At 37.5% G+C, this 117673-nt stretch overlaps 3 protein-coding genes and 1 long non-coding RNA gene across 5 annotated transcripts; all 4 read left to right on the top strand.

Moving 5' to 3' along the window:
* Positions 1-910: 910 nt before the first annotated feature.
* On the top strand, positions 911-14087 carry LOC139117599 (mucin-2-like). Its single transcript, XM_070680840.1, has 13 exons — positions 911-1127; positions 1479-1697; positions 3338-3556; positions 4114-4332; positions 5552-5770; positions 6122-6340; positions 6692-6910; positions 7469-7687; positions 8038-8256; positions 9340-9558; positions 9945-10163; positions 12728-12946; positions 13840-14087. The coding sequence occupies exons 1-13, from the start codon at positions 911-913 to the stop codon at positions 14085-14087; spliced, it is 2874 nt and encodes a 957-aa protein (XP_070536941.1).
* Positions 14088-14298: 211 nt separating this feature from the next.
* On the top strand, positions 14299-76350 carry LOC139116914 (fibrillin-2-like). The gene is made up of 60 exons (XM_070679641.1): positions 14299-14514; positions 14765-14983; positions 15193-15411; positions 15638-15856; positions 18231-18338; positions 20031-20264; positions 20841-20963; positions 21356-21472; positions 22880-23011; positions 23366-23476; positions 23948-24058; positions 24434-24544; positions 25081-25215; positions 26798-26917; positions 27221-27343; positions 27443-27594; positions 28399-28566; positions 28923-29108; positions 29373-29862; positions 30564-30758; positions 31322-31441; positions 31532-31740; positions 33124-33208; positions 33408-33602; positions 34443-34541; positions 35099-35347; positions 35780-35935; positions 36747-36949; positions 37355-37547; positions 39403-39540; positions 39879-40001; positions 40872-40997; positions 41780-42031; positions 42328-42450; positions 43044-43166; positions 43420-43551; positions 44716-44838; positions 45101-45241; positions 45448-45564; positions 45869-45991; positions 46410-46535; positions 47037-47162; positions 47667-47786; positions 48136-48261; positions 48383-48505; positions 57837-58085; positions 58389-58529; positions 59524-59649; positions 60497-60625; positions 61152-61282; positions 63977-64214; positions 64463-64597; positions 65073-65207; positions 67633-67763; positions 68296-68524; positions 69418-69597; positions 71774-72084; positions 72441-72551; positions 72847-73011; positions 74812-76350. The coding sequence occupies exons 1-60, from the start codon at positions 14334-14336 to the stop codon at positions 74848-74850; spliced, it is 9555 nt and encodes a 3184-aa protein (XP_070535742.1). The 5' UTR covers positions 14299-14333; the 3' UTR covers positions 74851-76350.
* Positions 76351-85657: 9307 nt separating this feature from the next.
* On the top strand, positions 85658-108740 carry LOC139116911 (galactose-3-O-sulfotransferase 3-like). 2 transcript variants are annotated; one of them, XM_070679639.1, is made up of 5 exons: positions 85659-86145; positions 86709-87811; positions 88563-88703; positions 106325-106632; positions 107592-108740. In XM_070679639.1, exons 1-5 carry the CDS (start codon positions 85943-85945, stop codon positions 107724-107726), a joined length of 1890 nt encoding a protein of 629 aa, XP_070535740.1. In that variant the 5' UTR covers positions 85659-85942; the 3' UTR covers positions 107727-108740. The 2 variants fall into 2 exon arrangements, with proteins under 2 accessions (XP_070535741.1, XP_070535740.1); XM_070679640.1 differs by lacking the exon at positions 106325-106632 and having other exon boundaries at positions 85658-86145; positions 107592-107728.
* On the top strand, positions 89160-97753 carry LOC139116910 (uncharacterized). Its single transcript, XR_011548416.1, has 2 exons — positions 89160-89227; positions 91431-97753. It is a non-coding gene; the product is annotated as an uncharacterized lncRNA (long non-coding RNA).
* Positions 108741-117673: the final 8933 nt, after the last annotated feature.

Raw genomic sequence — 117673 nt, 5'->3', positions numbered from 1 at the left:
CAAAGCTATCTGACGAGTAGTTTTTTGAGAATAACATTTTCTGACCAAAAATTGCAAAAATGGCGCCCAGAAATAAAATTGCAGATTTCACCATAATTTCAATATATCATATATTTAAATAATCCCTTGGAACCTGTATACCAAATATCAAAGCTATCGACTTGCAGTTTTTGAGAAACAAATTTGTTGATCGAAAAAAGACAAAAATTGCCCCAAAAATACAAAATTGCAGATTTCACCATAATTTCAATTGATGACATTTAGTTCATCTGTAGAAACCTGCGTGTCAAATTTCAAAGCTATCAAACCAGTACTTTTTGAGAAACACATTTTATGACCAAAAATGATTAAAATTGCCCTAAAAATACAAAATACAAAATTGCAGATTTTTTTCATAATTTCAATAATATCATTTAGATCCTCTGTAGGAACCTGTGTACTAAATTTCAAAGCTATCAGATGAGTAGTTTTGGAAAAACACATTTTTGACCAAAAATGGCAAAAATTGCCCCAAATATACAAAATTACAGATTTCATCAGAAATTCAATGTATATTATTTAGTTCATTTGTAGGAACCTGTATACCAAATTTCAAAGCTTTCAGATGAGAAGTTTTGGAAAAACACATTTTTGACCAAAAATGGCAAAAATTGCCCCCAAAAATACAAAATTACAGATTTCATCAGAAAATCAATATATATTACTTCGTTCATCTATAGAAACCTGTATACCAAATTCCAAAGCTATCAGACCAGAGAGTATATGCACCATTCAGCTAAAATACAGGCACTAATAAGTGGTTATACATGTTTCTTACTTTGTTTGTTTTATTGAAAATGTGGATGTTTGTTTTAGGAAATTTAGAATCGTTGTATTAGTTTATTGTTTACTGTTTTTTTCCGACAAAGAAATGACAACAACGGTAGAGGCCACCACAACTGCTGAAATGACAACCACTGAGGTAACAACAGCTGAACCCACTACTACAGAGGAGCCAACCACCACAGATATAACAACCGAGCCCGAAACAACGACTCAAGTAGAGACTACAACAGAAATGGGCACTACCTCAGAGGAACCAACCACACTAACCGAGACAACAACAGAAGAATTCAATACCACAGAAGGTGAAATATTATTTGACATTGCGTCGTACAAAAAGCAAATGTTCTGTACAAAAAACGTCAAATGGCTAAAAGGAGTACAAACTCTAAAAATGTGTATATTGAATAATATGTTGTCTTCTTTGTTAGTGTAATTTGAAAAGGGCCTCATTCTATAAGGAAATTTGAAATTGTTGAATTAGCATACATTCTGACAGGTTTTTTTTACTGAGAAAAAATGCAAATGGTAGAGGCCACCGCAACTGCTGAAAATATGTTTCTTATTCTGTTTGTTTTATTAAAAATGTGGATGTTAGATTTAGGAAATTTAAAATCGTTGTATTAGCTTATTGTTTACTGTTTTTTCCGACAAAGAAATGACAACAACGGTAGAGGCCACCACAACTGCTGAAATGACAACCACTGAGGTAACAACAGCTGAACCCACTACTACAGAGGAGCCAACCACCACCAATATAACAACCGAGCCCGAAACAACGACTCAAGTAGAGACTACAACAGAAATGGGCACTACCTCAGAGGAACCAACCACATTAACCGAGACAACAACAGAAGAATTCAATACCACAGAAGGTAAAATGTTATTTTGGCATTGCCTCGGACAAGAAATCAAATGTTCTGCACAAAATCTTCAAATGACAAAGACGAGTACAAACTCTAAAAATGTGTATATTGAATAATATATTATAGCTTTGTCAATACCAGTGAATTTTGTGACGTCACATCCATACATTATTACTGATAATGTATTCCATTATTCAGCATTGCGGCCCCACAGCGAGCAAGTTTTGTTTTGGAAAACGAAAAAAGGACTGCGCATTTAAAATTAGGGAAAATATCGGATAAACCATGTAATACACAAAACTATAAATCTTGATAATGGTGCACAATATTGATAATAATGTCTTACTGAACGACGTATCACATTTTTTGAGTCCTCACGCATGCATTTGTCGTCTGTCTGGCTGGCGCTCAGCATGCAGTCCCCATCCGATACGCTGGTTGTACTACGGAGCCATTCAAAGTCTCGGTCCAAGGTCAGCTACTACCAACAACAACGTGGACTCTCCGTTGATCTAACATCTCGGCCACCTAATTCTGATGCACTGACTGTAATCGGAGACAACTTTCATTCATCGTTTTTTTCTCCATGTCTGTGATTTTACCTTGCATTGTTCTCGATATCGCGACGGTACCGAAACCCTCCAGTATGTTTGTCAACTGTGCCTTTCAAGCACCCGTTTACGTCAAGTTCTGTCGTTCGCCGAAATAAAATATCTCTTCAAGAAGTCATCGAAAATTAAATTTATAGACACAATTATTATTGAAATATAAACATTTGAATAACAATGTTGAACTCTGTTGATATCGTTTGCAATGAATGCTGTACTACTAGCGACATAATAATGATCGTATTGATCAGCTGATACCATGGCATGCAGCTCGCTGATCATGCTGATGTCGATGCATGAACATTCCGTTTTCTTCATCTCTGGCATTTTATCGTGTCGGATTTTGAATGTCATGATATTTAAAGGTGATATTTCAAGTTCGATATAGACGGTAGGGATGCAGTTACGTTTCATTTCCTTCGAAAATACATCGTTTCTCAATTCAAAATGAACCGTGAAATTGCTGGTAATTTTTTGTGCTGAACGCGTGTTCAGTGCAGTGCACTGTGCAGTGTGGAGTGCATGTAATATGTACAGAGTCAGGGCCGATCATGCTGGACGACGCTCACTGGCTTCAAACTCAGTTTAAATTTCCTTTTTTATTCGTTTTCTGCAACTACAAATTCACTGGCATTGCCAAAACTATAAAATAATAGCAATAATGCCCCCTCCCAGCCCATAATGGACTCAAGCAAACTTGCACTCCATTAATGTACTCGGCTTCGCCTCGTACATTATGTCGTGCAAAGTTTTCTTTCGTCCATAATGGGCCGGGAGGGGGTGCATTATTGCTTAAATATGTTCTTTTTTATGTTAGTGTAATTCCAAAGGGGCTCATTCTTTAAGGAAATTTAAAATTGTTGAATTAGCATACGTTCTAACCTTTTTTTACTGACAAAAAATGACAAATGGTAGAGGCCACTACAACTGCTGAAAATATGTTTCTTACTTTGTTTGTTTTATTGAAAATGTGGATGTTAGATTTAGGAAATTTAAAATCGTTGTATTAGCTTATTGTTTACTGGTTTTTTTCCGACAAAGAAATGACAACAACGGTAGAGGCCACCACAACTGCTGAAATGACAACCACTGAGGTAACAACAGCTGAACCCACTACTACAGAGGAGCCAACCACCACAGATATAACAACCGAGCCCGAAACAACGACTCAAGTAGAGACTACAACAGAAATGGGCACTACCTCAGAGGAACCAACCACATTACCCGAGACAACAACAGAAGAATTCAATACCACAGAAGGTGAAATATTATTTAGACATTGCCTCGGACAAGAAATCAAATATTCTGCACAAAAACATCAAATGCCTAAAACGAGTACAAACTCTAGAAATGTGTATATTGAATAATATGTTGTATTCTTTGTTCGTGTAATTTCAAAAGGGCCTCATTGATTATTTAAGGAAATTTAAAATCGTTATTTGCCTACGTTCTTACTGTTTTTTATCTTACAAAGAAATGACAACAACGGTAGAGGCCACCACAACTGCCACTGCATCAAAACATAATAATACAGATAAATTCACATTATTGAGTTGCCTGTATTATAGAGTAATAAGAGTTACTTCACATGAATCCACATGAATATAGGCTTGCTAAATACAAGCAATGGATTCTTGACTGTATTCATCTGTATATGCACTATTCAGCTAAAATTTAGTAAGTATTATTGGGTTTCCATACAGTGTGCTGAAAATATGTTTCTTACTTTGTTAGTTTTATTTGAAAAGTGGATGTTAGTTTTCGGAAATTCAAAATAGTTGTATCAGCATACTGTTTACTGCTTTTTTCTGACAAAGAAATGACAACAACGATAGAGGCCACCACAACTGCTGAAATGACAACCAATGAGGTAACAACAGCTGAACCCACTACTACAGAGGAGCCAACCACCACCAATATAACAACCGAGCCCGAAACAACGACTCAATTTGAGACTTCAACAGAAATGGGCACTACCTCAGAGGAACCAACCACATTACCCGAGACAACAACAGAAGAATTCAATACCACAGAAGGTGAAATATTATTTTGACATTGCCTCACACAAGAAATTGCCTCACACAAGAAATGAAATGTTCTGCACAAAAAACGTCAAGTCGCTAAAACTAGTACAATCTCTAACAAGCGACCTAACGGCCGATATAGTTCCGCTGTGTTCATGTAGGGAATAACTATTTTTGACACATGTTGATGAAGAAGGTGGAAATCATTGATAGCTCATTTAAATGGCCAGAAAAAAAGTGCTAGAATAGCTGCAAAAATACACAATTGAAGATTTCATCATACTTTGAATATATCACATTAGAGCATCCCTGAGAACATGTCGACCAAAGCTATCTGACGAGTAGTTTTTTGAGAATAACATTTTCTGACCAAAAATTGCAAAAATGGCGCCCAGAAATAAAATTGCAGATTTCACCATAATTTCAATATATCATATATTTAAATAATCCCTTGTAACCTGTATACCAAATATCAAAGCTATCGACTTGCAGTTTTTGAGAAACAAATTTGTTGATCGAAAAAAGACAAAAATTGCCCCAAAAATACAAAATTGCAGATTTCACCATAATTTCAATTGATGACATTTAGTTCATCTGTAGAAACCTGCGTGTCAAATTTCAAAGCTATCAAACCAGTGCTTTTTGAGAAACACATTTTTTGACCAAAAATGATTAAAATTGCCCTAAAAATACAAAATACAAAATTGCAGATTTTTTTCATAATTTCAATAAATATCATTTAGATCATCTGTAGGAACTGTGTACTAAATTTCAAAGCTATCAGATGAGTAGTTTTGGAAAACACATTTTTGACCAAAAATGGCAAAAATTGCCCCAAATATACAAAATTACAGATTTCATCAGAAATTCAATAAATATTATTTAGTTTATTTGTAGGAACCTGTATACCAAATTTCAAAGCTTTCGGATGAGAAGTTTCGGAAAAACACATTTTTGACCAAAAATGGCAAAAATTGCCCCAAATATACAAAATTACAGATTTCATCAGAAAATCAATATATATTACTTAGTTCATCTATAGAAACCTGTATACCAAATTCAAAAGCTATCAGACCAGAGAGTACATGCACCATTCAGCTAAAATACAGGCACTAATAAGTGCTTATACATGTTTCTTACTTTGTTTGTTTTATTGAAAATGTGGATGTTTGTTTTAGGAAATTTAGAATCGTTGTATTAGTTTATTGTTTACTGTTTTTTTCCGACAAAGAAATGACAACAACGGTAGAGGCCACCACAACTGCTGAAATGACAACCACTGAGGTAACAACAGCTGAACCCTTTACAACAGAGGAGCCATCCACCACCAATATAACAACCGAGCCCGAAACAACGACTCAAGTAGAGACTACAACAGAAATGGGCACTACCTCAGAGGAACCAACCACACTAACCGAGACAACAACAGAAGAATTCAATACCACAGAAGGTGAAATATTATTTGACATTGCGTCGTACAAAAAGCAAATGTTCTGTACAAAAAAACGTCAAATGGCTAAAAGGAGTACAAACTCTAAAAATGTGTATATTGAATAATATGTTGTCTTCTTTGTTAGTGTAATTTGAAAAGGGCCTCATTCTTTAAGGAAATTTGAAATTGTTGAATTAGCATACATTCTGACAGTTTTTTTTAATGAGAAAAAATGCAAATGGTACAGGCCACCGCAACTGCTGAAAATATGTTTCTTACTTTGTTTGTTTTATTGAAAATGTGGATGTTAGATTTAGGAAATTCAAAATAGTTGTATAAGCTTATTGTTTACTGTTTTTTCCGACAAAGAAATGACAACAACGGTAGAGGCCACCACAACTGCTGAAATGACAACCACTGAGGTAACAACAGCTGAACCCACTACTACAGAGGAGCCAACCACCACAGATATAACAACGGAGCCCGAATCAACGACTCAAGAAGAGACTACAACAGAAATGGGCACTACCTCAGAGGAACCAACCACATTAACCGAGACAACAACAGAAGAATTCAATACCACAGAAGGTAAAATGTTATTTTGGCATTGCCTCGGACAAGAAATCAAATGTTCTGCACAAAATCTTCAAATGACAAAGACGAGTACAAACTCTAAAAATGTGTATATTGAATAATATGTTGTTTTTTTTGTTAGTGTAATTCCAAAGGGGCTCATTCTTTAAGGAAATTTAAAATTGTTGAATTATCATACGTTCTAACCTTTTTTTTACTGACAAAAAATGACAAATGGTAGAGGCCACTACAACTGCTGAAAATATGTTTCTTACTTTGTTTGTTTTATTGAAAATGTGGATGTTAGATTTCGGAAATTTAAAATCGTTGTATTAGCTTATTGTTTACTGTTTTTTTCCGACAAAGAAATGACAACAACGGTAGAGGCCACCACAACTGCTGAAATGACAACCACTGAGGTAACAACAGCTGAACCCACTACTACAGAGGAGCCAACCACCACCAATATAACAACCGAGCCCGAAACAACGACTCAAGTAGAGACTACAACAGAAATGGGCACTACCTCAGAGGAACCAACCACATTAGCCGAAACAACAACAGAAGAATTCAATACCACAGAAGGTGAAATATTATTTTGGCATTGCCTTGGACAAGAAATCAAATGTTCTGCACAAAACGTCAAATACAAATGGCTTAAAGGAGTACAAACTCTAAAAATGTGTATATTGAATATATGTTGGCTTCTTGGTTTGTGTTATTTGAAATGGGTCTCATTATTTTAGGAAACTTATAGTCGTTGTATTTGCATACGTTCTCACTGTTTTTCATCTGACAAAGAAATGACAACGACCGTAGACGCCACCACAACTGCCACTGCATCAAAACATAATAATACAGATAAATTTACATTAATGAGTTGCCTGTATTATAGAATATAAGAGTTACTTCACATAAATCCACATGAATATAGGCTTGCTAAATACAAACAATGTATTCTTGACTGTATTCATCTGTATATGCACTATTCAGCTAAAATTTAGTAAGTATTATTGGGTTTTCATACAGTGTGCTGAAAATATATTTCTTACTTTGTTAGTTTTATTTGAAAAGTGGTTGTTAGTTTTCGGAAATTCAAAATAGCTGTAACAGCATATTTTTTTCTGCTTTTTTCTGACAAAGAAATGACAACAACGGTAGAGGCCACCACAACTGCTGAAATGACAACCACTGAGGTAACAACAGCTGAACCCACTACTACAGAGGAGCCAACCACCACCAATATAACAACCGAGCCCGAAACAACGACTCAAGTAGAGACTACAACAGAAATGGGCACTACCTCAGAGGAACCAACCACATTAACCGAGACAACAACAGAAGAATTCAATACCACAGAAGGTAAAATGTTATTTTGGCATTGCCTCGGACAAGAAATCAAATGTTCTGCACAACATCTTCAAATGACAAAGACGAGTACAAACTCTAAAAATGTGTATATTGAATAATATGTTGTTTTCTTTGTTAGTGTAATTTCAAAAGGGCTCATTCTTTAAGGAAATTTAAAATTGTTGAATTAGCATACGTTCTAAATTTTTTTTACTGACAAAAAATGACAAATGGTAGAGGCCACCACAACTGCTGAAAATATGTTTCTTACTTTGTTTGTTTTATTGAAAATGTGGATGTTAGATTTAGGAAATTCAAAATAGTTGTATCAGCTTATTGTTTACTGCTTTTTTCTGACAAAGAAATGACAACAACGGTAGAGGCCACCACAACTGCTGAAATGACAACCACTGAGGTAACAACAGCTGAACCCACTACTACAGAGGAGCCAACCACCACCAATATAACAACCGAGCCCGAAACAACGACTCAATTTGAGACTTCAACAGAAATGGGCACTACCTCAGAGGAACCAACCACATTACCCGAGACAACAACAGAAGAATTCAATACCACAGAAGGTGAAATATTATTTTGACATTGCCTCACACAAGAAATGAAATGTTCTGCACAAAAAACGTCAAGTCGCTAAAACTAGTACAATCTCTAACAAGCGACCTAACGGCCGATATAGTTCCGCTGTGTTCATGTAGGGAATAACTATTTTTGACACATGTTGATGAAGAAGGTGGAAATCATTGATAGCTCATTTAAATGGCCAGAAAAAAGTGGCTAGAATAGCTGCAAAAATACACAATTGAAGATTTCATCATACTTTGAATATATCACATTAGAGCATCCCTGAGAACATGTCGACCAAAGCTATCTGACGAGTAGTTTTTTGAGAATGACATTTTCTGACCAAAAATGGAAAACATTGCCCTAAAAATGAAAATTGCAGATTTCACCATAATTTCAATATATCATATATTAAAATAATCCCTTGGAACCTGTATACCAAATATCAAAGCTATCAACTTGCAGTTTTTGAGAAACAAATTTGTTGATCAAAAAGACAAAATTGCCCCAAAAATACAAAATTGCAGATTTCACCATAATTTCAATAGATGACATTTAGTTCATCTATAGAAACCTGCATGTCAATTTCAAAGCTATCAAACCAGTACATTTTGAGAAACACATTTTTGACCAAAAATGGAAAAAATTGCCCCAAGAATACAAAATACAAAATTGCAGATTTTTTTCATAATTTCAATAAATATCATTTAGATCATCTGTAGGAACATGTATACAAACTTTCAAAGCTTTCAGCGGAGAAGTTTGGAAAAAAAACTTTTTGACCAAAAATGGGAAAAATTGCCCCTAAAATACAAAATTACAGATTTCATCAGAAAATCAATATATATTACTGAGTTCATCTATAGAACCTTTATACCAAATTCCAAAGCTAGCAGACCAGATAGTGTATGCACTATTGAGCTAAAATACAGGCACTAATAAGTGCTTAGACACTATGTATTATTGGGTTTTTATGCAGTGTGCTAAAAGTATGTTTCTTACTTTGTTTGTTTTATTGAAAATGTAGATGTTTGTTTTAGGAAATTTAGAATCGTGCTTATTGTTTACTGTTTTTTCCGACAAAGAAATGACAACAACGGTAGAGGCCACTACAACTGCTGAAATGACAACCACTGAGGTAACAACAGCTGAACCCACTACTACAGAGGAGCCAACCACCACAGATATAACAACCGAGCCCGAAACAACGACTCAAGTAGAGACTACAACAGAAATGGGCACTACCTCAGAGGAACCAACCACATTAACCGAGACAACAACAGAAGAATTCAATACCACAGAAGGTGAAATATTATTTTGACATTGCCTCGGACAAGAAATTAAATGTTTTTCACTAAGACGAGTGCAAACTCTAAAAATGTGTATATTGAATATGTTGTATTCTTTGTTGGTGTAATTTCAAAGGGGCTCATTCTTAAAGGAAATTTGAAATTGTTGAATTAGCATACGTGCTAACGTGCTAAGGTGAAATATAAATTATACATTGCCTTGGAAGAAACTCAAAATGTTCCACACATACCGTCAAAAATCTACACGTGTGTAATTTCTAAAAATTCATGTATTTCAGAACGTTATTTTTATTTTCGTAATATTTGAAATGGGTTTTATCGTTTATGGAAATTCAAAATAGTTGTATTATCATGTGTTTACTGCTTTTCCCCTGAAAAAGAAATGACAACAACGGTAGAGGCCACCACAACTGCTGAAATGACAACCACTGAGGTAACAACAGCTGAACCCACTACTACAGAGGAGCCAACCACCACAGATATAACAACGGAGCCTGAAACAACAACTCAAGTAGAGATTACAACAGAAATGGGCACTACCTCAGAGGAACCAACCACATTTCGCGAGACAACAACAGAAGAATTAACTACCACAAAAGGTGAAATATTTATTTACAATGTCTTGGACAAAAAGTCAAGTGTTCCTTATGTTACTCTTGCTTTTTTGTATGGTTCATGAGCTGGCTGCGTAGGAGCAAACTCAACAAGGGCAATCGCCAAAGTCGGTCTTGTGAGATTGGTCGTTGAATTCTTGGAAAATGCGGTTGCCTTGAGGATAGGGGTATACCAAGACGAGTGTAGGGGCTGGACAAATGACACTGACACTTTAAGTGAAATGAATGAATAAATATATTACCATTCCCTGCCCATCGCATTCTGACTGCTCGCGCTGAACCACGTGACTGACCAATATTCGCTCCGGAAATTTTCGTTTACACGCCCGTGAATATGAATAATAAGATTAACAACTCAAAGTATCGTAACTTTACAGCTCAAACGTAAATCATTATCATTCACAAAATAGAATGGAGCACTTGCAGGTCAAGTTGAGATACTTCTTCTGAAAAGATCTCCGGATTTGCCAATTTTTTACAGCGCGCGTGACAGTGCGCTGCATATTGCTCAGTTTCTGGGGCCGAGTTGTTGTTCGCTCCGGAAATTTACGCAAATTTTGATGGTTTTCTTGGGCTCGCTGATAATATAATGGAAGTAACGGGCTCAGCTCTGACCGTTAACGTTTATTTATGGGCGCAGGCTCAAGGAAAGCCAAATTAACGGGCTCGGCAAGCCTCGCCCGTTAATTTTTGGCCTTCCTCTCGCCCTTGCCCTTAAATAAACGTTAACGGTCAGCGGATCGCCCGTTATTTCTATAATGAACAATAATTCCATAAATATTCAAATGTACCGGTACAAATTAAAAGTGTCGTTTTACAGTCTCGTTAACAGAAACTTACTATTCGTAAATCAAAGGTGCTCACTTCTGCACCAATATATCTAAATATTATAAAAAAATAAGAAATTGATTTACAAGTGCAAAATAATATCACAAACCTGTTACGTTGCGAACAAGTAACATTTGTATTAACAACATTTCACTCGTTGCTTTTCACTTGACATGTCAAACAAATCAGATCAAAGGCTCTAAGTTTGTCATACAAACAGTACGTAGTGTCCGTTGCAGCAGTTCTTTGAACGCCTATGCGGTAACGATAATAACACAGTGACACTTTAGCATTCCATCCAGGGTATACGTTTCTGGAGAAAACTGGCGTAGCTTCACCTGCCAAAAGTCACTCCAGGCGTCGTTTAAAAGTTCTTAAACAAACGTGAGAAACAATATAGACTTTCATCGATGAGGGCGTTGTCTAACAAACTACAGTCACGTCGAATTGCATCCAAAATCCAACGAAAGGAGTTTCGAGTATCAATGAGATTAACTATCACAGTGTCCGCAATGATTCTGTATCGGTTTAGAAAATGTCGTCTAGCTAAATCACGTGTTTCATGGGAGTAAAGTCGGAAAAACATATCTCGGCGATAACCCATAGACATTACACGTGATTCGCAACGTATGAGTTCAACCGTGACTGGGATATTCGCTTCTGGACGATGCTCAAGAGTTCGTTCAAACGTGAAGTAAAGCTCAACAACAAAGCGTTGATCAGTTCTGTGAATGACAAATCACTTACATGGTCGAGTAATCGTGCTCGTAAAATCATCTGTCCTAAGTTCAGACTTCGGCGCAGAGTTAGGCGGCTCGTTGCAATTGCATTCATCGCGCCCAACTTCGAATGGCCGTAACTTTATCAAATCGAGTCCGATTTTCATGCGACTAGCATCGATTCAATCGTACATATTCGGCTTTCAAATCATGAAGCATCAGCGTTGAGAAACCTGTGCGTGCATCCCTAATCGTTGGATCTCGGCAGTCGGTGTCTCCAAAATGCCATAGTGTTCGGCAGTCACCCGCTCTTCGTTCCAGTACAGCAGACTTTACATTCAAAAGTGTTGATGAAATACCTCTTCACACGCCGGGATCTCACGAAGACCAGCTCAAGTAATGTCAGTTCACATCCAGCTCCACTCGCGTCCCTTTTCAATGCAATTTCATCACACGATTCCGCCGATGGTTTGGATTTTGTGGAGACTTCCACTCACGTCAACTCCACCGAACAACTGCCATGATAGGAGTCTTATTATTGCCAAGTTTTCCTCGCCGCATTACACCCGCCAAACCTTGGGTAAAATACTGGTGCGTCTTCCTTGACTTAAATGATTTAACCTTTCAAGCACCAAAAAGTCAATAGATAACAATAAAAAGGGTTTCGTACATCAATCACAGAACCCGAGGTTCAATATCACATAAAAATACAATCAAAACCCGCGGATTACTTTAATTGCGTAAACACATTAAAAGCAAATGTCAATATTTAAAATAGTCCATCATCAAATATACGGGGTCCTCCTACTGTGTCTTGAGGGATCCTACCCTATGGTATCACACACATAACGTCAAATATCGCAATGTGAAGAACCTCTAAAAATGTGTATACTTCAAAATATGTTGTTTAGTTGTTCATATTATTTTAAATGTGTACGTTCATTTTAGGAAATTCATAATCGTTGTATTAGCATGATGTTTTACTGCTTTCTTCTGACAAAGAAATGACAACAACGGTAGAGGCCACCACAACCGCTGAAATGACAACCACTGAGGTAACAACCGCTGAACCCACTACTACAGAGGAGCCAACCACCACAGATATAACAACGGAGCCCGAAACAACGACTCAAGTAGAGACTACAACAGAAATGGACACTACCTCAGAGGAACCAACCACACAACCCGACACAACAACACAAGAATCAACTACTACAGAAGGTGAAGTGTTAATTTTACATTGCCTCGGAAGAAAAGTCAAATGTTCCACACATACCGTCAAATATCTCTACGTGTGTAATCTCTACAAATTTATATAATTCAAAATATGCCATTTTCTTTGTTTGTGTTATTTGAAATACGTATCATTATTTCAGAAAATTTAAAAAATGTACTAAGGTTCCAAAATAAGAAATTGACCTCTTTAATCTAACAATACTCTGGTAGTTAATAAGCTCAGAACCCCCGTAAATTATATATTTTCTGAAATCCTAGATACAGGGGAAGATTTTGGTAATCACAGTGACACCATTGTTTACATAACTATCACATGAAAGTTAATTTGCATAACCTTTCAAAAATCGGTTTTCCCTATGTTTTGTCTCAATACTTCAAAATATCGGACTCAAACTTGCTGGAATGCAAGCTGTCACAACGGTCTTCAAAAGTGTGTCTAACATTTTTTTATATCTTGCTTAGGTTTTATTTGAGCACAATTTTAAAGAAATCAACTAGGGTTAAATTCACCGCTCTGGAAGTTTTTCTGGCATAAAAATTGTATACGAAGGTTTAAAAAAATTCTGAGACATACCTTTGAAGATCCTTTTGACAGCTTGCACTCACAGAAATTTCAGCCACATACCTCAAAGCATTGAAACAAAACATAGGGAACACCGATTTTTGAAAGGTTATGCAAATTACCTATCACGTGATAGTTATGTAAACAATGGTGACACTATGGTAACCAAAATGTTTTGCTATATCTAGGCTTTCCGAAAATATATAATTTACATGGTTTCTGAGCTTATTAACCACTAGAGAATTGTTAGCTTAAAAAGGTAAACTTCTTGTCTTGGAACCATAACATTATGTTTTACTGCTATTTTCTGACAAAGAAATGACAACAACGGTAGAGGCCACCACTACCGCTGAAATGACAACCACTGAGGTAACAACCGCTGAACCCACTACTACAGAGGAGCCATTAACCACAGATATAACAACGGAGCCCGAAACAACTACTCAAGTAGAGACTACAACAGAAATGGGCACTACCTCAGAGGAACCAACCACACCACCCGACACAACAACACAAGAATCAACTACTACAGAAGGTGAAATATTATTTGGACATTGGCTCTAAAATTTCACACATAACCTCGGAAGAAAAGTCAAATGTTCGACACATATCGTCAAAATCTCTACATGTGTAATCTGTAAAAAATATTATATATATTTTTAAAATATGTCATTTTCTTTGTCTGTATTATTTGAAATACGTATCATTATTTCAGGAAATTTACAAACTTGTTGTATTAGCATTATGTTTTTACTGCTTCTTTCTGACAAAGAAATGACAACAACGGTAGAGGCCACCACAACTGCTGAAATGACAACCACTGAGGTAACAACCGCTGAACCCACTACTACAGAGGAGCCAACCACCACAGATATAACAACGGAGCCCGAATCAACGACTCAAGTAGAGACTACAACAGAAATGGGCACTACCTCAGAGGAACCAACCACACCAACCGACACAACAACACAAGAATCAACTACTACAGAAGGTGAAATATTATTTGGACATTGCCTCGGAAGAAAAGTTAAATGTTTCAAACATAACCTCGGAAGAAAAGTCAAATGTTCCACACATATCGTCAAATATCTCTTCATGTGTAATCTCTAAAAAATTATATATATTTATAAATATGTCATTTTCATTTTTTTTGTATTATTTAAAATACGTATCATTATTTCAGGAAATTTACAAACTTGTTGTATTAGCATTATGTTTTTACTGCTTCTCCCCTGACAAAGAAATGACAACAACGGTAGAGGCCACCACAACTGCTGAAATGACAACCACTGAGGTAACAACAGCGAAACACACTACTACAGAGGAGCCAACCACCACAGATATAACAACGGAGCCCGAAACAACGACTCAAGTAGAGACTACAACAGAAATGGACACTACCTCAGAGGAACCAACCACACCACCCGACACTACAACACAAGAATCAACTACTACAGAAGGTGAAATGTTAATTTTACATTGCCTCGGAAAAAAAGTCAATTGTTCCACACATGCCGTAAAATATCTCTACGTGTGTAATCTCTAAACATTTATATATTTCAAAATATGTCATTTTCTTTGTTTGTGTTATTTGAAATACGTATCAATATTTCAGAAAATTTAAAATCTTTGTATTAACGTATGTTTTAATCCTTTTTTTCTGACAAAGAAATGACAACAACGATAGAGGCCACTACAACTGCTGAAATGACAACCACTGAGGTAACAACCGCTGAAACAACTACTACAGAGAAGCCAACCACGACAGATATAACAACGGCGCCCGAAACAACGACTCAAGTAGAGACTACAACAGAAATGGACACTACCTCAGAGAAACAAACCACATTACCCGAAACAACAACAGAAGAATTAACTACTACTGAAGGTGAAATATTTGTTCTACATTCCTGGCAATGACAGCTATATGTGTACCTTACAACGTCAAATATTTTAACAAGTACAATATCTGAATGTTTTTGACGTTTTAAAAATATTCTTTTGTATTTTCTTGTGTTATGTGAATTATGTTTTAATGTTTCTATAAATTTATTTTCATGTCTCTTATATTTTTTTTTATTGCTCCTTTTCTGATAAAATGACAACAACGGTAGAGGCCACCACAACTGCTAAAGTGGCAACCACAAAGATAACAACAGCTCAACCCACTACTACAGAGGCGCCAACCACGCAGATATCTACGCGTACTACGCCCGTTGTAACAACGACATTGCCAATGCCAACTTCTACTTTACAAACAACAACACTTATTACAACCACTTATCTTCCAACGACAACACCGATTTTGACTACCCAGATTATATGCAATAATGGTAAGTGTCTTTGCGACTTGATTTGTTTTTGCAGATAATAATATTTTTATATGTTAGTAAATCTCTTATGGTATGCTTTTTGCATGGCTTACAGATTAGAGGCTCATTTGCATATTTGATGAATTATTTGACATTAGGCCATACTTCAAAATTCAAGCACTGAATTTTATCAGACCTCTGAGTTGTGTTGGTAATTTGAAGGTAAAGTTACGCGGAAAGATTATTAAGTGTGACATTCTGATCATTTGCTCATTTACATACTTAATGCATTTCTCTAGTTAGGCTATATATTAAATGAAATACTGAAGGCACTGTTTTAACAAAACCTCTGCTGTTATTTGATCATACTTAGGCCAACTTATGATATAAGTTTAATTAGCACAACACTCTGATTATTAGCTCATTTGCATATTAAATGAGTTTTGGAATTAGGCCAGATATTATTCCTAAAAGCATCGATTTCTACTAAACCTATGCTATTTATCAGTCGTACTTAGGCCAGCCTATTCTGTAAGTTTGATGAGCAAGAAAGTCTGATTAATATCTAATTTGCATATTGATGAATTTTTGTATTTAAGCCATATATCAATCTCGAATACTTTCATTTTGATCAAACCACTGATAATACTAAGATCTACTTATGCAGTGTGTACAATAAGCATGGCATTCTGATTATAACCACGTTTGTATATTTAATGAATTTCTCTCATCAGACCATATTTTAATACTAAATGCACTGATTTTGCTTAACATCCGATATTCATTGATCATACAAAGGTCTACGTATGCTGTACGTTTAATGAGCAGGGCAACCCAATTATTAGGTCATTTGCATGTTTAGTGAATTGCTGTTCATTGGCCATAAAATATATTAAAACTGAATTTAGTTGAATTGAATGAGACTTCTGAAGTACATCGCTTATACTTACATTAATATGCTGACAGTTTGATGAATATCATATGCTATTAACTAATAGTATGGGCTCATTACATCATTACTGACTCTATAAATACGCCACATGTCAAACTGAACGTACTGAAGTTGGTTAAACTTCAGTAGATTAAGTAGAGTGACACATTGTAATTTGCTCATTTGCATATTTAAAGAATTCTATTTAGTCGGCCATATATCAACCTATGCCCCAAGATGTCTAGACTAATTTCAGTCATTTATTAAGCTTTTACCTTTGGAAACGTGAGTTGAGGTCTCAGTCTGGATTGTGATTCTTCCAGTAACTAAAAAATGGACTCAAAAGGTATTGGTCGTAGGCACCCTGTTAGATCTTTTTAATTACAAGTGAGGACTGTATCATGTACAAATACTTGTATCTGAGAAGGAATGCTACAAAGTAGTCATAAATTTGCAGATCTTTGTTGTTGTTCCGGAGTTTATCCCACCTCTGTTCTACAACAAATGATACATTAGTTGGCTTTATAGGAAAGTCATTAAAAGCACGCAGCCAGTGAAATTACCAATCGCAAAAGCTTTTGCTATTCCTGATAACTCCATCGATTACCAAACAGAGGCCGTAAGTTCCCATGTCTACAGACACTATTCAATCGTTTGCATTATTCTAATATCATAGAGAGAGATTTAAACATAGTTATAAACGTTGCATGAATAAATTGTGATGGCAAATTTTCTCATTTTTGGAAAACTGCCATTTTCCGTATGATGCACAGGAGCACTTTAGGTCAATCTTGTGATTAAACTTGCCACTTGTAGGTTGAAATGCATCTGGTCCGATGGTGGTTTACTCGCTGGGCCGCCATGACAGCTTGAGAAAAAATGAATTGACAAGCATACTCACAGTGTATCAAATCCTCAATTCACATGATTGACCCCAATCATGGGATGACATATTATATGATTGAAGATTATCCTGTATGTTTTTTTTATATTGTGTTGGTGACCTATCTGTCAAGATGGTCCTTTATTACCTTGTAAATATTTTATTTTTACATATCATACTGAAGGACCTGGTAATTTATTACCTTGCATAATTTGGAATATTGAAGTTGCTTTGACGTCATATTACTCACAGGAAGAAGTTCCTGCAAATTTTGTCGAAAGATTTTTTTTTCTTTTACCACACATGATGAGTAATATGACTTATTATTAGAAATATATAAGCAGTGCGATGAATGTTGCTTACTTTATACATGTATTGTGTGACGTCAAAGTGAAAAAGAATTGCAGTTGATAATTTGTGCTCTTGACATCATAGGTATCATCCTGGAATACAAAAACTAAAAGGAAACGATTAGGGAATTTGACAAACAGAGAAGACCTTCTCTGAGTGAGTGTGGACCTCTCGAGATCTTACTCTGACAGAGACATTTAAGGCGGAATACTTTTGTTTCCTATCAATAGGTACATGCGACCCAGCGTGTCAGAATGGAGGTGAATGCTACCAGTGTGGTGTTGAACCAGCAAAATGTTTCTGCCCTCCAAACTGGCAGGGAAGTACCTGCGGTAATGGTGAGTACACTATCATTAAAAGCTTTGTTTGATACTCTAGAAAAACACTGGGTTCACACAATATGCTAATTTTACACTTTTTTGCAGTCATTTAAAGCTGTCAACCTGAAGAAGGCAACTGGTGAGTTTCCGAAACATTTGGGTTGTGAGCTCACATTTGGTATACCAACGTGAGGTTATCGTATAAGCTGAAGTCGGTGACGTCTGTCTGTCTGTCTGTCTGTCTGTCTGTCTGTCTGTCTGTCTGTCTGTCTGTCTGTCTGTCTGTATGTATGTATGTATGTATGTATGTATGTATGTATGTATGTATGTATGTATGTATGTATGTATGTACGTACGTACGTATTACGTACGTACGTATGTATACTTACGTACATATAGTATGTCCGTCAACATAAAAAAAACCTCGCCAACCGCTGCACTTTTTAGCTTGGTATTTGGTCTGTGGATGATAGATGGGATTTCTTCAAATGAAATTGCATTGCCCAAGTTATGCAAATAAGCTTAAAATTGAAAATGGTCAAAAATACTAACTCATAGGGGAAATTCACCGAGGATGATTTCGACATATCGGAAAAGCTATTTTCGCCATAACTCGCGCGATTTTTTACAAAACCGATAAAAATAGTACAGGAAGTTGTGCACGTAATTTGAATCATGGTAAAAAAGCTCCATAGTCGTGCTTTTCCAGAAAACAGACCCATAATAAAATAGACTTTGAATACATAATTATCCTTAAATCTAAACTCACAAAAATGTTAAGAATTTGTTAAACAAGGGGATTTAAAATGTAGATCCGGTTTTTGATAGTTGGACATGACCCTTTCTCCCCAAAATATACCACTCCGGTTGGTTTGTTCTAGTTGTGTAATTGGTGGTTTTAACCCAGGGGTCCACAAGTTATGGGTATCAATGTTTTTGCTCAACCAAATATTGTAAATAAGGGATGTTTTGTAAAATGATCTTCCATATATCTCAATGGAAGGATTAATGATTTATTCTTATATTCTTGCAAAGGAGCATTTGGACATTTTGTTGAACAGCATCGTACCAAGCCATTCCTGAAATGCCACTGCCGGTGGTAAACTATGCTGCGCGAATCGTACAATGTTTGCTATATCGTAAACTAAAAATGACACGAACTGCGCTGGTACAACCATTGGATATAATTGTTACAAGATTTTGTTTACTATTCCGGTATATCTCAACCCAAAATCTCCTTGTTCCTTGAAGCCCTTCTAATTTTGGTGTCAACAACATCGTCGTGAGTGGAAAACAGCAACAATTTTGTTTGTTTGCTTTGTTCATTTGCAAGTTGCAAATGTAGTTTGGCTACACTGCAAAACGGTAACTTTTAGCGCACATATCGACACTCGCCGTGAAATGTTTAACCCTAAATGATTATATATGCGTGCCTTGATAGAAAGCAAAGGCTGGAGTAATTCTAATTATCCATGATATCAAAATGCGTAGCATTTCTCGGTAACCATAATGTTGTTATTGCGTCATTTCCATTTAACTCACCAATGTCAAGTGGGCCTGACATATAACCTAATACAGTTATGGCAAACATTAAATGGTATGCTAATGTTGTGCATTTATGAATTCCAGAGTAGCAATACTAATAAACCATTGAAGTAATAGTAAATTTCATTCTCATGAAACAAAACACACATTTATATTTCAATGTAGATGTCGATGAATGCCAAGAAGGTACGCATGACTGCGACGAAGTTGCAACTTGCACAAATACCATTGGCTCATATATTTGCACATGTCCCGGTGGTTACCGTGGTAATGGCACCTTCTGTGAAGATATCGATGAATGTGAGGAAGGCCTGGACGCTTGTTACGGAGGTGCAACATGTCAAAACACAGCAGGATCTTATGAGTGTATCTGTCCGGAAGGAGAAGACGATTGTAAAGGTGAGAAACGAAATACATAGCAGCGTTTTTACACAGCGAAAGGAATGAATGGGCTATCTGAAAATTGGACCACCAAAACTCACACTTAGTGAATAATCGTTAGTTTAATCAATGCAAATGATTAAATGGAATATTTACAGTTATAAATAAATATAATTAAATCACAAAAGGTGAAGACATGAACACTCGATATAAACATATACATTTAGTTTGAAAAGGTGAAAGTACCATGATAGGCATGAAGTCCAACTGGATGAAGTCTTAGATGGACATACATCTTTAGAGAGACAAACTGCCAACAGCTACACAAGAAAAACATGCAGGTACTGCGTAGCAAGGAGAAGGAGCTTGCCGTTTGATTTACCGTTATTTCATTAGTGATTGATTGAATGGGTTAGTTAATAGGCGTTTAGTTGGGTTTTGGGTTGACATTTTGGCCTTCCATCAGTAACCGTAAATAGTCGTTTATCACGTATTATTAGTGTGAAAAATTAATCATTTATTCACTAAAAATGTTTATTTTATCTACTTTTATGCTTTTCACGTAAAAACCCTTTAATTTTTTACCCCATGTAGATGTCGACGAATGTGACCTTGGATTGCATGAGTGTCAGCAATTGTGCAATAACACGTTAGGAAGTTACGTTTGTTACTGTGAACCTGGATTCGTGTTGCAGGAGGATGGCAAGTCTTGCGAACGTAAATAGGATTTATTTACATTTATGTGATATATATATATATATATATATATATAATATATATATATATATATATATATATTATTATATATATATATATATATATATATATATATATATATATATATCCGGTCATACCGATTGTACGAGCAAAATATGTTTAAACATTCAGACGAGATTCGGATTTTAGGCTTAATTAAGTCTCTGCAAAGTATTGAACTTGTAGTTCCAGTTCAGTCACCAATTATTCATATCTTCTTCGGTTGCTTGGGTTTTGCTATTTGATGGGTGATATAGTGAATATTTTTGAATATATTTGTTAAGTTGATAAAAGATTCCTTTTTGACATTGATAGACAATAAATTGAAAATTTTCTTTACTTTACTTTAATAGCTGAAAATCCCTGTCAGCGAATATGCGAGAATGGAGTATGCTACCTCGATGAACAGAATGAACAGAAATGTCAGTGTGATAGGGGCTATGAACAAACGCTTGATGGCAGTTGTCAAGGTAGTACTCATTTTATCACATGTGTGGCTTAGGCCTCATTCAATGTTTCCTTGCGAAGACTCATTTCACATTGTCTGTCCGCCAGCCTGTCCTAATGTGTTATTTTGGTTCTGTGTGATAGTTCGATTGCTTTTAGAAGCCATCATTTTCCGAAGTCAACAAACTTATTGTTTGCAGGACAAAATATAGTTTCGTATACAAACTTGATCTAGTTCACATTTAAATTAAGACAAAGCCACTATATATCGGACATATTAATACATGTATGTAACTGTTTTTCAAACATTTTATTAGATATTTTTTTAAATAATGGCCGCAGTTATGTGTGTTATTGAATTACTAATCAATAGAATCACATTATTTCATTAGCTTTTGTTTGACATCATAGCATCTCAAATGTTAGGGATGTCTTTCTGCGATCACCCTCCTCTATTCATTTTCAATTTCCCGGCGGAATCCATTTGTTTTTTGGTTTTATCCCATAAGATAGAAGGGCTCGAATTTTGGAAGTATCCATGTTCATTGAAGAGAGCTTATATCATACCTGCCTGCCTATACTTAGTTACAATACGCTGTACTTATTCAAATGTGATCATATGTATCGTGACAATTGTTTTCGATGTCCAATTCTGGTTGCTCAGATTAACGTCATATAATTTCTTTCACGGTGGGCTATTTTAGGATAATTTTTTCCGATGTGCGTATTATATATAACAATGCATGTTAGTCAGTTATCTAGCATACAATGAATGTCCGGAATTATTTTATGATTAAAGTAAATGTAAATCATGAGATGGCACTTAGGATCATGGGATGTAGATGTACAATGATTTATGCCAGCTGCTAGAACGTAAATGAAGCATTAATTTTTACAGAGTTTGCAATAATGTCTTAAGCTAAGTAAATACCGGTTTACTGTATTTATGCTTAATATTACTGACATATTTACGTTTACAACCGTTAATATTTATAGTGTTATTTTGGTTGGAAATGCCAACTGCAAAAAGACAATAGTGATGTACGCAATTCAACACTGACAAGCTTAAAATAATTTGTTCAAACCAGGAAGGCAGTTCTTTAAAATTACTGCTTGTTTGTGTGATCGAAGATTGCTAAATGGACACATGTTTGTCTACCAATCAAATATTTGTACCACTTAGAAAATCCAAGCTCTGTAATTACGATATGTGTTTAATGTAAGAAAGTCTGGGTCGATTCATTTCGTAGATATCGCCGTTATCGATCCAAATTGTGTGTCATTGTGACGTAACTTATTAAGATGGCAATTTTAATGGCGACGTATCAAAATATTATACAAGAGGAAACTCTTACACTATGAATTTGCAACTTAATGGCACAGACCCTTGTGAATATTCCAATAGGCATTTACTTGTTGTATTTTTCCAGACTGTAATGAATGTCTGCGACAGACGTGTGGTGAAGATAACTGCGAACAGCGATGTCAAAACACGGAAGGAAGCTATACCTGTGCTTGTAACGCTGGATATCTACTGGACCCTGATGGCTATAGCTGTATAGGTAACGCCTTGAATTGTTTAAACTCTCATAATTTCGTTACGCCCATATGAAAAAGATATTTGTGAAGAATTTAACAATACAGGAGCAGAGAATGTATTTACATTGTTATCATGGAAAATTCTTATTTCCATCGACATATATTTTACGTTTCCTAATGATTGTCGATCAGTTACTGTAATGAAAAGATACTGAAGACACGAGGCAAAATGAGTTAAATACCTACATGGTTTTGCTACAATGTGTGGAAGCAGGAAGACTATAGGTTCTCATGAGTATCGATCTTTAATATATTCTTAATTACAAACAAACATTAAGAAACTTCCTAATGTATATGCTTTCTTGTATTTTACACAGATATAGACGAATGTGAATCTAACCCGTGTGTCAACGGAACTTGTGAAGACAGGGTCAACGCGTACGAATGTATATGTGAACCTGGATTTACTGGCGTGAACTGCGAAACAGGTTAGTTCTTTATGTGCTAAGGAGACTCCAATTTCCAGGTTTTTTGTTATTTTGACTTTTTTAACCCTAACATTTACCTGAAATATCTCTAAAATTCACTCCACAATGCGATATCAAATCATATAGAAATGACCAACGTAACTGGGAGCGCATCATAACACAGACGAGATAAAACAGAGGCCGTTGCTCGGCCAGCAGAGATTGTGCCGACCAGTAACGGGTCGTCACATATCTCTGTTTAGTGATTTAGTATTTTTTTGTTTCCTTTTTTATTTGATTGAAATTTGTCACGGGTAAAATTGTATCTTGTACTAGTGAATGACAGTGGTCAAATCTCTGCCCATTATTTGCCAATGGCAAAAGCGATCATAAAAAATGAGTATTAAATTAAAAAATAATTCTCTCTGACAGTGTAGTGGTTATTCTATTCAATAGAAGATGAACTTATCTATGCACGTATTTACATTGCAGATATTGATGAGTGTGCATCAAATCCGTGTGTAAATGGTGACTGTGAAGACCTTATCGATGAATACAAATGCACTTGTGATCCAGGATGGACAGGAACCAATTGTGATGACAGTAAGATGCTATAACAAAAAAGATAATACAATACGTCTACAAAGGCACATCGATAATCGATTTGGTCTTCTTTGGTTAAATTCAGAGAGCTCGTTGAATACTTTTTACGGCTCCATTCAGTGAAAATTGGAATATACGGGGCCCTCGGAAGCTCAGTATAGCGACAAACGTTATACAACTGTACTTTACATTTTGTGCTAATCAAAAAAAATACGTACGTAATTTAAGCACGACACGTGCATGTCATTTCAACACGTCAAACAGCTATGTTTTTCAGCACCCTCATATAAAAGTTCAGGTGATGAATTATATCTCACAAATGATTGTACCGACTTTCTATTCTAAAATGGCAGCTTGTTTCTTTACCCTTCCTAGATATCGACGAATGTGCTTCTAATCCCTGTTTGTATGGGACCTGTGTTGATGGCATTAACAGATATACATGTGAATGTGAGGATGGCTGGACAGGGACGCACTGTGAAGAAGGTTGGCGAGATAAAAATCACTTTGCTCACTTTTTCGGATATGGTTGTATAATCGTTGCAAGCAATGTAAATATTGTCAACTTAACCCAACCATAGCTATTAAAGAAACATAATATTATATTGGCGCGTATCTATTAAGACAATGGGAATCTGTTGTTGTGCACATAACGGCTTTAAATAATTATTGTATGTATAAATATATATATATATATATATATATATATATATATATATATATATATATATTATATATATGTATAAATATATATATATTATATATATATATATTATATATATATATATATATAGAGAGAGAGAGAGAGAGGAGAGAGAGAGAGAGAGAGAGAGAGAGAGAGAGAGAGAGAGAGAGAGAAGTATACAGATGTCCTCGTAGAAAATTTACAATGCTTGATGCTAAAAGCAGAGCGTTATAAATGATAACGCAAATTACTTCAAGTACAAAGTAATTATATTTGTTACTTAAGTTTCATGCATCTAGCAATCATAATGCAATTATATTTGGATCTCATTTTGCAGATATCGATGAGTGTTTGGATTTTAATGTCTGTGATCACACTTGCATCAATGTGAACAGGACCGTCAATCAAGATGGCTACATTTGTGAGTGTCGCGATGGTTATGAATTGAATGATGACACAGATCTCTGCGATGGTAAGTCACAAGATCACAGCAATGTTTGAGTCGAAATTATTGAATGACAGAATAGTGATTGGCAAGGTGTAATTATCATGACCAAGTGTAGTTTTCTTGAGTGAATCATGCAAGTCAATGACTATCCGATTTGTACTATCTTTGCCTTCGCAATTACGGTACATACAGAATGAGCTTCGGGGACAGAGACTCAGTGATTCAATGTTTTGCAATACTTTAAGTGGTCTACCACTTGTTTGGGATGGGCCCAATTTTAAAATTCTTGTAGTGAGCCAAATTTCCACCGTTTTATTTGTTTGAAAATCGAATATGTATTTTTTCCCGTAGAGTTAACACGGGGATGGCGGCCATTTTGAATTTAAAATAACGGCAATCCACTTCTCTGGTGTCAAACTTTGCACGGGGACCCCTGATTTTTTTCTTGATTTTAAAGAGAGTGGTTAAAGATTTTCTGGAGGAAAGTGTGCGCAAACGTTTAAGTCTTACAATTGAGGTGCATACTACGTTAAGTTGCAAAATGTTCTCAATAAATTTAACAACAGTTTACATTTTAATAAACATTAAGACAAGTATGTATGCTACTGAGATTTCTCTACTCGCAAATGAAACAGAAATGTTGCAGACGACCAATCAATTGGTTAGAATACTATTTGAATTTTTATCCCTTCCCTTGTTGTGGCACCTCAAGAGACAGTATCTGTAACATCCAATATTTTTTTCGTAATTTTTGTCGCAGCATACTAGTTTATTTCCCTGCTCCTCGAAATATCGAATTTTGAAATAAAAGTATTAACCGTCGAAACGTGATACATTATGTGCCACAGGTTATTATTGACAAACACGTTATTGTCTTGAATAAATTAGATAAGTCAACCACAACAACGGATTTAACACTAACATATTATCTTGACATGTTGAACACCAGGCATTTTGACATTTTGGGATAGAATAAGAAATTATCTTTCACTGACGAAAGGAAAGTGATGGCAAACGCATCAATATTAAAGCGAATGGAGCTGTAAAGGGATAGAATGAACACATTAACCCAGTCTACCGTTAATTGCGTTGGATGACGATAGACTTTAGTCGGAGACTGTCGTCCAAGTATTTATCTCACCGACTTTATGTAGGCTCTTTTTCCACTTTTCCTTCTCCATTTCACAATATCTGGTCACTGCCGTTCTTTTCTGACTAGTTTTCATGGATTAAAGTTTCTTTCTCTTTGTAGTATTTTATAGGCATTGTCATTTTTTAGTATAACACGATTGGAACTAAATTTTGATAATTTAATTTTCATATTTTTCAAATTTCTCAAAAGTGTTAGGTGCCGTGTTGCTGAATGTTGCAATATCGCAATACTCATCAAAGCAAGTGTAACGTAAAAAGAAAAGCAGATGAGATTACATTTGTAGATGAAATCGACATTACTTTACCATCAAATTATCCCAAATTAGTTCCAATCGTGTTATATTTTGTTGCACTCGACTGACATGTTTGGTAGGTATCCACAGATTGGTCTTAGCCTAAACTATATTTAATAAAAACAGACTGTGATACCAAAAAATATGCTTATCATTCATAGATATTGACGAGTGTGAGACAGGGACAGATGCCTGTGAACATAACTGCATCAACAACATTGGGAGCTACAGATGTTACTGCGACCGAGGATATGAGCTCGTTGACGAAAAAAACTGCACCGGTAATATTTAAAAAAATATAAATATCGCGTTCAACCAGGCTGTCGCCAGAGGTAACTTGTCTCAGTTTTGACTTTAAGGCATGCTGACAGAGTGGAAAATATACTAACCTTCAAGGTTTATGGCTTAACAACAAAGAAAGTTATTTCTTCCTTTCTCATATGTTTCAGCATGTTTTCATGCATTAGTAGAAATTTATGCCTTTGGCAGTCCGATGATGTCAACCACTTGATAAATCTGAAAAACGAACTCGTACTGAACAGCTCTTACACCTTTCATTCTTCATTTTTGATTTCGATCAAAAGATATCGATGAATGCACTGACGGCTCGCATCAATGCAGCGAATATGCAGATTGTACTAATGTTCCTGGGAGTTACAATTGCACTTGTCTGGATGGATATGAAGGTGATGGAGAAACGTGTAAAGGTGAGTACTTCTGCGAATTGAGGTTTTGTAAACTTATATCATTCAGCGTTGCGCTGTTTTTGCCATCGCGGTACTCATTGTTTTCTTCTGCCCTTCTAGAAATAATACTTTTTGCGTACGGTGATGAAAATGGAGATACAAGATTGAGAGAGACCCACGACTTCAGATTTGGATGGAATGATGTTATATCAACAACTCTACGTCCACCAGCTGGATTTCCATTCTGGGGAGAATTTTACTACAGCTTGTATGTAAGTATGAGGCAGTTTGCGACTACATATATTATTATTATTATCACGATGGTGGTGATGTAAGCTAGGATTCAATTTGAAAATGATACTAACCTTCCTTTATCCATTTTCGTGGGGTTGTTGTTCGATGGACTTGGATAAGGCATCACAAGGATTGTAGACCAAAAGCATCAGCCTGACACTGTCTTCCTCAAAACGTACACATTTAAGTTACCCAGGTTCATAAACGTGGCGCTTGAAAGATCAACCGGCATATGCTGATAGATAGGGATCGGCAGCAGTTAGATACAGTAGCTGATCAATATCCATGCTAACATATCTAAAATCAAATTAAAATATTGACAACACTTTTACTCAACCAGGATGTAAGGCTGCGTTCTCGTTCGTAAATACAAACAAACAAACAAACACGTAAGCCTAGTAACAGGGCAGAAGCTGCAATTGTTGATATTTTTTTTCAATATTTCTATGCAATATATCAAATACAGTTTATTGTTGTCTCCCTACAGCATGCTGAAACACAAAATATTCTGTTTGTGGACAAAAGCCTGCATACTTGGATATTTGATTACTGAGGGTGGGGGTTCTGAAAAAATACGATTTAATACGTAACCGTTATCTGCGAACGCAGCCTCATTACCTTGCAAGGTAATAGAAGGCAATTAGGGCCAAGTTTACGTTAAGTACTAATGAGCTATTATATTCTACTTGTATGTCCAACAAAGAAGATTGAAAGATAAAATATGTGCAATTACTACAGTGGCAAATCGGACTTCTAATACTATCTTATATTTATTTACACAGTTCACAGACAATGGTTTGTTTGTTTTCAACTATGAAAATGATGACAAGTATGCATATCCTAACCCTTACCCAGAAGGCTTCTCTACGACAAGGGATGTTCCCATGGCGGCAGTATTTTGGGATGATGTTGATTTGCATGAAGAAGATACTGGAGAAATCTTCTATCAGGTGAGATTGAGCATGAACAACCCTTCCCTGCACGTCAAGAATGACCGAATAATGGTGTAGTTTCTGTGTAAATATAACTGAATTCTGTTATTCATTCTATCAACCTGCAACTCCTCACCGTTAGCTCAGTCGCTTTTAAATTTGACGATATTGCGTGGGTGGCTAGAGACGAAATGTTTGCACCTGTTAGATTTGTAGAGTTAAAAGGCTAGGAGTACGTTTAATGATCAACTGACCGTTTAAAAGCGTGTGTATTAACTTCATATTAATCTAAATCTTAAAAAGATATTACCCAGTAAAATTTTCCGGATGGTATAAGGTACAATGATAAAAGGTACTTTGTTGATATCTTTAAGGTGTACGATGGCGTGACGGGCACATTATCGCCAGAAAAGCAAGCTATCGTCGACGAGGTCAACGACAGAATTCGCACGCAGTATGTCGACCCTGAGCAAGATTTCTCTGGATTCACAGCTAACTGGGTCGTGATTGTCACGTGGGAGTCCGTGCCTTGTTTCTCAGCTGTATACACCAAAGACACGGTAAATAGATTTCCACTTGCAAAGTCAGAATTGCTTTTTCAGTAACATGAAAACATTGATATCAATCACACAAGAGGACCACGGTAGTCTTTGATATTGAGGACTTGAGAGTGGAACATTTTGGTAAAGCATCCTGTCTTCCGCGTCGTCTTATTGTATTCCAATTTTGACCATCACTGCCTAATATTGTCATGGAAACAATTTAAATACTCTTGACGCATCACAACCTTAAATAATTTGACAATGATCGCATAACTATTTCAGCCAAACACTTTCCAAGGAGTTCTCGCTACAGATGGGAGGTATGGATTCGTTCTCGCAAATTTCAAGGAAGACGAAATGTTATGGCCTTACCAGACTCGCAGATCAGATGCCATCATCGGTTTCAATGGCGGCCGAGGCGTAGAAGAAGAACTTTACAATGTTCACTCCTCCTCCACCCCTCCAGAAGAACGCTACAGGCCGGATCAATACACGGGGAATACGGAACTCCAGGGAAGATGGATATTCCGCGTAGAAAATAACGACGAGTCAACTTACAATGTCAAACAAGGATGTCTGAATTGGTACAACCAACAACCGGATCCTGACGACTGGAGTGATGGACTGGGATTGTGTCCCTGTGCCTTCAATCAAGGAAAGAGTGACAACTCATTTGGAAGAGCGAATGGTGCTGACAGTGATGTGCCTCCATTGGTTCCCGACTACTGTAATTTGAACAGCGAGTTGGCAGAACAACTCAATGCCCTTGAAGGTGAGTCAAAGTGCACAATATTTCCACAAGTATTGGACCAATAAGCACAACAGTTCTTTTTGCGTTGTATTGAAAATATCACTTAATTGCGGATGATGTTGACAAGTATATCGATTTTATGCGGTGATGTATTGTAATGGCATCAATGCCATAAACAGAAACATAAGTTGAGAAGAAGCAGATATAGTTACATAAAAGTAAATTTAATGGAAAGCTGCCTTCTCTTACAAATGCAATTTGCCACAGTCTCAATATTCAAATATTAATCTTAAACTATATTAGCTATCTTGCAGCATGGCAAACTCCCCCCCCCCCCGGAATGGCACAATGAATATTGAATGTCTTGCAATCTGATGGAAATACATCCATCGTCTTTAACCGTTTGAGCGCCAAAGTCAATTTTGTTGCCTTTATAGAATATAATCCAGTCAAATTGTTTTTCAGATTTGTGCCAAACTTTTTATGAAAACTGTAGCCAATGAAATGTGATATATGTTTGGTCCAAAATTATCAGAAAAATTACAGAAAATTCATAAAAATTGGTTAAATGTTGCACTAAAATTTTGGTGGGAAAAATTACAGCATTCAAAGGGTTAAAATCCTCCGTGATTGCGAGTAGGATCATCACGATCTTTGCCTCACGAGCATATATTGTACAAAAATTTGTATATTTTTCTTCTACTTGTCGATGCACCTTTCAGATACGGCTTTGTGCCTGCAGACAGCCTTTCCAAACCAACATGGAGCTGGACAGCGATGCTGCTACAGGTCGGACCACTCGTTGATCGAAGGATACGGCACAACGTGGGCCAGTAGTTTCATCGAACGGCATCAGTTTTTGACAACGTATGGAAGGTGGTATCGATTTGACTGGGAAGCCTACTGTGATTGGATAGGTAATGTCCATGGACACTGACTTAAATATTATGCAATATGCGGTCGAAACTGATGCGAATTTAGGTGACATCTTTTGTTATTTGCCACCATATTTATATTCGGCCCTTCGATTTTAATGAGGAATATTGTAACATACCGGTATCTTGGTGGCGTGAGTTCAGCGATCTGATTTTGTCCAGACGTGAAGATATCAGAGCTATATTCGTAACACAGAATGTGGCAGGGTTAAGGGAATTTTCCGTAACAGTAAATCCCTTTTTAATGTTTCACAATAGTGGAATATACTACCATGATATAATAGCAATAAATCACTTTGGCATCAGGTACCCAGTCGTTTTGGACCAATTCTATCCATGTACCGTATGCGCAAGCGAAGGCGAGTGCATATATCAAATGTCGTGAATTGCTCAAAATCTCGTCGCACACCGTTAAGTGTGGTTTATTGCTTAAAATAACACACTATATGATAATTATCTGTGTATTCGTGTGAGTGACTGTTTATAAATATATATATATATCGCCCGAAAGATAAGAAATATCTCAATAACTTGTACATCTACAGAGAATGATGTCACTCCGAGGTATTTATGTTGTGAGTTATCGGGAGACAGTTCCTTCTGTGAAAAATATGAAGAAAAAAGACCAGCTGGTAGATGTGCAGGCTACATTCCACCTAAAACAGGTAAGTTAAATTCCTTCGTTTGTCTTTAATTTCTGTGGCATGTAGTGACAATGTCTACAAGATGTCGTTTCGTGTTTCTCATTGTGTTAGGTTGGACATACGGGGACCCTCACCTTGTTACCTTAGATGGCGCAAACTACACTTTCAATGGCCATGGCGAATACACCCTAGTCAACGTGACAGACGAATTCTTCCAGTTGCAAGGACGCACGGGTAGACCACAAGTAAACGGCGGGGAAGAATTAGCGAACGCGACGATATTCACAGCATTTGCAGCTCAACAAAGGAACTCGACAACGGTAATTTTATACTGTTCATATTCTCACTATTTATAACATTGTTCATTATTACGCCTCGCTGTACTGGTGGTACTGATATCGATCCTGACGGAAATATTTATGATACTTTTGCCTGCGACTCGGGCATCGTCAGTATTTCGGTCAGGATTACCATCCCTTTGGCAAGCCACAAATCGTGATATTGCCCTCCCTGTCATGTGTTATTATTTCATTATTACACCTCACTCATTCAGCGTGCACTGCCATTGGTTAAACACAACTCACGTGACATGTAAAAGAACGTGATGATGCCCTCTGCGAACTTGATGATGCCCTCTGCATTTGATATTACATGGATGACGTCAGTTTACTTACTGCGCAACCTTTCTGCGCGTAACAAATTGTCGTTCGCTTGTAGGCCTACTTGCAGTCGGCAACTATGGCTGCGAAACGTCATGCAGAGCTGTCACCGGCACAGTTAGACGATATTTTTATGCAAGTAAACAGCAAACGAACGAAAATAGCAACAAGGAATGCAATTTCTGTGTTCAGCGACTATGCAAGCAACAAATTTGGATACGCCACCGAGGAGATCGGCAAACTTTCAGCGGCAACCTTAGACTTGGCACTGACAACATTTTACGCTGAGGTCCGGACTCATGCAGAAAGGCGAACTGTACTCGAAGAAGTTTGTTCGGTGTAATAAAAATAATAACACATGAGAGCTAGGGCAAGATCACGATTTTTTGCCTGCCCACCATCTCTTGGGCAGGCAATAAATCGTGATCTTGCCCTCGCTCTCATGTGTTATGGGTACAGCAGTCCTAAATACACATTGTGACCTCGAGCTACATATTTGCGATTAATTTACCTGCAGTTATAAGCACAAAATACGTTTAAAAATGTTTTGCTACTTTTTGCATGGTCATTTCTATATGTGAACGATTTTTCTCATGATGAATGCTGTTTTTTGACATGCCCTTCAATATTTTAATAATTTCGATTACCTGACCGATGTACATGGAATTGATAGCCACTAAACTGTGGATGTGCTGTTCTCGTTCCAATTTCGAGAGTATTGTCACAGCACGTAATGAAGAATTGTCAAAGTTTCAAAATATTTGAGTCTCCTAAAAACTGAAATATAGGGGTTGCATTTCTGTAATAATGTACTATCTTGTTATCTTTACGAAGCATGGCCTTCATCTTTGAACAGTCCTCTACCGGCCACTGTGTGATTATGAAACAGAGACAACAGTAGAGCCTCGCTTTCAACTTTGGGCTTTGAAGTAAGCTCTTTTTTTTTTTATTTCTGCAAAGTGCACAATAGGGTCTAAGGACATGAGCCAATCATCGTGCAAATTCGTGCAAACTCACTCAAGTTTACTATTTATTTGTTTATAGATCCAGTTGACATTAACCGAAGACAGATTAGACTATTCTATACTTCTTGATGGTGAATACTTTGACAAGGATTTGCTTACCGAAGGTTCGTATTTTCTACGTGTCTTAATCCATTGGTATGCAGTGGTATTCTACACGTCAATCTATACACTGATAGCATCCGAACGATATGATGAAATTTTAAGTAAATTGAAAGTCTAAAGGTATTTGCCTTGAATTCATTCCTTCCATCACAATTGCTAATTTGTGTCTTCGTTTTCATCATTTATACATCATCTTGACAGATCCTATCGCCTACAATGCCACTGACCTCAAATTGTCATCAAAGCCAGAAGTGGTGAACGGTACGGTTGAACGTAATAGAACTGTGGCTGCGTTTTCGTCAGGGATATCTATCTCCGTTGGTGTTGTTGAAAGAATGCTGGATGTCATATTCAGCGCACCGGATAGCTTAAAGGGAGAAACAGTTGGACTCTTTGGTGAGGTTTTGTTAACACTTTTCAATACATACATACATACATACATACATACATGCATGCATGCATGCATGCATGCATGCATGCATACGTACGTACGTACGTACGTACGTACATACATACATACATACATACATACATACATACATACATACATACATACATACATACATACATACATACATACATACATACATACATACATACATACATACATACATACATACATACATACATACATACATACATACATACATACATACATACATGAATTCATTCCTTTCAAAATGGTATGTACATCATATGTAGCTTGACGGAACGTCATACAAAAGCCCTCGATTGAAAAATGTGCAGATAGTCAACCCATACGGACTTTTTTACGTTATTGACATCCACAGGGGCAGACAGATTGTTGCGAGATTGCGAGCTGCAAGGCGATTCTGCTTCTTGACAGTTGTTGAAGATGACCCTAATGTAACAGTTATTGTCGTTCTCTGTTCTTTTCTTGTGACTCGTTATTTACTTTGAATGGTACTGATTAGTGTTGAGTTGATATGCTGTTGACATGGCACATCAACATCCTTGGAAGAAAGATACAAAAATTCAGAGTTCGCTGTTCAGTGGAAGCTCCACACAGAACCTAACTACTTTGAACTCGATTAAACATGTCAGTCACAGCTGATCCACAGTCCCTCTATAGAGGGACTGTGGCTGATCATAGTGTTTCCTGGTTACGTGGCAGAAGTGGAAAACCATTCACAAAGGCAGAACTCTTTTTGTCTCTGCCAGAAAACGTATTCGAGCCAAATGTGAATGTGACTATGGTATAACGCTTCGTTACAGGTGTGTGGGATGACGATCCTAGCAATGACTTTCTGCGTCGCGACGGAACCCTAGATAGCCCCGATACCGAGCGTGAATACTTCGAATTCGGAGAAACATGTAAGTTAAATCTTGTCAGTGTTGTCTTATTACATAGCTGAAAATTGTCACTAAACTGTCAAACTACGTATTCACTGTTATATTTAAGACTATAGAGTATTTGCAACGCTGTGTCGCCAAGCTTGAAGGTACGTCAAAACATGTTGGGTCACGACATTAACACTTATTTAAGCATTGAAAACTTGGATGATAAATCATGAAAATGAATTCGTGTCCAACGTGACCCACCATGCTAGAAAGTTGTCCATATCTTCAGAATTACGTTGTCGCAATTCATAAGATTTTAACTTTATCAAAGATGACGATAATTGACCAGGGAAAAAAGTGTATGTAAAGTTTTTGCTGAAGATCTTTTTCACGTAAAGGTATTTTAAAAATCGATATTTTTTATACATTTAACAAATACTGAGTTCTAGAAATGAATATTATAATAATTTTCATTTTTTACATTATTTTACCTTGCCCTCTCAATTATTCGCACCCCCCTTCTTCCCGGAAAAAAATTACTGATGATTTTTTTCAAACTTTAAAGTGCAACGATTGCTTGAACATTTCAGGGCGCGTTAGTTCAGATGAATCGTTGTTCACATATGAAGATGGGGAATCTTGGGACGACTACAACGACTTGGATTTTGTACCATTATTCATCGATGAAACTGAAAACAACGAATACGAAGAGCTGGCCATGGAGACTTGTGGATCGGACCGGGACTGCATGTATGATGTCATGGCAACGGGTGACCCGGCTATCGGGGAGGCAACTCTTGCGACTTCAACAAACTTTCAACAGGATGCCAATGATCTTGGTAAGACAGCGGTTGCTGTATTTCACAGTCGTATCGTACAGAGTTTCTGTTTCAAGATAATCTTACTTAATCTACACCCTGCAGCTACAAATATAAACATCTTTGGAGTGAGAAGCCACCTCTCAGGAATAATTTATTGTACAATCACCAAAGTTCATTTCTTTTTATGTACCTTTGTTTAAAGTCACATTTGATTGCTCTAAAAAGTGCAGGGTCATGATATTTATATTAACGATGCCCAAGCCGAAGGCTTAGGTCTCAGATCATAGCCAGACACACAGCGTTAGCTGCTCGAACACTATTTTCTCCTCACCACACCTATAACTGCTGGTTAATAACTGTAGGGGGTTTACAGTAATTATTTTTGATCATCGTGACTCTCACCTGCGGCTGTATATGTAACCATCATATTTGTTTGATACTTTTCAACAGCCAACTTTCCACCGAATATAACCGCCAACTCGGTCATAAATGCTACCGTTGGTGAGCACGTTGTGGAGTGCGTTTATGCAACTGATCCCAATGACGACGAGGTCACATACAGTCTGCAGGAAGATGTACCCAATGGATCAATTCTAACGGCTGAAGGTTAGTATTTCGTTCGCTGCGCTCAAATTGTTTACGTAGGTCTCGGCTATAATCTTTTATGTACAGTGAAATTTATCAAGCAACTTTATGCAGTCTGGAGAAGAAAGCGTTAAGTATATATCTTGTGTTTGTCGATTCCTTTCCGTGATTTTTCTCTAGCTCGCGATCTTCATGTAAGATCATTTCCCATCAAAGAAGAAAATTGGTGACTACTCGAAACGCACGTTTTTTGTGAGCTGCTGAAAAATGGAGGCTTCGATTTTTAATCTCCTCAGCACGGATTACACATACAATAGCAGCCTCTGTTTATGTTCTTACTGTATTTAATTTTACAAAACAATATTTCTATACAACGCTTCAAGTAGCTCAATTTGCTGATACAAAATGAAAGAGCATTTGGATGAGTACTGGCTCACGGTCTGACTACTAGCAGCCATGAGAACAAGTAGATCAATCACGTCTCTCGACCCAGAGAAGCTCAGCCAGGTAAACTGTCAGGGAGGCAATACAACCAGGTTCTAAAGTTGCCAAAAGGACCGATAGGACCCAAGCCTCAGACAGTTTCATTGTTGTGAATCTGTCCCATTTTGTGAAAATCTCAAATCATTGTCACTGTCGGTCTGCTCTCGACCGCAACGGTAACTTCCCTTCAATGCAAACGAAGTATATTTTTGAAGCAACTTTTAGAATCCAACTGTACCACCGAAATACCCGAATGTAAACTAGTTACGTACGAATATCGAAAACCCTAATTGTTGATTTACATGTTGAAGTGCCAGCGAATATTTTACATTTCATTTTTTATTTGCAGACGAGCCCTGTACAGGTTACGGACGCTTTGAATGGGAACCTACAGACAAAGGCCAGGTTAGAGTGGCTTACGTCGCGTCAGACGACAAGGGAGCATCGACCACTTTCGTTGTTGAAGTTCGCCTTTGTGAATGCCTGAATGATGGCGAGTGTGACTTCATGGGAAGCACAAACGGTAGTGATGTGACCAACGACAATTTTAAAGTAAGTCGACTTCAGTCATCTTTTTTCTGTAAACGACACATTCAAGTTTAAAAAAATATATGTTTGTACGGGAATGGCTGGCTGACTGATAACTATACCGTATCTAATGCCACAGCACAATTTTACGGCCCAGTTGTTTGTTTTCAAGAGCTCTCAGAATGAAACATAAAGAAAACTTTTTTCCAATGAAATAAACCAAAAGTGACATTTAGACTTATCCTCCGGGTCATGGTGCTTGGATCAATTGCCTTTTACCGTAGTAGTAGAAGAAGAAGGGAAAGTGTTTCTATTAGCATTAAAACAATGAAATATTTATCATAAGATTAGTCAATGGATCTTACTTCAACACTCATACATTATACGATGAGGTAGTTATACGTCAGTTCATTAATTTACATAAAAAAGGTTGTGCCGTGCAAGTGTATCAACGGCTGGACTGGAGATTTTTGCGAGGAGGACTACGATGGCTGCCAAGACGACCCTTGCTACCCCAATGTCTTATGCTTTGATGAGGCGGCGGGTACTGGTTATACAGGGGTAGGCTTTACTTGCGGAGAATGCCCAGAAGGCCTTGAAGGAGACGGAATAAAATGCGCAGGTATATGATGAAATTTATGAATATAGATACGATTAGGGGTTCAGGCACTTTTTAAAGCATGTACAATAGGGTCGATATTTATATTTATATTTCATATCAAATATATTGGGATACTAAAAGTAATGTAATTGTTAATGCTTATTACTAGAATCACAGTATCTTCAGTCGGGGGATTGTACTGGAAGTTTTTCTTTAGCTCCCGCGTTCACACTCGTGAGCTGATTTCATACCATTGACAGCGTATAAATGCGTCCCCCGTGTCTGTGAACAAAATTCCCCAAAACAACAGTTACTCGTTGCGATATTCAACTGCATACAGTTTGGGGTAGTGCTGTAGTAACTCAGTGTGCGGACCTGAAAAGGGGATTTATAGCAAGGAACTGAAAAAGGAGTTTGATGGCAAGGCTTGCATAATAAGCGTCTGTTTGCATATTGAGCGATTTTGATTAATATTTTTAGACATCTCGACATGGCCGTCATGAAGTTGATGATATTTAGATTCCGGCGTACATACATAGTTTGGGTCTAATTGGGATTATTTTTGGTTATAACTTTTAATAATATCCTTAAGATGTATCACAAATTTAAGTAACAACCCCCGCCCAAAGCGGGGGTGTACACGAGCTTTGTGTACAATGCGCGACATGGCACGAGATCTTAGCAAATACTGGAGCGTATTGTACCCAAAATCGAGTGTTTACCAGCTTGTAAAGGGGGATTGTCGTGATTATATTGTATCAAAAGATAACTTAACAGTCAACTGCAAGTGTAACGATGAATATCACTTGTATACTATAGAAGACATATTTACGGTGTAGACGACAAGCTAGGTGTAACAACTGCCGCGAATGCAACACTGACAAAATTTGTCCACTTGTAGCGTGTACAATTTACATGTAGATATACAACCCTTTTCAGAATTAGAGCGCGAAGCCACTGCAGTGAACTGCAATAAAACTGCTTACACTAATTAGTTTCAGCTGTAGCCGTGGCCACTTTGGTGTTGAACAAGGCTACTTGATAAAGACCAAAAAGTCTGCTTGTACAAAGGCAAAACTAGCTCTGTCTGAGGCTCGAGTTGTAAATGAGAGTTTACGATTGGCACCCTGTGTTCAAGATTAAGATACAATGTAACATTACCATGCACTGGTCCATGTACAAATCTTTTTTATTTCAACTTTCCCAGACAAATTGTCTGCATGGGACATACAATGTAGTCGACTTTGCCAGCTGGCTATAGCTGAAACTAATTAGTGTGAGCAGTTTTATTGCAGTTCACGGCAGTGGCTTCGCGCTCTAATTCTGAAAAGGGTTGTAGTGTCGTCATCTGTACCCGCGAACAGCGCTATATGGCAGAGGAAGCGACGCAGACGACAAAAAGTTACAACGCTGATTTGGCAGATGGCAAGTCAAACGCTCTTATACGACGATTCTAAGAGCAAAATTCGGAACATTTGCTATACTCTTATAACTATCTCCATGTGTTTAATCATTGAACTAGTTCTAACACCGATTTCCCCTGCTATCTAAATGCTCCCTGTTTCCGCATTTGGTTTTTTTTTGCTAGTTCAAGGGCCAGTCAGAACGACGCCTTAGCGTAACTGATACGCTGATATAATGTAATACCATTTCCATGTTCAAGGTAACACAAGAATACTATAAAATGCCTCATTTTACAATTTCTGTTACATTTGTGGTGCGCTGGAAAATAAGATCACGTGACCTCAAACCATTTAGTAACTTTCAAGGTATCGATCAGAAGATAATTTAAAGCCTGCTAGAAAGACATCTCATTCGGGTCGGTGTTACTACAAACATATTAGAATCTAATTGAAAGCCTATTATTTCCTTACAGACTTCGATGAATGTGCGGCCGGGCGAGATTTTTACAACTTGACTTTTTGCAACCAAGAATGTGAAAATACAATCGGGAGTTACACCTGCAGCTGCTACAGTGGCTATGAGATGCAACCAGACGGTAAAACATGTGTTGGTGAGTGAATGCGACCCTCTTCCGCGTGTTGCCTGTTTCACTGTCTACGTTCCTTATACCCTCTCTAATGAAATGGCCAGAGTCATCATGAGAGAGACCACAGATACAATAAGATATTTACTGTATTGTCCGAGACTGTTTGTTTGTCGTTATTGTTTGAAGAGGACGTGATTTTGCCAATAAAATCAATATGAAAGTCTTCTTTTTGTTCGCCATACGTTCACCGTGTTGAGTCTCTCTCTCTCTCTCTCTCTCTCTCTCTCTCTCTCTCTCTCTCTCTCTCTCTCTCTCTCTCCCCCGAACGACGAAAAATCTTTTTCGACTCGCTCATATTTCAGACATTGATGAATGTGACAGAGGTATTGACGAATGCCATGAACACGCAACATGTACAAATACAGAGGGGAGTTACGATTGTTCATGTAATGCTGGTTTCAGTGGAGACGGAATAAACTGTGAAAGTGAGTACATTATTACTGTAAAGTGAGAGTGAGAAACTTCCCAAACGAGGGGTGATACCACGAAATATTGACCAGTTCATATATTCACGAGCACTGAGGTACATAGGTACCCGGTCACAGCCGAGTGCCCGTCGCTTAGGGGGTTTCCTGCTGTTGTACACCTTATAATTATTGGAATTCTGGCCTGGAACAGAAAAAAATCAAAGAAATAGGGTTTTTCTCCCAGAGAGTTTGCGACGGCCTATTCAAACTGTGCTGTATTGCGAATGCTTCACAGTTATTTTCATTTCAAGTTCTTGACGAATCAAATTGCTGTATTTTCGCCATCAATATACTGGTATAATGTAATTGTAAATTATCTGAGTTTAGACACGGGGTAAAAGCCAAATTATTCACCGGGAAAACACTGGACTTACTGTAAAAACGTGTTTTCTGCTAGAGATTTTTTTCGTGCAAGGACACTGTTGTTCATCGGCGTTTTACAATATAAAGGCGTTATTGTAAACATATTTCAAACGAATGAACATTTTGCTTCACATTGATTAAAATGCCAAAACGAGAAATACCGAGATATTTCCTAGAAAAAAAGTTGCCGGCCAATGCGCGTGATCATGGGTTGTATCCTGTTCAGAAATCGGCTCTCTTGCTCGTCACCGGGGCTGAGACGCCCTCTCGTTCGGTGCAGCAGGTTTAAATTTTGAAGAAATAAGCCCAAACAAAAGGCTGTTACCGACTCAACAGCGTCAAAATATACCCTGTACCTTCAACACTTGTATTGTGAAAAGAAAGTTTATCTGTCTGGGCATCAAATCGCGCAAATGTCATCTGTGCAATCTGTATACAGTGGATATCAACTGCTTTACTACACAGACATCGACGAGTGTGAAGTGGAGAACCCATGTGATTCCAACGCCATTTGTGAAGACACTATAGGGTCATTTACGTGTACGTGTAATGATGGCTTTGAAGGCAATGGTCGTAGAGGGCAGTGTTCAGGTAAGATTGTACCTGTAAACAGTGACAAATACAAGATTTTCCTCCATGCTGTTGTTTTTCAGCTACCATCCTGAACAATTGCAAAAAGTTCCCCACGTAATTCATTAAATATTAGATATTTTTTTCTAAATTTTCTCCTTAAAGTTGATACTTAAATATAACCATAATATTCTGATGCTTTTTAGTCTTTGTTTACATTGGGCACCAGAAAAATGTGTGTATGTGCCCCTGTACTGTGAGTCATAGCAGAAAAATTGCGTAGTGGCCATTGATAAAGGCAAAGACAATCAATCAATCAATCAATCAATCATTCAATCAATCAATCAATCAATCAATCAATCAATCAATCAATCAATCAATCAATCAATCAATCAATCAATCAATCATTCAATCAATCAATCAATCAATCAATCAATCAATCAATCAATCAATCAATCAATCAAATGGATTTCTATAGTGTCAAAATCCAAAAAGCGTCAGTAGTGTTCATTGGCTCTTTACAGATAGAGTTGTTCAGTATGCTCTACTGAACAGAAAAGTGTTGATGTTCTTCTTTAAAGTGTCAAGAGTGGCATTTACTGTGTAAAGCTATGCAAGGCAAGTTACTTAGTGTTAAAATGATAAACGAATAAAAAAAGTATGTAAATCTGCCATCACTGTACAGTGACGTAATGCAAGTGTGTATTTACGCCAGGTTTCGTTTGGAAAAGTTAACTAAATGTTGAGTTTAATATTCTTTTACGTTCCGATGATAATAACTGCTATGTTTCCCTTTTATTTAGATATCGATGAATGCAGTCGGCGTCTTGACGACTGCCACGAGACACTGGCTGACTGTACCAATACTATCGGATCGTACAGGTGTACTTGTATCGATGGATACGACGGAGACGGAAGGACGTGTGAGGATGTGGACGAGTGCCAGGATGATTATCCAAACGACTGTCACAGAGACGCAATCTGTTCCAACACTGTCGGAAGTTACACGTGTGCGTGTGAAGATGGCTACGTAGGAAATGGATACGATTGTGTAGGTCAGTAGTGCAATAAACACTGTACGGAGTTTATCCGTTAATAGTCCAAAGGCTACTGGAAAAAGTTGCAAGCAACGAGACAGGTGACTTCATGCGGTAAATTGATGGCTAAATAGTACAGGGCGGATGAGAAATACCACCATAGTGATTGATTTTGTTATCAATTATTGTTATTCGTTTTTCATTACAAATATTCAAGTTTAAGTGCTCGAGTGCTAGTCGTAATAGAGTAACAGCATGTATCTGAATAATGTCGTACAGTTCGACCAATGTCTCCTATTTTTTTCTTCTCGCAGATACTGATGAATGTGCAACTGGTGAGCACAATTGCCATGAAGACGCAGACTGTATCAATCTACCAGGATCATACGACTGTACTTGTAAAACTGGATTTACGGGTAGTGGCCGCGATTGTGAAGGTAAGTTAAATAACATGACGTGAAGATTTCCGATGGGAATCCGTTCTGTTCAGGCAGTACTACTCATCTCGAAATGAATGACTTAAACTTTTGCTCAAAACTTTTCAGACTGTGCTCAATCTCTAAACCATTTCTTTCAAAATCACGGATAAAATCCCGGGGTCACTGTACTACCCTGTGTTAACTCTATGGGAAAAATTAAATTCTCGATCGTTTAAGTAGGAAAAAACTTTAATTACCCCATGAGCTTCAAAAACAGCCCCAGATGTAGAAGACCAAAAATGTATTTTGAAAGTTTGAGAGTCCGAATATCGGTCCCCGAGGAACATTCTATCTGATTGTGCAAAGCGACGAATGATAAGAAATTTGGAATTATGCATTTGAACATAGACAGTACTAGTAGAGAAGGGAAGGCATATCTTCCCCTCAACTGTCTATGATTTGAAGTGGAAAGATTGTCACACTGTATTTTTAACGTGCTAGAGTCAATGGCAAATCGAAACACTACAAACGATGACGACAAGTTTATCATGTATGGCGTATCGGACAAGTAGGTAATTCGTTTGATGTTTGTGTATTTTGCTTTGCCGCAGATATTGACGAATGTACAGACAATACCCACAGCTGCAATGAGTATGCCAATTGTACAAACACTCACGGTTCGTATCTTTGCGAGTGTAATAGCGGCTTCACTGGAAATGGATTGATATGCACAGGTGAGTCTTCTCATTTCTGTTGTATTGCGTATAATTTTTGTCACATAAAATGTCCTAGGGTGGTTAGAATCGATTTCATCTCCATTGTGAAAGATCTTCATCATTGGATCATTTCTATACATAAATGGTCCTACTTTCTCGAATCTGCCAAGTGTACATGAATGGTCAAACATTAGTATCAAACGTACATTCAGGGTATTTCTCCCCACATGTCTATACAATGTATTAACCCGTTATATTTTTACTCCGCAAGACATCAATGAATGCCAAGACGACGCTCTGCATGATTGTCTTGACGATGTGGGTGTCTGTCACAACGAGATTGGCAGTTACAGATGTGAATGTCGAAGTGGTTATCAGGGTGATGGCGTTACATATTGCGAAGGTGGGATAAACATCATACATCAGTTTTGTCTTCTCTGTAAATTCGTATTTCACGTCAGTATTCCTGAAACATGATTATTTCGTGTAAATTGGATAGAAGACAAGTATGCTTAAAGCCCCAATAGCTGCAAATGTTTAATAAACCGATCTAAAAATATCCTTAGTTTTCCAAGATGTTTGTTAGAATAAGACCCATTAGAGACTAAAAAATTGTATAATGCTGCCATGTTGTCGTGAGTGGCATGTAAATTCAAAGGTTTAAACGTCATTTTAGATTTCCCGTAATTTGTCATGTGACAGAGAAAATAAAGCTTACAACAAACAAATTGTTAGCCACCGTGTGATGCATTCAAGCAAAAGGCATCATACTTGTTTCTGTTATGATCACGATGTATATGTGCAGGAAAATACTGTTTTTTGTATTTTCCCGTGGGGCGCCATTTTATGGGTGCGGCACCCATTTATTATTAAACCTGTTAAAACGTGTAGGCATGGTCCAAATCAGCGAGCAGTGATACTTCAATACACGTCCTTCAGCGAGTAAATTTAAACGAACCAACTCTGGTTCGAAAATAAAATCATGAAAATAATGCATAAAATTAGCATCTATTGGGGCTTTAACTGGGAATAAAGGAACAATTAGGCAAGAAAGGTCGTTTCTGGTCACCGCGCGCATCATTTCAGAACCTGCGCGTTATGGCTTTTCCTTTTTTTTTGGGGGGGGGGAGGTTACAAACTCATCAGTACAACTATCCTTGATATGCCTGTTTGCATGTCCAAAAATGCTAAAAAGAAAACAGAAGTATTATGCAGCCAGTGATAAAAGACAATAACTGTTGCATCAATAGTACCAAACCAGCATTGTTAGGAATAAAACAGAAGAAGAAAAGAGAAAACCGCGTCGCCGCATCACTTTTGCTGAATGTCAAGGACCAGAAACAATTTTTTCGGCCTTACATATATTTCTGTATGCATGATACGTATTTTAACATTTTCAGGTACTACAGCTGTAATGTTTAATATTTTCGTGCTTTATGTTCTTAAACGCCACTTTACTATACTTACCATAACTTTTTCGCAAACTATAACTTTTGTGTTCATATCTTGACATTTCATACTCAGCTCTCCATAATAAATCCTAAGTTCGAATGTTCTCTTTCAACAGACATTGACGAGTGTGCTGAAGGCTCCGATGGATGCGAACACCTTTGTGAGAACGACGTCCCGGGTTACACTTGTTCATGTTACGATGGATTCCAATTAGGACCCAACGGACTCGATTGTAACGGTGAATAAATTTTCCAACCGTGTATACACAAATGTGTGACTCTCATAAGTCAAATATTACATGCAAAAGATTATTCGTATGAAAATTTTTCGTGATAGGTTTTGACGTTCACCTTGACCTTACGAGTATGGCCGATATTGTTTCCGTTACAATGATTTATCAAGGTTCGCATTACATTGGTCGAAAAATGTCAAATATTTTTTCACGGATTGCTTAAGAGTAGACATGAAACATTGACCCTCTAGTACCTTTGACGTTGCAGACATCGATGAGTGTTCACTGAATTTAGACTGCTGCGTCCAGGAGTGCATCAACCTCGTTCCGGACGAAAGTGACGCCAGTGGTTACACCTGTAACTGCACCGAAGGTTTCGAGCTTGAAGACGATGGCTGCGGATGCAAAGGTAAATGACATACAGTTTTATCGATGGCATGTATCAATAACACGTTGCAAAGCTGGTGATTGTTCCCGGACTAATATGATTTTGTCAAGGATAAGATGCAGTGAGTAATAATGGGCGATTGTCATTGAAATAATTATGCATACGCACCCAAACTGTAACTTTGGTTTCCTAAATAACCACTCTTGATTTTCTTTTGTCGTGCCTAGCATCGGTGGATTGTACAAATTTAGAATGCTTTAATGGTGTCTGCTACAACGATGGCAACGACGACGTCTGTCGCTGTAATTCGGGTTACGAAGAACACAACGACACGTATTGTGAAGGTAAGACGATTTCCTCGTGCATCCGGCTTAGTTTTACAATATATCTTTATTGCATTTCCAAACGGAGGTAACAGAGGAACAAATATTTAACGTTCGCACATTTTCTGTGCGACCAGAAAGAAATGCAAATGAGTTCAATAAAAACTCACAACTTGACAAGAAGTTAATAAAATAAAACAAAGTGAGAGCTATATTTCAGGAGTAGAGCTCAACACAACTGGTGGACAACTTCGTAACTTTATTAATGATTATTCCTTGACAGGATGTTTTTATTCTAGACAATGTCATTCTTTCCACTCCACAGATATCGATGAATGTGACGAAGGAATCCATGCGTGTGAACAAGACTGTACAAACACTCCCGGTAGTTACAACTGTACATGCGAAGATGGCTATGACCTCGCTTCAGATCAAAGGTCATGTCAAGGTCGGTGCTTTAGCGTGATTTGCTTTTCCACTTTGATTTTGAAACTTTTTAACAGGAGAATGTCTTTGACTTGTTCATGTAGCAGGCATTTAGTTGCTTCCTTTTAATATTGTGAGGATGTATGTTCACAACACACACACACACACACACACACACACACACACACACTGAAGATCACCCTTTGCCTATACACTTTTTAAAAATAAGATTATTACTCACTATATGAATTGTAAAGGAGGGTGACTTTGAACATGTTGACGTATCAGACGGCCCTTTGCCCCTCTCTGCTACGTGACAATATCTCCGATATTCTTAGAATTTTTATGTACATATTTACTTCAGCTTTTTCATCATTCTTACTTTTCATCACTGTCTTCAGCCCAATAATCTGTTTATATCGTTGTTGTCCTATTCATAGATGTTAATGAGTGTTTAGACGACAATTTGAACGACTGCACTGAGTTAGAAGTGTGTAACAACGAAGTCGGGAGCTACGAATGCATCTGTTTAACCGGTTATGAACGCAGTGGTAATGATTGTGAAGGTTAGTAATTGGTAGTTTTCTTGGATTCACTAAACAGCTCACGCGATATGCTCCTAGTAAATTCAGAACCAGAGTCACAGTATTCGTTGCAATGATTAGGAATTGTAGAATGCGATCCCTGCCTTCTCTATTTCAAGTGTTGTACTGCTACATGAATAGCAAAAATGAAGGAGATTAAAAAGCAAATGACTTAACACGGTAGTGAATCATACGCCCTGCATGCAAACGGTATAGTGTGGCAACGTGAATTGAATAGTTTAAATCACTGTAGAGAAAGGGCACATGACCGTGAGAGTGACGAATCACGATTTTTTTCATATTCATGTTTTATATCAAACGATGCAAACCTCTTGAAAATTGCGCAGTCCTTTTTGCTGATATCCGAATTTGCCGACGACCGAAGAAACACTGTTTAGTTTTAAGTTACAAGACAAGCATAGTCTTTAGACAAGGATGCCTCGATTTTCAATGACTCGTTGCAAATACTTTCTGTACTTTCAGATATAAACGAATGTGACGATGATGATTTGAATGTCTGTGATAAATATGCGGATTGCGAAAACACGGCCGGCTCTTACAGATGTAATTGTCAAGAAGGATTTGTAGGGGACGGAATCTTTTGTGAAGGTGAGTTGCAGAACATTTGATAAGCACCTTAACAGTGAGGTCTTTCTGACATTCAGCGTGTAACCGTCGTCTCTGAGCCGAGAACACTAACTCACCGTCCATAATGCTTGTGGCCACTACTTTGTTGACAATGTTTGCGCATTGAGTATAAATCGAAATAATCTGCGAAGTTGAAATAAAGGTTAGCGATAGTACTCACAAGCTCAGTACAAAATAGCCAAGCTTACGCCGAACATAAAAAAGTGTCTTCGTCAGCAATTTAAACATCAATTTGTTCCACTGAATACATTTCGAACTTGACGTTGCCTCCTCGGCACCTCTTGCATCAGTTCAGCAGGTTGACGACCCCAACTCGTGAGTATCCCCGCTCTTTGTTGCGTATGTATCACAAAAACAAAAAGCAAACATGAACACATCCTAGGGAACATGAAATTTAAAGGTGTAAGAGGATGGTTTCTTACAAGAAATAAAAATCACGTGACTTGTAAATGCCACTATTTTCAGATGACGATGAATGTAGTAGACCTGACTCATGTCCAGACAACTCCCAATGTTCGAACTACTTTGGATCCTATGACTGTTCTTGCAACGCGGGATATCAAAGGAATGGCGATTTATGTGAAAGTAGGTATTACATCATATTAGGGTACATCATTAATAAGTGTATTTCTTTATGCAAACTTAAGTGTTTTACCGGCATTATGTTTGTGTGTTCTGATGAATATGTAATTTCTGTCATGAATAGCCAATATCCGTGAGGAAATCATGCACTGACTTGTCTGGTTATTCATCAGGTTAGGTAATTTGGCAGTTTCCGCAAAAAGAACAATATTTCGTACCTACACAACGATCAAGAAGCGCATTTGGTAGATTCCGCTCTTATGACATAATAATCGTAATTTTTCTGTTTGAAAATTACTATAATATGACTATCTGAACCGGTGTTTGATACTGTTTGCATCGCGATTTACAGACATCGATGAGTGTGAAACGGGAAGCAATGACTGCGATGAAGACAACGCTGAATGTGAGGATACAGAAGGATCATATGTCTGTACCTGCAAGGATGGGTACACGGGAGATGGTAGAACATGTTTAGGTAAGTCTCAAGTGCTTGTTGTGCCCTTCGTATGCGAAGCATGATCTCATGCTTGATTAGACTATCAACACAAGTCTCGAATTAATGTCATTATATGACACTTGCTATTATTTTTTCGCAGACATTGATGAGTGCAGATCTGGTGAGCCCGTGTGCCATGACGATGCACATTGCACCAATACGGACGGATCATACTATTGCACATGTAACATCGGATATCAAGGCGATGGCTCCAACTGTACAGGTGAGAACGCAATACAAATGGAACAGTTTACCTGTTCAGATTCGCCTATCGAACGGAAAAATAAAATTTGCTTATCATTGATTATTATGCACCTGCTTGACTAACCTATACGGCAAATAGTCCAGTCAATCTACGAGATTTTGGCACCTAACCCACCACAAATTGCAACAGAATTTTTTTCTTCAGAATGCATTTTAGTGAGGTACCCAGAACAACATATTAAAAGTTTACTCGAATCCACCTTGGGGAAATATGTCTAATTTGCATAAATCAAATATGGCTGCCAGCCATCTGACAAAATAACATACTTGGCCATATATCACATATTAAACAAGCTATTTCAGTGATTTCAAAGTCTGACACTAGTTATTTGGCTCAGGGAATCATTTTGGAGGTATGATGTTTCATATAGGCACTTCATTAATTTGCATAATTCAAATATGGCGGCCAACATTCCTACAGAAGACATTTTCGGTCATATACCACGTATTAAACAAGCTATTTCAGTGATTTTTAAAGTTAAAAGTATATTTCTTAGGCATGGACAAACGATTTTCGAGATGCAACGATTTGCATAGGTAATTTTTTAATTTGCATAAATCCAATATGGTGGCCAACATTCCTACAAAAGACATTTTCTGTCATATACCACGTATTAACCCTTTGGGCGTCAAAGTCTATTTTTGTCAACTTTATAAAATGTACCACAATCAATTTTTCTGCTTTTTGCCAAAATTTTGATAAAAATGTAGCTGATGAAAAATGATATCCATTTGGTCCAAAATTATGAAAAAAACGTACAGAATAGTTCACAGAAATTGGTAAAATATTGCATTAAAATTTTGGTGTAAAAAATTACAGTAGTCAAAGGGTTAAACAAGCCATTTCTGTGATTTCAAAGTTGAAAGTATATTTCTTTGGCATAGACAAATGTTTTTTAGGTGCAATGATTTGCCTTGGCACTTCGTTAATTTGCATAAATCCAATAGGGCGGCCAATATACCTACAAAAGACATTTTCTGTCATTGAACAATCTCTTTCAGCCATTTTGAAGTTTAAATATATTTCTTGAGCATGAAGAAACTTCTTTTGCGGTTCAATGTTTGTAAAAGACACTTTGATAATTTTCAGAAATTAAATATGGCTGCCAAATTAATGCCCAAATAGCTTCTAATATAAATAAGGTTTTGGTAGAGCTTTTAGCAACAGGAATATCAAGAAAAAACTGTTAAGAGGGCACTGCACCCAACGCAGCGTATTTTGCTCAAAATAATTTTTTTGTAAATATTCGTACAATTTGATTAATTTGTTTACCCAAGATTAAAATTTGGTTAGGTTCACCTTTTAGCTTGGCAAGCAATCGTAAGTTGCATGATATAGAAAGGGTTAATTTATGCAAAGTTATGCAAATCACCCGATTTTCTGCTTCCCTTTTATCCCATTTTCAAGATTTCCAAAGAATATAACTCTTGTCTGGCTGGGTCAAATTTTCTGAAATTTTCACATTATGTTTTTTAAATGCTATATAACAAAACAACTTTTTTGTTTTGCAATAAAATTCTTACATTTTGAATTAGAGGCATTTTTGTTTTGCTAACCATGATTTTAAGCAGTTTTTTGAGTGCCAGTCTTTCAGCCCGTGCCATTTTAGAATGAGGATATACTCTTGTTTCAAGTGAAATATTACATTTCACAAAATAGTTTCTATGGGTTTCCTTGTCATCTTAGAAGAGAAATATTCCTTTGGAAAAAACTGTGTTGGAAACGTGCACCTCCATCTTAAGTCCTTGAACATTTATTTGTAAAACTGTGGAAATATATACTATAAATTTACTTACAATAATTATCCATTTAGGAATAAAAGTTTATTTTAATAGGTGTCTGTGATACCTGAATACGTTAAAATACTCTGAAAATATATTGTATTTTGAAAAGAATCTTAAAGCAAATTTGATAGACTGACATATACGACTTTTAAACGGATTAAAATACGTAACTACTATGTGTTGATGTGCGTTGACTATTGAGATGTAAGAAAGTCATGAAATTTTAATTATTTTTTTGATTTTTGTCTAAATATGACAACCGTTAATGTTTGTTAGTCATCTAATAATAATCTCTTTCTGAATATAACATTAGATTTATCTGTGTACGGCATTTTTTTTATTTTATAGGTGTTTTATACTCTACAGTGTAAAACATGTAATCTTTAATGTTTACTGTTTTAAAAAAGTCGTAAACAAAATCTTTGGTTTATAATTTAGACTGAACACCCTCCTTATGGACGAGTGCGTCTTTGGTACATCCCCCTAGATGATAGGCAAGAAGTCATCACATATAACAGCAAAATTACAATAAACACAACAAAGATAATAAAAAAACAGAAAAATAAAATAGTGTGACCAAAATAACACATACCACGATACAGACAAATTAAAACTTAGCGCTGATGCAAACAATGTCAGACTCTTAAAACTTGATCAACACACGAACTCACAAAAATTGAAAATTTCAAGCTTAACAAAGGCTTAAAATTAATTCTAACAACTCATCAGCCCAACAGAATCCAACTGTTACACGATACAAACATGTACATCTGGAAAAATGACACTTGGAAAAATGACTCAAGATGTACGTGTTTGTATTGTGTAAAAGTTGGATTCTGTGTTTTGATTAATCGTAAGCCTTTGCTAAAGCATGCAGTTTTCAGATTTTTTTGAGTTTGTGTGTCCATAAAGTTTTTTTGAATCTGACATTGTTTGCAATGGTGCTAAGTTTCAATTTGTGTGTATAATGGCATTTTTTATTTTGGTCATATCATTTTTTCTGTTTTTTAGCTTTGTTGTGTTTATTGTATTTTTGCTGTTGTGTGTGATGACTTTATGCCTATCATCTAGGGGATCTTATAAAGATGCACCCATCCATAAGAACTGGGTTCAGTCTAAATTAAAAACTAAAGATTTTGAACACGTCTTTTTTAACAGTAAACATTACAGATTACAAGTTTTGACACTGTACAGTGTTAAACACCCATACAAATTACGAAAATGCCGTACACAGATGAATCCAATGTTATATTTAGACTAACAATCATTAACAGTCGTCATATATAGAAAAATCAAAATTTTAAAAATGAATGTCCAAGGACTTAACAGTTTCTTCTTGATAGTTTCCTAGTGCTAAAAACTATACCAAACCCTTATTTATATTAGAAGCTTTTAAGTCATTAGGCATTAATATGGCAGCCATATTTAATTTATGCAAATTATCAAAGGGTCTTTGTAAAATTGAACCACTAAAAATGTTTCTTCATACCCAAGAAAAATATTAAAAGTTTAAAATCACTGAAATAGCTTGTTTAATGTGTGGTATATGACCGACAATGTCCTTTGTAGGAATGTTGGCCACCATATTGGATTTATGCAAATTAAAAAATTACCTATGCAAATCGTTGCATCTCGAAAATTGTTTGTCCATGCCTAAGAAATATACTTTTAACTTTAAAATCACTGAAATAGCTTGTTTAATACGTGGTATATGACTGAAAATGTCTTCCGCAGGAATGTTGGCCGCCATATTGGAATTATGCAAATTAATGAAGTGCCTATATGAAACATTATACCTCCAAAATGATTCCCTCAGCCAAATTACTAGTGTCAGACTTTGAAATCACTGAAATAGCTTGTCTAACATGTGATATATGGCCAATTATGTTATTTTGTCAGATGGTTGGCCGCCATATTTGATTTATGCAAATCAGACATATTTCCCCAAGTGGATTCGAGTAAACTTTTAATAGTGGTGCGGCATGGCAAATCCATTGTGCATTTTTTGATAAAAGCACCAAATTTGGCTCAGATGTGTCTTATTATGAGTTGAACAAATTCAGATACCGAGCCACTGAAAATCTGTTGAAGCGTTGCCATGGCAGCCATTTTTCAAAATGGCCGCCAGACAAGGTATTTCTCACCTAGTAAATGTCAAATGCACAACGCGTTGAGTAATTTTGGGTTGAATATTTTCAATTAGAAATTATGGGAAGAGTAATTTACAATTTTTTTCAACTTTTCTTAATCGTCTGACTTGTTAAACGGGTAAATACAGACAAAAACACAATTCATATGCATAAAATGTACAATATTAGATACTATCAAAGGACGACACTATGTCAGCAGTCAAGAAATATTAGGCCATGGGCTAGAGGGGTACAGCACCTCTAGGATATCAAACTGTATTTATAGAAGCCTTAGGATCTGTAGAATACGAAATAAAATTTTAACAGATAAAAGGCATGCAATAACTTTCATGGTTTTGTTTTCAAGAGTACCGCAAAATCACTATTTGCGCATACCCACGTGCATTTGTCTTGTTGTACTACTACATGTCAGTCATCTGCTAAGCTTTTTTTAACATAACCTGACTTTTTGGGTATTAGAATGGAAATTTATTTGTCTTTAAAAATGACATATGTAATATGCAATATGTACCATAGATTTTTTATGAAGTAGAACCAAAACTTACCCGATACCCCGAAGTTTGCCGTGCAAATTACAGCTAATGTCAAATTATACCAATGTTTTACCTCAGCATAATACAAAAAGGCAATGCTTTGTATGATATATGTTTTATTTGCTACAGGGACATGTTTATCATGTGAAATAGACTTTTGACAGAAAATAAGATTGGGATGTTATTCTTATCCGATTTTTATGATAATAAAATATTTGTTTCGCTTCGGATATATGTTGGGAAGTTTGGATTAGTGTGTACGGTAATGTTTTGTTTGTGTACAGAAAGATTATGGCGAGCCGCAGCCGGACCTCTGGTGTTTCAAAGTTGATTGAGTGGCCCTTTGATGCTTGCGTTTCGAAACCCGTATGGTTTCTCAATAGTCGCAGTGTAGATTCTTTTCTTAGTTTGCTATTTGTTCTGTGTCGTCACTGTCTACATAGTTGTGTATAAAGCTGAGTGAATTGCCTTTCGTATTCGCGTACGTAAAATTTTGTAATCTTTTAATGACAATGCCCCGACCTTAAAGTGTCTGGGTTTTATGGTAATGTGTCTATTGCTTGCAAGCTTGTTTGTCGATTCTTTGGGTACGAGAAATGTTTTGTTTCCTTGTGTGAAAGGATATCTTTAGAAGTGCAAGTTAAGTAGCTTCTAGTTAACCTTCAAGTTTTGTGTTCTCTGTTATTCAGGGAGTCTAGTTTTATTTTTCTTTGAATGGGTGTTGTTGCGATTGTTTGTGTCTCATGATGTAGCGTAGTCTCATTTTACGACTATATTTACTGAAATCCTGTCGGAATGAATTTTAGGCCTTTGCCTACTGCTATTATTTCGGTGTTTGTTAGTTTGAGCGATGATAGGTTCTTGATGAATTTCATGTTGTTTGTGGCTGAGACTTTGTTACTGGCAAAAGGAAGTTTAACACCTCAAAAGTACAAGGGCCATACAAAATTATTGGAAGAGCCCTTCAGACCAACCGGGTACAAGTTTCCCGAAAAGTGCCAAGTACATCAGACTAACCCAATATTTGAGGAAAAACATTTGGAACAATAAAAACTAGTCCATGGGCCATAATCCCAAACCGGTCAATTTTTGTGTGGGCGCGGTGCTGCAATGATCATATTTCATGCATCGTGTATTCTGCTCCTAAACTTGATAGTACACAATTTTTTATTCACATGCAAAAACATGGTACCATAGTCATTAAATTGTATTATTCAATTTTCTTTCATTTTAACAAACATGAAAGGTAGGGAAAGCAAAGCTTAAACACCATCCTGCACTTTTGTCAGTGATGTCCGTGCTTGGCATTCCCGGACCTGTGCTTGCTTTTGCATGGCTCGTCAACCGGCGAATATTTTATTCCTCTCCATGGTGTTTACATAGGCTGAGACAACAAGTTTAAACGACAATCCTAGACTATTGCCAATCATATTTTGGTTATCCACTTGACACGTACACCCAAGACCTAAGGAAGGTAGTGTTGGGTGGCCAATTATCTGATCAAATGTGATGTATTCCTTCTTATACAAATAGTGACACTCTAGTCAAGATTGAAACATAAACCTCAGAGATTTGGCTCAGGAGAAGATTGGTTTAACAAGAGTCTCAAAATCATGATTTTACAATACCCTTCAAAACATGGCTATAACAGCTATTGCATTCTAATATGTTTTCTGTTAAAAGTCTATTTCATATTTATGACGCGTCCCGGTAGTAAATAAAGAGATTTCATACAAGGCAGTGCCTATTATTATATGTCTAGGTAAAAGGGTTGTAGAATTTGAGATAAGCAGTGACATTAATTTTCAATAAAATTTGGAGTATGGCTAATTTTTGGTCATATTTATAAAAACATTGGAAGATATTGCATATTACAATTTGTCATCTGACGAAGAATAAAATTACTTTCCAATGTTATCCCATAAACCATTTAATGTTAAAATATTAAAATATAAGCTAAGCAGATGACTTACAAGGAGACACGCTTAACAAATATTCGCAACTACTTTGACTTTAAGGTACCCTTTAAACATGACTGTAACAGCCATTGCATCCCAATAGTTTTGCTGTTAAAAGTCTTTCATATTTTGACGTATGCCTGTAGCAAATAAAACATATTCATGCAAAGCATTGCCCTTTGTAATATGTCTAGGTACAAATTGGTAGAATTTGAGATAAGCAGTGCCAGTAATTTGCAATGTAAAGTTTGGGTATGGGGTAAGTTTTGGACATATTTTATAAAAACTGTGGAAGATATTGCAAATTACAATATGTCATCTGAAAGAAGAATACAATTACTTTCCAATGTTACCCTATTAGCCATGTTATGTTACAAATCGAGCTCAGCAGATGACCTACAAGAAGACAGGTTTAACGAAAACGCATTAGAGTTGGCAATACTATGATTTTGCGGCACTCTTCAAAATATGACCAGTAGAGCTATGTAGGAACACATATCCGAAACGAATCTAAGACAAACTCGACACAAATTAAACATTTTGGAAAGTAAGGTGGGGAGCCTCTTTCACATTTTTTAACATACGACAGTGGCGCTGTTGGTAAATTCTAGTCGGGTGGAAACCGCATAATTGGAACAGCCGTTCGTTTGCGAAGACGACCAAAAGGTGCCAAGCGTACCTTCCTTTAAAGAAGAAAGGTAAACTATGCATAACTAATAGACGGGGTGCAGAACGTCGTTTCAGGCGAGATCGACGGTTTCCACCCGTCAAGTTCTGTGTGGGCGCAGGGCTGTAATGATGAGCATGAATCTATATTCGTGCAATAGACCATTGATGTGACGTTGAAATAACTCTTAAACTAATTTATAAATCATGAAATTTATATCAAATTATACAAGATCGGTCTCTTAAATGAATTATGAAAAGCAATGTATAAAAAGTCAATGTATAAAACGTAATATATATATAGCCAAAAATAACATAAAATATGATCGTGTTCTCCACGTAGTCAAATTCTAAATGGCGCCACTAATTGTAGTATACATGATAATCTCTAAGAGGACAATTATGGTGACATATAAGAGATTTTCCCCCAAAATGTTATTGCTTTCAGCGTTCAAACTTAAAAAAATGTTATACAGTAAATATTATTATGTTTTTGTATGTAGACCTATGTATGAATGTAGATGAACAAGAGTGAAGGATTGGGTTAAATTCCCCGCACAATTTTCCATGTTAGGCCTTTTGAGCAAGAACGCCCTGCAAAACTCTTCAATGGCTAATTATAAAGTTTAGAAACGATAATTAGAGTGCCAAAATATTGCTCATATTCAACGTTTCTACTCAAGAACCCCCATCCATTGGCAGAACATGGACTCGCTGTTCTTACACTCAAACTCTTCATTCCCGTGGGCCGATCTAGGCCAATAGTTTGCAAAATCTTGTGAGTGTGCCGTACGTGTAATGCACACACAACAGCTACAACCCTAAAAATGGTTGAAACATGTGCATCAACGATTACAAATAAAAATAAAATAAAAAACTCTTAACGGTACCTTCTGAAAGTCTACTTACAAAGGACAGCTAACAGCTGCTCATCGTAAAAAAAACATTAAATTTGGCAATTTTGAATCTTCCACTTTGGCCTTGTGGCAGCCATATTGTCAATAATTTTATTAAGAGAACTCGCTTTTCATAGAAAATGAAATAATCAAACATTAAACAATGCAAATGGTAATCTTAATATGCATTTATTACGACAATACCTCCACTCTTCACCACAGAATCATCCGTAGAACAGCACCTATGGGATTTTACAGTAATTGAAGATTGCTATGTTTCAAAATGGCCGCTACACCAGAACAAGTCTCTATACTTATAAAAATATGCAAATAGTAATATTAATGGGCACTTATGATGGAAATACATCCACTATTCCCCACAGAATCATCCGTAGAGCAGCAAGTAGGGATTTTATAGTGACTGATGGTCGCCATATTTAAAAATGGCCGCCACACCAGAACGAGGCTTAATCTGTGGTGGCTCGGTATCCAAATTGATTGATATTATGATAATCTACATTCATACCAAATTTCATGCTTTGATCATAAAATGCACAATTGTTATGAAAATTTTGCTTATGCCGCGCCACTATAATATGTTGTTCTGGGTACCTCTCTGAAATGCATTCTGAAGAAAAAATTCTGTTGCAATTTGTGGTGGGTCTAACCCTATTTTGACTGGACTATATACGCAGATGCTCGCAAACTAAGTTTTGCTGTGAGCTTCAGCAGTTTATGCAAAGACATGCACCAATAAACCCCGATATGGCCCGATAAGTTACGATATTGCCCTCCACGCAACGCTCCTGGGTCAATATACTTACGCTTTACAAGATAATGGCACATAAACGCCGATATTAATAATTTTATATTGGGCGGTTGCACCTTTGCCATACATTATGCTTGTCGTGTGATTTTTCGAATAAAAATTTCTGACAAGATCGGACATATTTACTGTCGTAACTTTCCAATTTCAACATGTACAACTAACAAAGGCGCCGGTGTTTACTGATCATGAACTTACGGAGTGCAGACCGCTGGTGGAACGACATAAATAAATGATTGTGATAAGGATACTTGCACTCGAACTAAGCATTCGTTTTTTAGAATATGGTAATAATAACACTGCTTTCATATCACTCAAATCGCCTCTTTTCTCCAAGATTATATACATTGTATGTAAGAATGGAAAGCAACAATGAAGGAGAACCATGTCTTGTATATTTGTTTGTTTTTTTCTTTCATGATACTAGTGCGACCTGTGCATTTACTTCAAACCGATAACTATTCTTTGTTTCACAGACATAGATGAATGTCAGAACGGGGACAATGAATGTGTTGATGGCTCTACCTGTACAAACCTTCCCGGCAGTTATCAGTGTACGTGTAATGACGGTTTCCGAGGAGATCCTGTAGTCGCGTGTAATGATATCGACGAGTGTGATGAAAACACGAATGATTGTCACGACGACGCTGATTGTGTGAATGTACCGGGAACCTTTGAGTGTTACTGTAGATCGGGTTACCAAGGAGACGGGACAGATTGTGAAGGTATGAACTGACCAAATTTACACGGGGCAAACTTCTTGAAAAGGATACACGAGAACATTGGCGCAGCGTATCGCCCGAGGAGGGAGGGCGATGTGCGGCGCCAATGTCCGATTGCATTCTTTGCAGTGTTTTCGTGATAACCTTATTATCATATATCTTCATTCGTGACTGGGGCATCAAATTACGGAACGGGCGTTCCGAACGGTTTAGCGCACACAAAATTATATTGATATCGATGGTAGATGTATAATAATGAGACTTACGTACACTGGTATGGAAAATGATGCTGTTTTGGTTTTGCAGATGTCGATGAGTGTTCGACAGGAGAGGATACATGCCACGAGCAGGCAAACTGTACGAATACAGAAGGTTCCTACACGTGCCAATGCTTGGAAGGGTTTTATGATCCCGAAGGAAGTGAGCGTACTGGACGCAATTGCACCGGTGAGCATGCGTGCCGAAAAGACATTTATCAGCAAGTTCAATGGAAAGAAAATCACCTTGAATTCACTTTTCCATACACTGTGAAAGAGATCATCTGTTTTACTTAACTGTTGGTTCAAGTAGAACTACAGGTCAAGTTTTCCTCCTTAAGATTTTATTATTGTGCGAGGAAATGAAAAATTCGCCAAGAAAATCCCAAAATGTACAGGATTAGAAACAGAGAAATGTCCATATTTTTCATTTTACTATATTAAAGAGCAAAGCCTTTATATTGTACATTTCCAACATCAACATAATCTGAAGGAAGAGACACAATCACTACTTACAAAAACAATTTTTGTCAAAATTGTTATGAGAAATAAACTGTATCTAACACTTTCAAACATACTGAATGTCTTTGATAACTAAATCCATCTCTTCAACGAAGGCTGGCACGACAAAAAGGGAAGTGATAAACACAGAGCATTTATTACTGACATTCTTTGAATTGATGAAATCTATCATATTTAATGTCGAAAGCTAAAACTTGCCTTTTATTGACCACAATACGATTTTCTTCAACTTTCTGCAATTATACTGATGAAAAGATTGTCTTTGTGAAAAATGTAAAACGCATATATTTCTTTCTTGGTTTAACTGTTTGTGCGCTTTATTCACTTTCAAAATAAGTTGAACCTGAGATCGCGATCTCAATATAGAAATGTCTACCGCCACTGTTTTGCTTTACCGTTGTATACAACATAGAAGAGTCAAAAAGTCAAAGAGGAGGATTAAACCCGACGTTTATGACCCTTATGTACTGATTTAAGGGAGCACAATCAAAAACTTAATTTGTCTTGATCACAAAACACGAAACACGAACTGAATTTCGCCTTTCAAGAACTTTTAGATTAATTTTGGTTTACTATCATTTTGCATCCAGTACCTGAAGACATTGGTTACTCATTACTTTTTTGTGATTAATTCCGTTTTTTATTTCAATTCTCTCCTTAAGATATCAACGAGTGTGCAAATGGCGGGAATGACTGTGATCCTGACGGAGGACATTGCACTAACACATTCGGTTCTTATCGTTGTGACTGCAAATCTGGATATCGGGGTGACGGAAAAAATTGTACTGGTAAGAATTCTGTGACAAACACATGACGCCCAACACCAATGGGACATTGATAATGTTAACCTCACCATGAGTCGCTTTTCATTGAAATTCCGTTTGAAACCCTTTTCCGATTTTGTTTCGTCGACTTAACTTAGCGTGTCACCTTGTTTACATGTCATTTAATTTGTCTTCGCAAAGTGAGCTGTGCAGTATCTTACGGGCATGTCTCGTGAAGTTCGCAAGCTTTTTTACGGAATGCGATGAATGTATTACTGACTTGATATTTGTGATTGCATAGTGCTATGTGATCAACGATAGTCCAGTGCTTTTTCCTCTATTGGCAGTTTGTGTCAAATCGTTAAGGCAAAAGTAACGTTGTATCTATCATATTCCCCCATGAATATAACACTATTATGTGTCTAAAACCTTGCCAAATATTGGTGTACTTTGTCTAAATCTAAAAAGATGCAAGCTTGTCGTATTCTCCAAGACACTAGATATTTTCACGGACAAGCCTGATTTGTCCCCATTATTGTTGTTTAATCGGTGGGGGATATATTGATACTGAAGACAAAAATGTTTGAATATTGATGTTTTTTTGTGTTTGTTTTTTCAAATCTTGCAATTAATATATGTGTAGCCCATGTCAACAGCGCAAGTTATGGCGACTTAGCTTATTGGAAAAATCCATTTGCCGTAAATAGAGCCGTAGAACCGGCTACCCTTCGCATTTCCGCTAGACTCTGAAGGAGGATCACGAAGGCGTCCTCAGAAGTTTAAAATGTATAATTTAAAATGTATAATTTGTTTTGCATATCTACCATATTTACATAACACTCGCGTCAGTAACTGTAATGCTCCCCTACAGATATAGATGAATGCGATGAAGATGTTGGTTCGTGTGACCAGGAGCTCAACACGCGATGTTTGAACCAGCCGGGTAACTACACTTGCCAGTGCGTCGCCAACTACGCAGCCGTAGATGGATTGTGTACAAGTGAGTGTTTGAATGAGTTTTAAGGCGCTTTAAACAAAATTATTTGTTTGCCGTCCGCGTGCTGGTAGGTTTTCAGAGAAAATTAAGAAAACAAACACAATGTTGACGCCATTACAAAGAAAAATATTATTTTTCGAAAAGAAACCAAGTAAAATTGAACTTTTGTTAATACACTTGTGTGTTTTGTCGGTGTTTGTTTTTTTCCTTTGGCTGGCTGGTAGGTTTTTAAAAATCCAAGGACGGCAAACAAAGAATTTTCTTTAAATGGCCTGACCCTTAAATGTCTGAAATTAATTACCCTTTGGTCTGAAACTGGCATTTGTTTCCTCCTCATCAGCAGCAAAATTGCCGTTGCTTCTACAGATAAATTGTCTCTATTTACTTTCCGTCGGAAGGAAGTTGTCAAAAGAGACAGTCACAGTAACCGGGTGTACCATTTGCTGTCAGCCAAAAATATGTCTCGAGCGCAAAATTAGTAGAGTACTGTACACTCGTCATTTACAAAGATTAATTTCCTTTCCTCCAGTGTGTGCCACGTTCAATTCAACTGTTGTCTATGCTGGTGGTGAGGGTGCCAATGTATGGACTTACAGTAAAGATCTGAGTGACCCTTCACAAACGGAATATCACGACAATAAAGAAAACATTGAAGAAGAGGTAAGGCACAATGTAGATCACTGCACGGAGCCAAATAGACAATATATATATATATATATATATATATATATATATATATATATATATATATATATATATATATATATATATATATATATATATATTATATATATGTATACAGTAGCTTGCCCAGATTATAATATGTATGTACAAGCGACTTCTAAATGTGTGAATAAAGCATTCATCAGGGTAAAACACTTATTTTGCTAACAAAAAACATACTGTCAACTATTCCTAGGCATCCAATGGCGTTTTTTAGTCACCACGGACGTTGGGACTAGTGGTTTTGGTCATGTCCGTGCGTGCGTCTGTGCGTGCGTGGTCCGTCACCAAGCATTTCTCGGACATGTGTGAACTGATTTCCTTCAAAGTTGGTACAAAAACATTGACCAATGTCATACACATGGATGTCGATTTGTTTCACGATACGATCAAATATGGCTGCATGGCGCGAGGCCATTTTCTTACAATTTTTTCATGTCTGGAGCCATAACTCAGACATGTCGTAACCGATTTTATTCAAAGATGGTACAAGGACATTGACCTATGTCACACATATGCAGGTTAATTCGTTTCACGATGCGATGGAATATGACCGTCTGGCGGCCATTTTGTTACAATTTTTTCATGTCAGGAGCTGTAACTCAGACATATATCAACCAATATCATTCAAAGTTGTTACAAGGACAGTAACCTATATCCTACGCATGAACATCAATTTCTTTCGTGATACCAGCGAAAATGGCCCCCTGGCGGCCATTTTGTAATGATTTTTTTCATGTCCGGAGCCGTAACTCAGACATGTCTCAATCGATTTCGTTTTAAGCTGGTAGAAGAACTTTAATCTATGTCATAAGCTTACACGTGCACATTAATTTGTTTCATGATATGTTCAATATGGCCACCGATGGCAATCAAAGATGCACATTTTCCACCCAGAGACACCGCAAATTAGCTTTCTACCGTCTCAATATTTGATTTGTTAGATGCATCACAGGCTGGACATGGGAACTTGTTCAAACAAACATGTTTGTATCAAAAACAATCAAATGAGGCAAAAAAGGCCAACTCTGTCAAAATGCTACAACTCAAACCGAACACCAGATTGTCCAATTGATATTTGGTACATAGGTACCTTGTACAAACTCAATGCAATTTTATTGTCCCATTAATGCATGGCTACTTTTTGTTTAGCTCTGCTATCAGCGACGCCGAGCTTATAGGTGGCAATGTTTTCTTTGTATATTAACAGCAAGTTATCTTACGCTGCTTGTACTGTGGTCATGATTTTAAAAACGACTTATTCGTGATTGCATGTGGCACATTGAACCGCCCATTAGTTTAGTTTTGTATGGCTGTCACTGCCATAACTGTTGCTATTTGCCATCAATACTGTTTTCAGATATCACTTGTTCAATCTAACAAGTTGAACCATAACATTACGACAAACTCATTCTCGGCCGAATCTGTATCGCAATTAATGGACTTTGACTACAGGCCTCTTCTAGGGCTGTAGTCAAAGTACTCATTAACAAGTGGGGACTGTGTCATCGACGATGATTTTTCAAAAGATGTGTTTGGGCAGAGTAGTTCGTTCCGTATTTTAGGCATTTATTCACAAACTTCCGGTGACCAAATGGATGGTGTTTTCTCCTCTTAGCGTGTAGAAAGGGAAGATCGGAGGAAGGGCAGTTTCGTTTTCAGTGTGAACAACGGGGAAAGTTTCAAATGGGTAGGCATGCAGTGAGTAGGAGCCGATTGGTTCCGGAGCTTTGCCAATGGTCGGAAGAGCGAACTTCGGAACTGTTATAATGAATACGGGCCGGAGGGTCAACGATGAGTTTTCCTCATGGGGAGGGGAGACTGAAAGACCGTCCCATGTGGATGGGAGAGAGGAAAGAAAATTTTCAAATTGAAGCAGGGAAATCTTTGTGAACAGCTTTCACTTTAGGTAGTATGCGCCTCGAAAGTGAAAGACTTAAACTTCTGCTCAAAATTTCCAAAGTGAAACTTTCAACCATTCTCTAGTGTCAAATCAACAATAAAACCGGGGGTCACCGTGCAAAGTTTAGAACTCGCGAGACAAATTCCCAAATATTTTGCGATATTTGAAATTGAAAATGACCGCCATCCCCGTGTTATCACTATGGGGTAAAAATAAATGATTTTTGATTTTCTAAACAACAACAAGACGAGGTGAAAGTTTTCCTCTCTGCAAGAGCTTTAAAATGAGCCCCCAAGTGGTAGATCAGAAAATAATTGTAGAAATTTGAGTTCTAATATTTGTCCCTGAGGCGTATTCCACCTTAAGTCACTAAATTTTAATTTTATTCAAAATACCTTGTAATATCATGATGGCATGTTGATTCATCACCGTTTAAAATGAAACGGAACGGGTGGAAATGGCAACCGAGTCGACTTCAATGAGACACTCTTCCCTTTGATCGTTAGACCTACTCTGCATTAAAGGTATACAGTCACCTGTAATCTAAATATTCCCATATATAGTCAAAGGGGGGTTCCTTGGTATTCAAAATGCCCATGTGAGGGCGCTGTTTTTAAAAAGCGGCCACCCGCTTAAAATCTGTGATTGGTTAGATTTTCTCTTTCCATGGTACCTGTGGCAAAATTGGAACAGGTAACAGTATACCTTTAACACTGTTCTTTCAACAGATGGACGTTGTCTTTGGCAGCAGTGACATCGCCGACGAGTACATCAGCAGTGTGGTTTTACAATTTTTCGACTATGGCGGCAGTGTACTCAGTATGATGTTCGTGAACGTGAATGCCACTTCGGGATTGAACGACAGCGCCATCATCGACGCTTTTGAAAAGGCTCTCCCCAACAACGGTCTTTTGACTGTGCATCAATACGTCGTTGAGGACGGCACGTTTACAGCCGAAGATCCAGGTATTTATATATTAGTCTTAACCATACGTGTAAAAGCATTTAAAATTTGTATTTATAGAGAAAAAATGTTCAAGACTAGAGCATTCAATAAAAGGTGAATGAGCGACAAGAAAAATGTATGTCGTGACTGTTGTCTGCTATCAAGTAATGTATCAATAATCATAATAATCTTTGAAACTACCCACACGCGCAAATGAGATGCATGATTCCATAACTGTTGTAACCCTATTTTTTGTTCATTCATACAGTGGAGCGTTGCTCTGCGGGCATTGACGACTGTGACTCCAACGCTACTTGTACTGATCAACCCGGAGGATTATACGAATGTACATGTTTCGACGGTTTTTACGACCTTGGAGAAGGGTTTGAAGGTGAATGTGTCGGTAAGTTGAGTAGTGTATGAAGTCTCAGACAAGTACTTCATTAGCTTGCCAAGAACTGTAGCGAGACATGACGTATTGTATATTGCTCTTTCTCAAAAGCTTTCAATGTCTACTCTGCTCCCTTGTCTGTGATACAAGTCAGTGCTTGAAGACTATGGCCTTGAAGAGGCAGATGTATAATATGGACGAACAGACAGATAGGCAGACGGACATCATGAATGGCAAGCAGTGAGAAAAAGATTAATTAGAGTGGAGGAGAGAAAAACTTTGACTCAAGTAGATAGATGAACAAGAATGATCATTGTAGCGGAGGCATAACGGTATCGATCGACATTCATTTGAGCTTACGTTCTGCAGTTAAAATTGAAGGGAGAATAAAGCAGTGGGGATGAAATCAAACTCTGATGTGCATAGGTACCTATGTATAGGAAGAACGTGACTAAAATGGGTTGAACGCACACTTTTATCCCAACAGACATCGACGAATGTGAAGAGGGTATGTGTGGTAACGATATACTGGTGATTTGCACCAATTATCCTGGTACTTACACCTGCGAATGTAGAGCCGGATATCATCCAGTGGGACAAGGAAATCAAACTCGTTGTGAAGGTTTGTTTTGACTTTTTTTATTATTACATGTCGTAGACGTTTTTTTGTTTGCGAGGGACGAATGGTGAAAATTACTGTAGCTGGTATTACGTGACTTACAGATTCTTCAAGAACATCTGACGATATTCCAGTCAATTTTATCAAATAGGTGACAATAATAGTGTATTCAGAGTTTGTATTCTGCTTGACAAACACATGTTATCTAAATAATAGGGAATCCAACAAGACTGACATCTTGACCAAATATTCCTTCTACACAATATCAAATCGCTTATGAAGAGACCGAGGGATACATTGCACAATAAACTTAAAATTCAGAATCATAAAAATGATATTAGGTTATTTTGGAAATCCCATAAATATACGTAAACGCTAAGCACGAGGACCATACGTCACGTATCGCCGGGCCGGAGCACAGCTAACGTTTGAATGCAGACCATGCGATATTTTTAGTAATAACCTTATTCTTATCATTATACATTTTATATTCGTGCCCAGTCACATGGGCAACTTTGTGACCGTGTTTATGGAATGTTTCTTGAGCTTTTGTACAGCGGCATAGCGGAGCGCTATATAGGACGCGCTTCTCACACCCTGTGCAATACCACGTACTTAGCTGGAGTCAAATCCTGTCATAAATCAAAGTCCCCTTTCTTCGGTGAAACCGCCCTAAAAGCTGAAAAAGTGAACGCGCAGAGGCTCCCTAAATGGGTACTTCGCTCGTTATCATGCCTGGAAATAGACATGCTACGCAATGCACGTTCCGTATGTTTTTTAGAGCACGCATAATTCCATTGTTCTCGATGGGATACGTATGACAGTTTACGATCATTCAACAGTAAGCCCTTTATTAGCTCCGCTGTCAGCGACGCGGAGCTTATCCGATAGGCTGATTGTCCGTCGTCGTCCGTCCCTCCGTCCGTCCCTCCGTCCGTCCGTCCCTCCGTCCGTCCGTCCTCCGTCCGTCAACAATGGCCTTCTCCTCTGAAACCGCAAGTCCAATTGCTTTGAAATTTTATATGCAGTTCACTTGGGGTGACCTCACTTCAGTTTGTTCAAATCGTGGTGAAATTTGCATATTTGTATTTTTGGGGCATTTTTTGGTGTTTTTGGTAAAAAATCTTCTCTGAAACCGCTTGTCCGATATTGCTTTTGAAATTTGATATACAGTTTGCTTAGGGTGACTTCAGTCAGATTTGTTCAAATCGTGGTGAAATTTGCATATTTGTATTTTTAAGGCAATTTTTGTCATTTTTGGTAAAAAAATCTTTAAAAATCTTCTTCTTCAAAACTGCAAGTCAGATAGCTTTGATATTTGGTACATATGTCCGTAGGGATGATCTTTTTCAGATTTGTTCAAATTGTGCAGAAATATGCAAATTTGCAGTTTAAGGCAATTTTTGCCATTTTTGGTCAAAAAATGTATTTCTCAAAAAGTACTGGTCTGATGTTTTGAAATTTGGTATACAGGTTTCTACAGATGAACTAGGTAATATATGTTGAATTTCTGATAAATCTGTAATTGTGTATTTTTGGGGCAATTTTTGCCATTTTTCAAAAAATGTGTATTTCCAAAATACTAATCTGATAGCTTTGAAATTTGGTATACAGGTTCTACAGATGAACTAAATGATATTTATTGAAATTATGATGAAATCTGCAATTTTGTAATTTTGGGGCAATTTTTACCATTTTTGGTCAAAAAATGTGTTTCTCAAAAAGTACTGGTCTGATAGCTTTGAAATTTGGTATACAGGTTTCTACAGATGAGCTAAGTAATATATATTGAATTTCTGATGAAATCTGTAATTTTGTATTTTTGGGGCAATTTTTGCCATTTTGGTCAAAAAATGTGTATTTCCAAAACTACTCATCTGATAGCTTTGAAATTTGGTATAGAGGTTTCCATAGATGAACTAAATGATATTTATTTAAATAATGATGAAATCTGCAATTTTGAATTTTTGGGGCAATTTTTCCCATTTTTGGTCAAAAAATGCGTTTCTCAAAAAGTACTTGTCTAACAGCTTTGAAATTTGGTATACAGGTTTCTATAGATGAACTAAATTTGATCTTTTGAAATTATGATGAAATCTGCAATTTTTATTTTTGGGGGCAATTGTTGCCATTTTTGGTCAGAAAATTTTATTCTCAAAAAACTACTCATCAGATAGCTTTGGTTGACATGTTCTTAGGGATGATCCGATGTGATATATTCAAAGTATGATGAAATCTTCAATTGTGTATTTTTGCAGCTTATTTTAGCCACGTTTTTCTGGCCACTGCATCGAGCTATCAAAGATTTCCACCTTCATCAACATGTGTCAAAAATAGTTATTCTCTACATAAACACAGCGGAGCTATATCGGCCGCTAGGTCGCTTGTATATGTAATAGTAACACTGACGTAACACCTTTCCTTCCAGCGTCGAAAATAACACAAGGTAAATTTAAAATTGTTGAAATCGATGGCGAAGTACCTGACTACTATGAAGATGGATACGACGATCCAGAATCAGAAAACTACCAAAAGACTGAAAAGGAAATAACAGACGCTGTAGGTTTTCCCTTTAAATCATCTTCCATGCAATATATAAATATGAATAACTATTTCGTAATAAATGTGATGTATTTAGAAGGTCCAATTATGGCAAAACAACTTATAATTTATATGTCATGAGTTTTTAAATAATTACCTTTTCTGCAAGATCGGTGATGTGAAGAGAACAGAAATTAAGATTGTATGCGCCTCGAAAGTGAAGATTTTAACTTTTGTTCAAACTTTTTTCCAAAAAAAAATCACAAAGAGCTTTAAAATGAACCCACAAGTGGCAGATCAGAAAAGAATTGTAAAAGTTTGAGAGTCCGAATATCTGTCCCAGAGGCGCGTTCTACCTTAAAACCTAGTCAAGATTTATCGTTTCTCTTCTAATGACGAATGAGGCACCGAGCCTTACAAGAAAAAGGAATGAAGGAATGAATGAACACATTTGGAAATACTCAGTAGTTCGTTTTCTGACAAGCATGGTATGTTACATTTGAAATTTCGTTTTTTTCTAATATGTTGTATTGATCAAAATATTTTCCAGATGGACATCGTTTATGGGGATCATGATGATACTGGCCAATACTACATATCAACCGAAGTGCTCAACTTTGAGGCAGGTAGCATCTTCTCTAACTACATTCTGATCTTCTCTGAGAACGCAACCATCAACGAAGAACAACTCACAGACATTCTCATAGAAAGCCTTGAAGATGATGGAGCGCTGGCGAATAGTAGTCTTGTAATCCAAGAAGATAGTATAGAGTATATTGGTACGTATAAAGAATGGAGACATTATATTTGAAAGGTAGTACGATGTAATACGTAATTATCATATGTAGAGTGAAACAAGCCTCAGTGATTCTAAGGGACAGAACTATAAATCTACATTTAGATCATTTGTAGATAAATTTTCTTGAACGGCAGGCATCATTAACGCTGTTGTTTATCAACTATGTTGACGGCACACTTTAAAAAATATGAAGTTTGTCACATCGAAAGGCCGCCTTTAATTAATCTTTTCAAATAATATGATAGAACAAGCATTGAAACTTTTCGGGGTTTTTTTAATTATTATTTTTTTTTACAAATTGTAATAGAACTATGTCACCGGCGCATAAGTACAGTACTACACACACAGTAGTCAACGCATACGGGATCATATAAGGAGCAAAAAAAATGTGTATTTTGATACACAAGCGTAACATTAATTTATTCGTAGATCATAAAAATTGTAGGTCGCCAGTACAAGAAGTATACCAACCGACAGGTTTCGACAGTGTTCTATTCATATATTCATAATTGTATGAACACGTCATGATGTAAGGTTGCCATTAGTATAAATGTGGATTCTGCTCAAGAGAGATCTGCTTTGGTTAGGGCAATCTGTGATTTACTTTCTATTCCTAGCATGTATTTATTAATTCCTACGACAAACATACAGTTAAGTGATTTCTCTGAGTTTACATATCTTAAATCTTCACATCATCATGATATTACATCTTTTAATTTTCTAGTGATTTGACCATCTGTAATAGCTTATGCAAATTTTAACGTCTTAAGTTGTCTTTCCGGGCAACTATGTCATATTTGCTCATTAAATTGTCTTTCCGGGCAACTATGTCATATTTGCTCATTAAATGTACTCTACGTTAATTTATTGCAGAATTTGTGGCATGCCAGCAAGATGATTACAACGACTGCCATGAGAATGCACAATGTGACGACCTAGGCGACGGCCAGTTTACATGCAAGTGCTTTGACGGCTACGAGGACGTTGGGGATCCCCAATTACCAGGAAGGGAGTGCGCCCTCTCAACTGCACCGCCACCGCCACCACCACCAGGTAACAATGAATTTCCACAGATGTGAACTCGAAGAATTTGTCTACGTGTATAAGCTTTATCTACAACTATTGATATTCATAATCTAAAAGGGCAATTTAATCATGGAGTGTTGCTCTCCCCTCTGTCTTCTGTATTCTTCCATCAAAACATGATGATTAATAGTTTGATAATGGTTTTTGTTTGGATAGATTTCTTTATGGGAAATACAGCTTGATCCGTGGTCGAACTGATAGGACAAATGTTTGGTATTTTAGTCACTAAAGATTCTGTCGACAAAGACAGGCTTTTTCTATAATTATGTTTTAAGTTGTTTCTTTTTCGTCAGTTGACCAATAGTGCACAAACACTCTAAAAATTTTGATGGTATAAACCTTTTAGTGCCTCGAGGAATCAACTGACAAATAAACTTCAGTTGCACAGGAGGTGTACATTTCCTATCTGCACAGCTCCCTCCAATTTTTCAATGAAGGAAAAGTTTGTTCTAGCCTTTGAAAGTTTTCCTAGTTTAGATTGTGAGGAAAGTAAGGTTGGTTTTGTTCTCATTATCATGGCAATGTAATTCTAATGAAATAAAGGCAACTTCGTGAATCAGTCGAACTGTGTTAGTTATACGCTATGGTCGCGTATTGGCGAAATGCCACTGACACATACTGTGTTGACTTTGACCATGATGTGACTTAGGTTTATTTTGGGGGGGGATTCGTCTTTTCTTGCCTTTGAAAACTTCAGTGTGGTCTCTTCACGCGTGGCTCGATTCATTTGTTTTCCCATGTTACAGGGTTGGCGTTTGCCATTGTTTCTGCTCGAGAGAGGAGCTAGAATCGCTATGATGCTTGTTAAGCCTTGTTTTACTAAGTTAGTATAATATGGTGTTTGCGGTGTTAAAGTGACTTCTCTTCGACCATAACTTTAGTTGATTGACGTTTTCGAGTATGGGTAAACTTCAAGCCTTTGCTTTGTGCTTGTATATTTCAACATTTGTCAAGGATTAATGCTTTTCGTTTGTTTCATGTGACAGGAGACTTATTGTGTTTCTTACAATCGCACTCAATTAACATTTCAGTAATTAAGGAAAGTGTTACAAACAATACTGTCAAAGTGTATTGCAACTTGAATTTGACTGTTTTGTGTCGATGGTGGTTGTCTTGGATGGTCTAAGACTTGGAGAAAGCTATTGGTGGAAAGAGAGGGGGACCCCTCACTTCTTCCTTATTCAAAGAGCTGACTATGTTTGGTTTTTTTCTCGGCTTCTTCGTTTTTGTTAATTTTTTACCAACTTTAGTTTTACAGTCCAGCAATCTCGCTGATTTTGGTTTTTTTTCCAGATTGCATGAGCGACCGAATCTTTATGTTGATCATTTTTGCTTTAGGCATACAGACTAAATTATCGTTAGACATGTTGTGAAAACAAAACCAAGTGCAGGAAAATCTGCAATAATGCCACAGAAGTCATGATATTACAGTGTTTATTATTTACCCAGGACATTGACAAAGAAACCATCACACTCACAGATGCAGGTTGATTACATTTATAGTTTCTTTTATTTCATTTATTATTAGTTTAATAGATTAAATTTATATTGTCTGTTTCATCACATTAAAGGTTGATTGTGTTAAAATTGTGGTTTGTATTACATTTATATGGAGATTATTGTTGTATTCATTGAGGTTACAGCTGCTATGATCTTGACAATTTTCAAAATTAGTTAGCTTAAAAACTATAGTGACAAGTTTAAGGTAAGAATACGCCTCGAGACAGATATTCGGACTCTCAAACTTTCACAGTTCTTTTCTGATTTGCCACTTGTGGGGGACTCATTTTAAAGTTCTTGGTGTCGTAAGAAAGCTTTTCACCATCTTAGTTTTTCGAAAATCGAAAATTTTTCTCCATCATAACGTTAACACAGGGATGGCGGCCATTTTGAATGTCAAATATCTATGGTAAAATTATTTATTCTAGCACAAAAATTTACACGTTGACCCCGATTTTTATTCGAGCTGAAAAAAGATTGGTTGAAAGATGCCGTGAGGAAAGTTTGAGCAAAAGTTTACGTCTTTCACTGTCGAGGCGCATACTACCTGAATGCTCTAGTGATGCTGTCAATATATCGTAATTAACAATATAACAATATTTGTCTTCACCGTATACTTTTCCTTCTATTTACAACTTCACAGAAACCTGGTTGATAGTTTTGGTCACCGTCAGCATTGTTATGATACTTCTAATTGCAATCATTGTCGCGGTTTTCGTCGCCAAACGTCGGCAAAAGAAAAAGTTACACGACCAGATCAATGTAGGCCGTTATCTTGGAGACGTCTATGACAATCAGTTTTCAGAAAGTCCAGGATTGGACGGAGAAGATACGAGCTACGCGTTTGGCGACGATGGAAGGCTGTCGATCGCCTCATGGCGATCTTGGGATGCAGAGGACGAAGAGCATGCTGAGCGGATAGCAGAAGTCATCCGTCATGCTCCTCCTATGCCAGTAAGGACCTTTACACGAGAGAGAGAAAGAGAGAAACATAGAGAGAGACAGAGAGAGAGAGAGAGAGAGAGGAGAGAGAGTGTGAATATCAGGGGCATCAGACTGCTTATACTTTGTTTGTCTCCTTCATCACATTCAACGCCACGTCCATACCAACCTTTTACCCGGAAGTATAATGCTCAAAGCACAACGGAGGGAATAGACACACTTAAGATCCGTGACGGCAACAAGTGAAATGATAATGCTATGTTTCAGAAAACTCTAAGGGCCCGGGGGTAACATCCTTCTCCCTTTCTTTCCCTCCAGGTGTGGGAAAATGTGCCGGTAAATTAAAGTCTTTTCATTTTTTGTTACAGACTGGGATAAGAGCGTCTTTCCCAGCATATGAGTCCACCAGTTCATTGTACAGATTGCCAGAAACTGAATTTTATAGTCCATTTGCATCGTTTCAAGACGAAACCATCCAGGTGAGTTTGTTGACCAATATGTCAGCTTTTTCCCGCCAATATTGCAAAATATCAATCTCACTGTTGTCAATCGAAAGATGAATGAGTTCAATTTGCCAAAAATACAAACAGGTTTGACCGGTACGATACAAGTCACGTTACCGACTTTAAAAAAATGATACATCTGAATAGGAAATGCATTAAACATTATTTCTTATTTATGTGGCTTTCAATAATATTTGTTTCTTTCAATTTGTCTCTTAATGGGTAGAAGAGGTTCTAACCACAGCGATTTTTGTAAACACTATTAATATAGGCGACACTGGAAGAGGCGAGGGAACACGTATTTGAACCAACCGTAGAAAATGTTACCTTCCCGGAAGAAGGCGTTCAAATACCACGGACACGGAGTACAGTCAGAGATCACCAAATATCACTCAGTGAGTCTCCATCAGATGTGAGTGACAGCAGTAGCCAACAGGTATGTATACATTCAATCGCTACACTACAATGCTCTTGATTTGTGTGATGTTTTATATCTGTGTTTCAAATGCCCTTTATTAATTATGTTATTGGACCACAAGCTAGGTATCGCTTGTGACTGTGATAATCGGATGATACCATAGAGGACAGCGTAAATATATATATATATATTATATATATATATATATATATATATATATATATATATATATATATATATATATATATTATATATATATATATAATAGTCACATGTACTGAAATGAATATATATATATATATATATATATATATATATATATATATGTATATATATAAAGATTTATACTACCAACTTTCGCAGTCTTGGTCTTATCTTAGCATTGGTTTTATAAAGATTTCTTGTTCTCCTTCACTATGTCATGTATTTGTCCTTCGACAATCTTACGCAAAGTTTTATCACACCGTTGCTCTATTATCGGATGCGTTTGATTGCCTAATGCGCCATTCGTACGCATCAGCAAGGATAACCTTGCTTGTGCGTTGATGTTGACTTTAATTTGTCAAAGTTAATCTGGTGATAATCCGATGACAGCGTCCACTGCTTAATAACTTACCCTTGCTTACTTTGGCACATTAGGCAGTCAAATGTATCTAATAATAGAATGATACTATTAATATGTACACTCTACAAACACATTTATATAATGTTGCCATATATATGTATAACACACCCATGACGGGAAATTGCAAATCGATTTATCACCGTACGGTTTCCTTCTTTTTGCGAGATCTTTCAAATTTTACTCAAAGTGTCAATCTTTACCGACTTAATACTGAAACACGTCAATAATGTACAGCAGTGGTGTGTCTGAGCAACTTGTCCGAAGTTAGAAAGACTTTAAAACTTGTAGAACCCACAACTCTGTACATGATTTAGCAGTTTCACAAGAAACTCTTTCAGTAGAGTTCAAGCGGCCCATGCTGGAGGTAACAGAAATTGACACCAAAGCGCCAGGTTTTTTGTTGTGTGGGGACACAGCCCCTCCATCCACGGATTGTGGTGGGGATTATCACAGGAGGCAAGAAAGCTGATTGGAGAAGGTCCTACACGAGGTGTTAATAGTTCTGTAAAAGAGGCATGCTAATGAACCCTCCACTACCTAAATTTTCAGTAGTTGGCCGGTCCATTGGTCAAGAAGCTACCGAGCCAAGCCTTTGGTCATGTTGTCTCTTGTCACAGTAGCCACCATGAGTGAAGATCTCGCGAAGTTTCCCGGTTTACGGAAAACTGTCTATTGATTAATTGCCTGCAAAATGCTTCACATAAACTGCCAAAAAAGCATTAGAATTCATCATGCGTCGAGAGAAGCGATTAGATGAATTTCTTTAGCTTATCAAAATGTCAATTTTTTTACTAATGAAGAAACAAAAGGCAACGATTCGATAGGCTGTTCGTTTTCTTAATCCAGTCGTTGCATTTTTGAATGTTTGAAAATTGTTGGTGTTTGAAAATCCTTGCAAGCCTTTCGGTTCATCTGGGACTCGGCCTCATGCTGCATTTGTTAGAGACTTTACCTAGGTCATGACGTTTTTCATGAGCGTGTACCGTGACGTCCACATTACAGTCGTGGGACAAGACAGAAAGGGGGAGTTGAGTAATAGTCAATCACATAGTATCAATGAAGTTTGATTCAAACCAAATGTAGGAGAGATATTCCCACGGTGCGGTTTGTATCACCGAAATGGGACTCAATCATGCACATAAGGTCGTTCACACGTGGCACAAGGTACAAATATTCTCTTCATTCTCTTTCAGTTTGACAGAGACATCGGTATGCCGCATTCACAAATTTGAAACAAGTCGTCTTTTGAAAACATCCTCGCAATTCCAGAAGAAGAGCTCAAGTGAATTACCCATACGATTAACCCCGACAACATTCACACACTTTTACAGAAACGACATCTCAAACTCGTAACTTTTGCAACGTGCAATAATCATGCGTCGGAAGATTGAGAAGTTCATACACATATATATGTTTTATTACACGGATTGTAAACCTGCTCGGTATTTGTGCAATGTTATTTTACATGTATTTATTCGGATTAACCAAATGAATTTTCTTTCAAGTTTTCATCAAATAGAAAAACAAACATATCAGTTTTTTTCATGAGTAAATATTTTTCTTCGGCTTAAAAAGTCAGTGAAGAGGTTTGATCATAGTCATGTATGCACCTTTGTAAGATTTTAGTATTTCTCGACTACCTAGCATAAGTTCAATTTCAAAACTTATGAGGTTCGCAACTATCATACATTAGTGAGCTGCTTAACAAAGTTAACGATCGGTATGAAATATGAAGAGGAATTCGAAGTTTAACTTGAACTTACTTCTTGCTACTGCAAACAGCTTTTGCCTTGTGTGCTAAAGGGGAAAACCGAATGATATTGAAATGCATTGTGCACAATCACAGTTTTATATAGTGATCTAATGTATACTTCTAACGTAAATGTAAGCTTTTTCATGACAGAAAGTTCAGTTTGCTCAAAAACACTAGCCAAAACTCATTCATATTTTCAACTTTTAGGCCTTCCTGGTATCAAGTTTCTGTATATGCTAAAACATTACTCCAGCTTCTGTAATCTTAAGTGTTTTACTTGTAGAAACCCATCATATACGGTCGACGGCTTGAGACTTTTATGACTAACGTACTTGGCAAAAGCGTGTTTAAGGGGAATTGGGAACGGAAAGTTACATTGAACATATCATTTTATAGAAACTAAGAATTTTCCTTTCTTGCCAAGTTCTTAAATCTGTAAGATGTTTAAAGCAAGGCTTTGGGTGTGAAATTCGTCGAATTGACTAGAAAACGTCAATGTCTTGCCATGATATTTACAATATTCATTGAAAATTTGACAAGGTGAGATATGAACTTGAAACCAAATGGAAGAAATACAAACGTACATGAAAAACTTATAAGCTACCATATCCATATGTGTTCATCATATACTGTTTTTTTCAATAACTTTTCTATTGTAGAATATCAAAGTGCTTCTGAACATGGGGGGGGGGGGAGCATTGCAGGATAGAATCAAGACATTTAATTTTCTTAGTTTGAAGGTGGTTTATTTACAGCGATAAAATCCAAACGTGTACTGTCAGTACACTTAGCTTGGATTAAATTTGTTCTTTCAATCTTTACGAGACATGACATAATGTATAGCAATCTTCTTCATACTTTTCAAGAATAATTTGTTGTGTATATAAATTTGAATACGCATTTACATCGGTGTATATAAAATTTGTAATTTTTTTAAATGCCACTTAAATCTTGATTTTCAATAAATATTACACAAGTAAAATTTGCGGGTTTGTCTTTGATGTTGCCGAACTGCATGGTTTGTAAGAAATGCAAACAGCGGATCAATTCCATTGTTTGATTTTCGAGATGGTAGTTATTGGAAAACCAAAACAAGTCTCATTTCCAGATGCATCAAGTTTGAATGAAAGCTGACACAAAGTTCCAGATGACGAACGAGACAACACCTTCATACGCCAAAGTGAAGGAGGAAGGTTACGGTTCAATGTCACTGAAGATGTCTCGCTATCCCAGTCGTTGTTGACACGACCTTCATGGACCATGTTTTCGTTGCTATGCAGCCACTGATCGGTTTCATATGAACATCTGATATTCTATCATAACAGTACAATGGATGGTGCAAATACTGCGATCTGATTGGTTGAGACGTGAAAATAACCGTGCTATATTTGCAATATAACACGTTTGGAACTCTCAGCTAGAGAAAAATTTCCTTTTTGACGTTTCAAACCAGAATGCCAATTTAATATTATGATATAATTTAGAAATAAACCACCTCAGCAACTGGTATACTATTCGATTTTGAACAGTTCACTCCATATAGTATGCACTCGCTATCACTCGTGCACACATGTCGTGAACTGGTCAAATCTCGTCGTATACCGTCGCTGGGTGAAACTCAGGATACCAAAAATGCAGGGTATAGAATGCACCTCGGGGAGAGATATTCGGACTCTCAATTTTTTACAATTCTTTTCCGATCTACCAATTGTGAGGGCTCATTTTCACCGATTTGGTTTCAAAAAGTGCATTTCTCCCATAGAGTTAACATCGGCATGGCGACTGTTTTGAATTTTAAGTATTAGTAAATATGTGTAAAAGTTAGGTGGCTTGTTTCTCTAGTACCCAATTTTAAGCGGTGGCCCCTTATTTTATTCTGCAATTGGTGAGAGAATGGTTGAAAGTTTTGCTGTGGAAAGTTCGACCAAGGTTTAAGTCTGTCATTATTTGTTGCGGCGGCATGCATGGCTAATTACCACACTCACTATTGTAAGAACACATAGCTACCAAACTACGCTTCTGACATGCGTTCCATCTCTATGTGTAAGACACGAGGTGCACCGTAGTTTTATGGACTGGTGACAAACGCAAATGTCTTTCCAAAATTGGCAATGTCGGATTCAGATTTGCCTAAAACTGGAATGTCCGCAGTGTAAGGGCGCTCCTATATTTCGAGAGGCAAACTCGTTCACTGTTGTCCGGAGGGATTGACTAGACATTTGAGTATGGATGACCGTACGCCCGCTAAAGAGAAATTTCAACGTTTGCAAGTTTATTCGAGACACCATTCAATAACAATTATTTCACCTCGTGTTGACGATTTCAAATTTTCTGCATTCTAACAAAACATGAAGTTACTAATTTTGTAAATTAACTTGACGAGAATATTAATTTCAAATCAAAAATAATCGGTGGCGGTGGTCGTGAACAAGCAGGTATAGTGTTTTCAAGCAGCCACAAAATTGCTTATACTCCTCGAGTTGGCATTATGTTAAAACAGGCCAAAATTGCTTATACTCCTCGAGTTGGCATTATGTTAAAACAGGCCAAAGTAGTAAAAATCCGTAAGGCATCAAGTGTGGTGTTACTATAACTAGAACGATTGTGAGTTAATGGCGACAAATCCTTGATGTCAATCACTAATCAATTGTTTCGCCTGGCTCATATTTACGATGTCCAATAATTTTCTGCGTGCTTGCAAAACATGAAATTACTCGTTTTGCGAATCAACTCGATGGAAAAGCGAAAGTAATCAGTGCCATAGAAACTAGTTTATGTTTGATATGAAAATGGTTTGTGTCATTTGACTTCACGAAAACATGCTAAAAATCTGGTCAATTGTGCACAACTAACCTCAACGTTGCTTGTATCAAGACAAGATTAAATATCCGGTGAAACATTTTTACAGTTTATACCAAACAAAATCAAGTTTCGTGCACTAGTGTGGCTGAACCATACACAGAAAAAGCGCTCTTTACTCTCTGTGGCTAGCCGCTTTACTGTCAATGGCTGAACACATGAGGTATTCAGTTACATAAAGTTTGGACCTCATGCAAGCCTGAACTTTTGTGGTGAAATCGTAATTGGCTTTGCCTTTCATATAAATAAAGATGACAGCTTTATTTGTCATGGGAAAGCAAGTCGTAATAGGAAAAATCCATTTGGTCTAGAGGTCACGAACGAAATCATCAGTTAGCATGCAACAAGTAGGCAATTTTTTACTCTTTTGAAGTCACATTGTGGACCGTCGTTATTTTTTACTCTTGGTGACTTTATGCCAGTATTGTATGATTTCCTGATACATCAAAAAGATATAAAAAGGCTATTTTTTCCAGATTCACAGCTAAAGATGGAGCTGCATGTTGCCAACACAGTTTTTTTCAAAGCAATATTTCTCATCAAAGATGACAAGTAAACCCCCTCATACTATATTTTCAAAAAGCAGAGACTATAAAGTTTAGTATGGTAGCAGTAGTTTACTCGAAATTAATTTAAGTCAAAAACTTGACACTATTTTCTTCAATGTAATATTTAACTTGAAAGAAGAGTATACGTAGAAAAAACGACTATTTTATTTTGCATTATCTATCCCCAATCAAAAATAGCAAGGGTTGAAAAACTGACATTCAAAAAAGGTGATTAAAGTTATGATTAGTAAAATTCAAATGCCTCTTATTTAAAATGTAAGAACTTTATTGCCAATTTGAAAAAATAGTCATTTATTAAAGAGCATTTAAAGAACATAATGTGAAAATTTCAGAAAATTTGACCCAGTCAGAGTAGAGTTAAATTCTTTGGAAATTTTGAAATTGGGGGGGGGAAGAAGCCAGGAAATCGGGTGATTTGCATTCATTTGCATAAATTAACACTTCTTTATCACGAAACTTACGACTGCTTGACAAGCTAAAAGGTGAACCCCACCAACATTTTAATCTTGGGTTAACATATTAATTACAGTTGAATGAATATTTGCAAAAACGTGATTTTTGAGCAAAATATGCTCTGTTGGGCTCAGCGCCCCTTAGGGTATATCGCGTCTCGAAATTGAAAAACTTAAACTTTCGATCGAGTTTTCAGTGAGAGAACTTTAAGCCGTTCCCTAGTGAAATCAAGAATACAAATTTGATCAGGGGTCACCGTGCCAAATTTGGTACTTGAAAAAACACGATTGGAACTAATTTGGAATAATTGGTCTTCAAATTTTGTTAATTTTCTGAAAAGTGTTCGGTGCCCTATAGCTGATCATGAATGTTGCAATATTACAAACTACTCATAAAAACAAGTGTATAACGTAAAAAGAAAAGCAGATGAGCTTACATTTGCTGATTAAACCCACATTACTTCACTATCCAATTATCCCAAATCAGTTCCAATCATGTTAGAAAGAAATCACCAAATTCAAAATGACCGCCATTTCAATTTTCTATTTTTACAAAAATAAGCCGGTGAAAATTTATTTACACAAAAAGCTTCAAAATAAGCCTCTACAAGTGGTAAACCAAGAAAAATTTGTGAGTGAATATCTCATGTGCCGCCGAGGCGTATACTTTAGCTGTGGCCTGTGGTCGCGGGAAACTCCGGCTGCTCTTGCGGGCATGGAGTCGCTCACGCTGCAATCTCATTTACCAAAACGCGTACACCGAAACTCTACGTGCACGCGTTCCTGTGCGTCCTTGGATAAAAACCTACCGGTCAGCCAAGGAAAAAAAAAAACAAACACAGCCAAAAAACACAAGTTATTTACATAAGCTCGATTTTTATTCGGTTTTCTTTGGAAAAATAATATTTTCATTTATAATAGAGTTAACATTGTGTTTGGTTTCTTATTTTCTCTGAAAACCTACCGGCACGCGGACGGTAAACAAAGAATTTTATGTAAAGCGCCTAATTTGAGAACGCTCTGGTGCAACATATCCACATGCAACGTTCTGGTGAACATATCAGCCAGGGCAATGATTCTCTGCTTCAGTTAACGGTAACATTAAACTATCGGAGGGGTTACGTTAGACTTGGTTCAAGTCTGTGATTTGTGAATGTTTGAGTGGAGTGAACGCAATGATTTGTATTTTGCTTTCATGTGAAACGCGCGCGTGAGTGGACGCGATGAGTAGGGTGAACGCGATGAGTGGAGTGAACGCTATACAGCGGAGTTTCACCCGGAATCACAAACTAACTCACTACTGCGCAGACTCAAACGTGACGCATTCAATCGCTGGGAAAACCTGGCGTGAGCTGCCAAATTCCGGATAGGTTTGTACGAAATAGGAGAGACACAAGAGAAACTATTATAAATGATTTTATTTTTTTTAAATTCACCGACTTGAACCAAGTCTAGGGTTACGTTAGGAAAGGTATGCATTAGATATGGAGAGTTTTCATAGACTGGTCCTGGTTGATTAGCTTTTCTCGAGCGTATCCCTGGAGAGTATGCAACAGTTACTGCCATGCCTAACCATCGCATTTTCCCCACAATCTACGCAACAGTGTATTGTTTCAATCATAGACCTCGAGAAGTTTCAATGTACTCTTCTCTGATACTTATATACCCACACACTTAGGGCGAATCTACACGTACACTGCAATGCTTGTGTTCTACCAATTTTCCGTGACAATGGACGTGAAAAAAATGACTAATTAATAAGTGAGTGAGTGTATTACTGTCTGGCACCTGTGTTAGTACCTTCCGGAGCAACAAAACTACTAGTCCATAGACAGAAGACGGGAAGACTATTGGCAAATCATCTCGCTTCTATTGTCTTTTTGGGCTAGTCTAGTATAGCTTTCCCAATAATCGATTAGTCCACAGTCCCTCAACAATATGGAGGGCCTGCGATTAGCCTACAGCGTTGTCGCACAGGAAGGTACTAATTAGCATACAGTTTTGTCACGGCAGAAGGGTATCATTAATTGGACTTGGTCAAAGTCTGTGAATACAAACTAATTTGGAGAATGCGATGAAAGAGAGAAATCGCAACTGCTCTTTTTCTGACCGTGTTGTTGAGCAGTTATCGCGAGATCCATAGACCTGGCCACTTTGCTGTATTTTCGTTGCTATGAATAATTAATGACACGACATGTTTTGTTCTCACATTAAATACTTAAAAGATGACATGCGCGTAATGGGTGTTTAACAAAAGACCACGTGACCTTATACCCGTGTCTGTCGACGATGTTGCCAGCTACATACCACAACTTCTCTGCTGCAATGTCCGATGCGATCACGCTAACGAAAATCAGGAAGACATTTCTGATATCACCGAAAATGCAAAATAATGACTGCATCCTTTACGGTACGAGTGTAGGATCGGTCAAAAGGCCACGGAGCGGTGTCTTAGACAAAAAAAGACTCGGCTTAGTTTCGCCATGGAGGTAGAAAGAAAGACTTTCTACCTCCATGGTTTCGCCAAATCAACACAACCACATTATAAGCAGAAATAAACACTTAACTGATTCTTAATTTGACCATTTAAACACAACATTACACCAGACATAATATAATAGTCGATGTGTGCAGCCACTTTCTCCTCGTGTAGACTCTGATAAATGTCAGACATTGGCAGTGGTCGATAATGAACGAACATGGTGGTACATACTAGCCCCATATGAATGGCGAACACCTCACTTTTGGATGGCAGAATGCGCAATTGAACCGACTATGAGAGCCATGTGAATCATTCTGTATGTGTTTTTAATGTCATCCATCGCAGTCCGTTTTGCCTGTATGATGAATTGAAGCGCCCGCAAGCTTCAAAATGACTTTATTTTACCATATCACCGACTTGACCCGAGGTGTAGTATTGATCGACATATCGTTTCTCCGTAGCAGAGTGCAATTAATTTGCCTTTTGTTTTGTTTTGTCGCACCGGCACGCGAGCCGTAAGTGACTATAATTAGCAGGCAGTCGCTTCCGCAAGAGGCAACACGTTTTCCGTGTTCGCAGATCAGCATTTTCGACAACAGCTGATGCCGCACAGATTATCAAGATTATTACAACTGTACCCTGCTTTAACACTAGTCACTGAACTTGCAACATACACACGTTGAAGCAGGATGTTCAAGGTATGGAAATCGATCCCAGGGCCTAGGAGTGGCACATGTAAAACAGTGTGTATCTTTGCGTCAGAGGCGGAATAAATCTATTTATCCAGGAAATCTTAATCCCGACTGCTATGTTTGTACGCACATAGAGCCAGTCGACGTTAGGGACACAAAAAACAACAGGAGGAACAAACAGGCAGTGGTTTTGAACAAATTCAATGTACCCGGTACTTCACCGATGTCTGTAACTCAGTACATGAAAATATTCGTAGCTTGACGCACTTTGAACATAGCTCGTAACAAGGGACAGTGAAAGCCCGCAGAACTACGTGTACAACTATACAGCCACTCATGTAGTTGGCGCTCAGTGAAGATTTTGCCGATCAACAACTTTGACGGATGATGGACTGACCTTTTCTACCGCAATTGTTATCTCCCTCGATTCAGCACAAATTTTTGTATGGACTGTTGATGCGGTGTTTACAGTTGTTACGTGGTGGTAAATCCTAGTCGTATTTACGACTGCTGCGTAAACAGTCACTGAATAAATTTTGCACGCATTTACGAGCACTGGATAATTACTACCATTTTTAATCGAAAACCGTCCGTATACGCGTATGACGGTTGTGACAAAAACAACACAAAGAATCTGGCGTACATTGTTACTGCATTACTTTGACCAAAAATCACCCCAAATGCCGAACGGTGATCATACAGAACTCTGCTGCAGGTTTCTGGACTAAACGACCCTAAACCGACCGGGTCCCAGTCAGCTGTGCCGGGCGCGACGTCTACTCTATCAGCGTCAACTCAAACTTTCACTCCAGAAAACTTTACCCCACAAAACCTCGAGGGTCTATGCATGAACGTATACAATGCCCGTCCACTGCATGAGCCATTGACCGTGCATCGCGAGAGCAAACAACGGTTTTGGACGTCACGAGAGCATTTTTTTTTCGCAGTCTGTGAGCGGTTGAGTGGTTTGGGTAGGCTGCATACAAGTAGATCGGAATCGAGTTGATTTCGGCCGAAAACAGTTAGAAAGTAGTTTTTCGTGCTCCGTCCAAATTGGATCCGCATGTTGCCGGTTTTGTCCATGGTAATCAGCAGAGCTGTGGTGGGAGGCCGTATAACGCCGGGAATACACGTCATCGTACGCAGGGCTAGGCCACAACATACTTCCAAAAGCGATCTATCGTAAAATATCGTACTGCAGGTCAACACACAAATCACCCATTCATAGGCCTACAGGTACACATATCAACGAACAAAAAGGGAGAGGCAATCTGCTTGAAACCATGAAGTAGTCCGTTTGTGTCTGAATTCATTGAGGCGCGTGTTCAGTAACCGTTGGTAAAGTTTTTTCGTTCAGTAGTAAGAATCGTTTATTCATTGTTAACATCATAATCGATCCGATGTACACAACAAATGTTTGATCGTTTGCACCTTTCCGCGTCCCCTCGTGATTGGCAGCTGTTTGAATGCTTTCATCCATTGTTTGTTGGACGCTTCGAACACAGCATCGAAGCAGTTTTGGCATAAAAAATCAACTTAAAATGGAAAAAATGAGAGAATTTCGCCAACAGGGTGTTGCCACAAGTATTCACAAAACGTAATATGTTGGAAAAGTGCTTTAATTTACACCATGGTTGTTGAAAGATACAGATTTTCGGGAGCATTCGTTGACGTTGTTACCATGTGCCACTCATGTTGGATTATGAATGTCCAGGGAGATAGGGGTATTTATAGGCTCCCCTGCCTTTCAGTGGCTGCGTAAAAACACTATGAGTTGTGTCTGTCGGATGTCGTGTAGAGTTAGCCGCTGAAAATTACTATAGTTTGTTGTAGCTGGGTAGTATTTTCATCGTAAAACATCTTTTACTTGCATGTTCAATGGAGAGAGGTTGTCAGCAATGGGTCACGGCAACTTTTTATACTTTTTGACTTTGAGTGTTTGAGATTCATTAATTTCAGTGTCTTTTTTATCACATTCCATTCCTGTAGTTCACTCAAATGTCGGTTCCTCCTCAATCTATCTTTTGACCCCTTGCCTTTATTTCAATGAGTTGCTTGATATTTCTCCGGGGCCTATGATATAGATGATACTATAGTAATCATTATTTTCTTGCATGGCTCAGCTCATTTACATCCTGCTAGCCATCCAAGTGTGTAATATATGCTATGTCAACATGAGTAACAAGTGATTCTCTTCTTTATTTTGCTGCATGTCACTTTCATCATGGACGCACCACAGTCCGTGCTTATACCTCCCTGGTGTGTGTGAATAAGTCCGCTTTAAAACATGATGAGCCCGTATGCATTATTCATGACGGCGTTTTCTGTTGTCATGTGACTTGTAGAGCCTTTCTGGTGCAATTGCTATCCCGAGTTGTGCTGTTTCTTGACTCGGAGTTTAGAGATTGCGAAAAGTCGTCTGCAACGAACGAGACAACCATCGATTCAGAAGGTTGATGCATCGCATCACCTACCGCACGCTCGGGGCAAAACCGTGTCTATTTTTGGACTTTACAATTTTGTAATGGCATAGTATGTAATCACTATTATAATTTGTTTGATTAAAGTTCCCATGACATTATCATTAAGGTACATTATAATCTTTCTTTCTTTTTTCATTTCTGCATATATTTACGTAATGTAGGATGAATTTAATCCTCTGTTTTCTCAATTATAGTTTCTCGTACGTTAAAGAGTCCACCCCGAAGCTAGCAAGTGTCCTTCATTGTATATAGCCTTTGTTTGCATATCAATAGGCCAGCACATCACTCTTATTTGTTCGAGTTTGGCTCTGCAATGAATTCCACCCTTACACCTCAATCTTTGCATCCAGTCTGCGGCTGTTCAACTTGACCTTCTGCGTATAGCTACCCAGCTTTGAGACACATGTGCACACCCAGAATTTGTCTAAATAGAAGATGCATTTACACGATGCAAACGTTAGCAGGCAGGTTCTTTCAAGCTCAGGAAAACAATTGCAAATCTTAAAGTCCGAAAAAATGACGTTGATGCACTCTGTATAGACAGACACCCACGACAATCACTCAAACTGGCGCATAATTGTAAGTGAAATACTGCTAAGTGTGTCTTACTCTTAGCCGACAGAAATGTATCTGATAAAATCCCTCTTTGCAAGTTAAGACTATTAACCCAATTGAAACTTCCAAATAAAAAAATCTTTATATTGACGTCCAGACACACCTGAACAAACATCTATTGACGGTTCGCATAATGTCAGGAAATGCTAGCGCGCAAGCGCGCAAGTGAAATACCCGCATTTTTCAGCACCGATTTTCAGCTATGGAATATTTTCTTTTGGTGTTTGTTGTTGTAAATTTCTGTGACGTACCATCACTGTAACATTTAAGTGAATTAAGACTGGCAAATTACGGAAAACATAGTTGACACGCGGACGGCGGATTTGCGACGGTTATGTGAAGGAGACATCCTTTGTGTGCAGTACTTGCATGCTTGAATCGATACTAACATAGTTACACATGTACAATATAGCAAACGCATGCCTCTTGGATCATGCGAGACAAATATTAAGCAACTGAAGTTGTTGCTTGCTGAAAAAAAATCGTCGGATACGTTAATGACAAGTCAAATGCCTCAATCAAAGATCCTCAAAATATTTTTGATGACGTTAGTTGCCGGCTTCTGCTATTGCGTGGTGTTACTGGTTTTGTCGGATCAAAGTTACGGCCAGCTTTCACTGAGGTAAGCGAAATATTTCCTTTAATGCCTCGGCATATCATCATAGCTCAGCACAGTGAAACAATACTCAGCCGGCTTTTTGGTAATATCATTACAGTGTGTGACAGGCTGCGTTATAGACAGCGGTGACAGTTGAGTATTTCAATAATGCAATTGAAGTCGACGATCATCAGTCTCCCGGTATCGATGCCATCACAAAGGCACAGATGGACTTGATCTTCCCGCGTTGTGGCGACTGCTGTTTGTCAGGTTGAATGTATCTATGCGTATTCCATTAGAACGGCATAGCCAGAGGGTGTCTGTCCGATAGCAAACAAAACAATTCAAATTATGGCGTGTGAGCCAGTCCTGGAGCGGTAAACATGTTCCCGATCATAAGCTGTTTTTCGCATTTTTTCACGATCGATGCCATTGCTGACTTCATTGTTGCGTTTATTTGTACAACGCCATAATCACACCCCGTCAAAGTAAGAGTTGCGCAGTTAAGGCTACAGTTCTTTTTGTTTTGAGAACTTTTAGGCATCTTTCTTGTTTGATCTATAAAGTAATCCGAAATATCCCATCAGCTTTCTAGGTAAAGAAACTTTCACTTATATGGATTATTGGCGAAAGCAACAGAGTACGCAATTACATGATGTATGCTTCATCAAGACACGAAAAACAGCAAGTACAACTCTGTCGTCCATCTTGAACCGATACGCCTTGACCCACAATCTGTCATTGGCACTAATGAAGACAAATACACGTAGCGGACATTTCAATATTATTCCAATTCGTGAAGACAGTCCACGTGAATTATTTTTACCACCCCTTGGTGTGAAGCCCGGAGATTGGACCAACTACAAGTACAACATGATGACCGTACATGTACGCTACAATAGATCAGCGTTTGAAACATTCATGAATCCAGGCACCAAGTATATCTCAATATTACGAGAGACATGCTCACACTTTGAATCGGATTTTGTGTATTACCGAATACCGGCTGTTGTCAAAAGCATCAAAGAGAATATCAATATCGAGGAGACTCTTCAAGAATACTTTAGAGATCCAGAATATTATTGGGAGCAGACAATGAATGACTATGGAGAGAAATTCAAGTTTTTTACACGCAATGTGCAAGCCTTTGATCTTGGATTGGACCATATCTATCACAACGATACAGATGTTCTCAATACCTTCATAAGAAAATTGAAAGACGAAATTGATTTGATGCTTATCACAGAATACTTCGACGAATCGTTGTTATTACTGAAGAAACTGTTACGCTGGGATTGGAATGACGTCATGTACATTGCTAGAAACATGCGACCCCAGAACACGACTCGAGCCACTTTGACCTTAGACCTCTGTAAGAAGATAAAAGAATGGAACAGTGCGGACGATATGTTGTACCAGACGTTTAACAAAACTTTTTGGAGTCGGGTAAAAGAGTATGGAAAAGACTGGCAGAGGGATCTGGACAAAATGAAAAGGCAGCTACGAACTATTCAATCAAATTGTTCCGTGACGACGGCAACTTCCGTCAAGCGCAGCCACGAAAGGGTTGTTTACAAAATACATAATTCCTCTTCGACTTTGTGCAAGCTGTTGACAGTAAACAACAATAACATCACTCAAGAGATAATGCAAAAGCAATCACCGGGTTACTACGTATTGAATTCCGAAGGTAAGACTTTTAAAATCCCCAGCCCCAATATTGAACCAACATCAAGCTTAAGCAAATTTTACTGTGTGAAGCAGAAACGGTAGATATTTATTACTGTTTGATTGATACATCAGCCTTTAGTGTAGCCACCTGAAATTAAAATATCACAAAGTCTCGACAAACTGAAACATAAGATTATTGAATGGATTTGATTGGGACGATCGGTGTAGACTGGTGCACGCAGGCCAACTAAGGTCGTACTTGATTGGCTCGGGGATTGTGCGCGCGCATCTATTCGGGGATCCCCGACTTGCCCGATCGATTTTGGTCGGGAGCAGACGAATACAATATGGCGGCCACTTGATTGGATAATCCACCAGATGACGCCGACCACGTGACGAAAAAAACCGGTCACGCTCGGGTCAGGTCAACCGGGACGCCTCAATCAAGTCCACCCTTTCTTGTATCACTCAAGACACATACATATAATTTATGTTCAGCCTCGCAAATTTACTAGTTAGAACATCTGCCACAAATGTTCTGTGCAACATAATGTATAGTAATAATGAATGGTATACTTGGATAATTCGTCCCGATATTGTCCAATTATTATGATTATGGTAACAAGAGGATTCCTTTTAATCACAAAATGATTGGACCCACATGTGTTTCATGAATTGATGATATCAAAACGAGTACACTTGATTGTCATTCGAAATGGTACATTTTTCCTGCACCAGAATGTTCACATTGGCTCTGCCTATGTCTACAGGCCTAGATTCTCAAAGACAGAAAATATGCGGCTTTGAATACAGGGCAAATTGTGGGTTCACGTTTGCCGGTGAAAAAGGTTACGAATGGACCTTCGATCAAGAACTCCAAATCGAAGACGTTACCACAAATTCTACCTATGGTAAGTTTAAACCTCAGTCTTTTCGCGTTTATGGATCGGAACGATATTTGACAGATTTGACCTGAAGTGGCCGATGAAAAAGTGTAATAGGAATATCACAACGTTCATGGCGCAGGATAGTTTTAGAGTAGGCCATGTATTCCGCGACTCGATTGTGAAGACCTCTAAGTGGTCCCTGACTTCAAAGTGGTCCCCGTAGTTGTAATTGAACTGAAATTTTACGCAGTCCAGGATTTTTCCATTCCTATATTTGCATAAAGTTGTTAAACTTTGTAACATTGCCAATACTAATCTGTTATTTTGGTCCTTTTTGATATATGCGCTCACTTTTATTACTTTTTCAAAATTCCGATGCATTTTACAATGCGAATTCAGCCCAAACTGCGCGTCCAATTTTTTCACCTGGTTAGGGTGTATCATATTAGCATCATGGGAGATTGCGCTGCACACGGCACGGTCGAGACCAGCGACCGCGACCCACCGTACGGATATGCGGATGTCCATATGGCCTAGCAGTTTACTGAGTGAGTACCAGCTCAAACAGTCATTTAATTTCAATCTTGTTGCTCGACGTTATATTTCATACTCGCATACAGGCGTTCTGTTTACTGGGTAGGTCTGCATGTACGGCCCCCCCCCACATGTGTGTTGGGAGGTCGTATAACGCCGCGCCGCTAACACACAGCCCTGCCATGGCCATGCAGAGCTATTTACTGGGTAGTTTGTTTTATGCTACGTTCCGACCATGGTTCCGACGTTCTGTTCCGTAGACTTTTACGGAACAGAACATCGGAACGTAGCATAAACTACACTTATACAAACTATCCAGTAAACAGAACGCCTGTGTGCGAGTGCTGATTGTCTTCGTCCAAAATCAAATTACACTGTGAACTTACACAGAAACATCGCACAATGAATGATGGCCCTGCGTACGATGCTGTGTAGCTAGAACTGCTGTACCTCTCTAGATCTCTCGGGGGGAGGGGGAGTATTTGTTCAGAGAAGTGGTAGAGGTGTGCGGCCGCAGGTATAAAACCCAGGGCCCATTTTAGACCTAAAATCTCGTTGTTTTAGGACCCCATTTTAGACCTTTAGACCTTTGACCCAGGTCAACAGTCATAGCGTCAACATTTTTAAAACGGAAAAAAGCAAGTATTTGCCCCGGCAAAGCCTACCACTGTAAGCTTATACTGCGTTTAGAGCTATTTTGTTGCTGGCCAAGCCATGATTCCGAAAAATCATGAGGAAATACTAACAAATTTTGTGAAAGAAAATGCCTTTCACTCTCACCAAATTTTGGTCCAGCTTCTGCAAATTATCAGTTATCTGCAGTTACAGTCTGAGTGGTGTTTTTTTTAAAATTACAATTCACAACAAACCTCGCTGTTTGTCTGTAAAGCAATACTACTTCATATGGCCATGGTCGACCTGAATAATACTGGGAGCAGTAGAGCCACTTTGTTTGGATATTTTCTATTGGGCAAAAATCTGCCATATGTAGAGTTCTGACAAATCAGTGACAATGTTTTAAAACAAAGTCCATATTTACTTTAAGCCAGGGGGTCTCTGTAATGGTTCCCCTGCCACAGAAAAGATATCCATGCTTATTGAGTGCAGCTCAGAACCCTGCTAGCGAGATGGGAACAGACTGTTGAAATTTGTTCTTGTGTGGCACTCAAACTTCAACCCATTTTAGACCATGGTTTACAGTGGAATGACTCCCCCCCCCCCCCCCCCCCCCCCCCCCCCCCCCCCCCCCCCCCCCCCCCCCCCCCCCCCCCCCCCCCCCCCCCCCCCCCCCCCATTTTGGACCAAATTGCTGAAATACCACCCCATTGGGCTTCGCATATACATATTGGCAAGTAATAGAAGTAACCCCCCCCCCCCTGACTGCTCTTTGCCAACTTAGATTTTTTTACCTGTCCGTGGTATTTTGGGAAAGGGTTTTAAACACAGTTTGTCAGGAATTTATGATGATACTTGAAAGAATAGAAATATACTCCAACACCCGACCCTGGCCCACTAAGCCCCAAGGCTGTATCATGCACGCACAGGAAAGCAAATTTAGCACTTGGAGGCAGCCATATTGTCTAGTTTCCATGTGTTGAGTTCGTACTCTACATGCCTTGACATTGTTTTCATTGTAACTTAGGTCATTTCACATCATTGGTACAACGTACATTTCAGTGACTTTGAATGACAAAGTTCTTTTACGTCAAGGACTGTGTCATCAGTCTTAACTGATGTCTAGCTGTAAATTCAAGCTGTCAATCTAAACTGAATACAATATGATTGTGCTCATGGAATTTGTGTCCATATACTTTTGTAATATATTGTGGTTTCAGTCGGATTTGAACTCACAACGTATAGCACCAGTCACCTAGCGCAGAAGCCATAGATAAAACCGCTGAGCCAAATCCCCAATCTCAGCCTCATGTGTGTTCAGCACACAATTTGAGTCTTTACGGTTACACCTATAGTGTACTCATTTATGTATTTTGTTATGTCTCCATTTCAATACTTACCGTAGTCATAATTTTACATATGTGCTTATAATGAACAGACCTGCTTTGAGTCAGTTTTTAGCTCATATTTGGTGTGTATATAAATTCCAAAAGAGATTATATTTGTGTTTCTTTCTTAATTTGCATACATTTTATCTTCTGATAATGATGACTGGATTGATTTGCTTACTGGTAATAAATTTTTCAATTTTAATCTCTCCAGATAACAGAGTTCTTGGAAATGATGTGGAAAGATCAGAGTTATCACTGCTTGCTGATTTGGACCATGCTATACGTTTTAACAGGCTGAATAATAAACTGGTGACGTACTCAAAAATTGGCGACCAACAGAAAAGTAAAAAAAAAACAGTATTTCCCCGCACATACACACCATGATCATACCAGAAACAAGCATGATGCCATTTACTTAATGCACAACACACGAATGCCAACTATTTGTTGTAATCTTTATTTTCCTGTCATATGATTATTAGTCCCCAAGGACACCGTCCGGGGGGACTTATAGGTTTGGTCATGTCCGTGCGTCCGTCCGTCCGTGCGTGTGTCCGTCCGTCCATTCACACAGATATCTCAGAGACGCCTGGAGCGATTTTGTTCAAACTTGGTACAAGGATAGTACCCTACCTCATACAGATGCACGTCAATTTGTTTCACAATGTGATCAAATTTGGCCGTGTTAGAGGACTTTTTAGTTTACACCTCCATAAAGTCCCATGTATAAGGCAGCTCTCCATAGACTCCCATGTATAAGGCCAAGAAAAATAAAAATTTAGTTTCTCATCGTATTCATATTGCAAAAAGGATGCAGTGACACAGTTTTTAGTCCCCACAGATAAAGTCCAGGGGGCTTATAGATCAGTCCGGGTCACTTCCAAAATTGGAGACGCTATACCATAATATTTTCCCCCTCTCATTAGCCAATCAGCGGCCAGCGCGCCATCAGTAAAAATTGTGTTTCCTGGCAACCTCCACATGCGTCCTTCGTTACGTATGCCATACTGTGATGAACTCCCGCGCCGTATTCTGTCATAATATCGAACAGTTGTGTGGCCACTCTGTCAAAACACAATTTCAAAATCGCGTACCAGTTTTATTCTGGCTAAGACAACCAAACCCCATACATCGCTGTGATTCCTAGACTCTGGCTTGAAGTCCTGCGAAATATAAATCGTGTACCTACACAAATCGTTCAGAATACCCCATTTGTATCGGAGATGACTGCGATATAAATTCTACCGTATGGGGAACAGTTGTGTGGCCACTCTGTCAACACATTTTCAAAATCGCGTACCATTTTTAGTCTGCGTTTGACAACTACAAAACAGGTATCGTTTTAGAGCTCTGACATTGCTCTTCTTTCTTGCAAAATGTTATACGCGTACCTACACATATAACCTTTATAACAGTATTTCTAATAGAGATGACGAACATCCACAAAATGATTCTCGGTACTTGAGCGAAATCGATAAACTGGGGGTAGAAATGAATCGTCAATATTTCGAATATTTGTTCACTAATCGGACTCCTTGTTGAACATGACCTTCTGCAGAACACGTGGATTATGTTGACTGTCGATATTCGTCGAAATTCACAAGACAGGGGCTTAATAAGCGGCCCAAAACTGCCGATCACACTTGGTGGGTAATTTGTGACCCAGCGTGACCTGTACTTTATTAATGATGTAATCTGTTCGATGATTGGCTGAATACCGGAATACATTATCATAATGAGTCTCCAATTTTGGAGATGACCCGGACTGTAGATTGGGACATATCCGTCCATGTGTCCATCCGTTCACCCATCCGTTCACGCAGATATCTCAGACACTTTGACAAAATGTCACATGACCTTGGTGACCTTTGACGTCAAATATACATATTTGTCCATAACTCAGTAACCACAAGTGCTAAACCTTTCATATATGGTATGATAGGACACCTTATGACGCCACATATTGTACCCCATTAATTATGTGCATATCTAATTTTGAGCGAGCCAATAGAGCTAGAGGTCTGATATTTGGTATATAGGGATAACTTAGCAACACAATTTTTTTGACAAAATGTCATGTGACCTCGGTGACCTTTGACCTTGAATTAACATATATATGCACAACTCAGTAACCACAAGTTCTTTACGCTTCAATTTTGATAGGATAATAGACCTTAAGATGTCACATCTTGTACCTCATTTATTATGCACATATGTATTTCTTGGCGGGCCAATACAGCCAGAGGTCTGATCTTTTTTCCCGATTTAGAACCACAACTTAGACATGCCTCTTGTTTCAAATTGGGAACAATGACATAGACCTATGTGCCCATAGATCTGAACATATACACTCCAGTGATACTTCTTAATGACCACATTTCCCTGCCCCATCAAGACTAATACTCCTATTACAAGTGGGGACTATGTCATTGTCAATGACTTGTTTTTTTGAAATTCTCGGAAAACCTAAAATCATGTTAAAAGTTCGAATTTAATTGCTACTTCTTAGGCTATCGACAGTGTTTTACACACTTTTTTGGTCTTTAATGTGTCTTACTTGAAGAAAACCCTTGGAAAACTGAGGATAATTTGAGATTGGTTTACAACACATTTGCTGCTGTATGGGGCTTTAAAGTTTGGCTGAAACAAAATAGAATTTTTTACACCAAAACCCCTTGTCTGACAGCACTGATATTTGTTTTACAGGTTCATAGGGATGATTAAATTGTGAAATATTCAAATTTTGATAAATCCACAATTTTCTATTTTCAGGACAATTTTAGCTCACATTTGGTGTATACATGTATGTATATTATACCAAAAAGAGTTTTTATGGTAGGTCAGCGGTGTCTACATTTATGTATGTTAGTATGTGTGGATGCTATCTTCGTGCACATCGAAAACTCAAAAACCGCAGCACTACCATTGTAGTATTTGGTGTACTGGTGCACCTGGGGGTGGAGATGTGAATTTGTTCAAATGAAAGTGTCAGTCTTCAAAATATGATGATGAGGTAAAAAAAAGAAATGTGGTAGAAAACAGAGAAAATCCAGCAAACGCTTAAACTCTGTAACGGCAGTCTAGATTTTGTTGAAACTCTGTATGCAGGATGTTTATGGTGATTTTCGTTAGTATTGTGGTGAAATTTTCATTTTTAGCTGCTATACGATAGTCTTTTGAAGCTATTGGGATGGGTATCTGTCTGGCATCCGTTGTCAGTATGTATGTATGTCCGTTTGTGAGGCGTCCAGTCACTCAAATATCGTGATAACTGCAGTACTTACTGATTTGCTATTTGTTGCGTAGATGAAAAATATGATTTGAGAATATATTTTTTTTAATTTTTAGCTCACATTTGGTATACCAATGTGAGGTTATCATATAAGCTGAATCAGTTCATTTGCATCCGATTTGCATGTCTGTATGTCTGTATATTTGTGGGTATGTGCAGATGTATGTCCGTCACACACAAAGGCTCCCATACCGCCAAAGCTACCATCTCAGTATTTGGTGTACAGGTAGATGCAGGGGTTGAGATGTGAATTTGTTCAAATGAACACATCAGTGTCAAAAATGTGCAAATGAGGTAAGAAAAAGTGAAATCCAGCAAATGTGCAGGAGGCATGCCAGTGAGAAACAGGCAAACTCCACTGATCTTGACTCATTTCCTGTCATTGTTTATGAACTGTTACATATTAACAGACCAGCTGCAACCACAGACAGTAGATGGGGGAAGACAGTTTATACTAAACTAAGAGGGGCTTGTTTCTGCTATGCATGTTGCTAAAGTTGACCTCCAGTACCAAAAGTTAGACCTTAATTGCTTTTGTCATTCTTGTTTTTCTGGTTTAAATATTTCTTGTTGTTTTTCTGGTTGTACTGTGCAGAAATCATTGCCATAACATCAACGTAGAATTTTCCTCCACTGAACAGATAGAAACAACATTTATTGTTGATCATTGGTAACCCATACTGGTATATACCAATTCTGATCAAATTTGAGCGACACCGTATAATTGCGGTATTTTTTTCTGAAACCACTCATCTGATTATTTTGAAAGTTGGTATACATGTTCCTCAGGATGACCTCAGTCAAGTTTATACAAATTGAATTGAAATTTTCATATTTGTAATTTTAGGGCAATTTTCCGAATTTTTGGTCAAAAATTTTTTTATTCAAAAACAACAAATCTGATAGCTTTGATATTTGGTATACAGGTTCCTCAGGTTGATGAAAATTAGTTTTATGAATATTGTGAAGATATCTTGAATTTTGTATTTTTGCTGAATTTTTTGGTTATTTTTCTCATTTTAAGTAAAATTTCTTTTCAGAAACCGCTAGCCCAATTGCTCTCAAATTTGGATTTGATGTTTACAAGGGTGTTACCCTTCTAATTGTTGAAGTTACGACAAAATTGGAAATATTACTGTTTTGGGGCAATTTTTGTCATTTTTGGTCAAAAAATCTAAAAAAATATTTTCTTTTTAAAGCTCCTGGACAGACAACTTGTCTCAAAATTACTTGTCTGATAACTTTGTAATTTGGTACAAAAGTCCCGAGGGATGTTATTTGATAAATTTTCTGCTCAAAGTGTTGGGAAACCCCCAAATTTTTATATTTTAGGTAATTTTCTCAGTTTGTGACCTTAAATGACCTACACCAACCCAGGATATGTTGTGAGAGAGTTTCGAAGGCTTTGAACATAATTTTGTCATATTTAATATCAATTTGTCGTAAAATTTGATCCAGAAAACAAAGTTGAAGTAAATATTTTCATTGCGAACCAATTTTTGCAACTTTTGCATGTTAAGACACATAAGAACTGATGAGAAATTAGGATCCAGGATAATTCCAGATGTTGTAATCTCCCCCACAGTGGAAGGCATTTCACTATCTGTAACTGATTTAAGTGTTGTTTACATTTGAATGATAGCACTCATAGCATTAATTAAAACATCCCCAAGGTTGTAAATACATTTCCTGTCAGCTGGTTTTATGTAAGGGGTGGAACATTTGATATTCAGGAGGGGGTAGGGGCTAGAAGATTGATGAGGTAGCATTACTTTTTACCAGATCCCTTGTACATTTTTCCCACTCTTTATTTTTTCCCCACCCTCCCACCTTTTCTTTTTGTCAAGCTTCTCTGGCTAATTTTTTTGTTGACATTGCTTTCTGTATGTAGGATCTGCTTGTCCCGTTGCTATAGAATATGATATTCCCAAAGATGACCTCCAGTACCTAAGTTGCAGACCTTATTTGCTTTTGTCATTCTTGTTGTTCTGGTTTAAATATTTCTTGAATTTACCAATTCAAACCGAATGTGAGCACACTGTCCTTGACGGTATTTTTTGATATTGTTGAAAATATGCAAATTAGCGCCAAAAAAGGCGTTTTTGGTAAAAAATCTTCTTCATAATCGCTGGTCAGACAGCTTTGTTATTTTGTATATAGGTCCCTTGGGATAACCCAACTTAGATTTGTTCAAATTGTAATGAAATATGCAAATCTGTACTTTTAAGGAATTTTTTTGTTCATTTTTGGTCAAAACTTTATTTCATCAAAACCGCCCATCTGACAGCTTTGATATTTGGTATTGGTATACAGGTTCCTACAGATGAACTAAATATGATATCTTGAATATATGATGAAATCTGCAATTTTGTATTTTTGGGGCAATTTTTCCAATTTTTGGTCAAAAAATGTTTTTCTCTCAAATTTCTTGTTGGATTGCTTTGAAACTTAATACTCTTGACTCTAGAGTTGTTTTCTATATGATTTCTTAAATTGTGGTGAAATTTTCATCTTTGTGTTTTTGTTTTTTTTTGCATTTTGGGGCAATATTTTGGTCAAAAAATAATTTTCTTTGAAGTAAATGTTTTGATTGGTTTGAAATTTGTTTTTAATGTATCTAGAGGCAACCTCGGTTGAGTGTCTTCAAATTTTTGGTGAATATTTTCATATAGGCATTTTTGCGCAACTTTTCCCATATTTGGTCATTATCTCTGAAATCCCTCTTCCAATGGCTATGAAACTTTGTATGCATGTTGCCAAGGGTAAACATAGTTAAGTATACACACTGTGGCCTGCCTCATCAAATCAAATGAGAGCCAAGTGTCATTGATGCTATGTTTTCCATTATTGATCGAAAAATCTTTCTCTAAACACTACTCATCTCATACCACTGGCTGATTTGTTCTCAGGGATAATCTTACTGTGATGTTCAAATTATAATAATATTTTCAATTTTGTATTAGTGGTAATGCAGCTTTTTTGACATTTTTTGAAATGTGCTATCAAAGGTATCTATCTTCATAAACATATGTGTCACAAAAAGCTATTCTCTACATAGCACAACAGGACTGTATTGGCCTTTAGGTAATGTGCTTTTATTTTTGTGAAATTGATGCCCTTTATCTCATTTTTCCGGTTATTGAAAGTAGTTATTTTACTTTATAGAGAAAAACTGCTCTTGTGCTTTACTCTACTGTTAAAATTTATGTACAGTTAAATAAAGATTTTTTTTGGCTAAATAATGCTCAACGTCCATTTGTATGTGTGTATGAGATTGAGTTTATAAGACAGAGTTACTTGTAGGATTATTCTACATTTCTACTGATTATCACACATTTGGTATTGTATTGAAAAAATACATATGACACCAAAATGTCCGTAAAGGTGTCCACGGAAATTCCACTTGATTACATGCTCCATCTGCTATGTTCAGCTTCTTTTAAGGAAAATTAAAAAGAATTGTTGACTTGAAAAATGTAACATGCCAGCTGTGAAGTATCAGGTATAATAGGCCTATAGTACACTTCCTTGGATTTTTGTCAACTTTTAGTATTGAATAAAGAAAATCAGTTTGACTCCAAAAGTGTCCTTTTGACTTCAAAGTGGTCCCCGGGAAAATCGAATGATTGTACACTCTGTCTGCTTTATTCAACTTCTTTTGCGTAATTGAAGCAATGTTCTAACTTGAAAATTGTAACATGTGACCTATGAAGTATCAGTTATTAATAGGACTATAGTACACTTCCTTGGATTTTGTCAACTTTTAGTATTGAATAAAGAAAATCAATTTGACTCCAAAAGTGTCCTTTTGACTTCAAAGTGGTCCTCGAAAACTTGGGATGATTTTCTGGTCTCTCTGCTGTATTCAACATCGTTTAAGTTAAAGACAGAATGTGTTGACTTGAAAAATGTAACATGCGACCTGTGAGGTATCAGGTGTTAATAAAACTATAGTACACTTTCCTTTTTTGTCCAATTTTTAATATTGCATGAGGAAATCACTTTGGCTCAAAAGTGTCCTTTTGACTTCAGAGTGGTCCCCGGGAAATTCGAATGATTGTACACTCTGTCTGCTTTATTCAACTTCTTTTGCGTAATTGAAGCAATGTTCTAACTTGAAAAATGGAACATGCGACCTATGAAGTATCAGGTATTAGTAGGACTATAGCAAACTTCCTTGGATTTTGTCAATTTTTAATATTGCATGAGGAAATCACTTTGGCTCAAAAAGTGTCCTTTTGACTTCAGAGTGGTCCCCGGGAAATTCGAATGATTGTACACTCTGTCTGCTTTATTCAACTTCTTTTGCGTAATTGAAGCAATGTTCTAACTTGAAAAATGGAACATGCGACCTGTGAAGTATCAGGTATTAGTAGGACTATAGCAAGCTTCCTTGGATATTTGTCAACTTTTAGTATTGCATAGACAAAATCAGTTTGACTCCAAAAGTGTCTTTTTGACTTCAAAGTGGTCCCCGAAAACTTGGGATGATTTTACGGTCTCTCTGCTGTATTCAACATCATTTAAGTTAAAGACAGAATGTGTTGACTTGAAAAATGTAACATGCGACCTGTGAGGTATCAGGTGTTAATAAAACTATAGTACACTTTCCTTTTTGTCCAATTTTTAATATTGCATAAAGAAAATCAGTTTGACTCCAAAAGTGTCCTTTTGACTTCAAAGTGGTCCCCAGGAAAATCGAATGATTGTACACTCTGTCTGCTTTATTCAACTTCTTTTGCGTAATTGAAGCGATGTTCTAACTTGAAAATTGTAACATGTGACCTATGAAGTATCAGTTATTAATAGGACTATAGTACACTTCCTTGGATTTTTGTCAACTTTTAGTATTGAATAAAGAAAATCAATTTGACTCCAAAAGTGTCCTTTTGACTTCAAAGTGGTCCCCGGGAAATTCGAATGATTGTACACTCTGTCTGCTTTATTCAACTTCTTTTGCGTAATTGAAGCAATGTTCTAACTTGAAAATTGTAACATGTGACCTATGAAGTATCAGTTATTAATAGGACTATAGTACACTTCCTTGGATTTTTGTCAACGTTTAGTATTGAATAAAGAAAATCAGTTTGACTCCAAAAGTGTCCTTTTGACTTCAAAGTGGTCCCCGGGAAATTCGAATGATTGTACACTCTGTCTGCTTTATTCAACTTCTTTTGCGTAATTGAAGCAATGTTCTAACTTGAAAATTGTAACATGTGACCTATGAAGTATCAATTATTAATAGGACTATAGTACACTTCCTTGGATTTTTGTCAACTTTTAGTATTGAATAAAGAAAATCAGTTTGACTCCAAAAGTGTCCTTTTGACTTCAAAGTGGTCCCCGGGAAAATCGAATGATTGTACACTCTGTCTGCTTTATTCAACTTCTTTTGCGTAATTGAAGCAATGTTCTAACTTGAAAATTGTAACATGTGACCTATGAAGTATCAATTATTAATAGGACTATAGTACACTTCCTTGGATTTTTGTAACTTTTAGTATTGAATAAAGAAAATCAGTTTGACTCCAAAAGTGTCCTTTTGACTTCAAAGTGGTCCCCGAAAACTTGGGATGATTTTATGGTCTCTCTGCTGTATTCAACATCGTTTAAGTTAAAGACAGAATGTGTTAACTTGAAAATGTAACATGCGACCTGTGAGGTATCAGGTGTTAATAAAACTATAGTACACTTTCCTTTTTTGTCCAATGTTTAATATTGCATAAGGAAATCACTTTAGCTCCAAAAGTGTCCTTTTGACTTCAAAGTGGTCCCCGGGAAATTCGAATGATTGTACACTCTGTCTGCTTTATTCAACTTCTTTTGCGTAATTGAAGCAATGTTCTAACTTGAAAAATGGAACATGCGACCTATGAAGTATCAGGTATTAGTAGGACTATAGTACACTTCCTTGGATATTTGTCAACTTTTAGTATTGCTTAAAGAAAATCAGTTTGACTCCAAAAGTGTCCTTTTGACTTCAAAGTGGTCCCCGAAAACTTGGGATGATTTTACGGTCTCTCTGCTGTATTCAACATCGTTTAAGTTAAAGACAGAATGTGTTGACTTGAAAAATGTAACATGCGACCTGTGAGGTATCAGGTGTTAATAAAACTATAGTACACTTCCTTGGATTTTTGTCAACTTTTAGTATTGAATAAAGAAAATCAGTTTGACTCCAAAAGTGTCCTTTTGACTTCAAAGTTGTCCCCGGGAAAATCGAATGTTGTACACTCTGTCTGCTTTATTCAACTTCTTTTGCGTAATTGAAGCGATGTTCTAACTTGCAAATTGTAACATGTGACCTATGAAGTATCAGTTATTAATAGGACTATAGTACACTTCCTTGGATTTTTGTCAACTTTTAGTATTGAATAAAGAAAATCAGTTTGACTCCAAAAGTGTCCTTTTGACTTCAAAGTGGTCCTCGAAAACTTGGGATGATTTTATGGTCTCTCTGCTGTATTCCACATCGTTTAAGTTAAAGACAGAATGTGTTGACTTGAAAAATGTAACATGCGACCTGTGAGGTATCAGGTGTTAATAAAACTATAGTACACTTTCCTTTTTTGTCCAACTTTTAATATTGCATGAGGAAATCACTTTGGCTCAAAAAGTGTCCTTTTGACTTCAGAGTGGTCCCCGGGAAATTCGAATGATTGTACACTCTGTCTGCTTTATTCAACTTCTTTTGCGTAATTGAAGCAATGTTCTAACTTGAAAAATGGAACATGCGACCTATGAAGTATCAGGTATTAGTAGGACTATAGCAAACTTCCTTGGATTTTTGTCAATTTTTAATATTGCATGAGGAAATCACTTTGGCTCAAAAAGTGTCCTTTTGACTTCAGAGTGGTCCCCGGGAAATTCGAATGATTGTACACTCTGTCTGCTTTATTCAACTTCTTTTGCGTAATTGAAGCAATGTTCTAACTTGAAAAATGGAACATGCGACCTGTGAAGTATCAGGTATTAGTAGGACTATAGCAAGCTTCCTTGGATATTTGTCAACTTTTAGTATTGCATAGACAAAATCAGTTTGACTCCAAAAGTGTCTTTTTGACTTCAAAGTGGTCCCCGAAAACTTGGGATGATTTTACGGTCTCTCTGCTGTATTCAACATCATTTAAGTTAACGACAGAATGTGTTGACTTGAAAAATGTAACATGCGACCTGTGAGGTATCAGGTGTTAATAAAACTATAGTACACTTTCCTTTTTTGTCCAATTTGTAATATTGCATAAAGAAAATCAGTTTGACTCCAAAAGTGTCCTTTTGACTTCAAAGTGGTCCCCGGAAAATCGAATGTTTGTACACTCTGTCTGCTTTATTCAACTTCTTTTGCGTAATTGAAGCGATGTTCTAACTTGCAAATTGTAACATGTGACTTATGAAGTATCAGTTATTAATAGGACTATAGTACACTTCCTTGGATTTTGTCAACTTTTAGTATTGAATACAGAAAATCGATTTGACTCCAAAAGTGTCCTTTTGACTTCAAAGTGGTCCCCGGGAAATTCGAATGATTGTACACTCTGTCTGCTTTATTCAACTTCTTTTGCGTAATTGAAGCAATGTTCTAACTTGAAAATTGTAACATGTGACCTATGAAGTATCAGTTATTAATAGGACTATAGTACACTTCCTTGGATATTTGTCAACGTTTAGTATTGAATAAAGAAAATCAGTTTGACTCCAAAAGTGTCCTTTTGACTTCAAAGTGGTCCCCGGGAATTCGAATGATTGTACACTCTGTCTGCTTTATTCAACTTCTTTTGCGTAATTGAAGCAATGTTCTAACTTGAAAATTGTAACATGTGACCTATGAAGTATCAATTATTAATAGGACTATAGTACACTTCCTTGGATTTTTGTCAACTTTTAGTATTGAATAAAGAAAATCAGTTTGACTCCAAAAGTGTCCTTTTGACTTCAAAGTGGTCCCCGAAAACTTGGGATGATTTTACGGTCTCTCTGCTGTATTCAACATCGTTTAAGTTAAAGACAGAATGTGTTGACTTAAAAATGTAACATGCGACCTGTGAGGTATCAGGTGTTAATAAAACTATAGTACACTTTCCTTTTTTGTCCAACTTTTAATATTGCATAAGGAAATCAATTTGGCTCCAAAAGTGTCCTTTTGACTTCAAAGTGGTCCCCGGGAAATTCGAATGATTGTACACTCTGTCTGCTTTATTCAACTTCTTTTGCGTAATTGAAGCAATGTTCTAACTTGAAAAATGGAACATGCGACCTGTGAAGTATCAGGTATTAGTAGGACTATAGTACACTTCCTTGGATATTTGTCAACTTTTAGTATTGCTTAAAGAAAATCAGTTTGACTCCAAAAGTGTCCTTTTGACTTCAAAGTGGTCCCCGAAAACTTGGGATGATTTTACGGTCTCTCTGCTGTATTCAACATCGTTTAAGTTAAAGACAGAATGTGTTGACTTGAAAAATGTAACATGCGACCTGTGAGGTATCAGGTGTTAATAAAACTATAGTACACTTCCTTGGATTTTTGTCAACTTTTAGTATTGAATAAAGAAAATCAGTTTGACTCCAAAAGTGTCCTTTTGACTTCAAAGTGGTCCCGGGAAAATCGAATGTTTGTACACTCTGTCTGCTTTATTCAACTTCTTTTGCGTAATTGAAGCGATGTTCTAACTTGCAAATTGTAACATGTGACCTATGAAGTATCAGTTATTAATAGGACTATAGTACACTTCCTTGGATTTTTGTCAACTTTTAGTATTGAATAAAGAAAATCAGTTTGACTCCAAAAGTGTCCTTTTGACTTCAAAGTGGTCCCCGGGAAAATCGAATGATTGTACACTCTGTCTGCTTTATTCAACTTCTTTTGCGTAATTGAAGCAATGTTCTAACTTGAAAATTGTAACATGTGACCTATGAAGTATCAGTTATTAATAGGACTATAGTACACTTCCTTGGATTTTTGTCAACTTTTAGTATTGCTTAAAGAAAATCAGTTTGACTCCAAAAGTGTCCTTTTGACTTCAAAGTGGTCCCCGAAAACTTGGGATGATTTTACGGTCTCTCTGCTGTATTCAACATCGTTTATGTTAAAGACAGAATGTGTTGACTTGAAAAATGTAACATACGACCTGTGAAGTATCAGGTATTAATAAAACTATAGTACACTTCTTTGATTTTGTCCAACTTTTGGTATTGAATAAAGAAAATCAGTTTGACTCCAAAAGTGTCCTTTTGACTTCAAAGTGGTCCCCGGGAAAATCGAATGATTGTACACTCTGTCTGCTTTATTCAACTTCTTTTGCGTAATTGAAGCAATGTTCTAACTTGAAAAATGGAACATGCGACCTATGAAGTATCAGTTATTAATAGGACTATAGTACACTTCCTTGGATTTTTGTCAACTTTTAGTATTGAATAAAGAAAATCAATTTGACTCCAAAAGTGTCCTTTTGACTTCAAAGTGGTCCCCGGGAAAATCGAATGATTGTACACTCTGTCTGCTTTATTCAACTTCTTTTGCGTAATTGAAGCAATGTTCTAACTTGAAAATTGTAACATGTGACCTATGAAGTATCAGTTATTAATAGGACTATAGTACACTTCCTTGGATTTTTGTCAACTTTTAGTATTGCTTAAAGAAAATCAGTTTGACTCCAAAAGTGTCCTTTTGACTTCAAAGTGGTCCCCGAAAACTTGGGATGATTTTACGGTCTCTCTGCTGTATTCAACATCGTTTATGTTAAAGAAAGAATGTGTTGACTTGAAAAATGTAACATGCGACCTGTGAAGTATCAGGTATTAATAAAACTATAGTACACTTCTTTGATTTTGTCCAACTTTTGGTATTGAATAAGAAAATCAGTTTGACTCCAAAAGTGTCCTTTTGACCTCAAGGTGGTCCCCAAAGACTTGTGATGATTTTACGCTCTCTGTCCTGTATTCAATCGTTTATGTTAAAGAAAGAATGTTTTGATTTTAGAATTGAATATGCGACCTGTTAAGTATCAGGTATAAATAAGACAAGAGTACACTTCCTGTTTCAAACTTTTAGTAAAGAATAAAGAAATTAGTTTGACTTCAAAGCGTCCTCTTGACTTCAAAGGTGTCCCATGAAAATTCGGATAATTTTACGCTCCGCCTGCTGTATTCAACTTCTTTTAGGTAATGTATTACTTCAATCGCGTCACTTTCTATGGTAGGTATTGGATATCTTTGTAAAAAAAAATTAAGAAAAATATCCCCCTAAAATATTGGCCTCGAGCCCTATTATGGTATTTTACACTGTCATGGTGTATTTTACATCTGTGCATTCGTAGCATAATGCTGAGGCCTATAGATTGCATTCGTGTCAAGGGATATCGCTTCAGAACCGCTGTTAATCTGTCCATAGACCTTTTCTGTAGTTTACTACGACACCAATCGGTTTTTTATTTACCTCGCAAAATAATGAAATAGCTTAGTCTTTGAATAAATGAACATGTACCAACTTTATCTCTGACTATCTATGACTCATCTCCTACTTCCGTTAATTATGTTGAATGTGGCAACATCTATAATTTCAGCTTTTTTTAAGAGCCGTCGACTGTTTCTGCTCGTTCTGAACTTTTGACAGACCCAAAGTATTCAATTACGCGAGAGGGCAAACGTTGCAGAATTCGTGGACGTCGGCTCACGGGAAAACGGTTGAAAATACATGTTTATATTATTGAGGTAGCTAGCAGAAGTAGACAATGGGTCGTGAACTGACCAGTGTTATAGTACCGGTCGAAGTAAACTACCAAAAATGTCTATGGGCTGGCTTGTGGCGATGAATTTTTGACCCGCAAGTGCGATTGATACGCCACAGCAATGCTGCAAATTGTATTTCATATCCGTTTATGTATTTACGAGCAGCGATTAGAATGACTTCCAAATATCGATATGACTTCAAATGAGTCATTTTATAGATAAGTCATGATTGATGTAGACACTAGCCCTCCCCATTGTTAATTCTCTGCTCAGCCCTTATTTTGTACATTTTTCCCAACTCTAGGTATTAAATATAAATACTTAAATAGCAGCTGATATTACATCGGAAACGTCCGTGTGACAACAAAAGCGTCCATTATGCGGTAGGTGTCGTCAGACTTGAGTTTAACCCCCTATCTTACCGGACATTTAGGATGGGGACCACTTTGAAGTCAGGGACCACTTTGAGGTCTTCACCGACTCGATATCGCCAGTCTAGTTGGTTGATCTCACAAGATTATCACTTGATACTGCACTAGAAGCTGTCCGAAGACCAAAGTTCGTTATCGGCACCGTTGACTGAATGTACATAAAACCCTTGAATTTCAACAGTTGACCTGTTTGTGCTATTAGGAGCACTACACTATTGCCTGGAATGCTCAACACCCTTCAGACGCTTTCAAATAACGTAAACGACCGAGGGAGTGCATTCCTTAGCTCTAATTGCAGTTTGTGACCGTATACATGTATTGAACATAGATCGAACAAGGCCGACTTGTAAAATATTACCGTACAAACTGACGTTGACAATATGACAGATGAGCGACTTTTCAGTTTGGGGACACCGCTCAATGTACAGTTTTCTTACCTTTAGCAATCCATACTTTTGACATCATGTATAATAGCATTATTACCCAAAAGGTGGGAACCGTTTGCTATTTGATCGCCAGTGGTTATTTCAATAACCCCTAAGGATAAAAATATTCAATTTCCACCACAGGTACCTTCTTTGTTGCGAAGTGCATTTCTCTCGTATGCTGTAGGCTTAAACTTATAATAAAAAAATGATTCTGCAATTTCCACTGCAGGTACGTTTCTTGTCGCAAAATACATAAGGAAAAGGAATATTACCGTGGCGGAAATAGAAAATAAACGAGCAAGAGTGCTGTTGCCAGTACACCTTGGTAACGTCAGCCAAAACTGTCTCAGCTTTTACTATTACCCGAGTAAGGATTTAATTGGAAGAAACTTCAATCTTCAAGTTTGCCTAGTTCCTGGAACCATAGGGGCAAAATTGACAAACTGCCTACCTGCTTGGAAATTGGTGGATGCGACTGCTAATTTTGGGAAGTGGAATTTTGTATCGTTGAATTTAACTGCAGTCAACACTGTGCAAGTGAGTGCGATTCCACCTAACTATTCAGATAAATTTACAGCTGCAGTAATGTTTCAGTTTTTTTGTCAAGGGTGCGTGCCGACATCGCTGAGATCAATGGATAACTTCATGGCCGAATAGAGTAATATTGTTCACGATGGTATACTAGTTATCACAGTGCTGGATACTGAAGGGCAGCTTTGGTTACAAGCTTGCGTTGAATGAGTGCGAGTGGAACGAACTTATAGTAATGGTTGGTGTAGAAGGAGCAGCAATCTTTTTTCCCTCGAAAAATGGCCACATTATTTCTTCAAGACGTATATATATATATATATATATATATATATATATATATATATATATATATATATATATATATAGCGCATCAGTATACTGTCCTCGTCTTTTTATATTAATGTAGAAGCTCTTCAAAGCGAAAGACTTCAACTTTTGTTAAAACATTCCTCAACGAAATTTCAACTGTTCTCTTATCAAATCAAGAACAAAAATCAGGGGTCATCCGTGCAAGAAAGTTTGGTACTAGAGAAACAAATTACCCAGCTTTACAGATATTTGAAATTCAACATGGCCGCCATCCCAGTGTTAAATTATGAAATAAAATAAAGTTTTATTTCTATTTTCGGAAAACTACCTTGAAGACGCCGCAAATTTTCTTACTCGAGAAGTAATGATAGTCAGCCGCGTTGGCGATAGCTTTTATCATATTTCAACTGGAAATCCTGGTCAATGATAAGAAATCATCATCGTAGTGTGTCGTCGTGTTTGATTTTCAGCAAAGAATTTCTGATGTTTTTGCATGCTTTGTGTATGCGTGAGTGGGCGCTTACAGCTCCAAGAGTGACATAACTTCTTTTTTGCTGCATGGCTGGTAGAGTTTGTTGACATTGTTTCAGGACAGTGCGATTCGTAACGATCGTGGATGGATCCACTGATATCATTTTGTCTCTTTTCATTAACAGGTAGCATTTGAAGCTGTATCAGGACAATTTTCTGAAAACAGGAACATAACTGACCAGTTATTTATTGGACTGGATGACGTGTTACTACAGAGAGGTCGGCCATGTTCAACACAGAGAGTACATACAGAAACCTGAATCGAATTTGTTGAAGTACACACTTTTCGAGGCGTGATAAATCACGATATTGCCATTTCGCATGTCGTTGTGACAATATCAACATTAGGTTGATTGTGGCATTATATCAATGTAAGCCCGATTGGTATTGTTGCAGCTTTACTATCAAAGTACTAAGTCACCGTCAAATGATGATAAGTGCCAAAATCTAGACGTCGAACATAAAATAAATGATGCATTGGCTTCAGTCAACTTTTTTTACCATAGATATTTTGCTGTATTTACTTTTAAAGTGTCTATGACATGCCCAAAACAAGAACTTTCGAAATCAATCTCTGTGTCTTGGAGATAAGTACTACCAATACCTGACATTGAGAGTTGCGCGCAGTAGATGCAAGTAAAAGTTGCAGGTCGGTGTGTCCCCCAAAGTCAAGTCGGTCGACTTTTTTCGCCTTTCCGAAGTTCACACAAAGGTTTATCTGAAAACTAATACTAGTATTTCTCACCTCTAAGCTCTCCTTGAAAATAACTGTGGTCTGCGAGGGATTCTGTTTATACAATAACCATACCGCTGAACAGATAACTCGGTACTATATTTCAACTGTCGAGTTTGTATTTTTACAATATAAGTTGTCAAACGTTCAACCAGTCCCTACTGTTTTTAGTTGCCGGTCAGCCAGATGCAACAACTCATGACGAATCTGAAGATTTACTATTTTGTGAAATGTACGCGGGAAATGTGGGAAGATTGTTGGGCGCGCGACTGTACATTAGCGATGTTTATGACCAGCTAAGCTTGCATGATTTCAACTAGATTGTGTAGGCCTAATTTGCTGAAACTAGAATCGACATCTATCTAGTCAACTGCAATTTACTTCGTACCTTGGACGAAATACCAGCAAGTGTTCTCCCCGGAGGGTTTTTGTGCCGGGCCCGGTATCCTTTACATGTAATTGTTTGCCGATATCATATCAATTGATCGATTGATATGACGGCAATGCTATTGCCAGGGTAGAGGTAAAAAATGAGATATCTCATGGCCGAAGCAAAATAGCCATTGGCAAAGCACTGTCCCTTTAGAGGGATTGTCTCATGGCACTGACAACGCTATCCGACGCGGATCACCACATAGACCCTCAAGGTCGAGGGTCTATGATCACCAGTAAAATTGATTGGTATGGCTACTCATTAAAGTTTGCAGCGGTTTGACAGAGCTATTTCACCTTTTATGGATTTATATATCTTCTGAACTTGAGTGACAATTTCGCCAGCATTAACAGATGCGTGATGAACAAGCACCCAATATTGAAACTAAACGTCGTTTCAAAGTGGCATCGTGAGCTAGGGGTATAGGGGTGCGTGTACTGCCTATAGGTAACCGACCAGTGCCGAACAATGCCGGAGATCAACCGAATAACAGAAGTGTTTGTTCTATGTAAAATTTAAGGACGTCGCGAGCATGAATCGTTCTCTTCTGTGGGTAAATGACAGAACAGAAGTTGCGCGGTGCGTAGGTATCGTTCGTGTAAGGAAACGTAACATGTATATTACATCACGGAAGAACGACTTGCGTGTAATATGTGTCAAGAGAAGACAAAAAAATATCAAGAATTTGATCGTCAACGTATTTTGGTGTTTGAAATAACAGCCTCTGCACGGAATGAATAGATCCTTTGCTCATGTGAATACAACGTGAAGTTCCAGTGTACACGACAATTCTCAATACGTCTTCTCAAGTCATAGAAGAGAAGCCATTTGTACGTTTGTACGATTGCTTACCGGCACACTATCCATGAACTTCTCATATTACGTTGATTGGTACAATTAGTGGACCCAACAAATACAGTTGCCACTTTCTATGGTTGCCCTTTGTGTACGTATAGCAAGAAGCATCATGATGAAATCGGCTTGAAGTGATATGTTTACCCGGCAAGCTTTATGGATCTTTTCTACTCACATGACTCGAGTCGGCATCATCGACAGTAATCGGCCTTAGGCGATTAAAACCCCCTCAGTATAATTGAATAAGGCTTTAATGGGTGGCTTACTGCCTACGAATCTTTGTTGTACACGTTTTAATTTGTAAAATGTAACCACCGTCCCTCCACCCACGGACGGTGATGTAACGCTTGCATGCCGCTCGCTGAATGTCTCATGTATATTAAAGAACTGAAAAGGAAATTTCTGCGGGAATTTTCAACGGACAATTATATAAACGGAAACAAGCCAGTAAATACAAAACTTGAGCGTGCTAAGTTTTTGAAAGTGTTTTTTTTTTATTTGAACCGGGGTTTGCTATTTGCCTTTCAAAAGTATGAGTAGACGAAAAACAATCAATAATTACGCTGGTCTAAATGTCATACGCTGGTCTAAATGCTCAGTGACCGACGCTTTATGTATGAAGCGGTTCAGTTTGCGTTGCATTATACAGTTTGCAGCGTACAGTCAGGCTGGTCAATTTTTATTGACATCAATTTTGGATGGCGAAATGGGAAAGTGCACTTCACCTTCTAATCGACCAGTCCAAGCACAGGCGGCCCAATCACTATTAATAAGCTTATTATTGAGTTTTTTCTCGGTTTTCTCTATCAGTTTTTCTCCTTTTCTTCATGCTCTGACTGATCGTAGTAAATAAAAATAAATGACTTTATAGCCTAACCTAGCCTCTTGACTCTTTATTTATTTTACACCCCATTACAAGGACGTTTATCTCTCATATACATACATCTTGTAATTAATTAGTCAACACAACTAATTATGCTAATCCGTGGACTTATCAGGGATTTTATGGGTTAGTCAACATCGCGAAAGATAGGAAAGGTTACTAAAACTCCCTTTTCATTTACATCTCTATCTTTGCAATGTTGACCAACCCTTGATAAGTCCACGGATTTAGTGCTATTACTTAGCGTTTGTTTTCCGACCGCTAATATCGCCAGTGAGGCATTATGTGCGAGATTTTTACCCCAGGTTTGCTTTACGTTTCCCACGTTTAACATTTAGCTTTCGAGCGACAGTGTTTCAACTTCAATGGTCGGTACTTTTCATAAACAGGCGTAGACTTGGCTTTTCTTGGCAGAATTACCTGGCTGTGGGCCTTAGCGTTCACCACACGGTCTACACGACGATTTGTTCCTTCAATTTACTCAGTTTTGATATTTACATGCCCACAGACGTGGAGAAAGTCTAAAAAAGATGTAGAAAAATGTGTGGTCTGAGCGGCATTGTCTTGCATATCTTTTTAACAAAGCAGCGCTTTTAAGATTTCCGCCGTATCAGTTACTAGAGACTCTGGTGGATCTGTAATAATGGTACGTTGTTGTTTGCGAGTGCTCAAATCGATCGTACAATAAAAACGGCAGTTTAAGAGTCGTCAGTTTGTATCGATCGTTCTTATTATGAAAGAGGACAACTTCAAATAAAAAAAGGGCAAAGGCCGACATCAAAACGAACAGTCAGCAGTGTTAGAAGTGTTACATCGAGCAAACGTAGAATATTAATAGCAACTTTGTTTTACAAATTCAACCGGCACTTGGCTACAAGTCACTCACTCAGTTCGTTTCGCCCAGGTATAACATTACAATTGTTTCATTTTGACAATCTAGACATATCTGAAATTCAATGTCTGTATGGGAAACAGCAATTATGGTTTTGTTTTGTTTTTCTTGCAGGTGTTATAAGCTTGTTGACAACCTTGTGAACTGCTAACGAGTTGTATACTCAGGGAGATAATCCTCGTATGGAAAGAGCTGGATTAGCCTTAATCCTCTCTATTTGTATAGGACAAACAACTCTCCGATAGGTCGGAGAAATGATAATGAAAACAGCAGTATACTTAGGAATTCGGCTTATTATTTTTACGCTGATCAATTAATTATCTCTTCTGTAATACACTACACCTCAACTTTTGAGTATTTTTAAATCTCCCATGCAGATTTGGCTGAGCATAATAATGCATTGTATAAGCACTTTGACACATGAGCCGCAAAACCAGATAATCCTCTTCTGTTTTCACTGTGAATTAATTCATCTGTGTTTTGTATTCACCGTTCATTTGCGTATTGATTGGTACGTAGGAGCTCAGACGAGCACCACAATAGACTAGGGGCGTGTATTTGTCTGATGTGTGAATTTATGCAGTACGGTTGCTGTAACGGCAGCTCTCACTGAGTAACGAAGTGATGTTCGGAACATTGATTTGTCCACCACGGTATTGTCCATTCCACCCTATGAGTCTATGATTTAACTTTCGTATCGTTGTGTATAATATCCTTTGCCAAAGACACAAGAATAGGTGTCGTTAAATACACATGTCCAACGCCTATTCCCCCCAAATAAATTTCTGAAGGCCAGTTGTTGCTGTTTATGTCTACGTCCAAATTGATATATCCTCAGTGAGTCCATTTTTAAGGCATGGCAATTAACCTGTTCCACAGTCTAATCGTATTGAAAGTGTGGGCTACAATACGCCATTTTGTATGTCCATATGTACATAAGCGGAAAGAAAGCCTTTTTTTACCTCCACGGTTAGACTTACCCCAATTCTGTAGGTTTTATTATGTTGTAATAAAATAAAGTGCCGTGGATATTGACATGCTCCTGTCAATAGCCAGAATCCGGCTATTGCAAAAAAATAATCACCACATGTTAGCAAAATAAAGCTGCCCAATGCTTTCGAGAATTCTTTATAAAGCCATTCTACTCTAAGTTATCGAAAAGGTCGCCGCAATTTGCGTAATTGTAGACTTTACCGTGTCGATGTTGCACCAACGCTGCTGCGCCTGTCAATAGCCAGGAGCTGGCCAATTACCGAATTTCAGCGAAACGCACTGCCCAATTCTTCTCAGAATGTTTTGCACAGCCTTTTTGAAAATACGTATGAGGCGCCGTAGATTTGACCGCGTATGCTTTCGTATCAACGCCTGACAATAGAGAGAATTCCGTTGACAGGCGCCTGTCAATAGACAAAACGGGCACGCGGGACTTTTTTCGCCAAATTTTACGTGATTTTAGCAAAATAAACTGCCTCATGTTTTACTAAGCCATTTGTGCGTAATGATGTACAAAGTCGCAGTAGACTTTACTGTGTACGTCGTGGACTGTGGCACCAAAGATCGAATACGGCCATCGTGTCTCCTTGTCTTGTGCTTGTAGTACACTGCTGTGTGCGGACCAAATCGTATTTACATTCACCCTTGCTGACTTGCGTCGTTTTTGACATGATTGTTCTGTCTGTCTTTGCTTAGCTTAAAAGCTGAAGACACAACGGCGTGAGAAAATACAAATGCAGCTTTCTACGCTTTTCACAACATTTGAGAGCAAACTCTTTCATTATGTCTCGTATAAAAGACTCGTGACGCGCCGTAAACGGTGAACGCCGCCGGCGTGATACTGCTATTTTTGTTCCTTTTCGGTAAAAGTTGAGAGGCACATTTTGGAAAGACCTCTATTGACAGTCGCCTGTCAATAGACACTCTGTAAAAAATTATCAAAACACAAAAAAAAGCCAAGCGACTAGCGTGCTAGTCTCATCCAAGGTAGAAGCGAGAATTCTAGTGTCTATAATTAGTTTATGACGAGATACAGACTTGCTCCAAGTCTGTTGGCATAATTCATCATCAATACAGAGTAAATTGAAGGAATAAACTTGAGCAGACTGTCGCCTATAACTGCTGCCAAGAAAAGTCAAGCGATGGTGGATGCAGTCTACTCGAGATGTAATAAACAGTAGCAGCATGGAGGTAATAGACGTCCGTCTATTCGTCCATTATCTCCATGGTAGAAGCACGGTTACTCTTGGAGTGGAGTAACCATGGTAGAAGTAAGACTGTCTTTGGAAATATTAAATAGCTGAATAGCCAGCTGACTAGCCCTGACGAGGTCGATACGTATTGGCACAGCTCTCCTTGTCTGTGTCTGTGGTATCGGCCCGGGCAAGTAGGTAATGTTTGTAGATTGATAACAGGCCCAAAATTTTTAGCGTTGGTAATCGGTAGAAAAAAGACTAATGAAAGGTATTAGGGAGAATGGAGTTATGGACTGTTGTCTTAGTAACGGTACAGTACAGGCAGGCACGAATATTGTGTGCAATACCCGCTGGTAGAAATGACGGCAGGAGAAGCGAGACTTTGCTCCTTCCTTGTAAGTACTCATCCCCGACCGCTTGCGGCACACTTTACAAAGATTGTTATGCGTCACGGCCCGGGTGGGAGTAGACTTGGTTCAAGTCTGTGATTTTTGAATGTTTGAGTGGAGTGAACGCAATGATTTGTATTTTGCTTTCATGTGAAACGCGCGCGTGAGTGGACGCGATGAGTAGGGTGAACGCGATGAGTGGAGTGAACGCTATACAGCGGAGTTTCACCCGGTGAATCCGGCAGAAACTAACTCACTACTGCGCAGACTCAAACGTGACGCATTCAATCGCTGGGAAAACCTGGCGTGAGCTGCCAAATTCCGGATAGGTTTGTACGAAATAGGAGAGACACAAGAGAAACTATTATAAATGATTTTATTTTTTTAAAATTCACCGACTTGAACCAAGTCTAGGGTGGGAGAAGCGAGGAGCTCTTGAAGGCGAGATGTTGCATTTGTCGTTGTTGTATTTTATTTATTAACGGGTCCTACGTGGGCTTAAGGGACGGACCATTAGATCTTGGGGGGGGTGGTCAAAACAGAAAAAAAAAAATTTTCAGAGCAGAAAGTTAGGAAAAAAAAAATCTTCAAACTAGTTTGCAAAATAAAAAAAAAATAAATAAGAAGACAAAGGCAAAAAAAAAATCTGCAAAAGTCTTTAAAATTTTGAATTTTTTAGATTTTACCGACAGTAAGCAACTTTCTGTATTTTCAATACATCCTCCCAGCACATTTTTAATTTTAATTTATACATTTAGAGTGACTATATCCCTTATACTGGAAGTTGTGATTATCTTATCTTTTCAGGACTTTTGTATTCTGATCACTTGAAAATTATGAAATTATAGAGCCTGTTTTCTACTTGTTTCCTGCGTACAAACCAAGCAGGTACACTAGGTAAAACATTGAAACTATGGTATGGTTGTCAAGACTGAAAGTTGTATTTGCCTTTTAAGATCAAGGTAAACAGATGCAGGCCACATCAGTTTCATTTTTTTCACAGCATTTTATTACAATGATGAATGCAAGAATGGGTGAACAAGTAGAAACACCTCAATAATGATAAAACAACATATCAAGTCATTATGTATTATTTTGCTTTTAAAAAGGTATTTTCAATTCTTTTTTCTCAAAAAACAGCCTCAAATAACAACAGCAACACATGTTTTAACATTCAACAATACACTACGTAGAATGCCATCTATCCAACAAATCCCAACACAAAAACTCATAAAAGGGTTGAACTTTGAAAGTTTCTCGATAGCAAATACTGAATAAATCTGCATGGTTAATCGTTTTTGTGTAGCAAATTTCAAAGAAATTGGACAACCCTTTCAGAGAATACAGATTTTTCGACCATGAATGGCATAAATTGCCCAAAAAGACAAATATTGAAATTTCAACACATCTATACACATCCAATCAATTTGGACATGCTGCTACAGAGAAATAGATGTTTTGATCAAAAAAGGGCAACAATTGCTCTAAAAACACAAATATGCAAATTTCACTATATTATTTAGCTTATTTTAGCTTCTCAGCTTGTCAAAATCAATTGTAAATCATGAGATATGCATGATGTTTGGTGGGGTGAATGTAGGCATTTCACCACGCAGTAGAAAGGGAAGCCAGGAAACTAGTCAATTTTCAAAACTATACGAAGCTACTGAGGAGCAAGAAGACCATGTTTCAGAGGAAGATGTGTAATCCGAAAAACATGCTCCCAAAGTGCCACCAATAACACCATTTTTATCTCTATTTTTCAAAAGCTCCAACAGCAGGGGGGGGACACCCCCCCTCCTGACCTCCCCCCACAAACATACTCCCCAAGTGCCACCAAATAACACCATTTTTATCTCTATTTTTCAAAAGCTCCAACGGCAGGAGGGGGACAGCCCCTCCTGACCACCCCCCTTAAAATACTCCCCAAGCGCCACCAAATAACACCATTTTAACCTCTATTTTTCAAAAGCTCCAATGGCAGGAGGGGGACACCCCCTCCTGACCTCCCCCCGCAAAAATACTCCCCAAGTGCCACCAAATAACACCATTTTAATCTCTATTTTTCAAAAGCTCCAACAGCAGCAGGGGGACACCCCTCTCCTGACCTCTTCCCAGTGACCGCTTGCGTGGCCGCTTGTGGTGCTTGGCACCACATGTTTGCCCTCTTTATCTTCAGACAGCGACGAACGAAAAAAAAATTATAAATCTGAAAATTTACTCTGAAAAAAAAAATTTGCACAGCTAATCTCAATTGAAAAAAAAAAATTCAGAAATTTACAATAGTAAAAAAAAAATTTTCACAATTTCATTGTGACCACCCCCCCCCCTCCCAAGGTCTAATGGTCCATCCCTAAAGTATACATTTGCTCACATGTGTAGTACAATATCTGTTAAAACTTGCCACATCCAGCCCCTTGGGCTTATAAGACACAGAAAACCAATTTCAACAAGAAATAAATAAATAGAAAAAGTAACAGTATTCTGAGTGAGAGGAGTTTATCTTTCTAAATTATACATTGTATCCTTTCTCATATTATAAGCATCAAAGATATAGTTTGCCAACAAGTCGGGTGTTTTAAGCATCAGTAGTTCAACCTTATCAGTAATATGAAGAACACTGAATTCTGGATATAAAGCACACACTTTTCCAAATAATGTATCTCTTAGGGAATCATACAGACAGCAATCAAAAAGAAAGTGTTTCTCATCTTCAATTTCAGTCCCTGAACAAAAATTACAGATTCTATCCTCCACTGGTAATTGCTGAAATCTGCCCGTTTCTACTTTTAAAGGTAAAATACCAGTTCTGAATTGTGCAAGAATTGAGCGTTTCGGTCTTGACAATGGTTGAAGTAAATAATTTTCTGTTTCATAAAAGTTACATATGTTCTTATCTTGGGTTTCTACATACATCTGTACACCACTTTCTTTCAAAATATATTTTAACTTACAAGAGGCATAGTCCAAATTTAAAGTTTCAAGATTTAAAACTTATTATAATTATGTAAATTAATATCTCTAAATACATTAGCTATGTCATTAGACCAATTCTTGATTCTATCTCTTAGATTGTAATCCCATAGAAAAACAACTTTTGTGATTCTGTCATGTGATATATTCTGTTCCAAAACCTTAGGATATTCAGTTTATGTCTCACATTCGGTGGAGTCCAACCCATATCACCATTTATAGCAAGTTTTGGTGCAAATTTATGGACCCCAAGGAAGTATCTTATTGCTTTATTTTGTAAAGAATCACATTCCATATTATCAACATAACCCCATATCCCAGAACAGTAATCCGCAATTGGTGTAACACAAGAGTTAAATAAAGTGGTGAAAGTACCAAACCTAAAATCTCTGTATTTGTGTATTCTTGAGATTACAGCCCCTAATGCCCTACCAGCTGCATCACTTAGTGTACCTACTGTGACATCGAAATTTAAAAATTCATCCAGTACAACCCCAAGGTATTTGTATCTAGGAACAATATCTAATGTTTTCTCATCGTACTGAAAAACAAAATTTGTTCTATCAATATTTTGACCTCTGAAATGTACAATTTGTGCTTTGGCCTCGTTAACGACCATACGCCACGTTTGACACCAGTGGTAGATAGAATACAATATCTATACGAAACTTTGATAAATGAGCAATGATACACAACAGATATAATATGCGACGTAAAGTATTCGTTATAGCCCACGTGCGTACTGCGTAACCCCGAAAGATTCAACAAGTTTATTACACCATGCCCCTTTACATTGTACAGTCAAAGGACAGCTGATTTACAAGTCGACACTGTGAAGTTTCGAAAGAAGGGAGCCCTCT

Source organism: Ptychodera flava, chromosome 18 (assembly GCF_041260155.1).
Source record: "Ptychodera flava strain L36383 chromosome 18, AS_Pfla_20210202, whole genome shotgun sequence".
NCBI lineage: Eukaryota > Metazoa > Hemichordata > Enteropneusta > Ptychoderidae > Ptychodera > Ptychodera flava.
This window is presented reverse-complemented; position numbering and strand designations above follow the sequence as displayed.

Coding starts and splice junctions, on each gene's coding strand:
- LOC139117599 (XM_070680840.1), top strand. CDS start 911: ATGACAACAACGGTAGAGGCCACCACAACTGCTGAAATGACAACCACT. Junction 3,557..4,113: donor AGAATTCAATACCACAGAAG/GTGAAATATTAT, acceptor TTTCTGACAAAG/AAATGACAACAACGATAGAG. Junction 8,257..9,339: donor AGAATTCAATACCACAGAAG/GTGAAATATTAT, acceptor TTTCCGACAAAG/AAATGACAACAACGGTAGAG.
- LOC139116914 (XM_070679641.1), top strand. CDS start 14,334: ATGACAACCACTGAGGTAACAACCGCTGAACCCACTACTACAGAGGAG. Junction 31,442..31,531: donor CTACATTCCACCTAAAACAG/GTAAGTTAAATT, acceptor TCATTGTGTTAG/GTTGGACATACGGGGACCCT. Junction 69,598..71,773: donor GCCACCGCCACCACCACCAG/GTAACAATGAAT, acceptor ACAACTTCACAG/AAACCTGGTTGATAGTTTTG.
- LOC139116911 (XM_070679639.1), top strand. CDS start 85,943: ATGCCTCTTGGATCATGCGAGACAAATATTAAGCAACTGAAGTTGTTG. Junction 87,812..88,562: donor CTACGTATTGAATTCCGAAG/GTAAGACTTTTA, acceptor CTATGTCTACAG/GCCTAGATTCTCAAAGACAG. Junction 88,704..106,324: donor TACCACAAATTCTACCTATG/GTAAGTTTAAAC, acceptor TTTCCACTGCAG/GTACGTTTCTTGTCGCAAAA.